We start from the raw sequence: 135,593 nt of genomic DNA, 5'->3' as shown, positions 1-135,593 counted from the left end.
CCAGGGTCCGTGATGGGGTTCAGAAAGCCCAGAGTAGATCCGAGTGGAGTGGCTGGGAGCTAAAGGATGGGGGTTGGGAGGGCTGGGCAATAAGCACAGGAACCTGGGCCCACCTTTGAAACGGTGGCTGAGGATCTGCTCTAAGATGGCTGCAAAATTCACAAACTCCTCGGATGAGTCATCGATGGGCTCTGCTGTGTACTTCTCCAGCAGTGTTTTCACAGAGAACCTGGGTGGAGGGTAGGGAGAAGGGGCAGGGGGGTGTCGGGTGAGAAGACAGGGTGATGGTGGTGGGGGAGGGGCATCAGGCAAAGAGAGGGACAAAGGGCAGAGAAGAGGTCATGAAGAGCATGGATGTAGCGGGGTGGCAGAGGGAAAGAGGGTGGGAGACAGGTGAGAATAGAGCGACCATAGAGGTGCTGTGACATGGGCGTGCTAGGGCAGCAGGTGGGAGACTGACAAAGTGGGTGACAGAAAGGGTGACAGCCAGAGAAAGGAAGCTTTGGGAACAAGGTATGAGAGGGGGTGAAACAATAGGTAGCAAGTCCAGGCACCCAGAGTGGAGGCTGTCCCAGAGCCCCTCCTTGCCCACCCTTTGGAGTTGCATTCCCAAGTACATGTTGGGGGTCAGCTAGGAGTTAGAAGCTGGTTTGTACCCCTGCACTGAGCTGCCTTCTGCTTTTGCTGGAATAACCTTCAGTACCTTCTGGAGTGGGGGGGTCACCTGTGCCAGGGCTGTGAGTTGGCACTGAAAACATGGGGTGTGGGTATGCATGGTGACCAGGTGGGCTCTCAGCACACCAAGCCCCCCCCCCCCCCCCCCCGTCCCCTTTCCTTCCCAGCTTAGCCGCCCACACACCAGCTGCCCAGAACCAGGAGCTGCAGAGCTGGGCTGGGGGAGGTGCAGGTTGTGGGCCTGACAGACAGGCTGGGTGGGAGGGAGCAGTGGAAGGGGCCTTGGGGGTCAGAGAAGGAGGGAGTCAGGGAAGCCAATGGAGCTGAGGGACTGGAGCCCAGCAGCGCCATCCGCCTCTGCAGTCCTGCTTAAAGCCTCAGCTCCCTCTGCAATCCCTACTCCTAACCCCTGCATCTCCACCTGCCATGCTGCAATGTGTGGGGCAGGGCTGAGGGCATGGGTCCCAACATCCCATATTGCCCTGTTGTGGGGGGCAGAGCAGATACAGGGGCTGCTGGAAACTGCCCTTCCCCCCTAAGCTTATCACGCCCTGTAATTAGCCAAGCACTGTACTTTGCAGTATCATCTCATCCATCCCTACAACAGTCCTGGGAAGTAGTTCCTCTTATCATCAACCTCATCCCCAGTTCACATAGAACAGTGATGGCGAACCTATAACGTGTGTCAGAGGTGACACGCGAACTCATTTTTTTGGTTGATTTTTCTTTGTTAAATGGCATTTGACTATATAAAATAAATATAAAAAATATAAATCTTTGTTGCACTATGGTTGCAAATATCAAAAAATTTCTATATGTGACACAGCACCAGAGTTAAGTTAGGGTTTTTCAAAATGCTGACACGCCGAGCTCAAAAGGTTCGCCATCACTGACACAGAAGGTAACTGAGGGTCCAAGTGGTCGATGGATCTGCTCAGAGTCACATCACACAGCTTCTGAGGACTCAAGTAAGTATGTCTGATTCCAAAGCCCTTGCTCTCTCTGCTATATCTCGGTCCCCTGGTGGCTGTCAAGTTCCCAAGGACCTGAGCAGCCCCTGCCTGCTCTGCCCTCTGTCCTCCACTCTGTGCCCCAGCCCTCGGGCACTGGCATCCTTGGCTCTCAGGCCAACGGCACAGCTGGGTCCACGGACCTTCCTTCCTTCCCTTTGGACTTAGAGCTGGTCTGGCTTGAGCTCAGAGCCAGGTCTGTGTTGGGGTTGCACTAGGGGAAGGCAGCCTGGTGGACTCCAGTCCTGTTTCCTGGTGATACCCACGTGGCTTTGGACAAGTCATTTCCTCTCACAGACGCCCATCGTCTCAGGTGCAAACAGGAACGGTATTACCTGCCTCATTAAATGTCGGTTCAGGTCCCAGACAGGACTAGAAGGTGAGTGTGTGTGATCCTGAGGTGTGGAGAGGCTGGGCCTTAATGGGAAGGTCGGGCCTGCCAGGAGGAGCCTGTGTTGGGGTGTTATCTGGGCTTCCTTATGCAGCCCCCACACCCTGCTGATTTCTGATCATCTGGGTCAGACCACAGTGGGGGCCTGGGGCTGGCTTCAGCACCGCAGCATCTGTCCTCACGGGTGCTGCAGAGATGGCCATCGCCCCCGGGAGCTCCATGGTGTGCTCCCTGTTCGGAGGTGCAGTGGCTGCTGCAGGTTGCCATGGAGACAGGGAGGCCAGGGCCCAGGGGAGACCTCAGCTTGCTAAAGGGACCTGTTCTGGGAGCTGGAGGCAAACCATGTGACAGTGATGAGGCAGCCGAGGCCCGAGGGGTTTCCTAGCCTTTGTCATGCCCCTGAATCTCCCCAAACTCTCTCTCTCACACCAGCAGCTCTTAGCCCACTTTCAACCCACCAGAACCTCTGCTCTGCAGCCTAGGCCAAGGGGAGTTCCCCCTCCCCCACACACTCAAGAGGCCCAGCTGTCCTGGCTGGCAAGAGAAAGAAGAGGAACCGAGGAGGTCAGGAGGGAGGAGAGGGACGGGAAAGGTGTCATCAGGACAGGGCTGCTGTGTGCCAGGCACTGGGCTAGACTCCTACAGGGATTGTGTCATTGCCATTCCTTGGCACGGCTGTTACATCTATAATGGGAGTGATGAGGCACCCAAGACCCGGAATGAGTAGAAGACTTCACCACAGTTGCACAGCTAATAACTGATGGAGCAAGAGTTTGAACCTAGGACCATCTGGCCACAAAGGCAGAAATCCTGGTTTGACACCACACTGGCAGAAGTTGAGGTGTGAGGGCGGAGGCAGAGGTCTACACTTTGTACTCATCCCTTCTCTAACATGTCAGGCATCTTTAAGGCCTGATGTGCACGGCACTGTGCCAGGCACTAGGGATCTAGTGGTGTGAGACAGGCGCAGTGTGGCTGGGTGTGTGCCCAGGAACCTGGAAGGAGCTACAGGACACAGTAGCCAGGGCATCAGGTGGGCACTGATTGCTGTGTACAGGCAGGTGGAGCTGGCAAGGAAAACAGCTGAGATGTGCACTGGAAGCTCCGTGCCCTCAGAGGTGGCACGGGGGTGGGGGGAGCAGGGAGACTGCAGGTGACGGCAGCTGGCATGGGGATCTGAAGAGAGATGAGTACAGTGAGAGCTGAGGTGAAGAGGCTGAGCTAATGGCCATGCCTGGCTTCAGAGCAGCCCAGGGAGGGTGAGTTCCTGCAGGCTGCAGTGGGAGGTTCACTTCCTGGGCCCCAAGAAAGCGGGGGGGATCTTCTCACCACTGCAACAGCCCACCCTCAGGGACCAATGGGCCTGCCCTCCCAACCTCCTCGCCTTGAACCAAGGAGACCCAGGTTTCTGCCGCCAGGCCCTCGGTCCTTCCCATAGCAAGGGCAGCACCCCCCGCCCTTCACTGGATGAGCTCAGGGTCTTCGCCCACAGGCCCTGTTGACTCTGCCACAGGTCGGAGCTGCCCAGAGAGGGAGGACCCCATTTCTGCTTCAGGCTTGAGCACTGGAAACCCTCCCAGAAAAGCCCGCTCCAGAGAGGCCAGGCTATTGGTGGGAATGCGGGGATGCCTGGAGGGCAGCGATTGCCTATCCTGCCGCCCTGTCCTCAGCAGGGGAGCCAACCACCACCCTCCCCCTCGCACCGTGTCACTTCCTGGTTCTCACAGGAAGCTGCAGCGCCAATTAAACACCCCCCACCCTCCGGGCCTCGGGCTGGGCAAGGCCTGGCTTGGCCTGGAAGGGTAGGAACCAGGCCTCCAAACCCCCTCCCGGTCTGGGCCTCGGAGGACGGTGGACGCGCTCCTCTGACCCCTGTGCCACCTTCCTTGTCTCCGCGGCCGCCGTGCATCCTCCCGCAGGCAGCTCACCCCGGTTTCCAGAGCCGGCCCGACCCGCTCCCCGCCCGCGCCCCCCGCCCGCCAGCAGAGCCCACCTGCACACGGTAATCAGGTTCCTGCGCTCCACGGCCACGTTGCGGGAAGACGCTTTCTTGGAGGACAGCCCCAGAGCCATGGTGGTCAGGACAAAGCTCGCTTCCATCCAGATGTGCAGCCCCTGCTGCCGCTGCCAGCTGGCCCTTACCCCGCCCGGCACCCCGGCCTCCCCGCCGGATCACGGCTGGGCCTTCTGCCCATCGGGGCCCCTCGACCCCTCTACGGCCATCCCCCTGCTACTGCGCGGGTGCCGGCCCCTAGGCTCCCTCCCCAGGCGGCGATTGGGAGCAAAACAAGGCCGGGGAGGGAGCTCTCCGAGGTGCTGAGCCGGGGCCCGTCACCCCCTCCTCTACCCGTCTGCCCCCCCCCCGGCCGGTGACGTCACGGCCCTTGGACTCCGCCCCCCGGCAGGCCAGGGACCAATCCGCAGAGGAAGCAGGATTTTGGGGGGGGAGGGGAGAGGACCAGGACCTGCGGGAGGGCGGAGGGGGTCCCTGGAAGAGGCAGCGTTTGGAAGGAGTAAGAGGGGGTATCTGGCCTGTCCCCCACCCCCATATCCAGAGCCCGGGACCCCTCGTCTTACGTCTCTGAGCTCCAGCTCCTCTACTCCCCAGTGTCTGACCTGTGGTCAGCGGTGTCGATCTCAGATTTCACCCTGGGTAATGGAGGTCCTCACCTGCTGTACCCTCATCCCAGCACCTCCCTTCCCTTCAGTATCTTAACAAGACCAGGGCCAGGTCTGTGTGCAGAGAGCGCAGGCCCTACACCGCTGACTCAGGAGGCCAAGGAGCAGTTAGAGAGACTACGCATCTGTCGGGAGTCCAGGCTCCGCTTGGCTGCACCAGCCCGCGGAGTCCTCTGCTCCCGGGTGGGGGATGGGAGTTCACCATCAGCCGCGGGAGCCCAGAGCGGGGAACCGCTGGGGACTGACAGCTGGGGGCCTGGGGTTTGTGGGGATTCCCAGCAATCCAGCTGGTGCCCACAGTAGTCTCAAGGCAGCTGGAGGGGTGCAGCCACGGCACTGCTTCCCCTCGCAGCCCTACCCCCTCGCACCACCCTAGGGGCATCTGGCTTTCGGTTAACCTCTTGGCTGCCAACATTGTTGCATGGTGCCATCAACCCTCTCTGCAACGCCAAGAAGGCCCCCGAAAAGCTGGCTGCATCTTTTTCAGGAAGGTGGGGGAGATGGAGGCACAGCCTGGCTTCCCGCTGCCCTTTACCTCCCAGTTGTTCTCTTACACCCCTCCTCCCACCTGCTTCATTCCCCACCTCAACCTGTTCTTTTTCACCCGCTGAATCTCCAGCTTCCGCAGAAAGCCTTTCTGTGTTGATTAAGGGGTTCACCCAACTTCCCCATCTGGCCTCAGGAATGTCCGTGTGCACCAACTCTACCTAATTACTGGATTTATTCTACTCAGCTAATCGACGACCAACATCTCCACATTGACTGAGACGTGCACCCATATCTGAATATGACCAGCAAGCAGGCGTCCTCTGTGAGCGCCAACAGGAGGAGATGATGAGAAGTTCCCAGTGCTGCTCTGGCTCCCTTGAGGCCAGGGAGGAGGTCCTGACTGCTGGCTCGATCTGATGTTCACTCAGCCTCAATTCTTGGCTGCTGGGACATTGGACTTGGTCTTTTCTGTCCCTCTTTAGCCTCATCCCTAGAAGCTCTTCCCAGCATCCTCCTGCCTTCAGACTTGTAGCCGTTGGCAATAATGATGTTCTTTTGTTTTTCAATTCAAGATATATATTATGCACAAAAGAGCATACAAAACACTAATGTGCAGTTTAAAGAATATTGACAGCCTGACCCGTTGTGGCTCAGCAGTTGAGCGTAGGTCTATGAACCAGAAGGTCACGGTTCGAATCCTGGCCAGGGCACATGCCCAGGTTGTGCGCTGGATCCCCAGTGTGGGGTGTGCAGGAGGCAGCCAATCAATGATCCTCTCTCGTCATTGATCTTGCTCTCTGAAATCAATAAAAAATATTAATAAAATAAAATAAAGTGGAGATGCAGTCTCTCCAGTAACAGTAGTCAGTCATCTCTGGGTGATGTTAATACCTCTCCTACTAGTAGTTCAGCCACATTTCCTCCAGAGGATCCTGTAAACATAAAGACTAAATTATAAAGTTTACTACCAACAAAAATCCTTACATAAAATAATAAGGGAAAGAAAGGATGGGGAAGTTCATATACAGAGTATATGGTACAAAACAAGCAAGAAAGAAAATACACATAGCTTCTGCAATAATTATTTCTGAAACTTGTCAGAAGTTGATCTTTATAACTTTCCTCTTCCATTACTCATTTTATTTTCACTTTGCCCTAAAAGGGCACTTCAGTTTGTTTTTTAACCAGGCCAGGTGACCAAACCTTCATTCTTTTTTCTTTTTTTTAGAGAGAGAGTACAAAGGAAGGAGGGAGTGAGGGAGGGAGAGAGAAACATCGATGTGAGAGAGACACATCAATTGGTTGCCTCCTGCATGCACCCTAACCAGGGTTGGGGATTGAACCTGCCACTCAGACATGTGCCCTTGATCAGGAACCGAACCCACGACCCTTTAATGCGTGGGCCAATGCTCCAACCATAGACCCACACCAGCCAGGGCCAAACCTTCATTTTTGAAGACTCTAAGTCCTCAGAATTGAATTGCTACCATTTTTCTTTAACTTTTACTATAGGACATGGAAGCAGGAAGAGGGACATTGGGGAATTCCACGGGTCCCAGACATAGTGCTCCCTAACTTCATTGTGTAGCACCCAGTTTGTCCTTGGTATTTGAGATCAGCCACCCCAGATGGTAACCTCCTCCTTTGTTGATAGTAGCAGAAGCTGCTGTGGAACTGGGCTTCCTTGAGTCAGTGGGTATGATAGGAGCTCAGAATGAGGCCAGGTTACAGTACTTAGTCTTCAGAGTCAGGGTGGACATAATTACTGTAATGGGCACAAGGACCAAATGGCAATCTGGGATGCAGTGTGATGGCCAATAGACGATGGTCTTTCTAGGTAGGTGGACAGCCAATGACGGCATTTCATGACTTACATAGCCAAATGTGAGCAAGAAGGAGTTAGCAGGAGGCTGATGTCACCCAGTGCAAAGGAAAATCATGATCCCTCCCCAATTTCCAGACTCAAAGCATTTTTGGCTGCAGAGCCCATTGATCGAAGGGGAGGCCAGTTTCCTTCAGGAAAAATCTTGCAATGCCACAGAAGCTTATATCATAACTAGAGGCCCGATGCACGAAATTCGTGCAAGGGGCTCGGCCCTCGCAGCCGCGGCTTTGTCCGGAAGGTCATCCAGACGGTTGTTCTGCTGTTCGGTCTAATTAGCATATTAGCTCCTAATTATATAGGATAATTATCTCACTCTTCCCCCAAAGGTACTCACAGCCATTTATCTGAGCAACTGTACCCTGAGGAAAAGGGAATACTCAGATCTTTCAAGACGTTGGATACAGGGTCTGAGCTGACTCTGATACTAGGGGACCAAAATGCCATTAAGCACACCTATGCGAGCCCTGGACAGGTGGCTCAGTGATCAGTGTCATCCCAGTGCTCCATGTTAGCAGGTTTGATCCTCAGGCAGGAGACCTACAAGAATCAACCAATGAGCCCTGATCGGTTTGGCTCAGTGGATAGAGCATCGGCCTACAGACTCAGGGTCCCGGGTTCGATTCTGGTCAAGGGCATGTAACTTGGTTGCGGGCGCGTCCCCGGTGGGGAGTGTGCAGGAGGCAGCTGATGGATGTTTCTCTCTCATCGATGTTTCTAACTATAGCTTTCCCTTCCTCTCTGTAAAAATCAATAAAATATATTTTTTTAAAAAAGAATCAACCAATGAATGCATAAATAAGTGGAACAACAAGTCGACATTTCTGTCTATCTCTCAAATTAATTTTTTAAAAATTTTCAAAAGAACACATATTAGAATAGGACATACACAGGCCCGGCGATAAAAGGAGACCTGGCCAAGTTCATCCCACAGTGGGTGTAATAGGTCCACTTATTCACCTGGTGATTATTTCCCTGGTCCCCGAATCCATAACGGGAATAGAGCATAGTACTTAACAGCTAGCAGAACTCTCACATTGGTTTCCTAAAATAAGAGCCCTTAGAGTAGGGAGTGAGACATGGAGCGGCCCCCTACCCTTGCCTAGATAGTGCATCAGAAGGAATGCCCCATGCGAGGCAGAATGATAGTGATTATAGACCTCGAAGGAGGCAGGAGTGGTGGTCCCTGTGATGTCTCCATTGAACTCATCAATCTGGCCCGTGACAACAACCAGATAATGGTGGACAAAACAAAGCAGCAGCCCCAGGTGGCCCCAGCTTAACTGCTGAGCCAGATGTGACCGTTTTCCTAAAACAGATCCACATACCCCTGACATTTAGGGTGCGGCTATGGCTATTCATTTGGTGAAGAAAAAAGAACCTTACAAAAGTACTCTTCCACTTCCTCTCTCTGACTTTGAATACTGTTGTTATGTATGCATTGCCTTTTAGTTGGCATTTCCATGTTTGTTAACGAAACTGAGTATTCTTTTCACATGCTTATTAGTCATTTGGGTTTTCTCTACTATGAAGTTCCTATTCAAAGCATTTTGCTCATTTTCTCTTGGACTGTTTTTTAGCTGCTTTTGTGCCTTTTGTCACTTATATGTACTACAAAGAGCTCCTCGCATTCTGTGACTTGCCATTTGGTTCTCTTTATTGTATCTTTTCATGAACAAAAATTCTTAATTTTAATATAATGAAATGTATCATTTTTAATAATAGATGTTTTTTGTCTCCTATTTAGTAAGAAATCTTTTCTAACTTGAGGTTATGGTGTATTTTTTTATGTTACCATACAAGAGTTTTATACTGTTATTTTACTTTATTTTTATTTTTTTTAAAATATATTTTATTGATTTTTTACAGAGAGGAAGGGAAAGAGATAGTTAGAAACATCGATGAGAGAGAAACACCGATCAGCTGCCTCCTGCACATGTCCTACTGGTGATATGCCCGCAACCCAGGTACATGCCCTTGACCGGAATCGAACCTGGGACCTTTCAGTCCTCAGGCCGACGCTCTATCATCCACTGAGCCAAACCGGTTTCGTCGTGTTATTTTACTTTAAAGCCTATAATTCACTTGAACTAAATTTTGTGTATGGCATAGGATGGGTGTCCAAGTTCATTTTGATCCAACACCATTTGTTTGTTTTTTTAAAGGCCTCTTCCCACTGCTTTGAAGTGCCATCTCTCTCACATCAAGTATCCATACAAGTGGGGGTCTGTTTCTCAGCTCTATATTTTGCTCCAATGTCTCTTGGTTTTAATGGCTAAATCATTAAAACTTTATAATGTCTTGGTGACCGGTAAGGCAAGTCCTCCCATCTTATCTTCTTCACGAGTGGCTTGTTTTCTTCTTGGCCCCCTGCATCTCTATAATAATGTTAAAATTACCTTTACAAATGCAACAAAACCCAATTAAACGTAGTAAGATTTGTATTGGAATTATGATTGCATTGAATTTAGAGCTCAGTTTGGATGAAATTGACATCTTTATAATCCAGAGTCTTCCAATCTGTCAGTACAGTACATATATCTCTCTTTTAATTTACCCTGTGTTTCAAATTTATCAAAATTATATCAGTTTCTCCAAAGAAGTCTTATTCATATTTTGTTAGATGCATCCTAGGTTATTGATATGTTTTGTGCTATTTTAAAAGGTACCTTGTTAAAAATTTATTTTGTAACTGTTGCTGATATAGATAAGCAATTGATTGCTTCTTGTGTTAAAATTTATCTAACATAAAATTTGCCATCTTAACCATTTTTAAAAATGGTTAAGTGGCATCCATTACAATCACAATGCTGCACAGCCATCACCACTGTCCATTTCCAAAACATTTTCATCCCCTTCATTATACTGTTATGAATATTTGTGTACAAGTATCTGTTTAAATCTATGTTTTCAATTCTTTTGAGTTGCTGTGTCACATGGTAATTCTTTGCTTAACATTTTAAGGAACGTAAACTGTTTCTACAGTGGCTGAATCATTTTGCGTTCTCATCAGTAATGTACGGGTGTTCCAGTTTCTCCACAGCCTCTTCGACACTTGCTATTTTGTGTGTGTGTTTTTTTATGCTAGCCATGCTAATACATGCAAAGGGGTTTCTCTTTGTGGTTTTTTTTAATTATTATTTTATTTTTATTTAAAAAAATTTTTTTATTGCTTAAAGTATTACAAAGAGTATTACATATGTCTCCTTCCCCCCCCCCCCCCCGCCCTTGACAATCCCCTGGCCTCCCCTACCCCCCAGTGTCTTGTGTCCATTGGTTATGCTTATATGCATGCATACAAGTCCTTCGGTTGATCTCTTACCCCCTCCCTGCCCCTTCTCTTTGTGGTTTTGATTTGCATTTTCCTAATGACTAATGATGAGCATTTTCATGTATTTATTGGCCATTTGTATATCTTCTTTGGAGAAATGTCTATTCAAGTCCTTTGACCATTTTTCAATTGGATTGTTTGTCTTTGTGCAATTAACCTTTAAGTTGATTTTGCGAATGTATTCAACACTTCTATAAATTGAAATAATTTATCTATAGCTTCTTTTGGATTTTCTTGCTACACAATTAGTTCATTTGTTTCTTCCTCACCGAATCAAGCATCCTTGTCCTGTTTCTGACCTCAGAAGGAAAAACTTCAATATTAAGTATGATGTTTGCTAGAGGTTTTTTATAGATATCCTTTATCAGGTTATAGAAGTTCTCGTCTATTCTTAGTTTGCTCAAAGTGTACATTATTAACAATGGTAAATTTTATCAAATGCTTTTTCTGTTTTTGAGATCAATATATGGTTTTTATTTTTTACTCATGTTCACGTGGATGATTACATGAATCGATTTTTCTAATGTTATCAAACTTCATTTCTGAATAACTCAATTGGGTCATGATGTATTACCTTTTTTTATATGTTACTGGTTTCAGTTTGCTAATCTTTTGTTTATTTAGGATTTTAAAAGTTATGTTCATGAGTGAGATGGACCTGTTATTTTCTGTTCTTGTACTATCCATATGCCAGGTTTTGGTATAAGATTATGTTGTTGGGAGAGGAAGGGGGACACATATAATACTTTTAACAATAAAGATTAACAAAATATTATGTTGTTAAACACGTTAAGGAGTATCCTCCCTTTTCCTATATCTTGGAATAATTTGTGAATGTTTGGAATATGTGATTAAATTTAATGATGAAGCTATATGGTCATGGAACTTACTTTGTAGGAATATCTTTGACTACTGATTCAATTTCTTTTATTGTAGATGATTCAGGTATTCTATTTATTTTTTATTTCTATGTCTTTATTTTGACTATCTCTTTGTTCCTTCATTTTGAAAAATCAACATAATAAAGTGCAATTCACACACAATAAATGCATCCATGTTCATTGTACAGGTCAAGGAGTTTTGACAAATGTATCCACACACAATCAAGATAGGGAATGTTTCCATCACCAACAGAGCCCTTTGTGCCTCTCCCCAGCCAATCCCCAGCCCCACCTCTGACCCCAGGCAACCATATGCCAGTATCTACTTTCTGTCACTGTAGACCAGTCTTTTTAAGAATTTCATCTAAATGGAATCATATAGGCTGTACTATGATGCCTGTCTTCTTTCACTGTAAAGGTTGCCAAAACACATGATTGGGTTGTGGGTTCAGTTCCCTGTAGGGGGCATGCAGGAGGCAGCCGATCCATGTTGCACTCTCACATAGATGCTTCTCTCTCTCTCTCTTTCTCTCAACTAATCCATTTTTAAAATTTCCCATAAACATTTTCATTCAATGTTTTTGTGGACATATACTTGATTTTCCGTTGGGTAAATATCTAAGAATGAATGAATGGATCATAGTATACGTATGTGCTTAACTTTTTAAGAAACTGCCTCTTCTCCAAAGTGCTTGTACCATTTGTTCAATGTACAAATGTGTCAGGTTTCCAGTGCTCCATCTCCTGCCCAACACTTGGTATGTTCAGTCTTTTTGCATTTTAGCCATGTAATGGGTATGTGATGATATCTCACTGTGAACTAATAATGTTGACCTTTTTCCTGAGCTTGTTAACCACTTGTATATTTTCTTCTGTGAAGTGTTCAAGGCTTTTGGCAAATTTTTTATTGAGTTGTTTGTCTTTTGCATCATTGAGTTGCAGGGGTTCTTTATATATTCTAGATACAAGTCTTTTATTAAATACTAGACGCCCGTTGCACAAAGAGATTCGTGCAATAGGCCTTCCCTTCCCCTGGCTGCCGGCACCGGTTTTCCTCCGGCACCCGGGACCCAGGCCTTCGCCGCTCCGGCCAGAGCCTTCAGTCTTCACTCCGCCGCTTCACGCATATGTATGCAAATTAACCACCATCTTTGTTGGGTTAATTTGCATAGTCTCCTGATTGGCTGGTGAGCATAGCAGAGGGATGGTCAATTTACATGTTTGTCTATTATTAGGTAAGATAACAAAATAAGACATTTTTGGATTGTGTGCATTGCAATCTTTTTCTCCCAAACTGTGACTTGCCATAAGGAACAAGGTACTGGATTTTGTTGTTTTCCAAAATGCTGGACTTTGTTCTAACAGGCAATTAGTCAACTTATTCATAATAAACAATTCATTTGAGGTTTATTTTTCTTAGGTGTCAGGAAAGGTCTAAATTCGCCTTTAGTCTAAGGCTAAAATAGCCCTACTACTAACACATTACTTTCTGAGGTCTCTACTGAGTGCCCTGGGTATTATTTTGGTGGTGTTAATCCTCACCTGAGGACAATTTTCCACTGATATTTAGAGAAAGTGGATGGGAGAAGGGAGGGGAGAGAGAAAGAGAGTGAGAGGAAAGAGAGAGAAAGGTCAATGTGACATATCGATTGGTTGCCTCCCACATGTGCGCCAACCAGGGTCAGGGGTCAAACCTACAACCCAGGCATGTGCCCCTGGCCAGGAATCAAAACCAAAACCCTTTGATGTGCAGGCAATGCTCTAACCACTGGGAAACTCAGGCCAGGGCAAGCCATAGGTATTTTCAACAAAGATTGTCCACTCTGGGTGGTCAAAGCTTGGCTGTATACTAGCCTTCTGTAAGCTCTTGGAACTGTTTAGTTTACAGAACACCCCTGACTCAGATGTGTGGAGCTTCACCTTCTCGTGCATGGCTTAGTATTAAACAAGTCTCAAGGACACTCTGATACATATTTCTGGAGCTCTTTTTCTACTTGGTATTCCACTTCGCTTTGGCCATTGGGAACTGCATGTGATGTATTGCCTCATCTTCTTACGTTTACCTTTTTGTTTGCACACATTCAGCAAACATTTATCGAGCACCTCCTATGTGCCATGTCCTGTGCAAATCATACAAGAACTGCATGCATATGCATATTTACAGACTACTACGTTAGTATATAAGTGGAGGGAATGAGGAGAAAAAACGAAACTCAAAATTAGAGTTTATGGGATTGGAACATTAGCATTTGAATATAAGCAAGGAGTGACAGGTTCTGATTTGGGGTTTTAAAAAGTTGTCGGTTACAGGGAAGTGAATGGATGGCTCCTTGGTGACTGGTCAGATAAGGTGGAAGGTTTTCAGTCACTCCCAGGTTTATGGCTTGAGCAATGGGTGGACCGGGGTGTCGTTGGCTGAGATAAGAGCACCTTGGAAGAGGGCCAAGTTACAAGAGTCTGCAGAGTGGAGAGAGAAGATAGCTCAGAAAAGACAAACTTAGGGGAGCACCAACATGGCCAGAAGCGATAGGAGAAAGATGAGCCAGCCAAGAAGATAGAAAGGAAACCATTAGAGAGTTAGGAGGGGAACTGAGAGCAGACATTTCCAAGAAGGGAGAGGCTGCTTGAAATCCAACAGAGAAGTCCAGCTGAGGAGCTGGGGAGTGCCCAATCGATTTGGCAACGAATACGCTATTAGTGGAAGGGGAGGTGGGGGAAAGCCAGGCTGCCTTGAGTAGAGGAGGGAATGGGAGGGAGAAAGAGGAGAGAGTACTATTCATTGCGGAGCTGAGCTGTGGGGAGAGCAGAGCGATTGCTAGAAGGTTTAGGGAAGGCTGGTTATTTTAATGGGGCAGGCTTGTGCTCATCAGGGCAGTAGGGAAAGAGCGAGAAGAGGGAGAGAGTTTTGGGAAGACCGAAGGAGGAAGAGCGGAAGGGGTGTATGGTGTTGGTGGGGGCAGGGTGCTCAAGACAGGTAGGCGTCACACTGAACAGCCTGGGCCCCCTGGAGGACGGGTGGTGTCACTACAGGCAAGTTTACAGGAGTTGGGGGAGGAGAGGTGATTTATTAACATTTTCAGTCCAAGCGCCTTTCCTGATAGAGAAAAATCCTCTCCTACCTGAAGTTGGTTTCATGTTCAGTTTATTAAGCTTCTGAATCTATTGAATTGAAGTATGGTACCTATTTGCTTTGTTTAACAATGGACAGGTTACTTTGATTTTCTAAATTGTATAAGTCATCCCATTCGATTGAATGCCTTATCGATTGAATGACTATTCCATTAATTGTTATCATACTGGTCTTAGAAAGCACATTCTGCTGTACCTGGAAACAGGACAGCACAATTACCCTAAATTGTTTTAGTGGCCACAGGTGGTGCGTTCCAGCTGCCTCAGTGGTCCCGAGACCAGGACAGCACAATTACTCTAAATTGTCCTGACAACTCAGTGGTCGGGAGACCCAAGGGCTCTAGATAATGTGTTTCTATCAACTCAGTGATCCGGAGACCCAAAACTTGTAATTTAGATAACATGCCTAAGTTTAACCCAGGTTACCCAAGGACTCTAGATAATGTATTTCTGTCAATTCAGTGACCCCGAGACCCGAAACTGTCATTAACATGCTTAATTCTGCTTCTGTAATCTGCCTTTTTTGCGAGCCAGGTGCCTCATTCCAAACCCTGGGATGTAATCAATACCTTTGTGATTTTTGCCTATATAAGTCTGGTTTTGCCACCATCTTATGGCTATGAGATTTGGGAATGACCCCTCATAGTCCCGGATTGCAATAAACGTGACTCTTTAATTCGACTTCTTGAGGCGTCCTTCTGTGATTCGCGGGGTACATTACAACAGAATAAGTGCTATTACTTTAAAGAATCAACCTCTCTCTGATACTCACCCAAGTGTGGACGAAAGGGGCCACATGCTGACCTGACAAGCTCAGGGAAGGCCTGCATGGCCGTCTTGCAAACTCAGAGACCTAAAGTCACCACAAAGGATGGTCTGAAATGAAACTTTAACGAAAAGCAGTTATGGTGGGTAGTTACATCCTAGGCCGGTATCGACACTGACAAGGTCAACCTTTACCTTAACTGAGCCTATCTGTCTTTTTGCATCTATGATAACATACCCTTGAAATGTCCGGGTAACTTGTAACTTCCCTTTTTCTGGAGCCCTTAGGGCACAACCAACAGTGCTGGGCGCCAGGACAGATACCACAGATTCCTTCATTATCATGTTAATTGTTCCCGCACCCACCTAAGTGTGTGTCCGTCCTTTTACTTTTTATCCAATCCCAGGGGTTCCCCTCCCCACTCCTTTGCTTTATACCACCTCCTTAATCTATCACCAATGAATTTCATGTAACCCACCTACGTCCCTCCTTTGATTGCAAGGTCTAAATACAAATGTTTTTATTGATTTTCAGAGAGAAAAAAGGAGAGAGAGAGACAGAAACATCAGTAATGATCCCACAACCCGGACCGGGAATCGAACCTCGACCTCCTGATTCATAGGTTGACACTCAACCACTGAGCCACACCAGCTGGGCAGAAGCTACTATTATTGTCACCTGGTTCCCATTTTACCTCCAAGGAGACTGAAGCCCAGAGAGGTGAAGGGCCTGGCCCAAGGCCACACTCAGTCACCTGGGCCACTAAGACTCTACCACAGATAATCACTGCAATGCAAATGGCTGATTCTGCCCTAACCGGTTTGGCTCCGTGGATAGAGCATTGGCCTGCAGACTCAAGGGTCCCAGGCTCGATTCCAGCCAAGGGCATGTACCTTCATTTCGGGCACATCTTCAGTAGGAGGTGTGCAGGAGGCAGCTGATCGATGTTTCTCTCTCATCGATGTTTCTAACTCTATCCTTCTCCCTCCTCTCTGTAAAAAAATCAATAAAATATATTTTTAAAAAAAGAAAATGGCTGATTCTTCTGAACACTTTAAACACCTCAAGCAATTGGCAAAACATACACAAGTAAAATTATTTCTGAATGTATTGGTCTGGTTATTAGGCAAATGGGGGCTTCTTTGCAATGAGGAGAGAGAACTTAAAGCCACCATGTAGAAGTATCTCTCCTGTCTCTACTATTTTTTTAGAAATATATATATTATATTGATTTCAGAGAGGGAGAGGGAGAGAGAGAGAGAGAGAGAGAGAGAGAGAGAGAGAGAGAGAGAGAGAGAAACATCAATGATGAGAGAGAATCATTGATTGGCTGCCTCCTGCACGCCCCACCCTGGGGACTGAGCCCGCAACCTGGGCATATGCCCTTGACTGGAATCGAACCTGGGACCCTTCAGTCCAGAGGCCGATGCTCTATCCACTGAGCCAAACTGGCAGGGCAAGGATGTCTCCGTCTCCTTCGGAGGCCTGCCCCTGGTCAGAAGCATCTGTGACTCTGGGCATCCTGCTGTGTCTCCTGCTGCTTTCCACGCCTGTCTAATCGCAGGTTTGCCCAACTGTCCTTCTCCTCCTGATGCTCAGACAGGAGCCCTGCCCCGACAGCTCGGAAAGGCTTTTTGCTACCCCAGCACACAGACGCCGCTACCATCCTGGGAGTCTTCATTCCTGTGAGCGGAGTTGTTTCTACTTGGAAATAAGTGCGCTCATTTCCCCAAAGGGCCACCTGTGATCCAGCTGAGAGTCCCGGGTGTGAGGACGCGCTCACGGTGAGGCCACGCAAGGTTTGGGGGTTGCTGCGCCGATGAGGCAGAAGGATGAGGGGCCTATATGTGACAGGTCCCGGCAATCCTTCTTGGCATCCGCCCTCCAGGCCTTTCCGTCCAAGATGGAGGAGGGATGACAGGGTCCACCAGCCGCCGGCTCCAGCCTTCACGCACCACCTGCTGCAGCACTTAGAGCGCTTCTGTTCACCTTTTTGCTGAGTCACGGGCGGGAATCCCCGCTCACCGTGGGGTTTATTGGCCAAAATGATTGTGACTTGGTGCACGAGGCCCCCGGGGTTCGTGGGCTGCCTTGCTCTGCACAGTCCCAGAGCCCCAGTGTTTCCTCTCCCGGACTGGGAGGCTGCAGGCCCCTCGGCCTGGGTTTCAGGCTTCTGTATCCCCAGCCACCGAGCACAGCGCCGGCTGACTCATTAGTGGGGTGCAAAATAAATGCTGTGGACGTGCTTGAATGGATACATGAGCTAACTCCCCCATCTCCTCAAAGTTGAGCCTTAGGAAACCCCATTTCCTCCCTTTACCCAAAAGATATCAGACCCAGTATTTTTTTTTTCTGCTAAGTGAGATGGGTTAATGTTGTCTCCTCCCACACCTCCCAGCTGACAGCACTGGAACCTGAGATAGGGGCCTGGGCCCTGCAGAAGCCACTCCCTACGCCCCACCCCACCCCACCCAGGGCCCCTTCTGCACCACTGGCCAGGCACCAATTGAAATGAACCAGTCCCGGACCGAGCTGAGGCTCGGGGGCCTGATTGGCTGCACCAGGTCTATTCAAAAGGAAACAAGGAGTGGTCGGAGAACCTGGACCTGGGGAGTCCCTTCCCTCCCCCAGGCTCTTGGAGAGACAGCTGAGTTACTGAGCTGAGTCAGCTGGAGGCTGGTTGGCCTCCCCCTCAGGGAGCAGAGGCACATGGGAGGGACAGAGGTCTCCAGACCTCAGACCTCAGCTTTCCTGCTGGGATTGGGTGTGAGCAGCTCAAGGTCCCCGATTGGAATAGTCCACAGAGGAGGGGAAGCTCAGGGGTTTGGGGCCCCAGAGGCCTGGCTCCTTCCCTTCCCCATCAGCCAGGCCTTTGGGCCGCTACCCCCACCTGTTGGGAGCATCAGAACCTCAGAGCCCAGCATATGGAGGACGCCCCTCAAGAGACCGCGTGCTGATTGGGGTTTTCTCCTCACTGTGGCAATGGCCACTATTTACCAAACTTTACTAGGTGCCTGGAGCTGGGCTAAGGGCTTCCTGCACAATATCTCATTCCACAGCAGCACCTCTCGGAGGACGGATGTTATGGATGAAGAATCTGCGACTTTAAAGACGTCAGGGAACTTACTCAAGGTCACACAGCCAGTACGAGGCCAGACCCAATTGGTTTGATTCCAAAGCCATTAGCTTAACCACAACTCTCCTTCACACACACACACACACACACACACACACACACACTCACTCACAGTGCACAGTGGGGAGCACACCCATAGGCCCAGGCCCCGGGACAGACCCTGCCATCAGCTGTCAGGCAGAGGCCCCAAACATCTGGCTCAGCAGATAGGAGGGACGGAGCTGTTCCCGTCCCTCAAGTCAGGCCTGGCCCTTTCCTGGGGAACCATCTGTACCCTCCGTCAGGAGGGATGGAGAGAGAAGGGGGGGCTGTAAGGGGAGGCCCAGGCAACAGGGAGACCCACCTTCCCTGAGAGGAGTCAGAGAGAAATCTCAGGGGATGCAGGAGAGAGGCGAGCCCGGGGCAAGACAGAGGGAGGAGGGAAGCAGATCATCCCATCCTCCCCTTCCCTGGGGCACACCAGCAGCTGTCTGGCCACAGGGACACATCAGGCTCCAATGCCCTTGCCCCCTCCCCTCCTCCTTCTCCCCCTTTAATCACTGCCCAGGCCCAGCCGGGGGAGCTGGTGCTCCAGTCCATTGTAGGTAACTCTCCAGCAACACAGGTTTGAGCTACATGGACCCACTCACACACGGATTTGTTCCAATAAATATATATCGGGCCGTCCAGCCGTCTGTATCCTTGGGTTTTGCATCTGCTGATTCAACTCACTGGGAAACCTGTATTTTGGATCCCCAACTGGCAATCTGTGGGTGCGGAGGGCCTACGGAATGCATTGCTCTGTGTTATTTTATTTTTATTTTAATATTTTATTGATTTTTACAGAGAGGAAGGGAGAGGGATAGAGAGTTAGAAACATTGATGAGAGAGAAACATCGGTCAGCTGCCTCCTGCACACTCCCTACTGGGGATGTGCCCGCAACCAAGGTACATGCCCTTGACAGGAATCGAACCCGAGACCCTTCAGTCCGCAGGCCGACGCTCTATCCACTGAGCCACACCGGTCAGGGCTCTGTGTTATTTGATATAAGGGACTTGAGCATCCACGGATTTTGGTATCTGAGAGGGGCCTGGAACGAATCCCTGTTGATACTGAGGGACAACCATAGTTACGTTTGAGGAGCCAAGGTCACACAAGGATTTCTGAGTGTGTGGGGCTCAGAGCCCCTAAGCCCCGCATTTCCCACGGGTCCACTGTCTCTCTCTGAAGGTGTGATGTGGAGTCACGCTGCAGTGCTACTTATTTCATCAGCACTTAGTGGCTTTAAATGACGTGCACAGGAGAGGGTGGCTGGGGGAGATGCCTCCTTAAGCTGGGGTTCCCCTCACACAGGGCCTGTTGCCAGGAGGTCCAGAGGGCACCCTTCTAGACACAACCTACACCCCCACCATGGCTCCTGGCATCATGGCCCTCCCAGCCCAGAGGAACTGCCTGGGGCTGACCCGCACTCAGCCCCCAGCCAGAGTGATCGCTCCAGGGTTCAAAGGGTCAGGCATGGAAGGGAGGGAAGGGACACAGCCAGCTTCCAGGGGGTGGCTGACAGCTTGGCGAATCCAAGGTCAGCCCCTGCTGTGCCTAGTTCTAGCTCCTACTGGGTGCAGGCTCACCCTGAAAGCAGAGGGTGCTGGGGTCAGAGATGGGGCCTCGGGAAGGGAGGAATATGTGGTGGAGGAGGACCTGGAGAGGAGAGGAGAGGAGAGGAGAGGAGAGGAGAGGAGAGGAGAGGAGAGGAGAGGAGAGGAGAGGAGAGGAGAGGAGAGGGGAGGGGAGGGGAGGGGAGGGGAGGAGAGCTGGGTGGCTGGACTAGAGAAGGGACTGGGCTCAATTTCAAACATTTAACCAGGTGAAGGGAGAGCAGGGACACTAGGACCAGTAGGTCAGGGCCTGGGATCAAGTTCACAGCCAGGAGGCCAGGACGAGGGGTTGGCAGAAACTAGGTCAGAAGGAGGAATTTGGACTTTACCTAGAGGCGGCCAGGAGCAGCTGGGGGTGGGGTGGGGAGTGCAGAATCAGTGGGCTCCTGGCCCAGGAGCATGGTCCCCTCCATGCCCTACCGGCTGTGGGACATGGGACTCTCACCGTGGGTCGCCCCCCACAGCGGCCCCGGTGTGGGTCCTGGTCCTGCAGTCCCACCCACCAGGGTTCACCTCTCCACCCCCGAAGGTTCTCTCCCTCCCCATGGGTCCTTTCAGGGGAAGAGCTCTCTCGTGCTTACCTGGGTCCAGCGCACCTGGGTCCAGGTGCGCAGGCCTGAGCAGCAGCGGGCAGTGAGTGGTGGGGAACACGGGGCCGTCCCAGCCTGTCCATCCCAGGGGCCTCTGGCGGGCAGCGGGCTGTGGCTCTCCGGTCCGCTGCAGCCCGCCAGAGCCCCAGCCCAGAGTCCCACGTGGGCCTGGCTCCCGCAGACCAATTTGACCTCCAACTGTCACTGACCCGGGAAGAGCCATTTCCTGGAAAGTTTTCCCTCCCTGCCCCCATCCTAAGCTTTGCACCCTGGCTGCTCGCAGGGGAATCCTGTCCCAGCTGCCCTGCTTACGCGTTGCGTGACCTCTGGGAGGTCACATCATGTATTGTGCCCCCTTTTCTTCCAGTTTTGTGAGGATTAACCAAGAGCAGCCTGTAAGCAAAGACAGTTTACCTTATTGCGGGTGGTCTCTGTGCCTGTTGATTAAGCCTTTTGGTATGGATGAGGAAGCAGAGGGTCAGAGGTGGCCAGTTAATGGGGAAGAGATGAGGCCTAGATTTCAGCCTCCTGCCCTGGGCTGGGGCTCCTTCCAAGACTAAACTCTTCCTCCCTTGGAAACCTTGCTCTCTCTGGAGACTTGTGAGCTGCCCTCTCCACCTGTGTGGTGTATTTTATCCCCGTAGCTAAACAGTGGGATTAGTGATAGATGAGATAGAACCAAAAAGGGTGGACAGACGGAGGCAGGGCTGGGTTGAAAACTGAAAGGGACCTCAGGGGTTAGCACTGCAGGCTACAGGGAGAATGCAGTCGAATGCTCTACACCAGAGGGTTCCACCTGTGTTTCAAAACACCTCCTCCTTGAAGCCTTCCCTGACTGCTTCATTCTCTCCTGGGGCCTGAGAAGCTGCAGCTTAGCCTTGGCTAGCTGGGTGTTCCCTGACCATCTCTTCATCATCTAGTCATCACCAGAGAGTTTTCCCCTGTATTAGCTCATTTAGTCCTCCTAACAGCTTTGAGTTTACGACCACGGATCTAAGGTTCAGGGGAGTTTGTCTGTCTTGCCCACGGAGCATTGGCTGAAACTCAAGGTCAGGCTACCTGGTTCCAAGTCACACTCAGTCTGTCCACTAGGGCGCTTCTCCAGAGGTTGGGTGGGGCTGCCTCTGGGCACTTAAATTCAAACTCCAAGGTTCCTGGCAGCGACGGTAAAAAGGAAAACCTGATGAGGTAGGTAGTCCTCCCTCGTCTGAAACAAAGAACCTACCGGCTCACCCGAAGCTCCAGACTTCATCCTAGTGCTTAGTTCCAGGAGGAATTCATTTCATGGATTCTATGTAACATCTTTACCTAATGGTTTGCAGAAAGGTTACAGAAACTTGTCCAAAACAGCCCTTTCTTACGCTGATCCCATTAGAAGCTAAAGGCTAACGTAAGCGAAAACCTGAGGTGAATTTCCCAGGGACATGGCAGTAATAAATCCGGGTGATCGTTTCCTGGCTTTAACTTGATCTATGGAGGAGCAGAGAGACCAGAAGAGCCAGCATGTGAGGTGACAAGAGTGGAAAGAGCATTGGTGCCACGCAGAGTAAGGATTGAATGTTGGCCCTACTGCCCACTGTGCGACCTTAGGGGAGTTACCTAACCTCTCTGAGCCTCATTTTCCCAACCTGCAAAATGGGAATGAGAATGCATCCCTCAAGTCATTCTTATGGGGGATCATTCAGCCATTCATTTAGTAAAAATTAAAAGCCTACCTTGTGCCAGGTACTGTGGAAGGCGCTGGAGACACAGTGATGGACAAGGCTAGCAAAAAGCTTGCCCTTGTGGAGTTTGCATTTAGTGGAGAAAGATCATAATAAATAAATAAATAAACAAACAAACAGGAAACTACCTTCTGGGAGGAAGAAGAAGAGGATTGGTGCTATGATTCTGGCTGAGGTGACGGGGCGTCCTCTCATTTCCATTCTCCTCTTCTCCTTGTGTACTAGAACTCTGGACGCATGGCTTCCCAGAATAAAGACTACATTTCCCAGGCTCCCTTGAAGCTAAGTGTAGCCATGTGACTAAGTTCTGACTAATAGGATAGAAATGGAGGCAACCTTTGAGAAATATTCTTTTTTTAAAAAATTCTTTATTGTTTAAAGTATTGCATATAGTTTTACATATGTCTCCTTTTTCTCCCATTGACCTCGCCCGGGCCACCTCCACCCCCAGCACAGGCCCCACCCCCCTAATGTCTGTGTCCATTGCTTATGCTTCTATGCATGCATACAAGTCCTCTGGTTGATTTCTTACCCCCACTCCCTCCCTTGCCTTTGAGAAATATTCTTCTTTTTTTTAAAATATATTTTATTGATTTTTGACAGAGAGGAAGGGAGAGAGATAGAGAGTTAGAAACATCGATGAGAGAGAAACATCGATCAGCTGCCTCCTGCACACCTCCTACTGGGGATGTGCCCGCAACCAAGGTACATGCCCTTGACCGGAATCGAACCTGGGACCTTTCAGTCCGCAGGCCGACGCTCTATCCACTGAGCCAAACCGGTTACAGCGAGAAATATTCTTAAAGAGAGAGGGCACATCTTTCTTTAACCCTTTCTCCTTCCTGCTGACTGGAATGCAGAGGTGAGGGCTGAAGCTCAAGCAGCCATATTGGACCATGAAGAGGAAGCCACCTGCTAAGCATGCCCCACGATGGAGGGTCCTGGGTAGGGCCCCTGACACTGCAGCGGACCATTGCCAGCCTGGGGCCTCCTCTCTCCAGGCTTCTCCACCAAAGAGAAATAAACTTCGGTCCTGCTTAAGCTGTGAAGGCGTGGGGTTTTCTCTCACACACATTCCTCCCTGATTTCCCAGTGATAGAGTGGCTGGGGTTATTTCTACATGGACGGTCAAAGGAGGCATTTTTTTTTTCTGGGATAACACTTTCCCTGAGGCTGGACAGGGAGAGTGAGCCAGCGGGGGAATTGGGAGGGGCGCCTAGGAAGGGTGGGGAGAGACGAGCAGGAAAGGCACTGGTGGAACAGAAGGCGGGAGGTGAGCAGAGGCAGGAGTGACTCAGAACAGGGGGTGGGTGTCACTCCACATGTGGGGGAGTCACGGAGGATTTGTACAGGACAGTGATGTCTTCTGACTTCTGTTTCTAAAAGATCACTCTGAGCCCGGCCAGCGTGGCTCGGTGGTTGAGCGTCGACCTATGAACCTGGAGGTCAGGCATATGCCCAGGTTGTGGGCTTGATCCCCAGTGTGGGGCACGCAGGAGGCAGCCGACCAATAATTCTCTCTCATCACTGATGTTTCTCTTGCTCCCTCTCCCTCTAGGGCAGTGGTTCTCAACCTTGGCTGCACATTAGAATCGCCTGGGAATCTTTTTAAAATCCTGATTTCTGGGCCTCATCCTCCGGAAATTCTGTTTCTTTGTTAGGCCTCACCCCATAACAAAGAAACAGAATTTCCGGAGGATGAGGCCCAGAAATCAGGATTTTAAAAAGATTCCCAGGTGATTCTAATGTGCAGCCAAGGTTGAGAACCACTGCTCTAGGGGGTCCAAGTGAAGCCAGCTGTCACAGGCCCACACTGCTCCACCTGACACCTCATGGCCAAGCCCATTGCAAGGGACAGCTCACCTAATCGCCATGAAATCCTCTCTCCCACCTGGAGTCTCAGGCTCTTCAGGCCAAGAGAGAGAAAGCAGCCGCCCCTTCTAAGGCCCACTGCCAAGTCTCCACTTGGCACTGAAGGCTTCCTGCACCCCAGGATGATCCAAGATGAGAGCCTCCTCCCCTCAGGAGAACTCACTCCCTATTGGCTCCTGCCCACCGTGCCTCCCTGTGGGTTCTAGCCCAGGGGTGGGCAAACTTTTTGACTCGAGGGCCACAATGGGTTCTTAAACTGGACCGGAGGGCCGGAACAAAAGCATGGATGGAGTGTTTGTGTGAACTAATATAAATTCAAAGTAAACATCATTACATAAAAGGGTACGGTTTTTTGTTTTTTTTTAGTTTTATTCATTTCAAACGGGCCGGATCCGGCCTGTGGGCCGTAGTTTGCCCACGGCTGGCCTAGAATATCATCATATGTGGCTGCAACCAAATCACTGTTCAGGGTGGGTTTCTGCCAGCCCAGCCTGGGGGCACACCCTGGGCTTACCTCATCCCATTTGGCCTTGGTTCCCCAACGTCTGTGAGCACAGACTTGGACCAACATACCCATGGACCTCGAGGAGGGTCCCGTAGGCTCCTCGCTTAGTGCTTCAGGCAATGGCAGCATAGGGTGGCAAGAGGGACTCTCAGGGGAGGGGATGACAGAAGAGCGTGAGGCCCTGGGGGGCCGATGAGGATACACTCTCAGGATCGGTCCCCGCTGAATTCCCTGACATGTCAGGCTTTCTGACCGTCTCCATCCTCCCCAGGGACATGGCTAAGGGGGGGGGGGGGGGGCAAGCCTCTCTCATCTCGTTTCTCCAGCGCCCAGCCCTGTGCCAGGCACCTGGGGCCTTCAGATGAACTGAACTGACCCAACTCCAAACTGGAATAAAATGAGTGAGAGGAGCCATGGCTTCTTCCTGGAGAAGCACAAACACGCAACATGTGCTGTTGGGCAGATTGGGGGAAACATCCTCAGCCAGTCAGGGCAACAAGAACGACCCAGAGCACACGGCGTGAGCGGAAAGGACCAGATGTCAGCCTGCTCTGCTCTGCTTGCGCGTCCGGTGGGCTGCGGGCGTGGTGCCTGCAGAACAGCTGGGCAGATTCTGCTCTAATCCAGATGTTCCCATTTGTCACCCCCCCCCCCCCCCAGGGCCGGCTGCCCCTCCTTTCTGGGACCTGGAAGAGGTGCTCATTGCTGCCTCCTGCACTCAGCTCTCCCTCGGCTCCTGGGCCAGGCAGAGGGGCAGTGCGCCCGGGCCTTCTGGGCTCTGGTGGGAAGGCAGGGCTGCCACTTGGCATTCGCTGCCAAAGGCCACAGGAAGCGGCCCAGCCCCGTCTGAGCCACCAGCCGGGAGAGTGAGCACCAACCGGAGTAGGAGGAGCATCCCTCGGCCCCTTTGGGCAGGGCCGCTCTGTTCCTGGCCGGTGTGACTGCGGGGAGCACAGTGCTTCGCAGGAGGCAGAACGAAGCCCCGAGTTGCGAGCTCCAGCTCAGGCTCCACCGGCCCAGGGGCCTACCCTCCGCGCTGTGCGTCCTCACCTGTGAGAGGGAAATAATAATAAACCGCGCCTTTCTCGGAGACGCTTGAGAGCTCCGAGCTAGTACCCGTCACTTTTTTCACTGGGAAGCCACCTTGCCTCTCTGTGGTGTTAGTGTCCTCTGTGAAATGGGGGTGCTGGAAGGATTACGTGTGACCCCCAGGTGAAGCCCCCAGCACAGTGCCTGGAACGGAAGCCCCGTAAACAGGAGGGTTCCAGCTCCATCAGCCCCTGCCCATTCCTGTCCGCCAGGGCTCGGCAGTGCAGGCTGGTGGTGGAGACCCAGGAAGTGATTATAGGACTGCTGGATATGCCCACCTCATCGTCCCTGTCTCTACATCTGGGATCTAAAACAGAGAATCCCGCCCTCTGGTTTGGCTCAGTGGATAGAGTGTCAGCCCACAGACGAAAGGGTCCCGGGTTCGATTCCAGTCAAGGGCACATGCCTCAGTTGCAGGCTCCATCCCAGGCCCTGGTCGGGGCACATGCGGGAGGCAACCAATCGAAGTGTCTCTCTCACATCCAGGTCTGCCTGTCTCTCTCTGTCTCTCCTCCTCCCTTCCACTCGCTCTAAAAATCCATGAGAAAACATCCTCTGGTGAAGATTAACCAAAATAAAAATAAAATGAAGAATCCCCCAAGCTGGCCGTCAGCGAACCGGCCCTTTCACTTTGTGGATGGGGAGACTAAAGAACAGAGAGGGGCAGGCACTGGCCCGGGTTCCACAGCCCGTCAGTGGCAGAGCTGGGCTGGGCTGGCTTCCTGTCTCCACTGCCTGGAGCAGTGTCCGTCCACAAAACCCCTGGCTGTCTGCTTTTAAACCTCTCTTCTTTCTTGTCGATCTAAACTCACCTTTCTGTCTCTGCCTCTTTAGCAACCAGAGCCCAGGATTAGGAGGCCAACCCCAGTACCCCCGGGAGCAGAGACTGCCCCACTGGGGGAGTGTGGGGAGGGGCACCGCGTGGGCCGAGAATGCGGGCTGCTCTGGGCCGGGCTGCCGACAGAGGAGCCAGTGTGCCCAGACATTGGGGCTTTGTGAGCTCTGAGCTCCCGTGTGGGGCAGGTTGTTTTGTTGACCTGACATTGTTTCAGGTTGGCTGTGTGGCAGCATCTTAGCACCCAGGGGCCAGCTCTTGGAGCCAAGCGGGGTCTTGGGGAGACGGCAGCCAGGGCCCCCTCACTTGGAGGGCGCTGCCTGGGCCCTGTGAGCACTGAGCAGGTCCCCACAGCAAGGCTGCCGAGGAAGAGGACCTCCCGAGGGAGGACGCTGAGGGAGGAGAGAGGAGAAGGCGCCTGTGCATCTTGGGCCAGAGCAGAGGGGCCTGGCCAGGCCGAGGATGGAGCGAGTCCGGACAGGGGCGTCCACAGGCTGGGCCAGCCCTGCCAGGAGGCTGGGAGCTCTGAGAACCCAGCCGTCGAACCGGAGTCCACAGAGGAAGACCAGGAGAACCCCGGGGGCCAGGAGGGAGGTGTTGGGGGCTGGCGGGCCGGGTGGGGTGGGGTGGGGTGGGCCAGGCTCACAGCTGTCCAGATGTGTGTGAGAGATAACTCTGTTTACAGGGCACCCAGTGGAAGTGGGGCGGAGGGGCGAGAAGGGGCTCCTGTGGCCCATGGGCGGGCAGATTAGGAGGCGGGGGCATGAGTCAGGGGTTTGCAAGCTGCCCCTGGGGCGAAGGAGCGAGAACCTGGCGCTTGTTAGAGCGGGTGTGAGCTCAGCTGGGCGCAGAGGGCACCGGTGGCTGCAGGAGTTCCTGGAGGGACCCCAAGACTCGTGAGCAGGTGAGCAGGGCCAGGAGGGGTTAGGGTTGGTCTTGGGGTACCTAGGGTGAGGGTTTCTGCAGGTGCCCATCCTAAATCTTTGCCTAAGTGGGCACAGGTGCCCTAACCTTCAAGTGGGGTGTTGGTGGGTGGGGTGAGAACATTGCAATGTGTGTTGTTACCCCTAAGGGCACAGGCCCATTGGCACCTGCAACTGGGGTGAGCAGGGCAGCCAATGTTAGGAAAACTGGCCGGTGTTGGGAAAAAGAGGCTGGCACGTGGCAACAGGTGTGTGTGGCTGGTGTGTAATGTGTGTGTGGGTCCCGGGCGGCTTCCTACTTACCAGCCCCTCAGATCCCACAGACTCAGGTCTCGCTCCAACCCCTTCCTTCCCCCGTGTATGGGGGACCCTAGGCCACCTCGTCACCCTCTTAGGAGAAAAGTTGTCAGCTCTTCCCATTTCAGGGAGCCTACGAGGGGGGCCTGGCACCGTCCCCGCTCTAGGGAGTGTTTGGAGGGAAAGGAGGAGTCCCCTGGCACCTGAGCACCTCAAAGCCCTTAGGCTAATTCCGCGGGAACTGGGGAGTTAGAGGGGGATGAGGGCCATGAATCCAATCTTGATACCCAGTAGCAATGACAATGATGGCAAACCTTCACCTAGAGCTCCTTATGCGCCAGGCACTTTTTAAAATGCTTTATACACATGAACCTAGGGCTATACCAAGTCTATGAGGTAGGTATTATTTTTTTTCAGTTTTTAAAAAATATACCTACCATTCAACCACTGAGCCACACTGGCCGGGCTGAGGTAGATACATTACCCCATTCTACAGATGAGAAAACTGAAGCACAGAGAGGTTGAGTCACATGCCCGAGGTCACACAAGTCACACAGTTAGCAAATGGCGGGGCTGGGATTTGAACCCGGGCAGTCTGACTGCAGAGTCCATGCTCTTAATCACGATCACTAAACCAGCTAATAGCTGTTTTCTCTCCTGGGGGCAACTCAGTCTAATGGTTCAAGATGTAGCTAGAGTCAGGTCGGCAGGGTTTAATCCTGTCTATGATGCCCACCTACCAGGGGACCGAAGCAGGCAAAGCTCTCTGACCTCAGCTTTCTCATCTGTAAAACTTTACCCACTTCACAGAGCGGTTTGGGATTGTAAGCAATAAGGCGGTGCAGCTTGGTGCAATGCTGGGGCGATTACGCAAAGGTGGTGCTACGCCAGCAGGGAGCCCTCCCTGACATCTGGTCACCGCCTGCCCCCCTAAGCCTCTTCCAGCTGTGTGTGCCCCACCTCCTGGCTCCAGATGCCCCACTCACCTTATCTGGCCTCACCCGGGCGGGCTGGCCGGCCAGGTGTTTGGTACGCTTCCAGATGCAGGGCAGTGATCAGCGGCCAGCTTCTTATCAGTGTCAGACAGAGCAAGGCCTGCAGCTGGAAGGTGGCTGGGCCTGGTGGTGGCAGCAATCTGGCTGATGGGTGCACCCTCGAAGGCCCTGCGGAGCACCTCTTCTCCCTCTTCTCGCTCACCCCGGGGGGAAGGCCCCCTATTATATAGCAGAATGACCAAGACCTAGAGCAGTGGTTCTCAACCTTCCTAATGCCGCGACCCTTTAATACAGTTCCTCATGTTGTGGTGACCCCCAACCATAAAATTATTTTCACTGCTACTTCATAACTGTAATTTTGCTACTGTTATGAATCGTCATGTAACTATCTGATATGCAGGATGTATTTCCATTGTTACAAATTGAACATAATTAAAGCATAGTGATTAATCACAAAAACAATATGTAATTATAGATGTGTTTTCCGATGGTCTTAGGCGACCCCTGTGAAAAGGTCATTCGACAGGTTGAGAACCGCTGCCCAAAGGGGTCGCGACCCACAGGTTGAGAACCCCTGCCCAAGGGGTCGCGACCCATAGGTTGAGAACCCCTGTCCAAGGCGGGTTGAGAACCCCTGCCTTGAGAACTGCTGGCCTAGAGAGAAGCTGGGAGCTGCCCAAGGCCGTGCGGCCGGCCAGTGGCAGAGGCAGCCTGAGTTTCTGGATTCTCTGGTCCTGGAGGGCCCCTCTGTCCACTCCACCTCTCAGATGGGAAACAGGCAGAGCTCCAGGGCCGTGGGTGGGATTTTTAACACCTTGAGAATTCTAGGGATCTGAGGCCGAGGCAGATGCAAGGCCAGAGAAGGAATAAGAAAGAGAATTGTCCTCACTGGCTTGGCTCAGTGGATAGAGCGTCGGCCTGCGGCCTGAAGAGTCGCAGGTTCGATTCCGGTCAAGGGCATGTACCTTGGTTGCGGGCACATCCCCAGTAGGTGTTGTGCAGGAGGCAGCTGATCGATGTTTCTAACTCTCTATCCCTGTCCCTTCCTCTCTGTAAAAATCAATAAAATATATTTAAAAAAGAAAAAGAAAGAGAATAACGATGAGACAAGAGGCAGGTAGAGAAACGTGGGGAGAAGGGGACAGGGAAGGACAGGGAGAGAGAGAAAAGATATGTGATCAGGATCTTCAAGGGGCATGTCCTGTGCAGTCGGGACGGTCCCATCCCAGGCTCTGGGACACCCCCATGGCCATCCTTGCCCCCTCACCACCCCAAGCCAGGGACCCCTCCTTCCTCCCTATCTCGAAGGCCTGCAGAGCCATCCACTCCTCAGAGAGAAAGTTCTTTGTGCAGTTCCTTCTGTGTACACTCCCTGCCTTGCATGGTCCTAGCTCAGCCCTTTGCCTACCATTTCTCACACCTGGGCCATCCCTCTCCACCTCTCAGTTTTTCAAATCCTCCCGGTGCTTCTAACCTGTGGGTCGCGACCCCTTTGGCGGTCAAACGACCCTTTCACAGGGGTCGCCTAAGACCATCCTGCATATCAGATATTTACATGACGATTCATAACAGTAGCAACATTACAGTTATGAAGTAGCAACGAAAATAATTTTATGGTTGGGGGTCACAACATGAGGAACTGTATTGAAAGGGCCAGAAGTTGAGAACCACTGTTCTAGGCCCAGCACCAGTGTCTCCTCCCCCAGAGACATTCCACCCCAACCCCACCAACTGATCCTGCCGTACAGACCCTTGGCACCCAGCACATTCCGCTCATAGCTTGTTTGTCTGAGGGACATGTTATCTCCTGAACCACTGCGCCGGTCACGTATCCTGGCTGGTCTCCCCCGTCAGGGCGGGAGCCTCCTGAGAGTAGGGAGGTGTGTTGTTCATCTCGGCATCCGCTGATGAGCACCCTGCAGGCGCAGAGTGGGCACATTTGCCAGCCTGGCCCGATCTCTCTCCACAATGCCCTGTGCTGCAGTGGGTGAGGGGGCAAAGGAAGTCTCTCCATACCCAGCCTGGGGCCACCCTAGGGAACCTCCGTCACCCCCCCACCCCCCACCCCCCACCCCCACTTGGACTTGTCCTCACGTTCCTGGGGTGGGCATGCCTTCCTCTGCCAGAGACACAGCCGGGAAATGGAGGCGCAGGACTCAGTGGCCTCCCGGCTGGGTCCTAGTCATACTAATTCCCCCGTCCCAGAGCCCATGCCTGCAAGCCGGACACATTCTTACATTCGTTCTACATGCATTTATGAATGATTACTGTGAGTAACCGTTCTGCTAGGAGGGGGGGATTCAGTGGGGACTGAGACATGCAGAGTCTTTGCCCTCCTGTGCCTTCCCTTCTAGAGGGATCCTCAGACAATATGTGCACAGATGAATCCAGAAACCAGAAAATGACACATGTAGTTCGTGCACGTTAGGGTGGTCAGGGAAGGAATCTGAAGCGGTGACATTTGAGCTGAGCTGTGAGAAGGGCTGGGGGGGGGGGGGGAGGCCTCCAGGATGTGGGCAGCTGCACATTTAAAGGCCCTGGGGCAGATAAGGGCTTGGTAAGGAGGCCCAGGGGATATGCGGGAAGAGATAAAAAGAGGCCGAGTCTGGATGAGGTGGGAGAGAGAAGCAGGGCCACCTCCTCCAGGACCTGCGGGCCACTCCCAAGGATGCTGCAGCCCCATGCCCAGCGCAAACATGGGTAAGAGCGTTGCTGTGGAGCCTCTCGGAGGAGCTAAGTCGGGGAGAGGTCATGCCGCCCTGGGGTTGGCTGCGTCTCAGGGGTGGGCAAGAAAATGAGCCAGCTGAGGACTGGTGAATGGAGACAGGAGTCAGATTCGCGGATGACCCATCCTCCCCAACACCCTTCCCAGCCAGGCTTCCCCTCCCTGCACGGCCCCCCCTCTCCTGGCCCCGCACACTGGCCCTCACATCTGTAAATCCAGCTCCTTCCTCCAAGCCTCCACCCCCTTTTCCCTCTGACCCCACTGTCTCCCCACACTGCCCACTCAAATGCAGCCGCTCTGGGGCAGGACAAGGAGACCACAGGGTCCCCATGTCTCACTCGGCCTTGCCTCTCCCTGCAGGGACCCGCAGTGCGGGTTATGCTGGGGGCTACGATCCCTGCGGATAATCGGACCATCGGGACAGCGCCATGGGGGATTTTCAGGTGAGTCTTTCTCGGCATCCGCAGGCTCCTACCTGGGGCCTCTGGGGTCCTGGCCCTGCGTTCCCCCCTTCATGGGGCCTCAGGAAGCCCCTCACACCCAGTCCTCATGGCACTTCCCACAGGAGGACTACGAAGAGGGGCTGGAAGAGATCCTAGAGCAGGAGGAGTATGAAGATCCAGGCGCCCCCGTACCCCAGGTGGAGGAGCCAGAAGGTAAGCCCAGCTCCCTCTCTCTGCTGGGGTGAGCTGCTGACCCCAGGCAGGGACATTTGAGGGACTTGTCCTCCCTTCTTCTCTGAACTCCCCCACTCCCCCCCCCCCGTCCCAGCCCCAGGGCCAGTTCTCCCACAATCCTACTGATTGAAGGATAAACAGAGTTTTGTTTGAAATGATCACAGGAGGGGACTGGGGGGGGGGGCAGGACCAGTCACCCGTCACCATCGCCGTGTCCCTTAGATGTGTGAGAGGGCAGCCAGGCCTGTCTGGCACCATGGCAGGAGCCCACTTGCCACCCATGCCCATCCAACACTGGCTTCTCGGCCAGGCGCTGGCCCTGCTCTGAAAACATTGTTCCTTTTGGGGGTCCAGGGGCCCTGAAAAATGGGGGGCCTTGGGGACCCCCAAGGCAGAGGGACAACAGGAACCCTTCCTTGGTCGCCCAAGGTCTTAGTGGGGGGCCCAGGCACGTGCTTATTTACTGTCAACAGGACTTAAGTGCAGGCAATTAGCATTGATGATAAGAGGCGCCCCTGGGAATGGCGGGCTGGGGTGGGGGGCCGAGGGGGCAATATAAAGGTGCCCAGAGCTCCGCTTGGAAGCGGGGAGAAGCTATGGACTGGCAGGATTCCTGAGGCAGGTGAGAAGGAAGGGAATTGGACCCAGAAGGTGGCATAAGGGCGAGGAGACCCTAAGAGAATCCTGAACATCGCCGTTCAGGTGTCTCCAATCGCCTTGGAGATGACCCTCCTGCCCCTCACTGAGGATGAGTCCCAGGGGCCTCCACGGTGCTCCCATGGGGGGTGGCAGAGCCAGGCGGGGCCAAGAGCCAGGCATGGGGAGCCCAGAGGTGGGTGGGGGCACCCGCGGGACAGCATCCTGCCCTGGTGCCTGGGGCTGATGGCGGGTGGCGCAGGATCGCCTGGTGGTAGCACTAACCAGCCTCCGGGTTTTCAGCTCTCTTCACCGAGCCAACAGCCACAGACTACCAGCAAACCACATCCCAACCGGGCACCCACGAGGTAAGGACCCAGCCTCCCCCAGCCCTTTTTCCTGTACTGCCCTGGGGCCCACCATCATATCAGGGGAAGGGAGGAGCGGAGGGACAGGCACAGCTCCAAACAGGCCACGGACAGGCTGGGGGGACGGGTCCTGGGAAATTGGTGGAAGGAAAGAGGACAGCCCCCGGCCCCCGTCGCCCCTGCGGCCCTGGCTGCGCCGTCAGGTGCTCCCTGGGGAAGCACAGAAGTAAGTAACGCTCTCCTCTGCCAGGCCCCCTGCCTCCCTGTTGGTCCCAGGCTGTCTAGCCGGCCAATAAGTTTGTTCTGTCCTCAGCTAGGCCCTCAAGAGTGGCCACCTGGCCCCAAAGACACCCAAGAACAAGCCAAGCAACACACCCACTCCACCATCTTTGAGGCAGGAGATGACCCAGGACTCCCCCTCCTTTCCCTTCTAAGTGGCCACTCTAGCACCCCTTTTGGTCCCGAGGTTCTCCAAATGCCTCTGAAATGGAGTCCGGGGCCGGTTAGGGAGCTGAGGAATAGAGCCAGCGTGTGGGCCGTACCTACAGGACCCTCAAGCATCTCCCCACACTTCCCGTCTCACTCACTCCAGCGGGAGTTCCCCACTGACTCCCCTCTGAGCTCAGGATCTGCCCCCAAACGCCTCAGGGCTCTGGGCCTCCTGGAGCATCTCTCGGAGCCTGCTGATGTCCGCCTGCCCTGGGCTGCCATCTCCCCACGCCCCGCCGGGAGCCTGGTGGGCTAATTCAGGTCTGTGGGGCCGCAGGTCTACGTGGAGCTGCACGAACTCGTGATGGACGAGAAGAACCAGGAGCTGCAATGGATGGAGGCAGCGCGCTGGGTGCGGCTGGAGGAGAACCTGGGGGAGGACGGGGCCTGGGGCCGCCCGCACCTGTCCTACCTCACCTTCTGGAGCCTCCTGGAGCTGCAGAGAGCCTTCACCAAGGGTGAGCCCAGACGGCCCTCCGTGACCCCTGCATGCGAGGTTTGGTGGGGAGGAGAGACGCGGTTCAGCTGTCCAGCTCACCCTCCATTCCCTGCAGGGACTGTCCTCCTGAATCTGCCGGAGACCTCCCTGGCTGGGGTGGCCAACCAGCTGCTGGACCAGTTTATCTACGAGGAGCAGATCCGGCCTCAGGACCGAGACGAGCTGCTCCGGGTCCTGCTACTCAAACACAGGTGCCCCTGCCTGCCCACACCTGGACTCCACTCCCCAGCGCTGCCTCCCCAGTCCATCTGCCCCGGGCTCTCCCTGGGAATCCAAAGCCCCACCCCACCCCCACTTTTCTTCCAGGATGGCTTCTGCCTCTGACAGCTCTTGACAGGGGGCCATGTCTCCATGCTCAGATTTGGGGACCACTGGTCCCCAGGAGGGCAGACTCTCAAGGCCCTTCCCTCCATCCATTCTTCTGGCTCCACCTAGTCGTTCCAGAAAGAGGCCACCCGACACCCTTCAGAAGGGGCCGGTTCTCCTGCCCCAGGGTCTCTCTGGTCTGGCCACTGGGAGTCCCAGTTGATCCCTCCCATCACCAGTGCTCTGCGGAGAGCCCAACCAAGCCCAACCAGAGCAGCTTACTCAGCCCATGTCCCCTTTGTGTCCTGCAGCCATGCTGGAGACCTAGAGGACCTGGGGGGTGTGAAGCCCACAGTCGTGACACGTTCCGGGGAGCCCTCACAGCCTCTGCTCCCCCAACACCCCTCGCTGGAGATTCAGCTATTCTGTGAACAGGTGAGGCTGTACCAGGGGTGCCTGGGAATAGCGAGAAATGGGAGTAGCGAGGGGAGGAGGGGGCCGGATGCTCTCCTTACCACCTTCCTTCCAACAGAGAGAGGGGGGCACAGCAGGCCACTCACCATCGGGAATTTTGGAAAAGATCCCCCCGGATTCGGAGGCCACCCTGGTGCTAGTGGGTAAGCAGTGGTGCTCCTCCCTACTCAACCCTCCACACCCCTGCTTCCACCTTCTGTGCTGGCCCAGCCTGCCTCTCCCTAAGCCTGGACCCCAGCTGTGCCCCCTCAGCTTGGCCAGGCCACCTCATGCCCCCCACCCCCTCCCACAGGGCGCGCCTCCTTCCTGGAGCGGCCGGTGCTGGGCTTTGTGCGGCTGCAGGAGGCCGTGGAGCTGGTGGACGCGGTGCAGCTGCGCGTGCCCGTGCGCTTCCTCCTTGTGTTGCTGGGACCCGAGGCCTCTCACATCGACTACACCCAGCTCGGCCGGGCTGCTGCCATCCTCATGTCCGAGAGAGTAAGGAGGGGCGGGCGAGGGCTGGGGGAGCTGGGCAGCTGGGTGGCGGTTGAGGCCCATTCTCCACTGGACTGGCCGGGGTCACATTAGCGTCACTAGTCTGGCCCCTTCAGTCTAATCCAGCTGTTGCTGGCGTGTCTGGCCAGAGTAACCTGGCCCGGCCCTGCCGGATTGGCCTGGCATGCCCTGATCTGGCCCACTCTGGCCTGGTTCTCCCTGGTCAAGTCTGGCCTGGAATGGCCTCGTCTGCTCTGGCTTCATCTGGTTTGCTTAGTTCTCTCTCCTTTCTTCATTTAGGAGCAGGTCTGCGTCCCCCCAACCCTTTCACAGTGTGTGTGTGTGTGTGTGTGTGTGTGTGTGTGTGTGTGTGTTGGGGGGTGTCAGTGGGGGCTGGTAAAGGAGGTGGGCAAGGAAAGCAGTTCCTAGCAAGAAGGAGCTGGGAGAGAGGGTTCTGTCCTCGGGGGCCCTGGCTGTGGACTCCTGGGCCCTTTCACCCAGCGGCCCTGACCCGCTCTCTGGCCCCCAGGTGTTCCGCATGGATGCGTACCTGGCCCAGAGCCGGCAAGAGCTGGTGCACTCCCTGGAGGGCTTCCTGGACTGCAGCCTGGTGCTGCCTCCCATGGACGCCCCCTCAGAGCAGGCCCTGCTCAGTCTGGTCCCTGTGCAGAAGGAGCTACTGAGAAGACGCTACCTGCCCAGCCCTGCCAAGCCAGACCCCAAATTCTACAAAGGCCTAGGTACCTCCCTGCCCAGCCCAAGGCTTTCTGGGCCCCACAGACCCTCAGAGACCCCAGCACAGCCCTGTGAGCCCCTGCCTCCCCTTTGCCCATCAAACACCCGGGTGTCCCTTCTCCCTATTCTCTTGCCACCCAGCCAACTTTGGCTACCCCATTCCCATCAGACAATACCCCTCCCCCCTCCCCTGTCCCCACACCTCCCCCTGCTGCCCCCTATGACCACGGTCCTATTCTTTATTACAGATTTAAATGGGGGTCCAGGGGTCCCTGGTGGCCCGGATGACCCTCTGCAACGAACAGGCATGCTCTTCGGGGGCCTGGTGCGTGACATAAAGCGCCGCTACCCTCGCTACTTGAGTGACATCACGGATGCACTCAGCCCCCAGGTCCTGGCTGCCGTCATCTTCATCTACTTTGCCGCCCTGTCACCCGCCGTCACCTTTGGCGGCCTCCTGGGTCAGTTCCTCTGCATGCCCTCCCCTCCCCTCCCCCCCAACCCTTTCTTCTGATCCCCTGGCCACTGTGGGCCCTGGCTCCTGCCCCGGTCTGACACTCGGGACCCTGCATCAGCCTGCCCACGAACTGCTCCACTGGCCCCTGGAAATGGTCTCCCGCCCTTGACCCCGCTGTACCTTCTGCCCACAGGAGAGAAGACCCAGAACCAGATGGGGGTGTCGGAGCTGCTCATCTCCACGGCGGCGCAGGGCGTCCTCTTCGCGCTGCTGGCGGCTCAGCCCTTGCTTGTGGTTGGCTTCTCAGGGCCCCTGCTCGTGTTCGAGGAAGCTTTCTTCTCGGTAGCCCTGTCCTGGTCCCCGTGACCCTGTGCCCGCCCCTGGCGCCCTGCCCGGTGCAGGGTGCTGGGCCTGCTCGTCTGACCCCAGTTCCCTCTGACCGCCCCGCAGTTCTGCAACAGTAACGGCCTGGAGTACCTCGTGGGTCGTGTGTGGATCGGCATGTGGCTCATCCTGCTGGTGGTGCTGGTGGTGGCCTTCGAGGGCAGCTTCCTGGTCCGCTTCATCTCCCGCTACACCCAGGAGATCTTCTCCTTCCTCATCTCCCTCATCTTCATCTACGAGACGTTCTTCAAACTGGTCAAGGTGGGAGTGTGAGCGAGCATGGGGGTGTGCGCGTGTGAGACTGAGCATAGACGAGGCGGCCGCAGGCCACTGCACGCATGTCTGTATGGCACTTGTGTGGCCGTGTGTTCATGGTGTGTGACTATGACCACATCCATGTTGACACCTGCTGCTGGTATTCTTGCCATGGCTGTGGCAAGGAGAGGGCACCTCTCTGTGCACATGTTTATAACCACACAGATGACTAATGGGTGAGCATGTGTGTGAGCCTGAAATGGGAAAGTGCATGCGTGGCGGGGACAGTGAGGGTGGAGGGGTGTTGAGGCTCTGATGTTCCCCCTCCCTCTCCTGCACTTGCCCTCAAGAACCGTAGGTCCTGTGGACGGAGCACCCTGACCCCTCAGCTCTGTCACCTCAAACTATGCCTGCCTCTGTGTCTGCGTTTTAAAAAAATCTATTTTTATTGATATCACAGAGGAAGGGAGAGGGAGAGAGAGAGAGAAACACCATGATGAAAGAGAATCATTGATCAGCTGCCTCCTGCATGCCCCCCACTGAGGATCGAGCCCACCTGGGCATGTGCCCTTGACCAGAATCGAACCCAGGACCCTTCAGTCCGCAGGCCTGAAGCCAGACCAGCGAGGGCTGTGTCTATCCACTGAGCCAAACCAGCTAGGGCTGTGTCTGCATTTTATAGGAAGGGTGGACACCATATGTGTGTCCCTGATTCTGTAGGTTGGTGGGTCTTTCCAAGTCTTTAAAGCCCTGCACTCTAGTCTCCTCATGTCTCCCAGGCCCATTGTGGTCACACACACACAACACACACACACACACACACACACACACACACACACACACACACACACACGTATGGCCTTCTTGGCCTACCTCACGCAAGCCTAGCCTGGTCCTCACTCCTGAAAACCAAGCTGTAGAATTTCATTGCCCCTCTGTTACCATATCAGCTGAGGAAGAAGATAGGTGGACGGATGGTGGATGGCTAGATGGGTGATGGACAGAGGATAGATGGATGGATGGATGGATGGATGGATGGATGGATGGATGGATGGGAGGGAACAGGATGCCTTGGTTTTCTGCTGCAGATCTTCCAGAGCCACCCACTGCAGAAGCATTACAAACACAATGTGACGATAGACTCTAAGCTTCAGGACCCCCTGCCCAACACGGCCCTCCTCTCCCTTGTGCTCATGGCCGGCACCTTCTTCTTAGCCATGACGCTGCGCAAGTTCAAGAACAGCTCCTACTTCCCTGGCAAGGTCAGCATCCGTCTCCACCTGCCTGTGCCTGCCCTGCCCTATCCCAGTCCAAAGCACCCTCCTAGCTTCCCTGGCGTCATTGGCCCCCCTTCTTACCTTAGGTTCTCATGCCCAATTCCAAGACTCCCTTGCCCCCCCCTCCTCAAGGTCCCACCCTTCAGGGAAGCCCACCCCCTCTCTCAGCATGCCCAGGCTGAGAACCCAGTGGGGAGGCAGGGACAGGGCGTGGAAGTGGGGAGAGAACTGGGAAGAGCAGGGCCCCCTGGGTGATGATGGGGCAGAAGGAGGCCACGTGGGAGGTAGGCACTAACCGCTTGTTCTCCCGCCTGCCCTCAGCTGCGACGGGTCATCGGGGACTTCGGGGTTCCCATCTCCATCCTGATCATGGTCATGGTGAATTCTCTCATCCAGGATACCTACACCCAGGTGATCCTCTCCTCTACCCTCCTGTCCTTTCCCCAGCTTGCTCTCTCCCAGAATGGCTGTCCCCAACCTGGAGTCAGCTAGAACTACACCTCCCCCAGCCCTGGCTCCCCTGGCAACCCCACGGTCCTCCCACAGCCTTACAGAGCCCCTCCGGCTGAAGCCAGCGCCTGGGTCAGGTTCCCTTTACTCTTTAACCCGGGGCAGCAGGAAAGAATCTGCTTTGGAGCCAGGCAGGCCTGCCACCAAATAGTTGTGTGATGTAAGGCAAGCTACACAACCGCTCTGACCGTTTCCTTATCTGTAAAGTTTGGGGTGAGATGTACGTACAAGTCTTCCATACATGTAGGGCCTGGGTACACAGCAGATGCGCAATAAAAGTGAGCTCCCACGTGTCCAGGACCCCATCTCCCCGTCTCCACCTCTCCCCATCCCCTGCCCCAGAGTTCTCAACGGCATCCCCTCCCGCAGAAACTCAAAGTGCCGAAGGGCCTCCAAGTCTCCAACTCCTCGGCCCGGGGCTGGATCATCCACCCGCTGGGCTTGTATTCCCGTTTCCCCATCTGGATGATGTTCGCCTCGGCTCTGCCCGCACTGCTGGTCTTCATCCTCATCTTCCTGGAGTCCCAGATCACCACGTAAGAGCCGGGTGGGGCTGGGCCTGGGAGGGTTCGAGGCAGAGAAAGGGGCAGGTTCCAGGCGGGCCAGATACCCCGGGCTGATGCTGGTGAGACTCAGTGGGAGGTGTGGCCCTCCCGGCTCACAGGGATAGGGCGGGGCGGGGCCAGGTTGTGTGGGACCCAGCAGTGCATAAGCTAGGGAGCCCTTTGTAAGGGAAGGAACACAAAACGAGAACCACAAAATAAGGTGCCGGGTCTCGGAAAGGACCCGCGCCAGTGATGCTCGCTGGAGGTTACGCTTCATTAGCTTCGGAGCAAACCTGCCCGCGGAGAGTCTGGATTCTCACGGTGGGGTGGGAGGGAGGGGGGCAAAGAACTCCAAGGGAGATGGGCACAGAAGGGTCAACTGAGGCGCAGAGAAACTCAAGTGTGGGGAAGGAAGGAGGGGCCGAGGGGGGTGCGGGAGGGAGAGCCCTGCTTATCCCTCACCTCCCACCCCCCAGGCTGATCATCAGCAAACCAGAGCGCAAGTTGGTCAAGGGCTCCGGCTTCCACCTGGACCTGCTGCTGGTCATGGGCATGGGCGGGTTGGCCACTCTCTTCGGGATGCCCTGGCTCAGCGCCACCACCGTGCGTTCCGTCACCCATGCCAACGCCCTCACCGTCATGGGCAAGGCCAGTGCTCCCGGGGCTGCAGCCCAGATCCAGGAGGTCAAGGAGCAGCGGATCAGCGGGCTCCTGGTCTCTGTGCTTGTGGGTGAGTGAGGGCTGGCCGCACTCTCTACCACCCTCTGGCCCTGCCCCTGAGGATCCAGCCCCCTCCAGCCCTCCCGACACACCTGCTGCCCACATCTCGCCAGGGTTAGTCACATGACGGAAATGACCAAGGCGCTGAGGTGGGCATCTGAGCAGGGGAGGAAGGAGGGCCTCCAGTACTAAAGCCTTCTCTAGACAGAAGCTCACTAACTGCGAGTCCCAGCCCTGCCCTGTGGGCCTCAGTTTCCCTTTTTGCACCATTAGAGGGTTTCTTAGGTGCCCCCTGAGGTCTCTCTAGCTGAGCTGCTCTATGACTGACACAAAGGGGAGTGCTCCAGGGCATAATCTCCAGGCTGGGGGTGGGGGGGGGAGGAGAAGACAGAGGGTCACGGGGGTTGATCTGAGCCTGGAGTCGCTGTGAGTCGGGCTGGACTTGGTGTGGGCCTCACTGTGATCGCTGATGGAGCGGCCAGGGAAGTTTCCTAAGGGAGGTGAGGTGGGTTCGCTAGAGGAGGGTTAGGATTTGGGTACGTGGAAGGTGATGGAGGCATTCTGGGCTGGGGTGAGGAAAAAGCTGGGCTTCTCTGACTCTGTGACCTCCCTGGTTAAAGGGGTAGGTTTTGAAGTCAGGCAGGCCAGAGCTTGACTCCCTCCCTGCTCTGCCGGTTACTAGCTGTGTGGCCTCGGGCAAGTTGCTTCACCTCTCTGAGTCTGTTTCCTCATCTCTAAAAGGCGGGTAAAACCTATTAAAAGGATCCGCAGAGCCCTGGCCTACGTGGCTCAGTGGCTAGAGCATCATCCCAATGCCCAAAGGGTCATGGGTTCAATCCCGGTCTGGGCATGTACAGGAGGCAACAGATGGATGTTCCTCTCTCACATTCATCTCTCTCCCTCCCTCCCTCTCTCGTCTCCCCGCCCCCTCCCTTCCTCTCTAGAACCAATGAAAAAAACATATCCGCCGGTGAGAATAAAAAAAAAAACCCACAGAAAGGACTCTACATGGCACCGGTGGTTTCATTCCCCGCCCTGGTGCCGGTCCTCCAGGGCCCGCGAGGCTGACAGTCTGTGGTTCTCCCTGCAGGCCTGTCCATCCTCATGGGGCCCATCCTGTCTCACATCCCCATGGCTGTGCTGTTCGGCATCTTCCTCTACATGGGGGTCACCTCCCTCAGCGGCATCCAGCTCTTTGACCGCATCTTGCTGCTCTTCAAGCCGCCCAAGTACCACCCGGATGTGCCCTACGTCAAGCGGGTACAGGGCCCTCGGCTGCCCAGCCCAGGGCGGGGTGGGAGTGCTTGGTGCCGGGCAGGGCAGGCGATCACCCCAGCCTCTGCCCGCAGGTAAAGACCTGGCGCATGCACCTGTTCACCGGCATCCAGATCCTCTGCCTGGCAGGGCTGTGGGCAGTGAAATCCTTCCCGACCACCTCGCTGGCCCTGCCCTTCGTCCTTATCCTCACGGTGCCCCTGCGGCGGCTCCTGCTGCCACTCATCTTCAGGAACCTGGAGCTCCAGTGTGTGAGTGGGCGCGGAGGGAGGCTGAGAGAGAGCAGGAGCTGGAGGGCAGGACCCCGGCGCAGGGAGGGCTCGTGAGAGAGCGGTGGGTCTCAGAATGAAGGAAGGCAGAGGGGGTGCGGAGAAGGTCTGGATCTGGGGCCTGCATTCAAATCCTGGCACTGCCACATCCCGGTGGCCTCACCTTTCTGTGCTGTGGGTTTGCTTGCCTGTAAAAGGAGGAGTAACGAAGGGAGGGGAGAGGGTTAAGAGGCACACAGGACGTGACCCACGTGAGCAGTCCTGACCATTGAGCCGCTGGTCCTGCGGTCTTCCAAATCCTTTTGGAAGAATCTGCTCCTCCAGTAGAATTTTTCTAAGATGTGACACAGGCCCCCGGGGGGCGGGGGGGGCTGCCCTGGGGAGGGAGCCCCCTGCCTGCCCTCTAGAGGTCGAGTTCCTGCAAAGGGCATTAGGTGCCCAGGGGCTCCCCACCCTTTGGGAATATCTCATGTGGACCAACCCTGGGGGCAGGACTCGACCAAGGTTCAAAGAGAGCAGGCCCTCTCCTAACTCCTGGGGTGCCTCTTAGCGCTGGGGGAGGGCTCATCTGGCCCTGGGCCACTCACCCCCTCTCCTTCCTACCCCGCCCTCCAGCTGGACGCTGACGATGCCAAGCCAAGCCTTGATGAGGAGGAAGGTCGGGATGAATATGACGAGGTGGCCATGCCTGTGTGAGAGGAGGGCCCAGCCCCAGACTTCTCCCCCACTCCACTGCTCCACTGTCTCCGGAAAAGCAGGAGTTCAAGGACACCTCATGGACTCCCAGGTCCCTCCTGGGGCAGCAGCTGAGGCCCCGAGGCTGTGGGTGGGGGAAGGAAGGGGTGTCTAGAAAACCTTCCACGATGTCTAGACTGACTTTTTTTTTTTTTTTTTTGGCTGGAAATGGCCAGTGGAGCCCTCATTAGGGCATCCCTGTGCAGCCCCTCCTGCTGCCCCGCTCCGCATGGGGATACCCTGCTGGGAGACTTAGGTCTGAGCGTGGACTTAGATCTGCACAGACTGGGCCAATAGTGAGGGAGGGAGTGGGGAGGGTGGGTTCAAGTTTCAGCTTGCCATGTGACCTTGGGCAAGTCCTTAACCTCTCCAGCCTCTGCTTTTTCTTCTGTAAAATGGGTACATTGATCATAATACCCACATTACAGGATGGTTACTGAGGACCAAAGATAAATGTGAACAAAGGGCTTTGTAAACTCTGAAAGGACTATTATGCTGTAGCCCAGCGGTCGCCAACCTTTCGGACCTCATGCACCCCCAGTGGTCCGCAGGCCACGGTTGGCGACCGCAGCTGTAGCCATTCTTCAAGCCTGCCCAAGGTCACACAGCTCCCGAACCCTGCGGCTGGGATTTAGACCAGGTCTCCGGATTCTGAGGCCAGAGCTCCGTGCTCTACTTCAGTCCTCCGCCTTCCCGTGCTTAGCGATGCCCTGTGATGCCTCCCTTCCCATTCTCTACTCCAACCCCGGACCTGGGGACCCTTTTCTCTGGAGCAGAGGGCGGTGTCCTGGTGAGGGCAAGGTGGGTACGGAGACCATCAGGGCTGGGACTCAGGACTCCTAACTGCTTGTTCCCTTCCCCCCATGCTCTCATTCACTCATTCATTCATTCATTCATTCATTCCACAAGCATTTACTGAGCCCCTGGGCCCTGTGGACACAGAACTGACAGAGCCAAGGACCCTGCCGTGGGGTGGGGAGTGATGGGTAACTCACAGTCTGTTCTAGATTTGGGGGGGGGGGGAGGGAGGGCATGGGGAGGGGGAGGGAAGTTTGTAATTTATTGGTTGTGTATTTTCTCAGAGCTATCACTGTACTTTGGCCTCACACATGCCCAGACCCCCATTAGAGACCCACTGCCCCCAACCCCACCCAAGCTGAATCTTGGGGAGAACCCAGGTGTGACCAGTTGAAGCAGGAGGCAGTGGGTTCTGCAGAATATGGGCGAATCTATTTTTTTAAAAAACAAAAATATAAAAAGAGTTGAAAGAGCTAGAAATGGTAAGAGATGGTTGAAACTGAGAATCATGGTGTGACAGAAAAGAAAGGGGGCTTTGGACTCCTGGTGGAAGGCCCTTGGTACATCCCTGAAGGCTGACAGCAGCCTCCCACCACTTCACTTTTTTTTCCTTTTTTTTTAAAAAAAATATGTCTTTATTGGTTTCAGAGAGGAAGGAAGACAGAGAGAGAGAAACATTAAAGATGAGAGTATCATTGATAAGTTGCCTCCTGTACGCCCCCTACTGGGGATCGAGCCCACAACCCAGGCCTGTGCCCTTGGCCAAAATCGAACCTGGGGCCCTTCAGTCCGCAGGCTGACGCTCTATCCACTGAGCCGAACCGGCCGGAGCCCAACACTTCACTTTCTGTAAAATGGGAAGGACAATGGTATCAGTCTCCAGGCTTGTTCTAAGGATTGAGGGAGGCAGTGCACGTACAGGCCTCCGAGGAAGAGCTCAATAAATGTTCGCTGCTGGTTTTGCTCTTCTGGTTGAGATGTCCCTGCCCCCCCTTCCCTCTGCTCCTCGAACACCGGAAAGAAAGCCACCGTTCCGCTCGTGCCCTTCCCCTCGATGCCTGGGAATAGGTTTTGCCAATAAATGTCCCTGTGGTGGAGTGACTGCCTTGCTGGAATGCCCCTCCCAGAGCCAGGGGTCCCAGGGGTCTTGGCTGGGCCAGGAGGGCATGGTGTGTGCGGTGTGGAGCTGGTGCAGGGCTGCAGCCCGGGTGCAAGGAGAGCCAGGCTGGGGCAGGGCGAGGCTGGTGGCCCCCCAAGCGCTAGGGGCTGAGAGGGCCAGCACACGGTGAGGGGCAGAGAGCAAGGGAAGCAAGTTTACACACAGGACATCCTTCCTCTCCAGGAGAAGCAAGAGCCATGGGGTGGGGAGGGGGCTGTAAAGGGGCCTGGCCTTGCCTCTAGGACCGTGGACCCCACATCCCTTTGAAACAGCCAGTCCCTTCGCCTGGCCTCTTCAAGCTGGGCCACGTGTCTGAGGGACCAGCAGAGAGGAAATGCAGTTGGCTGTCAGTCACAGAGGAATAGCATCTCTTGGCCAGCTTCCCACTAACCCCCACTCTGATCCCCTTGGAGACACTGTCTCCCCAGTCCCGCCCCCCCTGCCCCCGGCCGCCTTCAGCAATTCTAGGGAGCTGCTGGGTCAGGGTGTCACCCAAGATGGAGAGGAAGATGCCAGGACCTACTCCCCCTCCACCCTCCTCAGCCTTCCAGCCAGAGGTCAGTGCGGGTTGGTCCGCCTGGCTTCCTTCCCTGGATCTATATTTACTTGCTGCCTATCCCCAGCTGACCCCTCCCAGGCTGGCCAGCGCAGCAGCCAAAGGACTAGAGAGCTTCAGGAGCCCCAGGCAACCCCAGCCACCCACCTCCCACGCACAGCAGCTCATGTCCCACTGCATTGGCTCTGCCCTGAGCCTGCCAGAACCCCATTCCCCACCTTGAGGCAGGAAGGCAGTAGAAAAATGTGAAGACCACAGAAATCAATCAGGATCTGACTTCCTGCCTGGCCTGAGGCCTCACTCCTGCATTTCCTGCCCCTGCACAGATGCCCTGTGCGCCCCCACTCCCTGCATTTCCTTTCATGGAAATTCCCTCAAAGTGAATTAATGGCCACAGTGAGACCCACCCTTTTAGGTGAACAGAAAGTAACCCCACTCCTGGTAAGGAAAAGGTTCAACAGAAGCAAAGAGCTCTAAACCTGAAGATATTCTTTGCAGGACTATCTATGAAAGCAAAACACTAGAAAGAACCCCAATTCTCAGAAACAGGAGAGCAGTTAGTAAATTACATCAATATAAAGGCACCACAGGCAGGCCTTTCAAATAATGATGTTGGATCAGCTTGGTGCAATCACATAATCCTGGGTGTTTGAGGCCAAGGCGATTGGGGTTCCAGCTTGGTGACTTAGGAGTTGGACAAAGAACCTCCTCTCTGAGCTCAGTTTTCCACATCTGTAAACTGGAGATAATGAGATCACAGACCTCATTAGAGGTCCCAGCCCAGGACTGGCATTTGGTGAACCAAACTTCATTCCTGTTAAGCAAGGCACAAAGTGATTTAACTGTCCTGGTGACAGCTCTGCAGGGAAGTCTAGCACACACAAGAATGAAGAATGAAGGTTAGGCGGTTCGACAGAAAAAATTAAAGTGCCATGGGGGGAGAATTACAGGGGATATCATTTCCTCCTCTTCTTTTGGACTTTAGGTGCAGAGGGTTAAGTTAATCCTCCTCCTCAGTTCACGGCAAATTATCATTGAACATTAATGTTTCCTTCCTCCTCCCCTTCCTTCCTTCCTTCCTTCTCTTTTGACCTCATTTCCTACTCCTATTTTCTTTCCCCTCCATAGACAATGACTCAAACATGTTTAATGTGTATCTTTTTGTGTGAGCATAGTCTTGAAAATATGTATCCTTGATATTTGTAAATTTGTTATAAAAGTTTTAATACATATACCAAATATAAACAATAGTACAACAAAATCCCATATACTTGTCTCTCCTAAACTCAATAATTATCAAGATTTTGCCTTGAGGTTTTGCTTAAATCTTTGATTCATCTTTCTCATTGTTCCCTTCACTAAACTAAATAAAGTCCATCCCGGACATCATGCCATTTCACCCCTATATTTTTTAGCTATGCATCCCCTCCAACACTGAACACTTTCTTACCTAACTGCACACCCAACAAAATTAGCTATAATACCTGATATCCAATAGGTAATCAAATTTCTCAAAATGTCTCTTTGCACTTGGTTTGTGTGGGGTGTATGTGAATTTCTATATATTATCAGCGTTGTGTTGTAGGCCTTGGTCCTCTTTCCACCCAGAACGATGGTTTTAACCAGCCAGGTTGCTCTGTGAACATGGAGTTGCTTTAACTGCTGCATGGTGCTCCGTGGGGCATCCCCCACTTTTAGCCTCTCCACTCCTCCAGGGAGGGACACCCCACTGCACCCAACTCCCCTCCTGCAAATGATGCTCAGCCTTATCCTCTTATGGATCTTACGGAGAATTCCTTTGGGTTATATATGTAGGAGCCAGGAGCACGTTTACTAGGTCATAGGGTATAAATATATTTGTCTCAATTTGACTAGCTACAGCCATATTTTTCTCTAAAATGTCTGCATCAGCCCTGACTGGTTTGGCTCAGTGGATAGAGTGTCGGCCTGCGGACTGAAGGGTCCCGGGTTCGATTCCAGTCAAGGGCATGTACCTTGGTTGCCGGCACATCCCCAGTAGGAGGTGTGCAGGAGGCAGCTGATCGATGCTTCTCTCTCATCGATGTTTCTCTCTATCCCTCTCCCTTCCTCTGTAGAAAAAAATCAATAAAATATGTTTAAAAAAATAAAATGTCTGCATCAGTTCATGCTTCACAGGCAGTGCAGGAGGTTCCCATAGTCCCATGTGATTGACATTATGCAGCTGTTTGGTTTTTGCTAATCTGACTGGAGCATCAACTCATTATTGTTATACTTGCACTTCTCTGATCACCGAAGAGTTTGAGCATCTCTGCATTGCTGATTATTCTTTAAGATGTCCTCTTCTATAAATTGTCTTTTCATATCATTTGGTCATATTTCAATAGAATATTTTGGATGTGGATTTGCAAGAGCTTCTGGAAGATTCTGCCCTTTGTTGATTTTAGACCTTGTGAAAATATTCTCGCATCTTGTCATCTTGCTCTTGAAACTTTGTCCATCTCACTGAACAGAAAACTTTCCTATTGGTGTAATTAAATATAACCAAATTTCTCAAAATGTCTCCTTGCAGTTGGTTTGTGGGGTGTGTGTGTGTGTGTGCGTTTCTATATATTATCAGCACTGTGTTGTAGGCTTTGTTCTGTTGGTCCAAATTCTTTGATTTTGCTCAGTAATTTCACCCATTTACCAGCCCTTGAGACTTCCGACTGGATTCAGCAGGCACTCGGAAGTCATTGCAGGTTCTTGAACTGGGGAGCAATAGGAAGTGATTCTCTTGGGAGCTATCTACAGGAGGGATTGGCTGCAGGGAGGCAAACTGGGAATCTGCCTGTGGGTCAGTAGCAGGCAGGTGGAATAGCCACTATCCTCATAGGACCTCCAGTCAGCATGGGAGCCAGGTATTCAACAACAACAGTGATGAGTATTCTGCAGGGAGTAGTGAGAACAGAAGGGGGGCAGGGTTAGGCAAGACTTCCTGGAGACAGAGGCATTTGCTTTGACTCCTGAGGGCAAAGTAAGAGCTGGCCCAGTGATGAGAGAGGGGGAATGTCTTGAGGGAATAAGGGTTTAGAAAATGGAAAACAGCCAAGAAACATACTAAAGAAAAAGTGGGTGAAATTGCTCAGCAAAGTCAAATGACATGGTGGAATGCCTTATGGGTTGACAGGCCACATGGTGACCTCAGAAAGTTGTTTCTTTCCCAGGCACCTGGGCCCAAAGCCAGGTGACAGGCGGTGAGGAAGGAAGGGCTGGTAAGGAAGCAGAAGCAGGAGGAGTGGACCACGGTCTGGAGCTTGGCAAGAACAGGACAGACAGAGAGCGTCCAGCTGACCTTTTTCCAAGATGAACAAAAGAATGCTTTGTAGGCTGAGAGGACACATTCATAGGCATGCAACTATCTCTCTTCTTAAACACATCTTTACATGTTTAACTTTCAAAAAGGATGTATGTACATTATAAAACAGTTAGGATTAGGGAACTATTTAACACAGAGAATAAAAGCCTCCAATAACCGTCCCCAGTAAGCACTGTTAATAATTTAGAGTATATTCCTCCAGGTTTATTTATAGGTAAAACTAATTTACATATTTTTTAAAATATTTTTATTGATTTCAGAGAGGAAGGGAGAGGGAGAGAGAAATAGAAACATCAATGATGAAAGAGAATCATTGATTGGCTGCCTCCTGCAAGCCTCACACTGGGGATGGAGCCCACAACCCAGGCATGTGCTCTAACTGGGAATCGAACCGTGTCCTCCTGATTTACAGGTCAAACACTTAACTACTGAGCCACACCAGTCAGGCTACATATACATTTTAATAGGACATATATAATTTTTTAAAAATATATATCTTATTGATTTTTACAGAGAGGAGGGGAGAGGAATAGAGAGTTAGAAACATAGATGAGAGAGAAACATTGATCAGCTGCCTCCTGCACACTCCCTACTGGAAATGTGCCTGCAACCAAGGTACATGCCCTTGACCGGAATCGAACCTGGGACTCTTCAGTCCACAGGCCAACGCTCTATCCACTGGGCCAAACCAGTTAGGGCAGGACATATATAATTTTTAACAGAGTTTCAATTGCATAAAGCAAAAACTGATGGAACTGAAAGGAAAGATAGATAAATCCACAATCATAGTAGGAAACTACAACCACTCTCAATAATCCATAGAACAAGTAGACAGAAAATTGTTAAGGCTATAGAACACCTGAAGGGCGTTGTCAACCTATTTGGCCTAATTTATATTCATAGATATTTCAACCAACAATAGCAAAACCCATTCTCTTCAATTGCACTTGGATCACTCACCAAAATTGACCATACTGTGGGCCATAAAACAAACCTTAGCAATTGTAAAAAACAAGAAACAATAGAAGATATAACCTATGTCCACAGAGAATTAAATTAGAAATCAATAACAGAAAGACATTTGGAAAACCCCTATTGGAAACTAAGCAAAGGACATCTAAATAACCCATAGATCAAAGATGAAGTCATAAGGGAAATTAGAAAATATTTTGAACTGAATGAAGATGAAAACATCAAAATTTGTGAGATGTTCCCAGCTGATGTTGCTCATTAGTTGAGTGTGAAAGTATGAACCAGGAGGTCCTGGTTCAATCCTGGTCACAGCACATGACTGGGTTGCAGGCTCCATCCCTGGTGTGGGGTGTGTAGGAGACAGCCAATCAATGATTCTCTCTCATCATTAATGTTTCTCTCTCCCTCCCTCTCTGAAATCAATTTTAAAAATTGTTAACAAAAAGCTGAACAAACGGAAAAATCAACTCTTCTTAGATCTACCAGAAAAGTGAGGTCACAGGACAAACTGCTGCCCCTTAAATTGGAGAAACAGACAGCCGGATACAGAGTATCACAACCTACCTGAGCAGAAACCTCCACCAGAACCAATGCTGGGGTAGAAAAGCCTGAACTGTAATCGACAAATTGCTGGAGGTTTATGTCTAAGACTTAAAAACTCCACGCCCTGACCGGTGTGGCTCAGCGGATAGAGCGTCGGCCTGCGGACTCAAGTGTCCCAGGTTCGATTCCGGTCAAGGGCATGTGCCTTGGTTGCGGGCACATCCCCGGTGGGGAGTGTGCGGGGGGGCAGCTGATCAGTGTTCCTCTCTCGTCGATGTTTCTGACTCTCTGTCCCTCTCCCTTCCTCTCTGTAAAAAATCAATAAAATATATTTAAAAAAAAAAAAACTCCAGGGGACACAGTCATTTGTGAGTTTTCTCTCCAAGAGCTCTACCAGGTCCTCACTGTGCATATCAAAGAAAAATTCCCTTCATGCTTCTGGCAAGCAGAAGGGAAAAGGAACCATTTTTTAAATATGGTAGAGCATTCGGTTCTTAAGAAGGCTTGTCCTCAGGAGAAACTATTTTACCAGAGCCTAACCTGCTGGGGTTTTATCAGATCCTAACTGAAAGTTCACAGTCCAGGAGAAAGGCTCACCAAAAGATGAGACCTCATCATAGGACTAGAGAATGCTTCCTCACCAACACACCTCACCACCACATTACTAAGGACCTACTTACACAGTTCTTTCTACCCAGAACCTCATATCTGCCTTTCAGCAAATAGTTATATGGCATACTAAAAGGCAAAAACACAGTTTGAAAAGGCAGAATAAACAGCAGAACTAAGGCCGAAACCGGTTTGGCTCAGTGGATAGAGCGTCGGCCTGCGGACTGAAGGGTCCCGGGTTTGATTCCGGTCAAGGGCATGTGCCTGGGTTGCGGGCATATCCCCGGTGGGAGATGTGCAGGAGGCAGCTGATCGATGTTTCTCTCTCATCGATGTTTCTAACTCTCTATCTCTCTCCCTTCCTCTCTGTAAAAAATCAATAAAATATATTTAAAAAAAAAACAAAAAAAAAACAGCAGAACTAAGATATGATCGTGAATGTTGGCATTAATAAACTAGGAGTTTTTAAAGTTATAATTAATATGTCAATCAATTCAATAGAAAAAAGTAGATGACATGAAAGATCAGATAGATAATCTAAGCAGAAATATGGAAATTCTAGAAAAGAATAAAAAAGAAGTGCTAGAGATAAAAAAACAACACTGTAACAAATAAAGAATGCCTTTGATGGGCTCATTAACAGGCAACATGGCTGAGAAAAAAAATCTGTGAGCTTGAGGGTATGACAATAAAAATTTCCAAACCTGAAAAGCAAAGAGAATAATGACTAAAAGAGAGAGGAGAGTTGCTGACCCTCTCTCTGACTGAGTGGGGTTGTAAATAGACCCTATCCCAGAGTGTTATACTGAGTGTATAGAAACAGAATTTTGGGGGAGAACCAAGATGGCGGCATAGGTTAACGCCGGAGTTTGCTGCTTTGAACAACTACTTCAAAAGTGAAACCAAAAAACGGAAGGGACATCACCCAGAACCACAGGAACGCTGGCTGAGTGGAAGTCCTACAACTAGGAGGAAAGAGAAACGCATACGGACACTCAGAGGAGGCGCAGTGCTGAAGTCAAATTCTGAGGTGCGGAGGACGCGGTTGTTGTTTTCAATCGGGAGGGAGTCGCAGACTCTGAGCACCAGATCTGGGTGAGTCTTTAGGGACCCAGACTCAAACGGGAGAAGCGGGACTGTCTGGCTTCGGTCAGAGCGAGGGCAGCTTTCTCTCCCAGCTTTGCAGCGGGTGCTGGAACTCAGAGAGGCAGAGCCCCTGGGGACAGGACTAAGAGCCGCCATAACTGCTCTCTCCCGCCCACCCTGTTGATCCTGTGCGACCCGCCCCGCCCAAGCCCTGCACAGAGACATTTGCCGGATAGCCTCAGGCAAAGGCTAGATTAGCACCTCCCTAGAGGACAGAAGTTCTCTCACTGCTGACACAGCTGATTCTCATAGCCACTTGGCCTGGAGGTCAAACCCTCCCTGGAATTAGCTACAACAATCAAGATTTAACTATAAGACTGCGAACAAAGACCACTAGGGGGTGCACCAAGGAAGCATAACAAAATGCGGAGACAAAGAAACAGGACAAAATTGTCAATGGAAGATATAGAGTTCAGAACCACACTTTTAAGGTCTCTCAAGAACTGTTTAGAAGCTGCCGATAAACTTAATGAGATCTACACGAAAACTAATAAGACCCTCGATCTTATATTGGGGAACCAACTAGAAATTAAGCATACACGGACTGAAATAACGAATATTATACAGACGCCCGACAGCAGACCAGAGGAGCGCAAGAATCAAGTCAATGATTTGAAATGCGAGGAAGCAAAAAACATCCAACCGGAAAAGCAAAATGATAAAAGAATCCAAAAATGCGAGGATAGTGTAAGGAGCCTCTGGGACAGCTTCAAGCGTACCAACATCATAATTATAGGGGTGCCAGAAGATGAGAGAGAGCAAGATATTGAAAACCTATTTGAAGAAATAATGACAGAAAACTTCCCCCACCTGGTGAAAGAAATGGACTTACAGGTCCAAGAAGCGCGGAGAACCCCAAACAAAAGGAATCCAAAGAGGACCACACCAAGACACATCATCATTAAAATGCCAAGAGCAAAAGATAAAGAGAGAATCTTAAAAACAGCAAGAGAAAGAAACTCAGTTACCTACAAGGGAATACCCATACGACTGTCAGCTGATTTCTCAACAGAAACTTTGCAGGCCAGAAGGGAGTGGCAAGAAATATTCAAAGTGATGAATACCAAGAACCTACAACCAAGATTACTTTATCCAGCAAAGCTATCATTCAGAATTGAAGGTCAGATAAAGAGCTTCACAGATAAGGAAAAGCTAAAGGAGTTCATCATCACCAAACCAGGATTATATGAAATGCTGAAAGGTATCCTTTAAGAAGAGGAAGAGGAAGAAAAAGGTAAAGATACAAATTATGAACAACAAATATGCATCTATCAACAAGTGAATCTAAGAATCAAGTGAATAAATAATCTGATGAACAGAATGAACTGTTGATTATAATAGAATCAGGGACATAGAAAGGGAATGGACTGACTATTCTTGGGGGGGAAAGGGGTATGGGAGATGTGGGAAGAGACTGGACAAAAATCTTGCACCTATGGATGAGGACAGTGGGTGGGGAGTGAGGGCGGAGGGTGGGGCGGGAACTGGGAGGAGGGGAGTTATGGGGGGGGAAAAAAAGAGGAACAAATGTAATAATCTGAACAATAAAGATTTAATTAAAAAAAAAAAAAGAAAAAGAAAAAAAAGAAAAGAGAGAGGAAAAAAAACACAAAACAAAACAAAGCAGACAGAGCATCCGAAGACTGTGGAACAACTACAAAAGGTATAGCAGACACATAATGGAAATACCAGAAGGAGAAGAAAGAGAAAAACAGAAGCAGTATTTGAAGCAATAATGACTGAGAATTTCCCAAATTAATGTCAGATACCAAATCACAGATCCAGGAAACTCAGAGAACACGAAACAAACAGCAAAAACCCTACATAAGAGTATATCATATTTCAAACTCCAGAAAATCCAAGGTAAAGAAAAAAATTTTTGAAGGAAGCCAGAGGGAAAAAAACTTATCTACAAAGGGGCAAAGATAAGAGTTGCATCCAACAAGCCAAAGAGAGAAAGTAAAGTATATAAAGTATTGACAGAGAGATGACCACCAACCTAGAATTTTGCACCCTGTGAAATTATCCTTCAAAAGTGAAGGTAAGGCCCTAGCTGAGTAGCTCAGTTGGTAAGAGCATTATCCTGATGTGCCAGGGCTGCAGGTTTGATCCCTGGTCAGGGCACATAAAAGAATCAACCAATGACTGTATAAATGGGTGGAACAGCAAATCGATGTTTCTCTCTCAAATCAATAAATAAATGTTTAAAAAGGAAGGGAAAGTATTGGTAAAGGAGTAAGAAAAGGTAGAACAAAAACATTTATTTTTCTTATTTTTAATTGATCTAACAGAAAACAGTTTGTTCAAAATAATAATAGCAAAAATGTATTTGTGTGTAAATGAAGGGGATGACAGCAATGATACAAGGGACAAGAGAGAGAGGAATTAGAAATGTTTAGTTATTGCTCTGGCGATGTGGCTCAGTTGATTGGGCATCGTACCACACGTGGAAGGGTTATGCAGCTCCATCCTACCTGGGGGACACGCAGGAGGCAGCCAATTGATGTTTTGCTCTCACATAGATGTTTCTCTCTTTCTCTCTTGCTTCTGCTCTTTCTGAAAAGCAATAAAAATATTTTTAAAAATTAAAAAAATAATACAGGTTAGTCTTGCTGGTCACAGAAACATCATGCATTTGAAATGATCCATGGCAATAGTTGTGGCCATGAAAGCTATACAGCAAGCAGGCATGCAGCCCCGTGAGTTTGACATACTTGCTTTACAGAGTTATATACTTTTTTTTAAATCCTCACCGAGGATATTTTTCCATTGATTTTTAGAGAGAGTGGAAGAGAGAGGGAAAGACAGAGAGAGAAATATCAATGTGAGAGAAAGACATTGACTGGTTGCCTCCTGCACACATCCTGACCAGGGCCTGGGCCAGGGAGGATCCTGCAACCAAGGTACATGCCCTCGACCAGAATCCAACCCGGGACCCTTTGGTCTGCAGGCCAATGCTCTGTCCACTGAGCCAAACTGGCTAGGGCTGAGTTATATACTATTAAGGAACCGAGAATAAAGGGTAAAAATGTAAAAGGAACTATAAGCTTTGTCAGCCATTCATAAGTAAGCATCTGAATTTGGAACAATAATTAATAGTCGAAAATTTATTCATGAATATGTGGTGGGTAATTAAAAATATTTCTGTTATTTTCATATTACAGAATAGTCTACCAATCGAATTTAAAAGAATTGTATGGGAGACCCGTGCTCCCGCCGTCCGCCCGCCCGGGCGGCGATGACACGGCGCTGGAGGTGGCCGCGAGGCGCCGGGCAGGCCGTTTGCTGACCGTTTGCTGACCGGAGAGCGGCTGCCGCCAGCGTGTCCTTGGCGCCCCGCCAGCATGGGCTGTGCCCCGAGCAGCCACATTACCGAGACCCAGACCGTGTACCCGGGCATCCGGGAGGCCGAGGACGCGCAGGACCCCGCGGCGCTGCTGCCCGCGCCGGGCGCGCCGGGCGCCCTGCTCCGTGCGGAGCCCGAAGCCTTGGCCACCACCAGCGGCGCCCTCCCCGCGGACCCCGACTCCAAGAGACCAACATCTCACGTGCATTTTGGCCCCATGAGGTTTCACGCAGATCAACTCCAGGTACTTTTGGCGTTTATCAAAGACGATAGCCAGTGTGAAGGATTCCGTAAGGCGTGTGAGAAAGCAGGGTTTAAGTGCACGGTGACCCTGGAGGTCCAGGCTGCCCTGACCTGTGTCCTGGCTGCAAATCACGACATCATCATCATCGACCACAGAAACCCCCAGCAGCTGGACGCCCCGGCGCTGTGCAAGTCTATTCGAGCAACAAAAGGTTCAGAAAACACAGTTATCGTTGGTGTAGTACACAGGCGGGATGGAGAGGAGTCTGTGATGCCCCCAATTCGTGCCGGCGTTACGAGGAGGACGTGGAGAACCCCAGCCTCCAGGCCTGTTACGCGGAGCTGCGGCCCCTGGAGTTTGGAGAGGTGCGGTCACAGCTGAAACTCAGGTCTTGTAATTCAGTATTCACTGCACTAGGGAACAGCCAAGGCGCCATTAAAATCACGAGTGAGGCCGAAACCGGTTTGGCTCAGTGGATAGAGCGTCGGCCTGCGGACTGAAGGGTCCCAGGTTCGATTCCGGTCAAGGGCATGTGCTTGGGTTGCGGGCACATCCCCAGTAGGGGATGTGCAGGAGGCAGCTGGTCGATGTTTCTCTCTCATCGATGTTTCTAACTATCTCTCTCCCTTCCTCTCTGTGGAAAATCAATAAAATATATTTTAAAAAAAAAATCACGAGTGAGGACAACTACATACAGGATGTAAACCCAGCATTTGAAACAACAGTGGGCTGAGTCGGGTGCTGCCCAGGAGCACAGTTCCAGCCTGTGACGGAAGCCTTAGGCCGTCCTGTATTCACCACAGATCCGGGCGAAGGAGGAGGATCCTCACACCAAGGACCTCACTGGGGGCCTGATGTCTGACGGTTTTCGAAGACGATCTGGGAATGAGTACACTCTCTCCACAAAAAACCTGCAGCAAGTTCTGGGCAGCTTACTCGCCTCCGAGTCCCTTCACGCTATCCCAGCGCGGATAGCTGAGGCCATGGAAAACGCTGACGCTGGGACTTTCATGTGTTTGAACTGGAGACTGCCACTCCGAAAAGGCCTTTGACTTTTCTTGGTCTCAAAATCTTCGCTCGCTTTGGGGTCTGTGAATTCTTGAAGTGCTCGGAGAGAACGCTGTGACTCTGGCTGCAGACTATGGAAGCCAACTACCACTCCTCCAACCCCTGCCACAACTCCACCCACGCCGCCGACGTGCCGCACGCCACCGCCTACTGCCTCTGCCAGGAGAGGATCAAGCAAGCGGTAGACTCAGGGGACGCGGCCGCCGCCCTCATCGCAGCCGCCATCCACGACCTGGACCACCCGGGGAGGACCAACCTCTTCCTGTGCAACGCGGGCAGCGCGCCGGCCGTGCTGTACAACGACGGTGCCGTGTTGGAGAGCCACCACGCGGCCCTGGCCTTCCAGCTGACCGCCAGGGAAGACAAGAGCAACATCTTCAAGCATGTGGAGAGGAACGACTCCCGGACGCTGCGCCGGGCCATCGTCGACGTGGTCTTGGCCACGGAGATGACCAGGCACTTCGAGCACATCAATAAGTTTGTCAACAGTGTGGTCAAGCTCTTGGCAGAGCTGGAGGAAAGCGAGGGGAGTGAGCCAATCCCTCTGACGGAGACACCATGCTCCGGTCTCCAGAGAACCGGGCTCTGATCAAGTGGATGATGATCAAGTGCGCGGACGCGTCCAACCCCTGCCGGCCCTTGGAGCAGTGCATCGAGTGGGCTGCACGCATCTCGCCTCTCGGAGGAGTATTTTTCTCAGACCGAAGAAGAAGAGAAGCTGGACTTACCTGTGGCGATGCCAGCTTTTGACCGAAACACCTGCAGCTTCCCCCAGTCCCAGATCTCCTCCATCGACTGCTTCGTCACAGACAGGTACCGTGCTTGGGACGACTTTGTAGACCTACAGGAGTCACTGCAGCACCTGGACAACAATTTTAAATACTGGAAAGGACTCGACGAAATGAAGCGGCGGGGCGCCGACCACCTCTGGCACCAAAATAGAGAAGGCTCCTGTCTGAAACTGGACCTCTGAAACTGCTCTACTCGCCTGGTGTACTTTGCCAGTGATTCTACAAATTAAAAGAAACTAGGACTGAACGCTTTTTCATAAAATTTTATTAATGGCTTTTTCCAGAAGTTTGCCTTATTTTGTAGTGTTTATACCAAATATTGTCATAGAAACATAGCCAACAGAATATTTACTAAATTGACTTTTTAAAACCAATCCGTTTTTATCTTCATAGGTAATTTTTAATTCTAGATATTTATAAAGGTTCTGTATCTTCACACTTTCAATAAATGTAGTACCATAAAAAATGATGACATATCAAAGTACTTGTTATTTCATATTAAACTTACATTGCTTTTCCAAGATAAAAATGGAAAAAAAAAAAAGAATTGTATGTATAAATTGGCATTAGGCTACAAATGTAAATCCTTTTAATGAAAAGTTGCAACTTTTAATGTTTTAACATAGTTTTCTATTTGTCTTTATTTCAGGTATCAGAATTATAAAATATCTGAGTAAGATATTTTTGTTGCTGTTTCAGGACTTAGTTAATTCACCTGGAGAATATTCACATATAATAAAAATATCACTACACAAAAAACATTTAAAAATATTGTTATTATAAGGTACTTGCACTACCCATTAAGTGGTATAGTGTTATTTAAAAATGGACTTGAATATTATATTGCAAACTCTAGGGCAACCACTAAAAAAAGTGGGAAAAAGTATAATGTTATGCTAATAAAGGAGAGAAGATTAATTCATATGAAATACTCAATTAAAACCACAAAAGGCAGAAAAATGTGGAAGACAGGAATACCAAAAAAAAAAAAAAAAAAAAAAAAAGAACAAGGGCAACAAATAGAAAACAGTAACAAATATGGTAAATATTAATCCTACTATATTCATTAATAATCACCTTAAATATCAATGGTCTAAATATACCAACTCAATAACAGATTGTCAGATAGATAAAAATACAAAAAACTATATATTACCTACAAGAACCCATTTTAAATATAAGGACACAAAGCCCTGGCCCAATGGCTTAGTTGGTGGGAGCGTCCTCCTGTGCATCAAAAGGTTGCAGGTTTGATTCCTGGTCAGGACACATAATCTAAGTTGTAGGTTCAATCGATGTTTCTCTCTCTCTCTCCCTTCTTCTCTCTAAAAATCAATAAAAACATATCCTCAGGTGATGATTAAAACACACACACACACACACACACACACACGACACGTATTCACAGTAATGGGGTGGAAAATGACATACAGAAGCAATATTTGAAGCAATAATGATTGAGACTTCCCCAAATTAATTTCAGACACCAAATCACAGATCTAAGAAACTCAGAGAACTCCAAACAAATAAGAAAACGAACAACAACAACAAAATATTACGCGGGCTGGTGTGGCTCAGTGGTTGAGTATGGACCCATGAACCAGGAGGTCACAGTTCAATTTTAAAATAAAAAACTTCTGCTTTGCAAAAGATAATATCAAGAGAATGAGAAGACAAGCTGCAGACTGGGAGAAGATATTTGTAAAAGACATGCCTGGTAAAGGACTATCACCTAAAACATACAAAGAACTCTTAAAACTCAACAAGAAAACAAACAACTTGACTGACAAATGGGACAAAGATCTGAACAGACATCTCACCAGAAAGCATAAACAGATGGCAACTAAGCATGTGAAAAGATATTCAACATCATATGCCACTAAGGAATTGCAAATTAAAGCAATGAGATATCACTACACACATTCACATGTCCAAAAATCCAAAAACACTGGCAACACCATTGGGCAATTAATGTTCAATATATTTATATCCTAATCCAGAAATTCCACCCCTAGAAATATACCTGAGAGGAATGAATGCCATATGTCTACCGAAAGGAATGCACAAGAATGTTTGGAGCAGCTTTATTTATAACAGTAAAAAACGGAAACAACTGAAATGACCATTAGAAATAGAAAGAATAAATAGTGGTATATTTATGAAATGGGATACTATAGCAATGAAAAGGAATGAACTTTTTAATCCTCACCGAGGATATTTTTAGTATATAAAATATAGTTATATTTTATATTTAAAATAGTATATAACTCAGCCCTAGCCCTACATCCAACATGATACTCTCAGACATAATGGTGAATGAGAGGTCAGATGTAAACGAGTACACTGTATAATTCTATGTACACGAACTCCAAAAACTGGCTCAACTTCTATTTGGCAATAAGAGTTCAGAATACTGGTGACATTTGGAGATGAATGTGGACTTTGAGTGAGCTTGCTAGATGCTAGAAATATTCAATATCTTTATCTGGGTGGCGGTTACATCTCACACACACACACACACACACACACACACACGACATGTATACTAATTCATCAAGCTGTACACTTAAGATGTGTATACTTATTTATCTGTAAGTTCTACCTCAATTAAAAAAAATAAAAAGAAATAAGGGACAGTACTCCCCCCCCCCCAAAAAAGAAAAGAGACAGGAGAAGTCTTTATGTCACTATCCTATATAATAAAGAGCTAATATGCAAATGGTCATCACACCCTCATGCCGTCACACTGTAACGGCTCAGACACTCAACACTGGGGAGAGAGGAATGGGGACCAGCCAGGCTACGGCCTGGGAGAGGGACAAGCCGCCCTCCCACGGTCCCCTGTGGCTGCGGCCGGCCCTGGCAAAGCCAACCTGGGTCCTGGGTGCCTGTGGCAGGCCAGAGGGAGAGAAGCCCGGGTCCCGGGTACCTGAGACTGGCTGGAGGAGGGAATCCTGTGTCCCAAGTGCGGGGCGAGGCAGAGGCGGTTAGGGGCGATCAGGCAGGCAGGCAGGTGAGCAGCTAGGAGCCAGCGGCCCCAGATTGTGAGAGGCAGTCGGACATCCCCCAAAGGGTCCTGGATTGGAGAGGGTGCAGGCCAGACTGAGGAACTCTCCCTCCCTTCCCCCTGAATGAATTTTGTGCACTGGGCCTCTAGTCTTAAATAAAAATTTAAAAACAGGACATTTCGCCCTAGCTGGTTTGGCTCAGTGGATAGAGCGTCAGCCTACAGGCTGAAGGGTCCTGGGTTCGATTCCAGTCAAGGTCACATGCCTGGGTTGTGGGCTCGATTTCCAGTAGGGGGCTTGCAGGAGGCAGCTGATCAATGATTCTCTCTCATCTTGATGTTTCTCTCTCTCTCTCCCTCTCCCTTCCTCTCTGAAATCAATAAATATATACATATATACATATATATATATATATATATATATATATATATATATATATATATATATATATATATATTTTAAAACAGGACATTTCCAAAACACATAAAAATATATGACTTTAAAAATAATATGTTCATCTATTCACTGTCTAAAATTACTCCACGAACACTAGGAATTCAAGTACCACATTTTGGTTAAGGCATTCCAGGCACACTAGGGGTTTTATATGAGCTTCTGCTGAAGTACTGGCAACCGGGGAAAGGCCGGGGCCAAGCAGAGAGCTTGTAGTTAGGATTATGCCTTGTCACCAGCCTGGGCTGGGGTTGTGGAATGCGGAGGCTCTGCTCCAAGTCACAGGGCAGAACACTGGAAGGGAGGGATGGATAAACTGGGAGAGGGGGCAAGAAAAAGGAAGGACCGAGGGCAGATTCCCTCATGCTCTGGCCCAGAGCCCAAGACCTAGACCCTGACCTCACCAGAGACGCAATAGATGTAAAACAAGCCCATCCGTTTCCAAGTGGGAAGAGTGCCAGCCATGATGTTTTGCTGCCCAAGGAATGAAAAGTCAATAATAATCATTCTTATGATTCATGTTCAACCTGCTTTATTCCAAAGCCCTTTACCGAAAGGTCCTTTAGCCCGCCACTATGTTCAGGGCCCGGAGGCAGGACACCTGGACTCCAGATCTGTGCATGGAAGACTTGCACATTCCTTGGGGTTTAAGCTTCTCCCACTGTAATTGTGGTGAGTAGCATCTTACAGTTTTACATACATCATTTCGCTTGACCCTCTAACCCTGGTGAGGAAAGCAGAGGATGTAGGGTTGCTATTCTAATGTTATAGATAAGGAAAATGGGATCAGGTGACTGGATCAAACTCACCCCATCATCGTGGTGGGAAAGCCGAGACCTCTCTTCCCAAATCCTTTGCTGTTTCCCAGTCAAAACAAGAAAATCAGTTCCTGTGACACAAAATGTCCTGTGTATGTTCCAAGGGCAGAATTGGATTTCTGGGGCTGAAATTTGTCTTAAATTTTTTTTTTTCTGGGCGGGGGTGGGGGTGGGGGTAACTCATTAACAAAAACATCGATGCCCTAACTGGTTTGGCTCAGTGGATAGAGCATCGGCCTGCGGACTCAAGGGTCCCAGGTTCGATTCCGGTCAAGGGCATGTACCTTGGTTGCCCGCACATACCCAGTGGGGAGTGTGCAGGAGGCAGATGATCAATGTTTCTGTCTCATCGATGTTTCTAACTCTCTATCCCTCTGCCTTTCTCTCTGTAAAAAATCAGTAAAATACATTTTTAAAAAATATCAAATGATGAGTCAAAATTAAGCACAGGGTCTTAGACAACCCTACAAACAAGGGGCCCTGAAACTTCAGCTGCATTAGCATTAAGGTAAATGCGCCTCTCTTACAGTCCCTGCCCACTAAAAAATCTGGACACACCATTTCTTGACAGGGTTTTCCTCCCTGTTTGTGAGACGTGGCAGATGAGGGCTGTGGAAGTCCTGGGAAAGGAATCTCATTCCTCTCAGGAGACAAGAGGAATTACAACAGCAGCGAGGCGGTTTTGTGAGGATGGAGAAGGCTGCGTGCCAGGGGAGAGTCCAAAGGGGCTGGTGACCCAGCTGGCGGAGATGTGGGCTGGAGCCGTGTTGGTGTGGGAGGGAGACTGGCGGCCTGGGAGCAGGAGCAATGGCTGCCTCCGATGCTTTGGCCCAAACCGTAGGCACGCCTGTTGGAGTCAGGCGTTCTTCCATCTTCTGGCTCCCTGCGTCCTAATAAGCCTTCCTCGGAGGCGGGAAGGCTGAGGCCGACAACCACAGCCGCCTGCAGTGGGAGGGTAGAGCGTGGCCTCCGCCCAGGCCTCTGGATCTCCGATCTCCGGGCCGCAGGGTGCTGGAGTGCGGGAGGCCTCGGCGAAGGCTGCCCCGCGGCGGCTCGCGCGGCGAGGCCAGGGTGCCAGGCTCCCCTCGGGGCTCCCGGCTGACGGTGGGGTGGAGGGGAGGACGGGAGTGGGGGCAGCGCCCGTGGCCTGCTTTCCCAGGGCTGGCCCAGTCTTTTTGACAAGCTGATTGCGTGGCGAGGATTGGCTGATCCCGGCGTGACGCCGATTAACAACAAAGGTGGAGTTGGAAGAAATTAGATTAAAGGAGAGGAAAAAAAAAATTAAAGGGGGAGCTGGCAGGGGACTGGAGGCAGAGACCGAAGGGGAGATGTGCGAAGCCTTGTCTCCTGGCTCCGACTTCGCCCGAGAAGGGAAGCCCTTCCGAAAACCCACCGGGATTTTGCTCTCCACCCCCACCCCGGCCCAGCTAACGAAGCCTGGGTGCGAGGAATGGCGACCGCTTCTTGAGAAATCCCCCCAACTCCCACCCTGACACCCCTTGATTCGACTCCCGGGGGGAGAACTTTTTGCTCGGACTCCTCGGATCCTAAACCCGGCGGAGGTGGAGGGGCCTGGAGGACGACGAGAGGCTCGATCTAAAACCCGGAAGGCTCCCGCGGCGCACCGAGATCGGACGAGGCGGGGTGCTCCCCGGGTTTTTCCATGTGTTGCAAATCTAAGAGCTTCTTTCTTGCCTTTTTTTTTTTTTAACACCCCCCTCCCCGTTGCTCTCCTTCTCTCCCCCCCCCGCCCCCCCCTCCTGCTTTGGCTTTAGGGTTGCAAAAGCAAAGAGCAATAAAAAAAAAAAAAAAAGCCGCGCACACACTCAGACACACACCAGTGGCGACAGGGGAGAGTTGGAAAGACGCAGGAGAGAAGCAGGAGGCAGGAGGCAGCCGGGAGGGAGCAATGGGAGCGGGAAGCAGGAAGGTTCCCTCACAGATGCCCCTCCGGCCCCACGTCGCCTCGTCGGCTCCGATAGGGGAACGAGGAGCCGGGCGAGCAGATGGAGCGAAGCTCGCTCCAGGCAGCGGGCTTGGCCGGAGCATGGAGGAGCCGCCAAGCGACCGGCTGATTGGAAGAGAAACGCAGAGCGATGGAGGCGGGGGTAGGAGGACGATTTCTCTGCGGGGACTGGCGGCGGCGTACACGCCCGGGTCGGGCGCTGCAGAGCTTGGCTAGCTTTCAACCCGCGCTCGCCGGCTCCAGCCCCGCGAGCCCCCACCCCCAGCCCTCCCGGCAGCTCCGCAGGTGAGTGCGAGCTGGGGGCCCAAGACCCAAAAGTCTCAACACGCCCGCCCAGCCAAACAAAAAAAAAAGAAAGAAAAGCATTTTCCTTTTTCTTTTCGTGCAGCCCCCAGCGCAGTGGGAGGGAAAGGGTGAGGCTGAGCAGCCCGGAGGAGGCGGAGGGGCCAGGCGAGGCCTGGGTGGCCCGGGAGGCGGCGGCGCCGAGGCGGCTCTGACGGTCGAGCGCTCGGAGCGGCGCCGCGCTGCGCCGAGGCGGGCGGGCGGGCGGGCGGAGCGGGGCGGGCGGAGCGCGGCGCGTGGGGCTCGCCATTAGCCGTCGCTCCGCTTCGCCATCTCGGGCTTTGTCTGGCGACTCACTGCCCCGGCGTCGGCTGCGGCGGAGCTGCGGCTCGGCTCTTCGGCCCGCCGCACCCCTAGGTGCCCCTGGCCCGCGCTCCCATTCACACGCTCGGTAAGTGAGCCCCGGCGCCGTGGATTTCGGGGGGAAGAGCTTGCTGCGAGCGGCAGCGGCGCCGATCTCCATGCGCCCGGGCAGGCCTGGAGAGACATGCCGGGCTGGATTGAACCGGCTCCGAGAGGCTCCTCTGCCGGAGCCCGTCGCTCCCTCGCCCTTTCTGGGGTGTAGGAAGCCAAGGGTTTTTGTTTCTGAAATCTACAGAGAGGGAATTTTGTAGGTTTGCTGTCTTTTTCCCCCCCTCTTTTTTTTTAAGTTTCGTGTGAATTCTGTTCGGCAGCAAGGGAACCGCGAGGTAGGCGCCGAAGCCTGGCGCCGCGTCCGACTTGCGTGCGCCCCAAGCTGGTGGCCACGCTCCGGGGATGAGGGTGGGAGCGGTCCGCCTGCTTCGGGTGGCGGGAGCGGGGAGCGGGTGGGACCTGGCGTGGAAACCCGAATCTGAGCTTAGAGGACTTGGGGGAGAGCTCCGGAGCAGGGCTACGGGCACCCCTAAGCCTCCCAGGCCGCCGGGGGCCCTGCGGGCACCCTCTCAGACCGCGCCTCGCGCCCTCCCTCCCCGCGGCCGAGCATGCCAGTTCCCCCGCGGGTCTGGCGAGGTCGCTCTCGGCGCCCGCCCGCCCGGGCTCCGAGCTCCGCCGCCATCCGGGCGGCTGCGTGTCTCCCTGCCCCGGCCCCCCCCCTCCCCGGCGGCAGCAGCAGCAGCAGCCGCCGCCACCACCACCCCCCCTCCTCTCCTTCCTTCCCTCCGCCTCGGCCGCCCGGGTCCCCCCAGCTCCCGCCCCTCCTCCCAGCTGCCCCCCGCGGAGCCCGCCCGGGCAGGCTGTGGGAGGGAGCGGAGCCGGCGAGGCGGGCGGGCTGGCGCTCGCTCCCCGGGGGTCGGTGTGCGCTCCACGGGGAAGGACGCGCTCGCTGCCCCGCTTCTCCCGCCCCCCTCCCGCTCCTCCTCCTCCCTTCTCCCTCCTCCTCCCCGCTCCGGCGGCGGAGGCTGCTGCGGCGGCGGGGGGTGTGCGAGCTGAGGCCGGGGCCGGCGGGCGGGCGGGCGGCGGGCGGGCTGCCTGCAGGCGGAGGGCGCTGTGCTTTGTGCTTTTCGCCGCGAGGAGCAGCAGGCAGCAGCCACAGCCGCCGCCACAGCAGCAGCAGCAGCAGCCGCCGCCCCAGCGCTGCCGCCGCGCCCGGAGGAGGAGCTGCTGCCGCCGCGGGAGGGAGCTGCGGCTGTGCCCGGCCGAGCGGGGGAGGGCGCCGCCGTTCAGAACCGGGGAGGGAGCCGCCGGAGCGCGAAGCCCGGAGGCCGCGCTGAGCCGGGTAACCGAAGCGGCTTGGGACGCATCCGCGATCAGGACTGGGCGGCGGGGAGCGAACAGCGGGTGCGGTGAACGCTCGGAGGGGTCCCCGGGCCACCTCCGGGCAGAACACGGGGCGAGGGAGGACCAGGGCACTGGAGAGGACGCCGAGAACCGGGGGAGGGGAGGGCAGGAAGCGAGGCCCGAGCCGAGCTCCGGCCGCGAGCGGAGGAGGCCGCGCTTCTGCGAGCCGGCAGGCGCAGTTCTCGCCGGCCGCCGGAGGGGGCGGCGGGGCCGGTGAGCGCTGCGCCCCCGCCTCCGGGCCGCCGTCCTCCCGCCCTCTCCTTGGCTCGGCTCCCCGGAGGCCGGGGCGGGGGCGCCGGCGGGGCTGGGCCGCCAGCTCGGGGAGAAGGCGGCGGTTCCCGCCGTGGTCGCGCTTCTGCGCCGGGTTCCTCCGTGCGCTTCGGGGTAGCTGGGCGGTGGCGGCCCCGCTGGCCCGGGTGGGTGGCTCGGGGGTGGGGGGCAGGCCGCTTCTTTCCGGCTGCTCGCCCGCCCAGGCGGGCAGGGACGGCGTCGGGTGCCCGAGTGGGGGGGCGGCGGGAATCCGGATCCGGTCCCCGGGGGCGGTGCGGCCGCTGCTCTCCGGGGCCGGCGGCGGCTGCGTGGCGTCCGGGTCCCCGCCGGGTTGCGGAGGCGGGGGGAACCGGCTGGGGGGAGGCGGGAGGAGGAGACTGCGGCGCGTGCCCGCTTCCGTGGCCGCGCGCGCCCTTTACCCGCCCTTCCTCCTCCCCCGCCCTCCAGCCTGGGGCCTCCCCCGGGCGGGCGCTCGGGGAGGAGGAGTTCTTTCTTGGGCCTGGGTGGGGGAAGGAGGCGGGCGCTAGCTGCACGCGGGAGCTGGGAGCTGCGAGCAGTCTCTCGCGTGGGCAGGGGAGGGCGCACGCCGCTGAGCCTGGCTGCAAGGGCTGGGGGTGGGGGTATGGGGAAGAGGAGGGCAGTCCTCTCACACCCACCTACCCATCACATCTACTAGGGTCCTGAGGGTCTCGCTGAGAGTGGGGACGTTTGCCCCCCTCCCCTCTGGGGGAGGGAGGAATAGGAACTCCCTCCACCTCTCTGCCCGCCTGAGTAGAGGCTGGTCTCTCTTCTAAAGGGTGAGGTGGCTCTGAACCCGGATTGCCCGGCCAGCGTGACCGAGGAGGCGGCTGGAGGTGGCTGGGCTGGACGGCTGGAGAATGAACGGAGAAGCAGACTGCCCCACAGACCTGGAAATGGCCGCCCCCAAAGGCCAAGGTAGGAGCCCCCATCCTTAGTCCTCTTGAACTTAAATCCTCTTTTCCCACATGGCTGTCTCCAGGGCCCACTCCCCTTCTGCAGGGTTTCTCCACTCTGCATTCTCTGAGTTGAGATAAGGGATAAGGGAAGGGTGTCTGTAAGAGTCAAGCGCCCCTCACGCGCGGTTTGGCTCAGTCCGAATTATTAAGCCTTGTATTTTTCACACTCCATATTCCCCTCTCCCCCTCGCGTTAGAGGGAGAGAAGGAGGCCCCTGTAAGCCTGCCTTCTGGGGTTCCCAGTCAGCCCGGGATGTGTCCACCCCCAGGAATGGGAGGAAGGCTGAGGAATGTGGAGGCAGGGGGAATAGACGGGGGTTGGGAAGGATTTTCAGGGTTTTTTATTACTAAGAGGACGCGTTTTTTGGTGAGGTACTTGGAAAGGGTATGTGGATGGTTTGAGACCCTACACCCAGGGAGTTATTTTTATCACTAGCGCCTACCCCAACCAGTAGGGCTCCAGTGGGGGTGGGGGGTGGGGGGCGGGGGTAAGGTGGAGCTGAGCATCTGGCAAGGCTTGTGGGCCATGGAGAGGAGAGAGGACTATGGGTTTATGTGACCTGCCCTACAGAAACCCAGGCCCAGGGTACCAGATGTCAATGCAAATGAGGAGCCCTTTTGACTCCCAGCCTTGGATAGCTGTTCTCCCAGCTCGCCCTCTAGGGTAGGCCTCACTGCAGCTGCATTTCGGTGGCTGGCCCAGACCCCTTTGATGCCCACATGGGAGTTAGGCTGAGAAGACAACTCAGAATTCGGGGGGTGGGGGTGGGGGGTCCTCCGTGGAGCAGGGCCCTGAGCGTCTTTGCCCACCTTCCTGCCTGCCTTGCATTAAAGCTTTCTTTTATGGAAACAAAATTACCATTTCCATTCAGTTTTTCTTACTTGCCCCAAATTCTCCTTAGACCTTCCTTCAGAGGCCAAGAGGGAGGGAGGTGATGGAATACCCATCTCTCTAATGTTCATTTCCAGCTGTGCTGGTGAGAAACATTGCATTGGGTCTCCTCACTACCCACATCCCACCCTTAGGGTATCTGCCTAGAATTTGGACTTGAACTTGGCGACACATTTGGAAATGTTGCCTCTTGCTTCCCTCCCCTCTCTGATAAGCTATCTGTTTTCCCACAGGGCCCCAATCACAGTAGCTTCATTTCCTCCTTCCCTACAATAAATAGTACTTTGTGGCACTCAAGTCTGGCTTTCTAGGTATGACACTGTCTGGATGGGCATCCCTGCCCTAATTCATATGGCCACAGTTTCTCCTTAGGGCTAGGCCGTGTTTTGTCTGTCTTCAGACGGGAAGTAACCAGGGACTAGGAAGCTCTGGGGAGGAAGAGTGGAGCATGTAGGGACTGGGGAATTGATGGGAGGGATAGCATGAGCCAGTCACGATCACCTTTCTTACCCCTCTCCAGACCACTGGTCTCAGGAAGACATGCTGACTTTGCTAGAATGCATGAAGAACAACCTTCCATCCAATGACAGTTCCAAGTTCAAAACCACTGAGTCACATATGGACTGGGAAAAAGTAGCATTTAAAGACTTTTCTGGAGACATGTGCAAGCTCAAATGGGTGGAGATTTCTAACGAGGTAACTGATACCCCCCCCCCCCTTCCTGACACACATCTATAGGGACCCCTGCCTTAACTTTCCTGGTGTGGGAGATGAAACAGAAGTCTATAAACAGGAAGGCAAGAGAAGACCGGGCACATTTTGGGAGGTGGTACAGTTGACCGTACTGGCCTAGAATTCTCAGTTCTGCCAGTTTCTAGCTTTGTGGCCTTGAATACTTACCATCTTGGAGCTTCTGTTTCCTGAGCTCTTCTGGGGGCTGAAGGGGGTGCTGGCATAGACAACCACAGTGAGGTCAGGTGGTCACCTTGTTGCTGTCCTTTTGTGTGTCTCACTGCCAGGGCCTCTGCAGGAGGCATGAGCCAGTGCCCGGGTGTCTGCCTTGATGTCAGGAGCCACCTGAGTTGTGACAGTTGGCCTCTGCCCCTCCTCTTTGGATAAGTTTAGTCTAATGGAAAGTAGAGGAAACCGGTTGGAAAATGGGCATATGTTACCTGGTAGTGTCCCCTCTTCTGAACTTCCCCTTCCACTCACCTCCCTTCTTCTTCCAGGTGAGAAAGTTCCGTACATTGACAGAACTGATCCTCGACGCTCAGGAACACGTTAAAAATCCTTACAAAGGCAAAAAACTCAAGGTGAGTTTCCAGGAGGAGGAGCACAGGGGCAGGAGAGGCATGGTCCAAAGAATGGGTGGTGTCTGACCTTCACTGTGTCCTTATCCCTCGTTTCAGAAACACCCAGACTTCCCAAAGAAGCCCCTGACCCCTTATTTCCGCTTCTTCATGGAAAAGAGGGCCAAATATGCTAAACTTCACCCTGAGATGAGCAACCTGGACCTGACCAAGATTCTGTCCAAGAAATACAAGGAACTGCCCGAGAAGAAGAAGGTGGGGGGAGGGGGGCCAAAGTGGCTGGGAGGGAAAAGGCTGGGAGCAGCTGGTGTGTGGGTCAGCTGCTGGGGTTGGGGGGGGCGGGGGGGCGCGGGGGGACTCAGACAAAGGGACTTGGTATCAGGGATGTGGGTAGGTCAGCAGAGCAGAGTAGGGTCTTGGGCAGCCGCTCCTGATCACCCACTTCCCGGCCCACACACCATAAATTACAGGCACTGTCACGGGTGTCGCCCAGGCTGAGCTAGGTGCTGGGACCAGCCACAATCCACAGTGTTCTTTCACACAGCAGTTCTTCACCCTCTGACATGTCCTGACATGGTCTCATTTGATGCTTGCAGTATCCTCATAAAGGCAACCCCAGAAGAACAGGTTAGCCGATTTTGTGAGCAAGGAACTGGGGTGCTGGAGGGTGTCATGTCCCAGGTCACTGAAGTAATGATGCTGGAGCAGGCCTTGGGTTTAGTGCTCCAGACTCCCTGCCTAGTGCTCTTCTCATGGCCACATCCATGTGTTAGGTGGGTTGCCTTCCCATGCACACATGTTTGCCCAAGGATACACATGGTCTCTGGTGGCCTCATGCTATACCAGACCATTGGAGGCTGTCAACCTGGAGCAGAGGTTGCCCTAGCCTCCCAGGCAGAGATAGATGGTCAAGTACAGTGAGATCAATGGTCCCTCAAAGAGATAGGCAGCAAAGCACTGGAGGATCCTGCAGTTGGGACATGAGTGAGATGGGGTAGGGAGAGAGGGACCCAAAGAATAGACGCTAGACGGCCAAGAAGGAGCCAGAGGTGATGAGGGGCATCAGAGTTGCCTACAACCAGCTCTCAGGAGGTGGCACTGGCCCTTGCACTGTGAGTAGCCCTTTGCCTGGTTTGTGCACCCTGGCTGCAGGCCCTTGGTTCTGGACTCCAAAAAGGAGCGAATTTGGCTGGATAAAACCAGCTGTCTTCAACTGCTGCCTGAGACAAGCAGGAGCCTGAATTGCTGAAGCTGTTGACCCTTTGGTGGGGATATTGAAGAGCTAACTATACAAAGACACCCAGTCACTCATGGGATGGGAGGAAGAGATAGGGTCTGAGGACCAGGGAGGGGCAGGAGAAACTGTGATAGAGTGGATAGTGTGCTGGCCCAGGGGCCATGAGGCTTGGACCTGTTCTGGCTCCCACTGAATTGCTGTGTGTGCCCTCGGTAAGTCACTTTACTTCTCCAGACCTGGTCTTATCTGACAGGTGTGGAGGCTGAGCCTGAGCTCGGTGGTGCCATCCAGCTCGAAAAGCCGCTGTTGTGTGAGGAGGGCTGCGGTTGGGATCAAGCAGGCTGGGCTCTGCTCCCAGTTTTCTGTGGGAGCCCGAGGAAAGCGGGGCTCCCCACACCTGGTGTCTCTCTCTCCCGCGAGAGGCAGGGATTGGGCTCAAACACTGAGCCCCTGGCCCCTTCCAGTGCTAATGATTGTGAATCTAGGCAAGGAGGAGGGAGGGAGGTGAACACTGAGTGGGAGCCATGACTGAAGGCAGATCAGGAAGGAAAAAGACGTTGGGAAGGAAGCAGAGAGGAGTGTGGAGAAGTAGGGAAGATTCGGGGAAGAGTCAGGTGATGGTTGGGAAGGAGGACCAGGCTGATGGAAGGGGTGGAGGAGAAAATGGGGACGCCAGATGGCAGAGGAGAAGGCGATGGCTGAGGACGGGAGGAGGATGGTATCAGGATTGTGAAGGGCAGCCAGGGATCCAGAGGTGGTGGGAGGGGGGAAATATCCCAATTCAAGAGACATCTATTAGGATGTGACTTGCACTGCAAGAATCCACTCAGCTCCCTTCAGCACACTCCTCTCCTGCCTTGGAAGCAGGACTAACTCTGATGGGCTAGACCAGCGGTCGGTAAACTGCTCGCAGGCCACATGCGGCTCTTTGGCCCCTTGAGTGTGGCTCTTCCTAAGCCTTAGGAGTATCCGAATTAAGTTAATAACAATGTACCTACCTATATAGTTTAAGTTTAAAAAATGTGGCTCTCAAAAGAAATTTCAATCATACTGTTGCTATTTGGCTCTGTTGACTAATGAGTTTGCCGACCACTGGACTAGACAATATCAGTTGCCACAGACATGGGAGGAGGGAGTGATGGAGGCAAGTCCTACACCTCCTGCCAACTCATTGTGGGAGCTTTGAGGTGTTGGGGAAAGGTGGAGGGTAGGTTTGGGGGAGTCCCAGCCCTGTCACTGTTTACTGTGTGACTGGGTGTCATAAACAAAAGGAATAGGATGTGTTCTGGGAGACCCCTGTAAGCTCTCACTAGTGTGGGCTATTGTTGAGTCCTGCCCCCCCCCCCCCCCACGAAGGCAGGCCAGCATCCCCTGCCTGCCCATGCCGTCCTCCATTCATCCATGTCACCAACTGGGAGGCAAAATAGCTAGCCAGGAGGGCTCTGTGGCTTTTGTAGCTCAGGCCTTGGGTTGTGGATGACCCCGGTCCCCTCCTCCCCCCAGATGAAGTATATTCAGGACTTCCAGAGGGAGAAACAGGAGTTCGAGCGAAACCTGGCCCGATTCAGGTAAGGCAGTGGAGCCCAGAGAAGGGCCACAGGGCACTGGGTGTGACAGGATAGGGTGACACTGACCCGAGCCTCAAGCTTGCCATCCACGCGGCGTGGAAGGTGATGGGTCCTGTGTAAGCCCTAGTGGCTCATGCTCAAGGGCAGGGACGGGCGGGCAGCTAGCTGGGTCTGCCCTGGCGGGAGCTCCCTCCGAGTTGCTGATTGTTGCTCCCCGCGCCCTGGCTAGGGAGGATCACCCTGACCTAATCCAGAATGCCAAGAAGTCGGACATCCCCGAGAAGCCCAAAACCCCCCAGCAGCTGTGGTACACCCACGAGAAGAAAGTGTATCTCAAAGTTCGGCCAGATGTGAGTGTCCGGCCAGGGGGTGGGGGCAGAGGGCACGTGGCGGCGGCCAGGGGGGGAGCCGCGCCAGGTCGGCTGGGCACGGAGCAGGAGAGGAGGCCCCTCCCCAGGGGTGGGCTGCATGGACAGGGCCGGGGCCAGCTGGCGTGCAAGCGTGTGCGTGCGCGTGTGAGTGAGCCTGTCCCCTTGCACCCAGGCGGGACCCCGCCTCTGCCTTCTCCTCCTGGCCTGTGGGGGACACGCCTGTGACCTCCTGTGGCCCGAGGGGGCGGGGCCTTTGCGCCCCCCACCCCCCTCCCCTCCTGCCCCCGGCTGCCTGCGTGTGTCTGACGGCTTTTGGTTTGCAGGCCACTACGAAGGAGGTGAAGGACTCCCTGGGGAAGCAGTGGTCTCAGCTCTCGGACAAAAAGAGGCTGAAATGGATTCATAAGGCCCTGGAGCAGCGGAAGGAGTACGAGGTTAGGCTTCCGCTGCGCTCCTCCCCATCCGGCTCTTCATGAGCCTCTGCCCTCTGACTCTGTGGCCCCCCGCAGTGACTCCGCGGGAGGCGGTCACTCCCCATCCCCCCATTGAGGGAGGGGCCTCCTGGGCCCCTCGCCTCTGCCCCGACCTTCCCCACACCCCCTCCCCATGAGATCGCAGGCTAGGGCAGGGCAGGGCACCACTTGTGTGACACAGCACACACGGCCACCCCCAGCTTTGCTCCCTGCCTCCCCTTCCCAGCGGCTCTCCCCCCCCCTTCCTGGCCCCCGCTAACCCCGCACCCCGTTGCCCTCCATCCTCCCACCTCACTCTGCAGGAGATTATGCGGGACTATATCCAGAAGCACCCTGAGCTGAACATCAGTGAGGAGGGCATCACCAAGTCCACCCTCACCAAGGCCGAGCGCCAGCTCAAGGACAAATTTGATGGGCGACCTACCAAGCCCCCTCCGTGAGCACTGCCCTGGGGCTGGGGGGGGGGGTGAGTGGGAGCCTGGGCAGGCAGAGAGCTGCCTGCTGAAGGACCTGGGCCCAGGCTCTGCTGCCCTGGGCCGCCCTGTTCACAGGGATGCTCCCCCCTGGCTTTGGTTCTGATAGGAACAGCTACTCGCTGTACTGCGCGGAGCTGATGGCCAACATGAAGGATGTGCCCAGCACAGAGCGCATGGTGCTATGCAGCCAGCAGTGGAAGCTGCTCTCCCAGAAGGAGAAGGATGCCTACCACAAGAAGTGTGACCAGGTGAGCTGTGGCGGGAGCCCCCCTGGAGAGGGAGGATTCCTGGAGATCCCTGGGAGCCTTGAAGCATGAGGTCTGACCCCTCGGGCACCTGCTTCAAAGTTGGTGTGCTGGGTTTAGCCCCTGGACAGACCAACAGATAACGTTGGGCCTTATGCTTACCATCTATAGAGGGTTCCCAGCGAGCCTGCCCCCAGACTGACCCTGGCTCCCCTTCTTTTCCCAGAAAAAGAAAGATTATGAGGTGGAACTGCTCCGTTTTCTAGAGGTGAGTGGGCGAGGCAGCGTGCAAGACCCGCTGGACAGTTTGGGAGCGGACTGGGAACTGGGCACACAACCCCATGCCACCTTCTCTCCCCGGACAGAGCCTGCCAGAGGAGGAGCAGCAGCGGGTCCTGGGGGAAGAAAAGATGCTGAACATCAGCAAGAAGCAAACCACCAGCCCCGCCTCCAAGAAGCCCTCCCAGGAAGGGGGCAAGGTGGGCAGGGAGCACCCCTGAGCTGCTGGGAGGGGGGCAGGCAGGCTCCCCGCCCACACGCCGTTGACTCTGGCCTTCTTTGCACATCTACAGGGCAGCTCAGAGAAGCCCAAGAGGCCAGTGTCAGCCATGTTCATCTTCTCGGAGGAGAAGCGGCGGCAACTGCAGGAGGAGCGGCCAGAGCTCTCAGAAAGCGAGCTGACGCGCCTGCTGGCCCGAATGTGGAACGACTTATCGGAGAAGAAGAAGGTCAGGCTGGCCAGACCAGAGGGGCTGCCAGGCATCCGAATGTGGGCCGCCCCTCCTCTAGGGCCTGGCCGCACTGCCTCGCCCCTGCCCTGTGCCGGCCACACTGGTGCCTGGGCGCAGATGCTGGGGCTGGGAGCCCAGCGAGCCGGAAGGCGGGAAGCTGTCAGCTGAGGGCTGTTGGCTCCCGGGGGAGCAGCGCTGGTGGGCGGGGCTGAGCCCGAGGCTGGAGATGCCTGCGCCAGCCCAGCCTCTGCCGGTCCCGCCCTGGCTGCGGTGGGAACCTTCCACAGCTGGATGGGGAACGAGCGCCCTCTGGGGGTGGCCGCGAGGCTGACGCCTGGTGCCATCCCTCTGCAGGCCAAATACAAGGCCCGGGAGGCAGCGCTGAAGGCCCAGTCGGAGAGGAAGCCGGCTGGGGAGCGCGAGGAAAGGGGCAAACTGCCGGAGTCACCCAAGAGGGCCGAGGAGATCTGGCAGCAGAGCGTCATCGGGGACTACCTGGCCCGCTTCAAGGTAGGAAAGAGGGGCAGGAAGGTTGTTCTGCAGCCTGCCCACGCAGGCGGCCTCCAGTCCCAGGTGACCCCTCCCACAGCTGACACCCCTGTCTGTCCCCAGAATGATCGGGTGAAGGCCTTGAAAGCCATGGAGATGACCTGGAACAACATGGAAAAGAAGGAGAAACTGATGTGGATTAAGAAGGCGGCCGAAGACCAAAAGCGATATGAGGTGGGAAGGGGCTGCTGGTTAGAGTAGTGCAGTGGGGTGGGGTGGAGCTGGGGCTACCACCCTCCACTTAAAATTTGTGGGCCCCCTTTCTGGTGTGCAGCTTTCTTCGCTGCTTGGCGCTGGGAGCCTAAGATCCCAGCCTTGATTGTGTGACCCAGAACAAGTCACTTAACTTCCTTCTCTGAGCCTCAGTCACACATCAGTGAAAGGGATCTGGCAATGGAAGTCACACGAGTGCAATTATGGCAGCACTTTCAAGCCGCAGTGCCCACCACAGGTGTGAATTGTTAGGAAGTTGCTCCCTGGCTGTGCCTCAGTTTCTCCTCCTTCCTGGCACACAAAAGGAGTCAGCTGGGACACTCACGGCATGGGACAAGAGACAGAAACATGTTGGGGGGTGGGGATGGGATGACTGTAACCTTTCTGGGTATCCCCACAGAGAGAGCTGAGTGAGATGAGGGCACCGCCAGCTGCTGCAAACTCATCCAAGAAGATGAAGTTCCAGGGAGAACCCAAGAAGCCTCCCATGTGAGTCTGGAGCCCACCCTGGAGGTGAGGAGGGCCAGAGCTGGAGAGCTACTTGGATGGTGCTCTGACCCTCCCTGCGCCACCCCCACTTCTCAGGAACGGTTACCAGAAGTTCTCCCAGGAGCTGCTATCCAACGGGGAGCTGAACCACCTGCCACTGAAGGAGCGCATGGTGGAGATTGGCAGCCGCTGGCAGCGCATCTCCCAGAGCCAGAAGGAGCACTACAAAAAGCTGGCCGAGGAGCAGCAGAAGCAGTACAAAGTGCACCTGGACCTCTGGGTCAAGGTGAGAGGGCAGGGGACCCTGGGAAGAGGGCGGCATCATGCTGGCTGGTCTGCATTCATGATTTTATTTGGGGTCCTACAAGGTAATGATTGCTATCAAAGATAAGAAAACCAAGGTTCAGAGAGGTTAAGTAACTTACCCAGATCACACAGCTAGCTAGTCAGAAAAATCTAAATCAGACCGCCTTTTCCCTCCCATCTGGAACCAGGGGACCTCTCCTCGATTCTGGCGTGGCCCCCTCTCTGTGCCGTGGTTTAGCAGTCAGGTCTGTAAAGTGGAGTCACTTACGGCCAAGGACCCAGGGAAGTAGCAGGGTTTAGGTATTCAAGAAGTTTGGTGAGCCCCAGACTGCCTTGTCAGTGGCTCCAGGTTTGGTATTGGGGTGGGAGTGATGATGCCAGGCTCTGGGGCGGGGGGTTGTCATGGGGGACTTGTCTGAATCGAGGAAGGCCCTGACTCTGGAGCTTTCATTCGAGGGGACATGAAAAACAACAGTCTAAACAATAGTCTTAGGATAGGGTGCCTAGAAAAGGATTCGGAGCATCTTAAGCAGAAATACTGGAACTTGGTTCTCAGATCCCAGGGTTTTCTGCGGAGACCCAAGGTACAGGGAGATCGGGAAGAGTAATGGTTAGCGGCAAATGCTTGGCCCACCAGGTGGTGTTCCCGTGCTTACCTCCTCCTTTGTCTCTCCCAGAGTCTGTCTCCCCAAGACCGTGCAGCATATAAAGAGTACATCTCCAACGTAAGTCTGGGAGCAGGATGGCACTGGGGTAAGGAGTGATTGGGGGTGTCTGGGACTCATGGCTGCTCCCTTTGTCTGTGTCTGCATCCTCTCCTATAGAAACGTAAGAGCATGACCAAGCTGCGAGGCCCGAACCCCAAGTCCAGCCGGACTACCCTACAGTCCAAATCTGTAAGGAATCCCTCTGGCAGGGGGTGGGCGGGGAGGGGGGCGGCAGAGACCACTGATGCAACTCTGTCCCCCTTAGGAGTCTGAGGAGGATGAGGATGAAGACGAGGATGAAGAGGACGAGGATGAAGAGGAGGAAGATGATGAGAATGGGGACTCCTCTGAGGATGGCGGGGACTCCTCAGAGTCCAGCAGCGAGGATGAGAGCGAGGACGGGGATGAGGTGGGGTGGATGGACATGGTGGGAAGGGAGGGTGAGGCCCTGCCAGGGTGGCCACCTGGTGATGGCATGTTTCTTGCCCCCAGAATGAGGAGGATGACGAGGATGAAGATGATGATGAGGATGATGATGAGGACGAAGACAACGAGTCTGAGGGTAGCAGCTCCAGCTCTTCCTCCTCAGGGGACTCTTCGGACTCGGACTCCAACTGAGGCTCAGCCCCACCTGGGGCTCCCCTCGCCTTTGTTTTTCCCCCTTGTTCTGTCCCCTGCCCTCCCCCACTTTCTTTCTTTCTTCCTTTTTTTAAACAAAATATGGTGGGGGGGAGGGGCTGGAGGAGCCCAGGCCAGGACTCTGCAGCCTCAGAGACATCAGCCCTGGGGACTCTCCAGGGAGGGCAACCGTCAGACTGAGCCACCACTGGACTGGACCGTCCCACCACTCTTCTGCACTTGCGGTTCTGGCACGGACAATGGACCTGGGAGTGGGGCGGGGGTCCCAAAGAGTTCAGTGAGGCCCTCTAACCTGCAGCCCAACTTAAGGGGGGGGTGGAAGCTTGGGGAGGACCCCTCCCTTTCCAGAGGGGCTTGCTGCCTGGACCCCCTACGTTGGAACTGGAGGCAGGGAATGTGGAGAGAGGAGGGCATGTGCCTGTGAGAAAACAGGCCCTGCCCCCTTGCCCTCTCCCCTGCCCCCTGCGGGAAGGAGCTACCTGGACCCACTCTTGGGGGGAGGGGGCAGAGGTGTTTTTTATATATGTGTATATATTTTTTTTTAAGCTCTGAGCTGTCAACGAGACGTTTCCTACCGATCTCGGCTGCCGTCTCTGTTGTCATTTCTCCGGGAGGGAGGGTTTAGGGGGGTAAGTTTGGGACTTTTTAAAACTTGATACGTATGGAAAAGTGAGTGAGTGTGTGTGTGTGTGTGTGTGTGTGTGTGTGTGTGTCCTGTACATAGCATGGGTGTACCTGTGGATGTGTGCAAAGGCACATGTATATGTGTGTGTGTGTAAGAGGGGGGAACCCACATCAGTCCATGAATCTGGTAAAAGGGTTGACAAAGGCCAGGGAGACATCCTGGTGGGAACAGGCTGGGGCGGCCCCTTTCTCACCTCCTCTGCTTTGCCTAATCTCTGATTCAGTGAAAGGGGGGTATACTGAAGCGCTCTCTGATGCTTCCTAGCAGCTTCCCTCGGCCAGAGCCATGACTCTGGGCTGCTGCTGGCCTCCAGCAGGACGGCAGGGAGGGGGGCAGACCAGCTGAGAATTAAAGCTTGTATGTGGGGGGAAGGGCCTCAATCCCATCCAAGGGGTCCCTTGGCCACCCTGGGCCCAGGACCTGGGCCTCAAGAGGTGTGTTGCAACCTCTTACCCCTCCTGCCTTCATATGCTCCAGCTCCCCTGCCCCATTTCCTTTGATTTCTCAGGTCTGCTCCATTCCTGCCCCCCCCCCCCGCCCCCGCGCCCGCCTCCCAAGCCCACAGCTGGGGGAGAGGTCTGTAAAAGCTGCTTTTGCAGCTGTCCCTCTAACCCTTACCAGCTATCCCCAAAATTTTGGTACCCTGATTCCTAGATCCTTAATAAGCCAAGCCACCTTGTCTCTGTGGGTTTAATTTTTTTGAATTGTGGCTTTTCTTTTTTTGTTTTTTGCAATCATGTCAGCGAGCTATTTAATTGGGGCTCTGTGCTTGTCAACCTTCCCCCCTCTGAGTGAAAGCCAAGAAATGGGGGAACAGTGGGAACTCCACCTAGGAGGTGGGATAGGAAAAGTGGGTCCTGCTCCCAAAGGAAGGCAAACTTTGCCTTGGACGTGGTGCTGGGGTTGGGGGAGCTAGGGAGGGCCACTTCCCACTCCCACTCCCCCCTTCCTTTGTCCCTATCCTGGAATTAGGCACAGGGCTTCCCAGGTTCTATTTCTTACCAAGAGCCCTTACAGAGAACCCATTCCCTGTCTGAGTGCCCCTGTGCTGTTGTGTTTTAGTGGAATGTGTTTTCATTTAAAAACAACTTTGGGGCGCTTTTTATTTCCTGTTTTAAAAATTGAAAAATTCTTACAGTACACACAGGGCTGTGGGGGTGGGGGTGTTGGTGCTGTAAGAGGTCACTCTGAGTGCATTTTGGCACTGGGATGGGATGGCTGGGGTGGGAGGACCCCCACATCCTCGCCCCCCCCAATTTTTTTTCTAATATTTAAGGAGTGTTTTTGTAGGTTTTAACAACAACCACAACTTGAATTTGTATCATGGGAGGGGGAGGGAGTGGCTTAGAGGTGTCTGCCTAAGCTAAAGGCCAACTGTGGAAGTTTTGTTTTCCCTTTTTTTGTACAATAAAGTGAAAAAAAAAAAAAAGGTTTGACTGCTGTGTGGTCACTGGAATCAATGAAAGTGGAAGGCAGGGGCCAATATGGGAAGACCCTTGAAGCCAACTTGTTTGCCTCTTTTTCTAGAACCATCTTTCTTGTTCCTGAAAATCCCATAAGCAACCTATCTTCACATTGTGTTGTGCTGCTGTTCCTGTACTTTCTCCTTTCAGTTTGTTCACCTTGGGTGGTCAGACCACTAAGGACAGAAGAAAAGAAATGAGATTATTTTCTTCCAGAGTGCACTGCCTTGGGAAATGGCGGGGGGGGGGGGGGGGTCAGGGTTTCACTGTGGTCATGCAAGGGCTTATCACTGGGAGTTGGGGCAACCTTCCCACCTTGAGTCAGCCTCACCCAAGGTTAGGAGTGACTGCTAACCCCACCCAGGCCTCTGATGGGAAGTGGGCTGGGCCATGATGACTCGCTCTCTGCCCTTAAGGAAGACAGCCTTCCCTGCAGAGGCCTGGTCTGGGCTCCTGGAACCACGGAGGGCTGAAAGCCCAGGCCCTGTCCAAGAGCTCTTGTCTCAATCCCACGCCCCCCTCTTATTCTTGGCAAAGCTGAAAAGCTCATTGCCCCTCATGGTCTCCTATTTCCTCACCTCCCACTCACCACGCTCCTGAGGTGACTCTGAAGTCACTAATATGTTCATTACCTCCAGCAGGTACTTGTCTATCTCCTGACTTGGTCTACTCTGCTATCCCAGGAGTTCTTGTCACTCAATGAACCTCCAATTATCACCCATAGGTAAGCATTCCAAAATGTGGTATCTACAGAAAACATTCTCGCAAGCTGCAGACCTGTACAGACTTCTCTGTATCCTCTGGGCTATCTAGGGAAGTGGGGGTCCTCAAGATAGCTCCATCTCACACCTCGATGCAAAATGACCACCAGCCATCTAGTTATTCAGTCTAGAAACACGGTTTAGCCTTGACTCCTCTGTCCCTCTTTTATTTCCACATTTATTCCTTTTCCCAGACCTACTTCCTGTCTCTCTCTGAAATGTATTTACCCTTCTCCACTGCTGCCATCCTCTACTATCCAAGATCACACCATTGCTCAACTTCTGCCAAGACTTAAAGTTGGTCTTCCTGCTTGCACTCTTGCCGTACACAGTCCATTCTGCACACAGCAACCCAAGTTGTCTTTTAAAAACAAATCTGGCCTAGCCGGTGTGGCTCAGTGGTTGAGCATCAACCTATGAACCGGGAGGTCACAGTTGGATTCCTGGCCAGGGCACATGCCTAGGTTGTTGGCTCAGTCCCCAGTGGGAGGCATGCCGTAGGCAGCTGATCAATGATTATCTCTTATTGATGTTTCTATCTTCCTCTCTGAAACCAATAAAAATATTCTTTTTAAAATAAATTTTATCCTAGATGGTGGTTAGAGCATCTGTCCTCGGACTGAAGTCCATGGGTTCGACTGCAGTGAAGGGCATGTACCTCGGTTGCAGGCTCAATCCCAGGCCCTGGTTGGGGCGGGTGCAGGAGGCAACCAATCAATGTGTCTCTCTCACATCAATGTTTTTCTCTCTGTCTCTCCTCCCTTCCACTCTTAAAAATATATACATATATCCTCTGGTGAGGATTAACCAAAAAAAATTATAAATCTGATTATTTCTGTACTTAATAATTTACCATGCCTTACTTACCATAACCATACTAAATCTGGGCCTGCTTTCCTTCTTTCACCCTACTCCTAACCACTCGCAATTATCCAGCCAAGTAATCTCTCTTTTGTTCCTCAAATATGCCTACCACAGGGCCTTTGCACTTGTTCTCTCTGCCCAAAATGCTATGCCTCCAACTCAACAAAAAGCTAGTTTTCTCATTTTTCAGGCCTCAGCTCAAATGTCACCTCACAAACAGGTCTTCCCTGACCACCCTCTCTAGAGAGGCCTTGTCCTACAGCTCCTTGTTTATGTATTTGTTTATTTTCTATCTTCCCAAGTAGAAGATACTCTTTATCTGCGTGTTCATTATAGTAGTCCACACCATTGCTCAACTTCTGCCAAGTAAAATTGCCTGGCACACATTTGACACTCAAGAACGATTTGGTGAATAAGTGAGTAAGTATGGCTTCTGTGGCCCTGGGGGATCTGTTGCCCCTGCTGGCCTCTGCCCCAATTCAGCCACACCAGCCATCCATACTACACAGCACTCTCTTCCCAGGCCTATACACATAACAGTTCCCTCTGCTTAGAATGTTCCTATTTATCTCTCCACTGAGGTTAATTCAGGGCTCTGTTTATTTTTTAAACTAGAGGCCCAGTGCACAAAATTTGTGCACTCTGGGGGGAGAGGGGGGTCCCTCAGCTCAGCCTGTGCCCTCTCGCAGTCTGGAGCCCTCGGGGGGTGTCTGACTGCCAGTGTGGGAAGCGGGCCTAAGCCATCAGTTGGACATCCTTAGCGCTGCTGCAGAGGTGGGAGAGGCTCTTGCCACTGTCGCTGCACTCGCCAGCTGTGAGCCCGGCTTCTGGCTGAGCAGCACTCCCCCTGTGGGAGCACACTGACCACCAGGGGGCAGCTCCTGCATTGAGCATCTGCTCCCAGGCGGTCAGTGCACATCACAGCAACTGGTCGTTCAGCCTTTGGTGGATTTGCATATTAGCCTTTTATTATATAGGATTATTTTTTAATATTTTTAAAATTGATTTGAGAGAGCCGAAACCGGTTTGGCTCAGTGAATAGAGCGTCGGCCTGCGGACTGAAAGGTCCCTGGTTCGATTCCGGTCAAGGGCATGTACCTGGGTTGCGGGCACATCCCCAGTGGGGGGTGTGCAGGAGGCAGCTGATCGATGTTTCTCTCTCATCGATGTTTCTAACTATCTCTCTCTCTTCCTCTCTGTAAAAAATCAATAAAATATATTTTTAAAAAATATTAAAAAAAATTAAATAAAATTGATTTGAGAGAGAGAGGAAGGGAGGGAGAAAGATAGAAATATCAACATGCCTCCTGCAAGCCCCTCCTGGGGACTGAACCTGAAACCCAAGCATGTGCCCTGACCAGGAATTGAACTGGTGACCTCTTGGTGCATGGGCCGAGGCTCAACCACTGAGCCACACCAGCTGGGCAGGGCTCCATTTAAAAGATCACTCCCTCCAGGGAAGCCTCCAAAAAAAAAAAAAAATCTCCATGCCATTTGTTTCTTCAGCAACCTGGATGCCATCACACTCAATTTTATTTCTTCCTCATCAGGCTTTTGGTAGGCTGTAAATTCCATGAGGACAAGTATGTCTCTCTTTAACCCAGGGCCTTACCCAGAGCCTCAGCCAGTGCAGTCCTTAGTGTTTATTGACTGGTGCTAACTGTGGAGACTGGGCATGTGCCCAAAGAAGTCATCGCCACAGAGCAGCCCCGGCCAAGTGCGGAATGAACAGTACAATCCAGTTGTGAAGGAATTTGGTCTGAGGATGGCCACAGGTGGGTAAGTGATGAAGGATTTAGGCAAATGGAGGAGACAGGAAGGCTTCCTGGGTATGTGTAAATTCCTTGGGCAGGATATACTAGGCACAGTTAGAGAAAGAGCCACATCATTGGAGGGGATTCATGCCGTGGAGGTCCCTGAAGGCCGGCCTCACTCCTTTACTCTGCACCCAAGTTCAACCACCTCGGAGAGTCTCCACGAGCTGATTGCATAGTAAGTCCAACATATCCCAAAATGAACTTTGTCGTTCTTCTGTATCCTCACATCTCCTCGGAGTTAACCCATCTTGGTTAATGGTGTTTCCAGGTTCTCTCCCCCCTTTACCCCCATCATAATAAAAACCTACTGCTTCTAAGGTTGTATCCAGACTCCACATTCCTGAGTGACCTACTTGAAATGCAGGTCTGCTCAAAGGATTCCCCTTGAAGACTCCTCATGGCCTATCGCGTGAAAGCCCACAAACCCCTCAGCACGCCCTCAGTCCTGTGTGATCGGACGTACGCACCTCCTGCTCTTCCCCACCCATTCCTACCTTCCAGTTGGTCTCCAGGTTGAGCCACACTTCTGAAGCTTGGCTTACCTTGACCTGGTTCATTTCCTACTACAAGCAGCCTTTCCCGACCATCTCTCTTCCATCACTTGATCCCTCATCCTGTTTCCTACGCATATCTCTCTTGTTTTTATCACATGGTTTGGCAATTATTTTCCTACAAGTCTGTCTACACCGCAGATTGTGACTTGGGGGAGTATAATTGTTATATTTCATGTTTGCATCCCAGCACGGATAAGAATCCTTACAGAGCTCCAAAAGAATGACAGTTAAGATTGACCCGGCACTTACACTGAGTAACTTGTCACTGCACTGGCGTGACAATCCGCACAACTTAAACCCCGTGACAACAGAGGAAACTGAGGCAACAGAGCCCATTTGCCTAAGGTCATGTGTCAAGGCCACAGATTTAAATTCAGATCTGATTTCTCAAAAAAAAATAATAAATTCATATCTGATTTCTCGTCTTAACCACTTAGTACAGTCTTCTGTAATAAATGTCTGCTAAAAATGAAAGAGCCAATGATGGTCCCAAAGTATATGCTTTAAGTCTTTCCTCGTTTAATCTCATCTTCCGAGGGGAAAGGGCTGTCATACACCCGTCCCAGGACTCCAGGCACGGAGCGTGACCGAGATGGACGCGCCGGTCTAGAAACCTCCCGCGGCTGGGAAAGGCCCTTCGTCCAGAAGGTAAAGGGGCACCGTGAGCGCGGGCGGAGACGGGCACACCCCGGAGACCAGCGCTGGGTCGGGGGAGGGTCGGCCGGTGCCAGGCAGTCTGTCTAGGAGGTTGGGGGGGGGGGTGAGTCCAGCGTGGGCTCCGGAAGCAGGAAAGGCGAGCAGGTGTGGGATCTATATTAGGATGAGGGCGGGGAGGACGCGCTGCTCAGAACCGCACAGACCGGCCTCCACCCGCAGGGGAAGACCCTCCTTTCAGGTGTCTGCTGGTTCGCAGGCCTGGAGGCAGCTGAGATACATCCAGAAATGGGGGGACGGAGGTTCAGACGAGCACCTTCAGCTCCACGGCTCCGTTTGCCCTGAGGTGCTAATTGCGCCCCACTTTAACTCTGGCCTCTTCGCAGAAGTGGCTGCACGTTTAAGCGTAAATGCCGGGTGGGGGGGGGCCGTTTAAATGGGGGGCGAGGCGGGAGCCCCGAGGGAAGGGCGGGGGAGCCCGGGCCGGAAGGCGTCCCAGGCTCGGCTGGGAGCCGGCGCTCTCTTTAGACGCCACCCGCTGCCCCCGCCCCGGAGCCGGCCGGGACGGCACCAAGTTCCGCCCCCAACGCACCGCGCACCTCACCTTGAACGCCGCCCCACTCACCGCCAACCTATTGGGCCGGCCCGGCCGCGGCGAGACGACGATTGGTCGAGGGGACTCCAGGAGGCCCCGCCCTCGGCCCCGCCCCCGGCCCCATCCGCCGGTACTTTGGCCGGCGGCGTGGCGCCCCTCCTCCCCGCTCGGTCTCCGCCCCCTGGAGCAAATGCTGCCGAGCGGCGGCCGCGGGGCAGATGCACGCGCTCGGGCCCTTGTAGCAGGCGCGAGCCATCGCTGGGCGCGCGAAAGCGAAAGAAGGAAGAGGAAGGGAGGGCGGGGGCGGGGTGTGCCGGAGGGGCGGGAGGAGGAAGAGGAGGAGGTTGGAGCGCGCTCGCGCTTGGCCTCGGGCCCGCGCCGAGGGAGGGGGAGAGGGGCGCGCGCGCGCACGCTCGCGCTCTCGCCGGCTCCATCCATCCATCCTCCGGTCGCGGCACGCGCGCGCGCTCTGGGCTCGCGCCGCACCCCCCGCCCGGGAGAGGCGGGCTGGAGTGGGGGGCGGGGGGAGGGGCGCGCGGACGGCGCGCGGACTGCGCGCGGGCGGGGTGAGGTGAGGAGGAGGAGGAGGCGGCGACGGGACGAGAAGGGAGGGGAAGGGGCCATGGCCGCCCGGTGAGGCGGCGAGGCGGGGGGGCGGCCCGACCCTCCGGCCCCGGGCCCTGGGCCCCGGGGAGAGGCGAGGACGGACCGACGGACATGGGGCTCCGGAGCAGCCGCCGCCGCCGCCGTCGCCGGAGGACGCGGCCCTGAGAGGCCGCCGGGCCCCGGCGCGGCCCCCCGGGCGGGGTAAGTACGGGACGGAGACGGACGGGGGAGGGGCCTGCGGGAGGCGGGGGGCGGGGTCCGAGGCGGGGCTTGGGCCCCCTCCCCCCAGGTCTGGGTCAGCGCCCCTTCCCCTCCCCCCGGGCCGACGCGGAAACGCCCGGCTTCCCCCGGCTTCCCGGCCCGGCCGGGGGCCCCTGCTCTCCCCCTGTCTGGGTCCCCCTCGGGCGGGGCGGGGCAGGGCCGGCCGGGGAGGGGGCGCGGGGCCTTTGTTAGGAAGCCAGGCCCCAGCCCCCGGGACAATAGCGACACCCTCCCGGACTCCTCGCCCCGGCCGTCCGGGGCTGCCGGCGGGTGGGAGAGGAGAGGGGCCGGCGGCGTCCCGCTCTGCCCACTCGGAGGGTCGGCCTGTCCCGGACCGGCGCCGGCCTCCGGCGGCCCGGCTCTCCTCCCCGTCGGTATGATGCAGCAGCGGTGCCGCAGGGACGGGGGACGAGCCGAGGCCGGGCACCCTCCCCTCCCCAGCGCCCCTGGCTCGTCTGTCAGTCCCCACCCCACTCGCGGCCGGCGGCTCCCTCAACTCGCACCCACCGTTCCGAGGGGCCCCGGACTGTGGGCGCTGTTCCCGAACCCTTCGGTGGGGATTCCTGGACTTTGGGGCTCTTGGAGAGACTTCCGGGCAGATCCGGAGGGAGGGAGGGGGTTATCTCCGAGAAGAACAGGTAAGGGGAGTGCCCACTCCTGGCATGTCAGCCCACGGGCTCTGCCCCTCCTGCTCGTGGTGGCGAGAAATGCCCCTTTGGCTCCCGGTTCCCGTGGGCTCTGTTCCCCTCCCAGAGCGGCAGGCTTATTTCACGGGAAGTCATTGGGGTGAAGGTGGTAGGGTCTTAGGGCCGTTCCTACTTCTGGTAGCAGTACCCCCCCAAGTGGACATCCTGGCTGAAAGCAGAGGTGACTCCGAGGAGAGCCTGGGGAAGGGGGGGATGCATTTAGGAGTCTGTGCAGTTCTTTGCCACACCCTGTGGGGCCTTAGAGTTCCTTCTCCTCCCCCTGCTGCATTGCACCATGGGTATCAAAGAGGGTTTTGAGTTTTGGGGACCTGGGGTGAGCTGCTGCCTCCTATAGACCCAGACTCTGATGAGCAGTAGAGCCAGGGCCTGAGTTAAGGCCTGGGAAGGACTAGGCCGTCCTTGGGTTTCAGGCCCTGAAGGACCATCCAGTCTTCGTGAGCCTAGGCCTTAGGGGGGTATAGCCTGATGCCAGGATTAAGCTCTGGGCATGGTATGGAGGGGAGGTGGCAGTGTTCAGAGGTGCCTTGGACTCATACCAACACCCCCACCCCCATGTGTGCAGCCGTGTTGCCGCCCGCTGTGCTATGAGCAGTCAGAGCGCCGTCTCCACAAGAGTTTACAAATGAAAATGGAGGAAATGTCTTTGTCTGGCCTGGATAACAGCAAACTAGAGGTGAGGGCTCCCCGACGGGTGCCTCCAGTTCTTTCTCTTGACGTCTCCATGTTGTTGTAACTGACATCCAAGCCAAAGAGGAGTTTGGGTAGTCAGCCTTGTTCCTTAGAGGGAATAGGGCCAGCTGAAAAAGCCCAAGGATGCAGAAGAAAGAAGGCGAAGTCAAGATGGGGAAATGGCAAAGAAAGCATTATTTTTGGCCAGGGCCAATTGGCAGGAGGTTTGGTTGGTGAGGGTTGCTTTCAGTCCACGGGGCCGTGACTCTCATGATTGTGGACGTTCTCCCCTGCGCCCAGGCCATCGCTCAGGAGATATACGCTGACCTGGTCGAGGATTCTTGTTTGGGATTCTGCTTTGAGGTACACCGGGCTGTCAAGTGTGGCTACTTCTTCTTGGACGACACGGATCCTGATAGCATGAAGGATTTTGGTGAGCTTCAGGGTTGAAGGAGAGCAGTCCTGGTAGTGCGTGGAGGTTCCTCTGGAAATCACATCACATGTAGAGCCTGGAGCTCCTGTGAGCTGAGGCAGGGAGTTGGAAGAGGCCATGGGTGGGAACGCCCGCCCTGATCGCCACGCCTCTCCTGTCCCCAGAGATCGTGGACCAGCCGGGGTTGGACATCTTTGGACAGGTTTTCAACCAGTGGAAGAGCAAGGAGTGTGTTTGCCCCAATTGCAGCCGCAGCATTGCCGCTTCCCGCTTTGCTCCCCATCTGGAGAAGTGCCTAGGAATGGGTCGGAACAGCAGCCGAATCGCCAACCGCCGGTGAGGGCTTCTCCTCCTGGTAAAACCAGCGCTGCTCACCATGTGCAGCTGGTAACATGGTGTAGTCCCTTGGGGGCATTTGCAGGGTACATAGGGTGGGTGGGTCATGCCTGGCCCCAGATGCACCACTATCTAGAGGTAAGAGAGAGGTGGCAGCCTTTGCCTTTCTCTTTCCTACCTTTGTCAGGATTGCCAATAGCAACAGCATGAACAAGTCTGAGAGTGACCAAGAGGATAATGATGACATCAATGACAACGACTGGTCCTATGGCTCAGAGAAAAAAGGTGTTTGGGGATCTGGGGAAACCTGGAGGGCATTGGGGGTAAGATGGGCCAGAGGGAATTGGGTAACAAAACTACATTTTGTTATCTTGAATGAGGGCAGAGAATGTAGTTTTGTACTTTTCTTTCGGTGCCCTTAGATTGGGAACTTAAAGTGACCCTGCCCTTTATCCTTTTGTCCTACACAGCCAAGAAGAGAAAATCAGACAAGGTGAGAGCCGGGGCAAGCATGAGGGAAATTTGGGCGAAGGACAGATACCCTCCCCTTTGGGCAGGGAGTCCTCGGGTATCTTGACTCAAGTCTGAGGTCATTGGGTACCTCTGGGTTCTGGGATGAGGGTGTCTGTGGTGGGCAGGAGGGCAGCAGAGGCCTTGGGAGGATGGGGGTGGAAATGGGTAGAAAGAGTAGAAATTTGAGGATGTTTCTTTGTCAAATCTTTTTTCCTTCCCTGGGTTCTCGGCTCCCCCTTATCGTTACCCTTTCCCCAAAGCTATGGTATCTCCCATTCCAGAACCCCAATTCCCCTCGAAGATCCAAGTCTTTAAAACACAAAAATGGTAAGTGGGGCTGTAATAACTTTAGTGATTCTAGCTGTGTTTTCTGGGATTCATTGCTGGGAGGTGGGAGGTGGGAGGCTTGGGGGACGGGTATCGAGGGAGGGCCTGTGATCCTTCTGTCACCCCCACTTCCTCTCTGGTTATTTTCAGGGTTCTCTGTCTGTACCTCTGCATCAAACACCCTTCCCCTTCTTTTTTCTTCTTCAGGGGAACTTAGCAATTCGGATCCTTTTAAGGTGAGTGAGTAGGGGCCGCCCCTCTTAGGTTCCCTCTCATTTTCCTTGTGGGTTGGGTGGGATTTAGACAAGTGGGGATCAGAATGCTGACAGCCAGAATCGATCAATGGGGTATTTAGATCTTTATGTTCTTTCTGGGCCCAGCCCCTTACCATGTGCAGGCGGGCTGGAAGGAATCATTGAAAAACTGCTGGGAAGTCTTAAGCCTTCCTTACTTAGAAAGGCACCCCATCCCCACCCTTTTCTTTGACTGCTGCTTCTCTAACTTGTGCCTCTGGTTCTCCCCCAGTATAACAGCTCAACTGGGATCAGCTACGAGACCTTGGGGCCGGAGGAGCTTCGCAGCCTGCTCACCACGGTGAGGAACCAGGGAAGGGGAGGCCTTTGGGAGCGGGCTGGAGCCACAGGCAGTGGTCAAGGCCCTGGAGAAAGCTGGTGACATGGCAATCGGGCCATATACTTCTTTCTCTGGAATTGGGTTTCCTGGCCGATGGTGGTCTGGGACCGTCTGCTCTGGACACCTGGGGGCCATTTCTGCATGTGCAATCTAGCATTTATATAGAAGAAAACATCTAGTGTCTAGAGTAGGTTCTCCTCCATCCCTCCTTTCAGCTTATATTCCTCTTCCAGCAATGTGGGGTGATTTCTGAACACACCAAGAAGATGTGCACAAGGTGAGCTCAGAACCTAGGAAGGGGGCCAGGGGCCCTCCTGCACTCACCCTGGGCATGGGTTGGGAGTACCCCTGGACTTGAGCAATGGGACTCCCACCCTTCCCCTCCCTCCTCTAATGATCAGGCCTTAGGCCACAATCTGGGGGCTCTCTGTTCATCCCTTCCCTGTTGTCCGCCCTCCCACCTCTGATGCGGGAGGGGCTTCACCTTAGACCCTTCCTGCCTTGTCAGGGTCTGATCATTCTCTCCCCACCAGGTCCCTGCGCTGCCCCCAGCATACGGATGAGCAGCGGCGAGCCGTGCGGATTTACTTCCTTGGACCCTCCGCGTAAGTGACCTTCCAGGAGGGGTTGTGGGTTTTGAAAGGTTAGGATAATTGGTGTCTGTAAAACTCTTCTCTGGCCCATCCCCTTTCCAGCGTCCTTCCAGAGGTCGAGAGTTCCCTGGATAATGACAGCTTTGACATGACTGACAGCCAGGCCCTGATCAGCCGGCTTCAGTGGGATGGCTCCTCTGACCTCTCACCCTCTGATTCAGGCTCCTCCAAGACGAGTGAGAATCAGGGATGGGGTCTAGGTAGGTGATCCAGCTGGGCCCAAAGCAAAGGAGTGGGGGCATTTTGTGTTCTCCTGCTACAACCTTGCCCTCATTCCTTGTGCCTCTTTCTCTTCAGGTACCAACAGCTCTGAGTCACGGAAAACCAAGAAAAAGAAATCCCATCTGAGCCTGGTAGGGACTGCCTCCGGCCTGGGCTCTAATAAGAAGAAAAAGCCAAAGCCACCGGCACCCCCAACACCCAGCATCTACGATGACATCAACTGACTTGGGTGCAAGGGATAGCCTTTGGCTAAGCAGAGCCCTCTCTCCCGACCCCCACCCAGGTGGCATAGCCTGGCAAATGGACGGCTGTTGGGGGTCTGGGCTTGGGAAGCTTGGTGGGCCAGGCAGGCAGAGGATCCAATTATGTGCCCCTGGGGGGTGTCGGGATCCTCTGCGATGGAGTACGACCCTCGGCATGCAGGACTCAGACCTGGACATACTATGCCTTGGACATAAGTTTGGTGGGGAGGCGGTTTTCATATTTATTCTGTGAGTTACTGGATGTCCAGCTAGGCCAGGGGCCTGACCTGGGCACTCTGCCAGGGCACTGCCTGCCCCCAACCCAGGAACTGGACTAAGCCGTGCCGAGGAGCATTGTGGCTACCTGGGAGGCTGTGGGTTAGAAGCTGAGCCTGGAGGGGGCCGCCCCCAGCTGCCCTCAGCAATGTGAATGGGTCCGGTGCTTGGAGCTGAGGGGCAGGGCTGGGCATGTCCTGTCTGTGTGCAGAATCCTATCAAATGCCCCAAATCCCAGGGGTAGGCAGGCACAGTGAACTGTCTGCTGAGGTAGGCGTCCAGAACTGCCGCTGCCTTCCCTGCCCTCACAGGGCAGCCCTTTCCCCTCAGTCCCATGGGCCTCCTCAGCAGCAGGAGCTGTCCTTTTGTTGTTGGGTGCCAGGAAAGGGCCTCCAGCCTCTACAGCTTCAAAGACTGGGCAAGGGGAGGGAGGAAGAGGGAGCTGTGTATCAAAATGACTCCCCCTACCTTTTCTCCCTGATCCAGGGCTGGTGAGGAGTGGGGCCCCAAGGTGAGAGGGAACGGTGCTGCTTTATTTGAAATGTTTTCTTACCTCATTCCCTGCCCCAGGAAGGGGCTCAGCCTCACCCTCCTGGGGTGGCCCCATGTTCCTCCTGCCTACCCTGCCCCATTGGCCTTCCAGGGCAGCCCATGTTCCCAACTGCTGCTTGCTACCCCCCCTTTCACCTTGACCAGCTTCAGTTCCTCTCTCGATGCTCCTGCCTCCAAAGCCTGCCCCATTTCCCCTTCCTTAGCCGCTTTTAAGTTATTTATTCTGTACTTGTGGTTTGGGGCTCTGAGGAAAATCCTGATCTTTTACCTCTTCCCCTTTGCTAGGAGTGGGGTGGGAAGAGGGTAGTCTCTGTGCTCTGGGTCATCAGTAGAGGGGAAGGGGTATCATGTCTAGGCATTGCCCTTCTGTGGACTGTCATGCCAGTGTGCCCACCTACCTGGTCTACATCCTGAAGAGATGTACAATCCCACCTCCATGTGGGCACCGTCACTCCCAGGAGCTGAGTTGGAGGAATGCAGACTGGGCTGGGAGCAGAGCTGACTGACACGGGTGGAGTTGACCCTAAGCCAAGTTCTCTGGCATTTGCTGGATGTGTCCCCTGCCCTCCTCCCAGGAGGAGTTATCCCACATTGGGTAGCTAGTACCCAGGACTTGTTGGACTGATTTGGGTTAGGGATCCTAGAGGGTTAAGGGAGCAACATAGATGGGGTTATAGTACCCTGTCTGGAACCCCAACCTCCCCCTGGGGTGGTTCTACTTGTGGCTGATGCCTGGTTGCAAATTTGTTTTTAACCCGAGAATTGTGATTATTTTTTAAGAAGCCAAACAAATTTTCAGGAGTTAGAATAAATTCTGGGGCCTGGGCTCCTCTGTTCTTGACACCCTACCCCCATTCCCCGCCCCCAGTCTTCTCCTTCTAAGGGGAAGCCAGAGGTAAAGGAGGATCTCAGCCAGCCTCCAGCCTGCTTCCAAATGACGTCCTGGAAGTAGGTTGAAGGTGAAGGGAGGAAGGCCAGGGGCCATTCTCCCTTCTGAGAGGCAGCTGCAGTTCAGGCCCTAATATACCCTTTCCCCTCTGGCCTCTCCCATTCTCCCCTTCTGGTTGGAGGAGAGAGAAGTGGGAAGTAGTTTGGGAACGGGTTTGTCCACATCCACTTCCCTACTGTTCCTCAGGCCGCCTTAGGGCAGAGCCCCCTGCCCAGCCTGGGTGAGAGATGGGCTTGGTCCAACAGGGACCCTGAGAGAACAAGTCCCTATCCCTTTCCTTCCCAGGAGAGTATGCCCCCCTACCATGTAGTTGAACAGGGGCTAAGAGCTCCCCGTCCCCTCCCTCTAACAGCAGGCTGTGTGGGTTTCAATTCCCATCCTCCCCACCCTGGCTAGGTGTCGTCCACCCTGTATCCTATCATGTGTCTGAGTGTGTGTGGGGGGGTTCTGTACTAATTTCCATGGCCGGTGGCTTTTCCTTCCATGCATCACTCCCCCCCGCATGCCCAGGGGCCACCCGCCTGGCATTACCGCATGCTGGGGTCATTGGGGGAGGGGGGTGGGGGCTCACGCTGTCCTGTGGTCTTGAGATTTTTATTTTTGCATATGTAATCCATCTTGTACAGGTAGCTAACTTTGTAAACGCTGTGTATTTCCCCTGCCCCTCATGGCTGCTGGTGTAAATAAACTGCATCTCCCGTTGGTAGCTGGGCCTACCCACCCTCATTACCATGTTGCTGGAGGCAGAGCAAAGCCATTCTCTCGATGTCACAAAAGGAAGCTCCATAGCCACAAAATGGAACTTTATTCAGTCACAGACACTGGCCCTCCATCCAACAGCCCCAGAGACAAGGGCCTGGGGCACAGTGCTCCATACCCAGAGCTCCTTGGAGCTGGGCAGTGCAGGTCACTGGCTGAGAGCCAGAGCCGTTTCTTGCTTACAGCCTCAGGCCTAGGGTAGCAGCAGCTGTGGCTTGGCCTCTCCCAATGCTGGGGGCTTGGCTTTGTGCCCCAATCCCCTTCCTGACAGAGCTCTATAAAGAACTATTAAAAAAAAAAAATACAAGCAAAGTGCTTTGAAAAAAGGGAGAACACTGGAAACTGTCCAGAACACGGAGAACACTATTCCTGCTACAGGGGTAGAGGGAGAAGGGAGAGGGCAGCTAGGTGCCTATAGGACAAGCTGACACAACCTTCATTCCTGCCTGTGTGATTTCAGTCAAAAGATGGCTATTCCACTAAACTGAAAGATACTCCAGGCTCCCTACAGAATTATGCTGGGGCCATGCTACACTGCCCTGGCAGGCGGCCCTGAATGCTGAGGAACAAACATGCAGGACAATGGGAAGAGTTAGGGTCACGGGAGGAAATCCTCAGATCCCAGGCTCCCCACTGAGCTGGGCCACCAGGGTGGCTCTGAACTTCGGGACCCTAAAAAAGGAAGATGACACCCTCGTTTCTACCTGAGTTGTGCTTGCACAGAGGGGATCTCTCTACCCTCGTGGACATGAAGGGGAGGCCCCACACCGGCCTCCTTTGTCCTATGGAAGAGGACCCAACATATCCTTTCCACCCCTCCCTCCCAGGCCCTTGGGCCCAGCTCTGGCCAGGAAAGGGGGAGGCTATAGAGGAGGAAGACCATGCCTTTCATTTTTCTCCCTATGTCCTTATCGTCCATACATCCCAAATACTAGGAAGCTGAAGAAGACAGTGACCCCAACCAGGGAGACAGTGGCAGGTGCTGTGAAGAACTGGCGGTAATTGATACGGAAGTACCAGACCACACCCAACAGCACCACAAACACAGGCACCATGAGGCTGCCCACACTGACACCGAGGCTGGGGGGCTCAGTGACTGAGGGGGCCAGGGCGGCTGAGGGGCCTGGAACAGCTGACCCTGGAGGTGAGCGGTGGCAGTGAATCACACAGTTGTTGGTGATGTTCAGGGAACGGAGTGTGCGGGCTGGGTCCTGCAGCAGGCGGCCCTGGTAGATCAGTTTCATCTGGCTCTCTTGTCCAGGGAAGTATTTACTGTTAAGATGAAAGAAGGAAAGAAGCAAGAATGAGAAGACAAACAGGTCTGAACTAACAAAGCAGGGCAATGGGGAAAAAATTGGGGACATGGCTTATTAAAAGTCTCCCACTTTCAGCTCACTCACCTCTTTAGTGTACCCACAGTATCTTCTGGCCTGGCTACAGCCAGCTCCTCAGTGTCATTGAGGAATTTGAGCCGCACATTGATGAGGCCAGGGCTGGGAAGCAGGCAGGTGCTATCCTCAGATCTCAGAGGGGCTTCTGGACCGCTGCTCTCTGGGCCCACTTGTCTTTTGGGCAGGCCTTGGATGTCAAGCAGATGCTCAAGGTTGGGCTCAATACCACCTCCAGCTCCAGGATCCCCTGTAGAGTCTCTACCACCTTCTCCAGCCTCTTCAGCCTTCTCATCATTACCCTCTGATGGGTGGGGGAGTTCATTTGGCTCTGGGGTGCCTTGGCCCGCCACCAGATGGTCCACATGCCCCAGGTGGAGGACGGATGTGTCGCCAGCTGACACAATAGTGCCTAGGAGCTGGTTGCTACTGCTGTCTGCTACGTAGGTAGAAAGCCAAGCTAGGACCAAGGCTAGAATCAGCACCACCACACCTGCCACCACAGTCACCTCATTACCCACACCCTCAATAAGGGTGACATCAGAGAGTCCCATGGCCTGGCTGCTGACGGGGTCCACACTGCAGGAACAAAGGGGGATAACATCAGCAGGGCCTGTGGGGTTGCAGCCAGGTTTCTTTTTATTTTTTTTAATCGTCATCCGAGGATATTTTTCCACTGATTTTTAGAGTGTGTGGAAGAGAGGAAAAGACAGAAACATCGATGTGCGAGAAACACATGAATTGGTTACCTCCTGCACGTGCCCCAACCAGGGCCCAGGCCAGGGAGAAGCCTACAACCGAGGTATGTGCCCTTGACTGGAATCGAACTCGGGACCCTTCGGTCCACAGGCTGACGCTCTATCCACTGAGCCAAACTGGCTAGGGCATAATCAGTTTCTAGTTTGTTTAGCTTCTAACTAACCCAGCCCTGAAAGAAAATGGAGCTCATTGTCCTGCAGAAGGGGAAACAAACCTTCCTAACTCTGAACTCCCAACCTAAAGCGAAGGACTTACCCTTTATCTCTGTTGTGAAACTCAAGTTCCACACCCTTCCTCTCTCACAATCCAACCACCCAATGAACATGGATCATAAGGAAAACCTTACAGCTTTGTTGCTGTTGCAACTGCTTGTTGTTTTTTTGGTAGCTGGGGAAAACATTTGCTTCTCTGAGCCCTGAGTTTCTCGAGGACTTCTATCACTTAGTCAAGCAACTGTGCCTCTTTGAAGAGCCTCCACGATGGCCTCAGAGAGACCAAATAGCCTATATTTTATTTTGGAGCCCATTTGGAGGCATACCGCAACCACTCTCGCCAGAGTACCTCATTTAAAACCCCATCTCAAAAAAAGAAAGAAAAGAACCTATCATATGGTCACATATCTAGGTCCAGCTGTCAAGAGCCAAAGAAAATCAATTTATCATCAAAAGCAGAGTCAGCCCAACCGATATGGCTCAGTGGTTGAGTGTCAATCCATGAATCAGGTGGGCACGGTCAGGGCACGTGCCCAGGTTGCGGGCTCGATCGCCAGGAGCATGTAGGAAGGAGGCAGCCAATCGATGATTCTCTCATCACTGATGTTTCTCTCTCCCTTCCTCCCTCTGAAATCAATAAAAACATATTTTTTAAAAAAGCCATAGTCAGATCTCCCCAAAGGGACAAAAGAGTCAGAAAACCCCACAGGCCCTACAGGGGGAGGTTATCAGCAAACACTATACAGCAGGCACTATGTCTGCTTCCTATGAAACTTTCCTGGCAAGCTCTGGGGAGCAAAGCAGGACAGACCTCAGACATACCACCCGACTGGATCCCTACAGGCTCACAACTAAAACGCCACTGCCAGAGTGGAACAGATCTGGAAAACTCCCAAAATAGCTGTCTCAATCCACACCTCAACCTCTTTTCCTATTGTGTAGGTTCTCCCTCAGCAGTTTCTTAGAAAGACAAGGATCACGGTTTGCCCCTTGGAGTACCTACGCTTTCCCCTGGAGAATCTGCTGCTTTCACAGTTGTCCCTGGGCAAATCCAGTCTAATGACTATCATTACCAGACTATCCTCACAGCAACTCTAAGACTCATACGCATCTATCTGTCCATCTCTCTCTGCTAGACTCCTGGAAGGCAAGGATCGCATGGATTTCTCTATGTGCCGTAGTGCCCAGCATGTCATAGTAGCTGCTCAAAAAATACGTGTGGAATGTATCAGCGTCTGCCCAGTGTCCACATTCTTATTTATACATGAGCCCTGGAGTCAGAGAAAAACCCACTAATTTATAATCCTGGTCTTGCCCCTTCCTAGCTCTGTAATTTTAGACAACTTTCTCAGAACCTCCACTTTCTCGTAAGTAAAATGGGGTTAAAAACAGTACCTACCTGCCCTGGCTGGGTGGCTCAGTTGGTTGGAGCGCCATCCCTTACACCAGAAGGTTGTGGGTTCGATTCCCAGTCAGGGCACATAACTAGGTTGCAGGTCCGATCTCTGGTTGGGGCGCGTAGGGGAGGCAACCCATCGATGTGCCTCTCCATGTTTCTTTCTCTTTCCCTTCCTCTCTCTCTAAAAATCAATAAAAGCATATCCTCAGGTGAGGAGTATTTAAAAAAACAACAAACCTGATCCCATTATTGCCCTGCTAAAAACAGTACCTACCTCATCAAGTTGTTTTAAAGATGACGGGAAATTATCGAAGCAAAATACTTAGCAGAGTGCCTGGCACAGGCACATTGCAACTGGTCAGTAAATAAATAGTGGTAATTATTTATCACTCCCACAACTAACCCCTGATGGTGAGAAGGTTAACGTCATTAACCCCGATTTACAGAAAAGGAAACTGTGGCGAAGAGGCGAAAAAGACAGGCACTGACACAGGAAACTTTCGTGGGCAGGGGGCCGGGCAGACCCCAGGTCCTCCGCTCGGAGGCCTTCGCCCTCTGCTCAGCTGGGGAGCGACCCTGCCGGCCGGTGAGGGGGCGTCCCCTGCCTTTTCTCGAAGCGAAGGCTCCGCGTTTGCGCGGTCCTATGCCCGCGGACTGGAGAGGGTTCCGCGGGCCCACCCGAGCCGAAAGGTTGCCTGGTCCCAGCCGCCGAGCCCAAGCCCACGTCTCCTGGCCGGTGAGGGGTAAAATCGGGTGAGTGGGTCACAAACCATCCACACCCCTCAAACTTCGGGGCGGGGCCGGGGGGCTGGGGGCGGGGCCTGTGTACGCGGGGAGTCATGGGAAATTAAGAAGGGATTGGACCGGTACTGTGCCAGAATAGGGAAAGAGGACCTCACCTGAAACGGCCAGACCAAGTATTTTGACTTCTCTAGGACGGCCGATGGACTCACCTTTCCGTAGGGGCCGGGGAAGGGACTGGCTACCCCCGATTCTGTCCAGGGTCCAGTCTCTTCCGGCTTCTCCCGGAAGCTGTTAGAACCAGAGACAGGAAGTCCCGCCTCCTCGCCTTGCACTGATGACGCAAAAGCTACGTAAGGCGGGCTGGCGTAAACGTATTCTTTAAAAGGGACAGGTTTCTCAGCGGAAGGAGGGGCGGAGTCATTGTTAGCGGGATCTTGGGAGGGCCACGCCTAGTGGGCGGGGTCCGAGGAGCCCTGGGCTGAGGGGTGGGGTCAGGAGGGAGCTGGGGGCGGTGCTTGGTAGGGGGCGTGGTTTCGGGTCTGGCGGATTGAGCAGGCTGGCACCGCTGGGCGGAATCCGAGCAGCACTTCCCTCTTTCCAATCTAGTTCTTCCGGCCCTGCTCCTAGCCTCCCTGTCTGGTAGGATTTATTACTGTTCCGGGTTAGCGGGATCGGTAAGGTCTGGTCTCTCTGAGCTCCAAGAATTCAGGGCTAATCGGGAGACAAACAGGGAGACCAGTTACTATCCGGTGCTCCGAGAATGCGGCCTCAGGTAGCGTGGGACTTGGGTAAATTATGCAAGAAAGCATTTCAAAGAAGACACAGATTCAGGGGAGGTTTAGAACATAAGAAATGCAGGAGCTCAAGAAAAGGTTCAGCTTCCAAGAACTTATCCAGATTTTTGAAATTGAATTTTTTTCTAAAGATCTGGGTTTTTTTGTTTTCTGGTGAACAATTTATTAAAGTATAAATAATGCGAACAGGGGAAGAGCTCAGGTAATTTTCGCCAACAGAACACACCGGTGGAACTAGCATTTGGATCAAGAAATAGAAAATGGCCCGTCTGTGTGGCTCAATGGTTGATCTTCAATCTATGAACCAGGAGGTCACGGTTTGATTCCCAGAGTACATGTCCCAGTTGTGGTTGCGGGCTCCATCCCAGTAGGGGGCGTGCATGAGGCAGCTGATCTCTCCCTCTCCCTTACTCTCAGAAATAAAAAAATATTTTTTAAAAATACTCCCGCCATTAAAAAAAATGTTCCCCAACCTAGTGGAGTATCATATTACTGTTTTAATTTGCACTTCCCTGATCGCTGATATTATCATTCATTTACTTAACAGATATTTGAGTGTTCACTCTCTGCTAGGCACTATAGAGACACCAAATCAACACTGGTAATAAAACAGATGTTTTTCTTTGTCTCACAGATCAAGGGAAATCTTTTAGCTGTAGTACATTTTCCAATATTTTGCCTTTTAGCTGTATTTATGACTTGGTGTTTTCATTAAGCTTTGTCTGTATCCATATCTATTAATCTTTTCTTTTGTGCTTTTGCTCTACCCCTAAATAATATACATATTCACGTGTATCTTTTGTTTTATTTATTTTTTAAATATATTTTATTGATTTTTTACAGAGAGGAAGAGATAGGGATAGAGAGTCAGAAACATCGATGAGAGAGAAACATTGATCAGCTGCCTCCTGCATACCCCCTACTGGGGATGTGCCCACAACCAAGGCACGTGCCCTTGACTGGAATCGAACCTGGGACCCTTCAGTCCACAGGTCAATGCTCTATCCACTGAGCCAAACCGGTTAGGGCTCTTTTGTTTTATTTAAACAGATATCTTGTAGTTGTAGATGTAACAGGAAAAGCTGAGCTCAGTGGGGACAGCCTGCTGTGAGAGGGTGGACAACTCAGCATCCTACCCTTAGAAGGAGGCTCCTAGCGTGGGCCCAGGACTAAAGAGGATTTCACTCTCTCCTCTCGGGCCTTTGGCTCTGAAAATGTCAAGAAAGGAAAGATTGTTGCTCTACTGCTCTACATAAGGAGGTAAAAGCCTGTCTTTGTGTTGGTCAAAGGGCATCTCTGCGGTTACAGCTCCACATAGAAGAGGAGCCTGGGCAGCCGCTGCAGGAAGCCAGCTCTAGGACTCCTGACTTGTCTTTACCACATGACTCCAAATGGGAGTGGCACTGGAGATCCCAGGGTCCCTCCTCAGCTCCCTCCCACAGTGGGCACTTTAGGCTCAGGGGCTGGGATGGGGTCTTGTGTTGTTCTTATGCTCTTTTTGCTCTCACAAGAGTAACAGCTGCTCAGTGCAGAAAATTTGGGAACCATGGAAGAGGACAAAGTGGGGGGAACAAACATGGAGTGATAGGTAGCTCAGTCTCATTTCAACCTAACGACATTCACACATGGGTACTGTGCACAAATCATTTATTTGCGTTCATAAAAACTAGCTTGGCTTAAAGATGGTGGTGCATTTGACTCTGGAACCAGAGGAGGAAGTGAGAGAGGGGGGGGGACAGCTGGTGGCTGGTCCTCTGGTCACAGACCCTCAGAGATCACAAGTGTGGTGACCACTGTTTAAGACACCATGCATCACTGGGGTGTGTGGGGAGGGGAGCACAATGCAACCATAAATGGGTCCCAGGCATCATGTATCTATTCCTCCAACAACCATTTACTGAAATACCTGTTCAAGCCTGTTCAGACACAGGCTCTTAAATAGGTATGATACCACCGGCCAGTTTGGCTCAGTAGTTGAGCATCAATCTATGAACCAGGAGGTCATGGTTTGATTCCCGGTCAGGACATATGCCTGGGTCACGGGTGTGCAGGAGGCAGCTGATCAATGATTCTCTCTTATCATTGATATTTTTTCTCTCTTTCCCTCTTTCTTCCTTTCTGAAATCAATAATATATTTAAAATAGATATGATACCAAGGAAGGCTACCTGCTAGGTTGATCAAACAGTGCTACTGAGTTGTCTTGAGGATATCAGCTTCAATCAGGGGAAGAAAAAAAAATGTGGGAAGGGTATGTCAAGGAGGGGGAACACCTGGGAACAAAGGATTTCAAGAGCATGGGTTTCAAGACCAGTCAGTGAGGTTTTCCCTTCAAATGACAATGACAATTTGGGCAGAGGCAGTACAACTAGAGGCAGAGTCTGTCACTCTTTATAGGAAACTGATTTCAGATACATCGGTGGCAGAAGATGAGGGGTTACAACAACAATCACCACCTCCGGGCTTGAGGCATCATCCACTTAGGCAAAGAGGATGAGATGGCTGAGGTCTGAGTCTTCAGACCTTTCCCTCAAAGAGCGGAGCTGAAGCTCAGGTAAGGCTGGTCAGCGGTTGTCTCAAGGAGTCAGTGGAGGGAGGTGGAGTATGAACAGAGGCCCAGGGTCTGGTCGTCCAGGGTTGGGGCGGCGGGAGTAAGATGGACGGAGAAAGCAGGACAAGCTGTGGGGGCAGCCTGGCCTGGTGCTCACTGGATGCGCCCCTCCACACGCAGCAGCAGGTAGTCCCTGAGGAGCTGGGGCAGCGGGAGGCGGTCGGCAGCCTGGCGGCAGTGGTTGCCCAACTGAGCACGCACAGCCAGCCGGGCCAGGTGCTGCAGCCGCCTCGGCTGGTTCACCATGGCCAGGGCCGAGCTGTAGAAGGCTTCATGCTCCTAGGCCAGGAGTGGAACAGGGTCAGATGGCCCAATACCCTTAATTCTGCCCTCCCAACTGGGGGCTACGTAGTGGTAGGGCTCTAGGATTTTGCAACATGTAAAATTTGGTGCATCCTGAAGGACTCAGATTCAGAGCCAGAGAGGCCCTGCAGGGATCATGGGAGTTGGGACCACACTGCAGAGTCCTGTCTCCGCCCTGTCTGCACCCATCCCCACTCCAAAGATGCTGGCACGGTGCACACTGAGTCAGAGATGCCTAAGAAATGTCTGTGCTGATGCAGGTAAGAGAGAGGCTGGAGAGGGGTGTGGAATGAGAGGTTGCTCTGAGCTGCTAGGGGATAGAGGGAACCTAGAATTCAGGGGTTTCACTCTGCCTGTCCTCCTCCAGCCCAGGGGCCCTCCTGACCCTCCCTCCGGGAAGCCCATTCTGGAGGGATAGGCCTAGGGCCCAACCTTTCTTTCCATCGCCCGCTCCCCCTCCCCCCGAGTCCAGGATGGATCTGTGCCCCGGAGGTGGACATACCTGCCACAGCTCTGGGAGTACTGCCTCCACCCAGGTATCATAGGATGGAACACAAGGGTAGGCATTAAGTAGGACTTCTAGTGCCCGAGGGAGATTGGCACAGTGTTTCAGCATCTAGGAATCAAAAGAGGGTCTCAGGGGCACCATGCCTCTCCCAACCAGGGGCAGATCCAAATCCAGAGACTATGGTGGGAGTCTCTCCTCATACTTTCCCATGCGCAGTTCGCCTTGCCTTCAAGGTTGCTCCACAACCTCCTGGCTAGCTTCCTTGGGACCTCTTTTCTCCTTTGCACAACTCCCCCCATAGCCCCCACTGGTCTTTTCCAAGATGGGGACAGGCCTCTGGCCACAAAAGGTGGGCTCGCAGTCTCTTGGCCCCCTCTCTTCCGCTGCGTGGGGCAATTCCACAGGCACAATCCCCCCACCCAACTGGACCCTCCCTTCACAGGCTCTCCCTACGCACCTCAGGGTGCACTGGCTGGGCCCCGTAGTCCAGCAGTGCCCCGAAGAGGACCTCGGGCTCCCAGTTGGGGGTGTCCTGGACCGCCTGCAGCACGCAGTCCATGGGCGTGCGGCCCGCTGCGTTGGAGACTCCAGCGCAGGCCCCGTGGCGCAGCAGGAGCTCGGCCAGGGCCCCGCAGCCGTTGGCACAGGCGTTGTGCAGGGGTGTGTGGCGCTTGCGCCCGGCCGCCCGGGCATCAGCCCCAGCTTCCAGGAGCTGGCGCGCCACAGCCTGGTGGCTCCGGCCATTGCCGGGGCCCTCGGCCCCCGCGCAAGCAGCGTTCAGCGCTGTCTCCCCCTGGCTGGTGCGCAGCCCCACGTTGGCTCCATGCGCCAAGTAGAGAGCCACGTGCTCCTCCAGGCCTCGGGCCGCCGCCACGTGCAGGGGTGTCATCTCGCTGTCCCTCGCAGCCACGTTGACAGTAGCTCCTGCCTCCAGCAGCAGCTTGGCGCACCTGGGGGCAGGGCACAAGGCACCAAGGCAAATCCTGAGGGGCCAAGGCCTGGCCTGAGAACCCCTCTGTCATCCCCTACCCCCTTTCTTCCCACCCCCTTCACCTGAAGGCGAACCTGGTGTCCACCGTCAGACTCACAGGAGGCCCCTGACCGACGGAAGAGCTGGAAGGCCCACGGACGTCACCAGGCGCATCTTCAGTTTTCACGTCAAAAACCAGCCCAGAAAGAACTCAGTGCAGCCAAGGACACAGCACGCTAGTGGCTACCAGGGATCTGGTACTCACTGCCTCAGACAGTCCCTCCAAGTCTAACCTGACTCCCCAGTCCCACTGGGAGCTCAAGGCCTGGTTCTGAGTCATTTGTGAGTGTATAGCACACATACACAAAATGGGAAACCCACGACTGTGTACACTACAAAACACAGAAAATTAATGAGTGTGAGTCCAAAAGAAAAAGTAGAAATCATAATATTTTCTTCCTGCCTCCCAACCTGAAGACCACCCTTCCAGACCAGCCACACCCACTCCAACAAAAGAAGGCACTTGGGGACCCACCTACCCCACTTTCCTCTAAAGAAAACAAATAGCCCGGCCTGTGTGGCTCAATGGTTAAGTGTCAACCTATAAACCAGGTGGTCATGGTTCGATTCCCAGTCAGGGCACATGCCCAGGTTGTGGGTTCGATCCCCAGTGTAGGGTGTGCAAAGGCAGGTGATCAATGATTCTCTCTTATCATAGATGTTTCTATCTCTCTATCCCTCTCCCTTCCTCTCTGAAATAAATGAAAATATATTTAAAAGCAAGCAAACAAACAAACAGAACCAGACAACAAAAAGCAGATTTTAGGAAGCACACATTTTTCAGTCTTCTAGTTCCTGGAAAAAACTATGGGCCAGAACACCGTACAGGCAAATATTCATTATTAACCACCGTGGGGTAAACCAAATACACAACAAACAAAATTAATGATGAAACTACACTAAGAGTAATTTGGAATTTAAAAGCCTGAATGGAAGCCACTGGAACTCAGGAGCAGGTCCATCAACTCCAATGAAACCCTGATGACCAAGTGTCCTTCCCCCAGATTTCAGCTCTCCGTCAGTGCGCGTGCTCAGTAGGCACTTTGCTCAGTGGCCAAGAGTTGAGTAGCAGCCAGTCATCCATAACTACTGAATTTATTTCCTCGGTAAATTTAATCATGGGCTAAATTTTGTTTCCAAATACTAAATTTAAATAACACTGAAAAGCTCACTCAGTAGGATTTCAGTAAGTGAAACTATTTTCACTTCTTTTAAAAGGATAAAGTCTGCTGGAAAGCGTACCACGTGCCCATAAGAACTCAAGAAAGAGCTGGAAAATTTGGATCGCTCTGGATCCATCACTGATCTAGAGCTAAGCAGAGAGAGGTTCCCAGCATGTGGGCCATGGAGTGTCTCCTAGGAGCCCTTGAGTCTTTTTTTTTTTTTTTTTAAATTAATTTCAGACAGGAAGGGAGAGGGAGAGAGAGAGATAGAAACATCAATGATGAGAGAGAATCATTGATCAGCTGCCTCCTGCACACCCTCAACTGGAGATTGAGCCCACAACCCGGGCATGTGCCCTTGACCGGAATTGAACCTGGGACCCTTCAGTCTGCAGGCCGACGCTCTATCCACTGAGCAAAACTGGCCAGGGCTAGATCTTTCTTGATGCCTATCTCAAAACAGCTCGGAATTTGGCTACAGTGGGTTCACAAGGAATAAGAGACTGCAGTTGGAACAGGGTTGTCCCAAAAAGCAACAGGGCTTTTGCCTTCAGGGCTTAGCTGATGTGATCTTGGACAAGTCGCTAAACCTTTTGGAGGCTCCGTTTTCTCATCTGTAGAATGAGACCTGTCTCCCAGGTGGTTGTGAGGGCATACGTATATGAGGTGCTTCCCCTTTTTCCAGGCCGTGAGCTTCACACACACACACACACACACACACACCCTCCCCAAACCATCCCAAACCCTGAGCACCTACTGTAAGGACTCAGGTGCTGTACAGAGGTGCAAGGGCGTTGTGCCTTCCTCAGACAACACATTGGCTTTGGCACCGAAGGTCAGCAGCAGCCGCACACAGTCCGAGTGGGCTTGGGCACATGCCTCGTGCAAGGCAGCCCGGCCCCCAACCCGGGCATCCAGCTCAGCTCCCTGCCGGATGAGGTGGCGGGCACAGTCGGTATAGCCTCGGGCTGCAGCAATAGTGAGGGGCACTGTCTGCTTGGTCTTGGGGGTCAGTACCCAGAACCCTGTGGAGAGCAGACAGTATTGGGGGGCGGTGAGACCCGGAAGCAGGGCAGGCGGTGGTGAACAGCTGATGCTAGTTTTCCTGCTCTACCCCTGGCTGAGCACAAGCTCTGTGCCAGGTTGTACCTGTGGAGAGGGGCTCACTCAAGCCCTTATGGCCATGAGTCCATGACCCGGCACTGCCTTTACCCTGCTGTTCACCCATTCTGGCCCCAGAACAGCCTTTCAGAACAATTTGTCAGTCTGTAACAAAGCAGAGTATGTGTGTCATAGAAAAAAATTAATTGCTCTTTAAAACCATAAGGGCCACTAAGGAGGGTGAGTTCTGTGAAGGAAACATCTGGGTCTTTGAGCTGCTGATGGAGTTCTTGCCTCTTTTGGTTCACTTGGGGCTCTGGCGTTGGGGATGGGGGGAGTTATGAACAGGAGGTCTTGGAGCTGAGCCTGGGGGTGGCCAGTGAGCAGAGCTGAAGGAGCCACGAGTTTGGAGTTCTGGGACACTTCTGGGGTGGGGGCGGTGGGGATGAAAGTGAGGGTAGAAGCAAAGGGGGAGGGGGAGGAGAGAGTGAAAGGTGGGGATGGGGAAAGGAAGAGTGGGGAGAGAGTTTGTTCATGGGACTGGTGTTGGATACAAATTGTAGAAATGGCCAAGGACTTGTCTAAAGGACATAGATGCCTAATACCCATCAGTAAGTTATGGATTATGGTGAAGTAAGTCCTGGGTTTCCCAATGCTTGGATAAAGCATGCCTTATTTATTATTAGAATTTAAATAGGACCAAGTGCCATTTGAGGGATGATGGACATGCTGCAGGATGAGACAGGGATGCCCTGGGCAGGGTCACATTTCTATTAGTTGAAGCCAAACAGGAATTTGGAGCCTGTGGTGACTGTGAGAACATATGCTCGCCAAGGATTTTGAACCCCAAATCCATGGGTGGGGTTGGAGGCAATCTCTTTTTTTTTTATTTCAACTTTCTTTTTCCCTCCCTTCCTTTCTTTCTTTCTTTCGAGAGAAACATCAATTTGTTGTTCCATTTATTTATGCATTCATTGGTTTATTCTTGTATGTGCCCTGATGGGGGATTGAACCCAAAATATTGGCATATGGGGCTGAGGCTCTAACCAACTGAACTACCCGGCCAGGATGGAGGCAATCTCTTGTCACTCAAACAGGACAATTTCAATTGAGGTATTTGGTTTACAGGGGACAAACCCCTGGTCAGAATAGATCCTGATCTAGTTTGAAAATCAGCTGGCAAGTACACAAAGATGTTCATCATATTGCCATTTAGAATCGTCTTTACAAAAAGGAGCCCAGCTGGCTGGTGTGTCCCAGTGGTTAAGCATTGACCTATGAACCGGAGGTCACTGTTCGATCCTGGTTGTGGGCTCAGTCCCCAGTAGGGGACATGCAGGAGGCAGCCAATCAGTGATTCTCTCTCATCATTGATGTTTCTTTCTCTCTCTCCCTCTCCCTTCCTCTCTGAAGTCAATAAAACATATTTTTAAAAATCATTAAAAACATATTTTTAAAAAAGGAACCCAATCTCTCCAATCTATTCGGGGGCTAGTTATATAAATCATGGCATCTCCATACAGGAGAATTTATGCCCCTATGTAACATATTATGTTGACTTATGGTTATTGACATGTTATATGAAAACATCAGGTTAAAAATAGCATGTGGATTATAATTTCATTCTGTGGAAGAAAAATATTCGTGTGTGAATATATATTCATAAAAATTGCATAAGAATATAATTGTATTCTTATGTAATTGATATGTTAATATAACTAATTTTGATAAACATACAAACCACTAACCATGCCTCATCGCTGTTTAGCAGGGAACTGGAACGGGCAGTGGGAAAGGATAGCATAGTTCATGGTCTGGAGAGAGGGGTTGGGGCTGAGACGCTCCCCCCTCTCCCCACCCCCACCTCTTCCCTCTTCCTCCTCTTCTGCCCACACCTGCTGCTCCCTACCCTGTTCAGGCGACCAGGCCAGCTGGTTGCTCTCAGTCTCCACAATCATGTTGGCGGCATCTTCGTCTCGGAACAGGGCTTGGACCTGCTGCAGGTTGCCGGAGAACAGGGCATTCTGGACTGCTGGGTCTCGGCAGGAGCGGCGAGGCCTAGTGAGTCGGGCCAGAGAACTTGGGGGGCACCTTTGGCTCCGGCAGAGCTGGGCTGCTGCCCTGCGCCTGTCCTCCCACTCCAGCCACTCCCGCTGCAGGCGGAGGGAGCGCAGCGTGGCGGAGGTAAAGGGGAAGGTCCCTTCTGCCATGGGAAGGGGCCTGGGGCCTGGTTAGCGGCAGTGGGCAGAGCCCAGTGACTACCACCCTTGCTGTGAGGAGCCACCCTGCCCCTCCCCCGTGGCCCAGAGAGAGCAGCAGCTGAGACTATAAATAGGCCCTCGGATCTCTGGTAAACACGTTTGCCCAGAGTCCTGGTCCTGGTGCAGAGGTGTTGGGCCAACCCCTCACCCGCCCAGGGGTAGGGCCAGCCCCTGCCCCTGCCCCTGCCCCTGCTGATACCCTCCCATTGGGCAGCAGGCCCCCAAACGAGGCCATCCCTGCACCCCGGGGTCCACATCCTCCCATCTCCTAGGAGTGAGCACCTTGGGTTGGCAAGGTCTGAGGTGACGGCGAAGACAGTTGTGAGCCTCTCCCCACCCTCGTAGCAAGGACAACATGGTCTATAGAAACTACCTTCAGTGAGTCCCCCCACCCCACCCCACCGCAGCTCCTGAAGGGGCTCACATGCCTGCCTAAGGGCCAAGGGCTTGACCTTCCAACTCTGGGGGCTCCAGGCCAATGAGACCATAAGCCAGGAGCCTATTCACTCTCAGGAGAAGGGGCTCTGCTTCCCGGAGCCTCTAGGGGGCGGACTGAGGCCGTGAAATAACATTCGCTGACGCGGTGGCAAAGCCAGGCAAGCGGAGGCAGGAGGGACGCCAGTCCCTGCATCGGGAGGGCTCCTCAGAAGCCAGCTGCAGGCGGCTGGCCTAGCCCCAACCTGCCCTGGCTGCCTCCTCAGCGCTGTAGGCTCCTCCCGGCTCCTCTGCCCCTGCACTGCCTCCCCTCCCTTGCTCAGTCACCTCTGACTTCGTCCTCTCCCTGGTCCCCTCACACAGGGAGTTCCAGCTCCCGTCCCCACATTGTCAGTCGCCATCTCGATGTCTTTAACCCGGGCCAGCCCAGCCTCCTACCAGGGGTGTCTTCCTCTGGCCACCACCCCTCTGCTTCACTGCCTGGATGGAAGGAACTAGCTAAAACGGTTAATTCCTAGCTTGAAAACGTCTGCTGACTTCCAACACCTCCCCTCTCCAGCTAAGCCCCTGTTCCTTCGTTTGGCCTCACTCCACACGGCGTCCTGCTCCTCACCCTTCCCTGACGTTCCCTGGAATTCTCTTCTGGCTCTTTCCTTACAGTCCACCTCAAAGGTCACCTGCTCTGGGGGACATCTCTGCAGCCGCGCCAGGCCCCCCACTCCTCCGGTTCCAGCCACTCCCAACCCATGCACTTTGTAAGCACCTGTCCCAGTGCACTGCAGACGCCGTCTGCCGTGCTGGATGCGGGCTCCAGAGGAGGCTCGGAATTTATTCGGTTAGGTTTCTGGTCCCAGCAGGGCCTGGCACACAGTAGGTCTTGACATGGTGTTTAGGGGCACTTGGCACATAGCAGGCTGGCCTCTTATGTGTAGTGCATTGACTGAGGGCCCCTGTTCTCTGCCAGAGCAAACACTCATCAGCCTGCCCAAGTGGGTGGCAGCAGCCGGGGCTGTTTCCGGCACTGCCTTTACCCTGCTGTTCACCCACTCTGGCCCCAGCTTCTTGGTGGTATTCCAGAGTGAGGGATCCCAGAGGAGGAATGAGATCATGCACAGCGAGGGCTTAGCGAGCCTCAGAGAAAGGCGCCTCTATAAACACAGCAGTGATTAACCCTGTTGGAACCCATTCAGTGTTTTAATTGCCCCACCAACGGCCTGGACTGAGCACCCACAGCTGGGTTCCCAGGGTTGGGAGTTGGCAAGGCCAGGTGGGGCCAAGAGGGGCCAAGGTGGGGCGGGTGTCCCCTCCCTTGCGAGGTGCACAACAGTCATGGCCTGTGGGCCCACGATTGTGCGGACCTTCCCAGCCTCTCTGTAACTTCTCGTCACACAGGCCTGGAGGTGCTCTGGCTACAGCTCAGTCCCCAGAGACACAATGTGTTCTGTCTCCTGTCTTTCGCCTTAACTTCCTACAGGCCGAAAAACTGTCCTTAAGGTTAACTTCCCGAGACCTATACTTCAACCCACACATGAGCTCACAGGGAGCCCAGTTCTACTGGCAGGAGCAATGCCAGGTGATGGGACACCCAGCCTGCCTTCTTGGAGCTCAGAGCCTGTGGGGAGATGAAGCGCATCAAGAGAAACCAGGACATCAGCCAGGACTGTGAGCGGTAGAGAGCTGAATGGGGAAGGGCACTGCAGCCAGGGGTAGGGGGTAGTTTAGGTGCATGAAGGCCACAGATCTAAGCTACAAAGGCAGCGCTGGGGAGATAGCAGTGGGTAGAAGAGAAAGATGTGCAGGTAGGAGGACCAAATGGGAGTGCAAAGGGGCAAGGGTGCTGGCGGATTAGTCCTTTCTTGCTCCTGGGCTTAGAACACAAAAGCCTTCCAGAACAGGGCCCCATTGCAACCAGCAGCTAGCTGAGCATGGAGTTCTGAAAGCACTTGTTCACTTCAGGCTTGAGGGGGGATCCATGGGATCAGCCCCTTAGGGAAAAGGGAGATTAACACCTCCCCCCAGAACAGCACCGAGCATATAAGAGGTCCCTGACTCAGCTGCTTAGTGGAGACAGGTGGAAACAGGGGAGGCTGGTGGTCAAACTGAGGTATTTTTTAAAAATATATATTTTTATTGATTTCAGAGAGGGCGATAGAAACATCAATGATAAGAGAGAATCGTTGATTAGCTACCTCCTGCACACCCCCTACTGGGGATCAAGCCCACAACCTGGGCATGATGGTCAACTACTGAGCCACACTGGCTGGGCCAAAGTGGGGTCTTTAACCCACACCCCCTCTTCCATGAGTTGAGAGAATCATCTTTTCTTTCCTTTTTTCCAGGAAAAGAAAACAAAGTTGGCAACTTGGTACCATTAGACCTTTTACACTGCACCCATGTCCCTTGTGCAACTCTGGTCTAAAAGGTGGTATAGAGAAGCTACAGTGACCAAGAGGTGCTTGACAAAACAAAGTAGTAATGGGTTATAACCCAAAGCATAGAATAAATACCCAGGAGTCCATACTGATATAAATGAATGAATAAAAAATGAGGGATAGGTCATTTCAAAAAGAGCTAATGGGACCCAAACGAGGAACTCTTAACGCTGTGACCTAAGATTTAAGTTCTCCACAGGATGTAACAGGCACTCAATAGTGCTATGTTTTCCTGAGGAGATATAAAATTTAGCTGCTCATATCAATGATTACTGATGTGGGAAAATAAATGTTTTCCAAGTTTAAAAGAAAAAGAGGGAGAATAGGCCAATCGCTCATGCAGAAGAATTCCAAATACTGTATATGAATACCCTTCCCTTAAGGAGGAAAAGTATGACTCCTCATGCCTTGTGTGTGGACTGCACACTGTGACTTCCTTCCAAAGAGGACAGTACGGAGAGGGAGAAGGACGCAGGGTAACTTTCCACCCTATAACATGCCTGAGCCGCTCTCCTCAAAGCTGTCAAGGCCATAAAACAAGGAAAGTCTAAGACAGCCACAGCCAAGAAGAGCCTAGAGCAGGGTGGGGAACCTTTCTTCTCCTAAGGGCCATTTGGATATTTATAACATCAACTTAAAAATTAGCCTGCTATGTTTGGTCAAACATTTAATTAACTCACCCCTGATGCCTTGGTGGGGCCAGACCAAATGATTTCCAGGGCCTCAGGGCCAGACGTTCCTCACCCCGGGCCTAAAGAAACATGATGACTAAACGTAATGTGGGAACCCGGAACAGAGACAGGACATCAGGAGAAAACGGAGTAAATGTGAATAACGCATGGACTTCAGTTAATAATAATGTATCAGTACTGGTTCTTGGGGACAAAGCTACCATACTAATATCTGATGATAATAAGACGAGAAACTGGGTGTGGGGTATTATGGGAACTCCCTGTAATATCTTTGCAATGATTCTATAAATCTAAAACTGTCCAAAAGAAAAAGTTTATTAAAAAAAGAGAGAGAGAGAAAACGAGTAGCCTGGCTCTGCTTGGTCAAAGCACCACTGGCAGAGTGAACAGGGCAAGGAGCAGTGAGGAAGGAAAGGAGAGAGGCAGGTGAAACAGGCAGCTGCTTTATTTCAGAACAAGACACCACAGCCACGCCCCTTGCCCCGCACCTGTGAACCTCGGACACAGGTGAGCTGGGCAGCTACAGGCCTCCAGAGACAAAGCAGAGGGAAGTCTGAGTGTGCCCCTGCCCTGTCCACAGGGGCAGAGCGCCACGGCTGTGGTGTGGCTCCTCCCAGCTCCTCAGCTGTACAGGGCTAAGGAGTAAAGGGACCAACCAGATCCAACGTCCTGCAAAGTCAAGATGAGGTGGGAGGGCGACACACCTTCCCTGTTGGCAGGAGCACAACGATGCGCCCAGGGCTTGGCAGACAGCAGGGCAGGAGAGCCAGTCGTGGGCCGAGTTCTGGTATGCCCACGAAGATCCAAAGTGACGACAGTGCAGAGTCCAAGGGACAAGGGTGTTCTCGGGGAAGGCATCCAGGGGGAGCAACCACAGAAGTCCCGAGCTTTGTCCATCTCCGATCACGCTGGTCTTCCTCCCCTTGGGCATGATCAGACACCAGAGCCTTGCCTGAGGCTCAGAGGCTGCCTGCTCATGGAGGGTGCCCTGCCTTCGGGCAGTCTCACGTGCCGGTTCCACAGAAGAAGTCCTCAGGGAGCTCACTCAGGAGTCCGTCCAGGTCATCTGCAGGGGGGATGGGAAGATTGACAAGTCCAAGGTTCTTGCCATTTAGGAGGGCCCGGACCTGGCAGCACAGTTAGGAGGTGGCTCTCCCTGGGCAGTGGTGTCTGGGCCAATAGGCCTAGGGCTGACCTGACCTCCATCGTCCCACTGTTCCCCACGTACTCACAAATGACAAGAGGCAGGAGCCCATCCTGCTGAGAAAAAGGCTCCTCTTGGGCCTCAGTGGTTCCTTTTTAAATTTTATTTTAAATTTATTGATTGATTTTAGAGAGGGAGAGGTAGGGAGAGAGAAAGAGAGAGAAACATCGATTTGTTGATTCACTTATTTACGCATTCATTGGTTGATTCTTGTATATGCTGACTGGGGACTGAACCCATAACTTTGGCATATCAGGATGATTCTCTAACCAACTGAGTTACCCAGCCAGGGCTGGTTCCTCTATTTCCATCCAGAGGCACAATGTCTGAACAGAAAGGCTTCCAAGGTCTCCTGGTGCAACCCTCTTCCCGGACAGAGGGAGGAACAAGGCTGGGAAAGCCATCAGATGTGTTCAGAATCACACAGTCCATTCATCTGGCTTCTCCTCTGAAGAGTGGGAGATATTATCCTGTCCCCCAAAGGGCCTCTGTGGAGGTAGGGAATAAAAGTAACTGTTCCTGCCCTGGCTGGTGTGGCTCAGTGGATGGAGCATCGGCTTGAGGACTGAAGGGTCCCAGGTTCGATTCCGGTTAAGGGCACATGCCTGGGTTGTGGGCTCAATCCCCAGTAGGGAGCATGCAGGAGGCAGCCGATCAATGATTCTCTGTCATCATTGATGTTTCTATCTCTCTCCCTCTCCCTTCCTCTCTGAAATCAATAAAAATATATATTTTTAAAAAAGTAACTGTTCTTGACTAGTCCTCAGGTGGGGTGATTGTGAATGAGAATTTGGAAACTGAGCTGACCTCAATAATCGCTGTTGCTCCTATGATGGTTAGTCATAGCAGCTAACACTTAGTGCTTGCTCTGTACCAGTCACATATGTTACACTCATCACTTCATTCACACCTCACAGTACCCCTTCCTAGGGCATCGCATGGTAGTTCCTGTTATAATCCCCTTTACCCGAAAGGACAGGGTTTAAAGAGGTCAAACTGCTTGCTCGGGTGAGCATACTCAGGCTCCATCTGATGCCACAGTCACAGTTTCAACAGAAACTCCTGCTTCATGGACGGGGTCAGGCAGCCGTGGGAGGAAGTCAGACTGGAAGCTACACCTGCAGAGCCCAGCTCCCAGGCTGGCACAGAGCACACAATGAACACTGCTGCTAGAAGGACAGAGTCAGTTTGGGGCACTTACGCTTTAATTAAGGTGACCAGCATTGTTCTCAGAGAAGCAGGACTGGAATTTGATTATAACAAAAAGGTTGCCCCTCACTAGCTACATTATGACTATTTGAAGAAACACTATGTTAAATGAAATGAATAGTCAGGAAACGGGGAAGCAGAGTAAGAATTAGTATTTGTGTCTCTGAGCTTGTCCAGCCACCACTAGCAGCTGCCTGCTTGGCAGGTCTGCCCTTACAGGGGAGATGTGATACCAGCTGCAATATTCTAGAGGCAACGTCTTCACTCTTATTCCATGACCCCAGAAACCTTCTGATGATGGTTTGATCTGCCGTCAAGCTTACTTACAAGGATAGAGTGCAAGTTTCCAGAGAAGTTTCCAGTATAAGGAATACTTCTTCACAGGCTATAACTAAGTGGGCTTTGCGGCTTATCCATTGGTCGACTGTGAATTTGGTCAGGATGGGAAACTTGCCTCTGTGGTCTGGCCATCAGCCCACAGAAGACTCAAGGGCGGCACAAGGATGGTGTCAGTCCACCTCCTCCTTTTTTTTTTTTTTTTAACATATTTTATTGATTTTTTACAGAGAGGAAGGGAGAGGGATAGAGAGTTAGAAACATCGATGAGAGAGAAACAACGATCAGCTGCCTCCTGCACACCCCCCACTGGGGATGTGCCCGCAACCAAGGTACATGCCCTTGACTGGAATCAAACCTGGGACCCTTCAGTCCGCAGGCTGACGCTCTATCCACTGAGCCAAACCGGTCAGGGCTCCACCTCCTCCTGTGGCTAACAGCACATGGCCTGGAAACGGGGGGTGACCAGTGGGCAACACTCCACTTGCTCTATGTGGCCCCTATCACACTGTTAATTATTTTGTGGCCTCCAGGTTTGCCAGAGAGGGCACCCCATCTGATTTCTATAAGATTCCATAAGATCCAAAGATTAATGGGAGGAGCAAGATGCAGCCAGAAGAATTTGGCGGAGCAATTCAAGAGGAATAGAATTTCCTCTGTTCCCGGGCGGGCTGATTGTCTTACCTGCTTCCGAGGGTACTTCTTGCAGGAATGCCCCTGCCTCTGGGTTCTGTGCTGCTCTGAGGTCTTTCCCAGGCTTTGCAGTCTCATGCTGGAGGTTGCCATGGAAGCTACCTGGCTCCTGGGATACAGGATCTGGTTACCAATGCCCGTGCCCCTGAAACCCCCCTGGTTAGTACTAGCTCCACCAGACCACCTCAAAGGAATAGGTGGGGGCTTAGGAAAGATGGGACGAAGGACTGTGGCAAGGGCCAGTCACCCATGCCCATTCCGAAACACCAGACATCCAAAACAGCTGATAATTAAAAACACAAAACAGAAACAAAAAAACCTTTCTGGCTGATTTTCTTTCCTAATTCTATTTTTTTAAATAGTCAATAAAATTTAATATGGCCTCATGCGCCCTGAACCTAATTCTATTTTTATCTGATATTTTAGGGAATCTATATAACTGGAGCAGAAAGTAAAGGGGTTATTCAGAAATATGTTGAGGAGTTAGCCTGGGATTAAGAATTAGCTGTTAATCCCCAAACTAGCTAATATATGGACAGGTAATTAAAACTTGTAACTAAATCATTAACCATGGTTAGCTCTGGGGAATGGGAGTGGAGAGGTTAAATTTCATGTTTTGCTTTATTCTGTACCATTTCAATTTTTTTCAGTGAGTATTGATGACTTTAAATTTCAAAGAAAAATAAAGATTTTTTTGGAGTGAGGTGGAAGGTTAAATAGAAAGAGGGAAATGGAAGTTGCAAGTTAGAACTAAGGGTGTAACTTGACTAGAAGCCACTGATTCTTACCCACTCGTTTTATAGATGAAGCAACAGCAGGGGAGAAGCTAGGACTTGCCAAGGTCACATTACAAATTGCCAGCAGAGTGGGGACATGACCCAGGTCTCCTGACCCTGGGCCAGGCCGTGACACCAGCCCAGGATCCCAGGGAGGGTGGGAGTGGCCACAGAGGAGACGCTGTGCCAAGTCAAGGCCGGGCTCTGCTCACAGCCTGGAGTAGAGTCGTCTGGAAGCCCAGTCTCCCTCAGTTCCCAAAGGGGTGTCCCCACCTGAGTTCTGTGTGGGTATCCCCACACTTAGCAAAGGGAAGATGCAGAGCAAGTGCGGCTCACCGGACGGGCCACTTGTAGCTCGCTGTTCTCTGCACTGCCACCTGCAGTAGATCTGACCCTCAGTCACTCACTGACCTTCCCCTCCCTGCATGGACCCTCAACTTGTCAGTTCTCAAGTGACTCCGGCCTCTCCAATGTTCAAGTCTCTCAGGGATCACTAAGAAGCCAGCTATTCTAGGTCCTGTTACTGTGCCATCTGGCAGGCAGCTGGATCAGGGACAGGAAGAGATGGCCCTGTCCCCAAAGGCATCTCTTCAGCTCAGGGTGGAGGGGAAGAAATCAGAAGACCCAGGCAGAAAGTGGCTCTACCAGTCCCCATTCCAACCCGCTCTTCTTACCTTGGGGAAGGGCTGAGATGACCTGAGGAGGTTCCCATCCCCAGAATCTGGGCTGTAAATATGGACCAGGTTGTTGGGCGTCACATTGAGGTAGTGGTTTCGGAGCGAAGGAGAAAACACTCCAATCTGGAGTCAAGGAAGAGGAAGGTCAGTGCCCTGCTGAAGCACTAGATGCTGCCGGATGGCCACCTGGTCCCCACTTGTTTCTCCTTCTTAGTCTTTGCACGAGGATCACACAAATCATCCTGCCCCAGCCCTAATGTCAGTGGAACCATTCACCACACCCTCCCCCAACAGCACAAACCCCATCCCATCCACCCCCAAAGAATGGGTTGTGTCTTTACTCAGCTCCAGTAAACCAGGGTCAGCACCAGTCCAACTCCTTGCCTAGGTACTGGGAGGGAAGAGAGCCACACAGACAGCTCAGGGGCCTCCTCCAGGGCAGGAGGGTGGCGAACAGCTCCCATACCTGCTTTAGCAGCAGCACTGAGCCAGGCTTCAGCTCATTCTGGCGGGTCTCAAGCAGCAGCCTATGCACCGTGCCCTGCATCTCTCCTGCAAAGGCATGGCCCATCAGTGTCGGGGTCAAGGGCAGCACAGAGACTGGTTGGGCCCTGGCTGGGAAGTGGGCTGCTCACTACTTCAATTTTCTCATCTACAAATGGAGACACTCCCGGGGCCCAACTCCTCACCCGTGGGGTCCTTGAAAACCGCACTGGCGTCCATCGTGCTCCGAGTCAGGGACTTGATCATCACTGCCATGTTGGGGACCTTGTTCCTGGGAAGCTGCTTCAGGGCTGCCTGGTTGCAAGGAGAGGTATTTGCTGAGCCAGCCACGTCCCAGTTGTAAGATTCCCAAGTGTGCCAGGGCAAACTGGAGGGTGGCGGGGGGAGGGGACAGAATACAGGTGTGGTGATGATCTTCCCTTGTGGCGGGCAAAGCAGCAGTTTAAAGGGCTCATTTCATCATTTCATCTCCCTCTGGCAGACCTTCATTTCTCTCCCCCGCCTCCTTTTTTCATGTCCATGTATTTATGTAGAGCTCTATCATGTTAGGCCACAGGTAAGGATATGTTAGCACATGCACTAACATGTGTCTGCATGTGACCCTTGACCTCTGGGGAGCAGTGTGCTTACTCCCCGATCCAGGGCCTGACTGTGCAGAGACATGCCCCTAATGCACTCTCTCCTTCTGCCCGTGCCCAATACTGTGATGACAGTGGAAAAGGAGGTGAATGAGAGATAACTGAAGGGACTTCATGCTGCCATTCAGAAAAAGGCCTGGTAGGAGGGCGCAAACAGAAGCCCCTCCGTAAGGTGGAGCAGGGCAGGTTGGTGAAGAAGACAAAAAGGTCTTCCTTTTGGTCTCAGCACCCAGGACCTTACCTTCCGCAGCACCATGACGATGCTGTAGGTACAGAGGAAGCAGGTGGGGTCTCTCTCATCCAGGCCCAGAGCAGATTTCATGGTCAGCCAGGGCCCTCGCCCGAAATCCTCTTCCACGGATGTCTGGGAACTAGTAACAATCTGGCACCACAAAGCAGAGGGGGAGCCTGCATGAATGGGTCCACCTTGCTACAGACCTCAGCTGAGACAGGGCGGAGGGGGGACGAGAAAGGGCGAGTTCCCTGCAGCGTGGTGGCCACAGTGTCTTCTTTTGTCTCTCTCTAAGGTCAGATGACGGTAGGTGAAATCTTGTTGTATCACAATAACATCACACTTAGAAACAATAGCAAAGGCACTCTTTCTTTTTATATTAAATCAGGTCCTGACTTTAATTATATTGAAGCAAAAGGCTATCCGTGCTTGTCTCTTGTATCAGACTGGAAAAGCCTCAGGGCTAGAGAACCCCCACATACATTATAGGCTTGCAGAGTGCCTCAGCATTCTGAAACCCGTCATATTTTATTTGGGATGCCTCTGGCTTTAACAATTAGCCCTCTTAATCAAAAAATGCTTTGATTCAGATGAGTATTTACTGCTTTGGATCTGAAATGGGCTGGTTGATCTGTGGAGCTGCAGTAAAGAGAAAAACTGCCATAGAGAATTAGAAGCAAAGTAAGTCTGAGGGCAGAGCAGGTCAACCAAAATGCCAGGGAGGAGGGAGGCTGAGTCTCACCTACCGAAAGGCAAGATGAAGGCAGATCTCTCTCAGCTTAATTCTCAGAAACCTGAGAAGTGTTCCTGAGATACAGTTTCCTAATACTTATTCATGCTTCTCCCGAGAAAAGATGGCGTTCGCTGGGCCTTTCCTCGTAGCTGGGGAAGAAAGCTGGCTCATGGCATCGGTTATCACCGGCTGGCATCAGGAAAGGCTTCACCTTATGCCAGTAAAATTGCCACCTCCCCAAACTGCCTTTCCCAGCTCCCCGTTCGTGTGTGACCCCAGGGGAAGGCCTCGCAGCATCAACTCTGATTCTCAACTCCTGAAAGATGCAGGGACGCCCCTCACTCTTAAATGATGCCCAAGAAGTTGACATTTGCACAGAATTCGTTACCTCTGCCCGGAATTTAGCCAGAGCGCCATGAGCCGGAGTCTGGGGCGTGGAAACCATGATCTCCTCCAGATTTTTCCCACTGAACTACACGGGGAGAGAGAAGGAGGTGAGAGCAAACTCAGCAGCTGTTATTTACAAGGGGAGCTTCTTGTCTGGGTTGCATAATGAGTTCAGGAAACTATCAGGGACAATTAACACATATTACAGCTCTCCTAGCAAAGTCTCAGGAGCCTCACTGGCAGCTCAAAAAAGACGCTTTGGGGATAGTTTGGGGAATGTGAGGAAGATGGAGCTGGCCCAGGAGCAAAACCCAGAGCTTCCTGAAGGGGGCGATGACCTGAATGGAGAGGCCAGTGATAGGCAAAAGGACAGCTTTCCCCAGCTCCCTTCTCCGGGACCTAATCCTTCCCTGCAGATTTCCCGCCAGGAGGAATGTATATGGCCTCCTTGGATTTCTCTTAAAGTGCTAGGAAAGAGAAACTAACAGGTAGGAACTGTCTCCAACACCTTTAAAATGATAGGAAAGGGGTGCGCCTACCATGACCAGACCAGATCCTCAGAGTCCAATGGTCTACGATCTGATTCAAGACTAGTTTGAGGGGTCCTGTCCCCCCACCAGGAGCCAGGCTGAAATCCAAACTCTCAGCACAGCCCCAGCTTCCCCACGTGGATCCCACACGCCAGTCACAGCGAACTGTGCCATGGCTCCCCGAGAGCATCCTGCTCTCATGCCTCTGTACCTCTGCACAGGCTCCTCCTGCCTTCCCACTGAAATGTCCCTGAGCCCAGCCTTCTGACACACACCGTTAGCCTGCTTGTCCATCCAAAGCCCGCTCAGAAGGCCCAAGGAACCCAGTCTCTCTTAGCACCCAGAGATGACCTCTACTCACACTGTGCATTTTGTGTATAATTGTTTGTTTGCATTTCTTTCTTCCCCTAGAAGAAGCTCCTCAGGACAGGAACCATTTCTATTTTAATCTGCATTCTGAGTTCCAAGCAAATTGCCCAACTTAGCAAATGTAAGTGAGGGAATATTCCTTTCTCAGTGCTAGCAAACAGCCGTTACTCAACAAACGTGAAAACTGTGACGTTCTCACCCAGCTGGCGTGGCTCAGTGGCCGACCTATGAACCAGGAGGTCACAGTTCTTCCAGGTCAGGGCATATGCGGGGTGGGCTCGATCCCTAGTGTAGTGTGGAGCATGCAGGAGGCAATCAATGATTCTCTCTCACCGTTGATACTTCTATCTCTCCCTCTCCCTTCCTCTCGGAAATCAATAAAAATATTTTAAAAGAGAAAATTGTGAAGTTCTCAGAGCCTTAAGCACCCCTATCATGTGTGGTTTTCCAAGCATTCAATTCTTCCTTCCCACTTCTTTTGATTCTGCCACAGATTTGAAGCCCCCCCCCCCCACCCGCACTTCCTTCCTTCCTTCCCTCCCCCCAGGAGTGAAGATATTCTGGGACTGGACAGTGCTGCAACTCTGCTTCTCTCCTTTGCTCTCCTTCCCCCCAACATCCTGGAGGGCTCTGGCTTCTGCCAGAGAAGCTGTCACTCACTTGGTGAGGCAGGATGCCTGCGGGGCCAGGGAAGCGGCGTGTTTTGGCTCGGGTGGTAGTGCGCGTGGGCTGCTGGGGTGTCCGGTTGGCTGCAGTGACCAGCTGTACCAGGTGGTTGGTGACTATGGGTGTCTGCAGCGCTGCCTGGGGGCCCTTGGGGGTGCTGACAGGAGACTCAGTTGAAGACAGTGGAGCTCGGGGTTGTAAGGGCCCCCGAGGGAAAAATCCAGAGCCAGTCCTTGAGAGAGTAGAACAGCTTGAGTTGGGAGTTCGTAGAAAATTAGGTTTGCCACTCAAGTGGGCATTTGGAGACTGGAATGGCTGACTGGGGACACGATTTTGAGGGCTGCTCTGAACAGGCCTCCCAGTAGCTTGGAGAGGCTGGGGTCCTCGAACTGGGGAAGCTTTGGGGCAGACCTCCCAGTGGGTTTGCTGAGCGGGAAGTGTCGAGGCAGTTGGGATAGGCAGGTTACCCATGGCACCCGTCCTCAAGTGGGGCTGCGGAGTCCTACAGTAGACAGCAGGATCTGGAGGCTGACCCTGGGCTGATGTGATACCAGTCATGTGGGTGGCAGGCATGGGGCCCTTTTGGCAAGATCTGCTCAGAGCAGCCACCCGAGCCTTTTTAGTCAATATTGAGTCTTCCTGCTGCCCGGTGGGCAGGATTCCTGTTGCCTCACTGTTAACTCCAAGTTCCAGCTCCATGCCAGGCCCTCCCAGTTCCATGCTTGCCAGGACCTTATCAAATTCATCTTGCTCAGGTCCCTCGAAGCCACCAATCACCTGCTGCTTGCTCTCAAAGGTAAGCAGGGGGTGGGAGGCTGAGGACTGTGGTCTTGCTGGTTCTTTGAGCACTTCTGTCAGTGTCACTCTTCCCTGACTGCCAGTCCAGTTGCTGGGAGTGGAGACAGGCCTGAGGAGGGCTGTTCCTGTGGAAGCGGCACCCCGGCCGGAGGTAGGAAGGCGGAGTCCCAGGGCTGGTAGGTCCAGAGCCTCTGAGGAAGCAGTAGGGCATGATGGCAGCTGCCCCGAAGACCGTGCCTGCACCGTGTCCTGTGGCCTGGAAGAGGCAGGTCGGAGGCACCCAGCATTCACAGGCCCTGCGCCAGCAAATTGGTTCTCTGCATCTTCCACAGCAGACAAGAAATCCTACAAAGAAGCAGAGACAGTGAGAAATCAAGCAACGCTCTGCTTTTACTGCTGAGGCATGTGGTGTGTATATATGTGCAGCTGCACAAAAGCAAGAACCCAAAGCATGAAAGGCAATGGTGGAGTCTCTCACCACGCTTGATCTTGCCCTTGAGCCCACTACCTCCAGGCTTCTACCAGAAACATTCACAGGCTAAGTCTTCAAGCAGCTTTAGTCAATCTTGAGTGGGCGCTGGGAAGTGGGGGGTGGGCAGTGGTGGCAGTTGGGGGAGCAGCAGAAGTAAATATACTAGGGCACCAACGAGTCAAATAAATCCCCCAAGGTCACAAGGAATCTAGCTTTCTGCTATCCAGCCTGTGAAATAGGGATTTGTCCAGCTGGTCATGCTGCTTGTCCTTACCCCACCACACACACACACACACACACACACACACACGGCCTTCAGTAAGCCAGAGAGGCCTAATAGGCAGCAGGTAAATATAGCTTTACAGGCAAGTTAAATTAAGTATGGGTTCCAGTTGGGAAGCAAGGTGAGACTGACATCTTCAAGAGCAAAAGACCTGTTCCGAGGGTGTTTTTGAGTCAGAACTGCTGATTTAACTGACAGGAAGGTCCCCGCCACCACCACCCCCTGCTGCCACACTGGACTGTCTGGGCTAGAGAAAGGTTTTTTCCTGCTTTGTGTATTAGCATACTCCAACACCACTACCTTAGGATTTAACAATAATATTAATAACATTAGAATTATTGTAGCAGTAAAAGACTGATGACCTTGGGGGTTGATGGATCTCTTTTCCCAGGAAGACCTCACTTTCAGATGTGATGTTGTCTGCCTTGGGAAGGGGAAAAGGATCTGGTCATGGATCAGAAACCTGAGTTGTCAGAGTTCTTCACTCTTAATTTCACTACCGGCCTAGCAGCCCTACCATCACCCGGTAAGACTCAAAAGGGTCAATTTAACAGTCACCTTTTCTGTAATCACACATCTCTAAAGCTAAAAGACAAAGAAAAGGACACATCTTGACAAAGCTGGAAGTTTTTTGTTTTTTTTTAAAATATATATATATATATTTTTTAAATATATTTTATTGATTTTTTACAGAGAGGAAGGGAGAGAGATAGAGAGTTAGAAACATCGATGAGAGAGAAACATCGATCAGCTGCCTCCTGCACATCTCCTACTGGGGATATGCCCGCAACCCAGGTACATGCCCTTGACCGGAATCGAACCTGGGACCTTTCAGTCCGCAGGCCGACGCTCTATCCACTGAGCCAAACCGGTTTCGGCTTTAAAATATATTTTTATTGATTTTTTACAGAGAGGAAAGGAGAGGGATAGAGAGTTAGAAACATCGATCAGCTGCCTCCTGCACACCCCCCACTGGGGACGTGCCCGCAACCAAGGTACATGCCCTTGACCGGAATCGAACCCGGGACCCGTCAGTCCTCAGGTCGATGCTCTATCCACTGAGCCAAACTGGTCAGGGCAAGCTGGAAGTTTTTAATTATTTGTAAAAATAACAGTCAAGTTCCCAAGTGATAATAAAAATATCTAGCATTTGAAACCTCACTAGGTGTCAGGTACCATGTAAATATTTTACCAGAATTTTTTCAATGAATTCTCACATTGGCCCTATGAACAGGTACTGTTATTATTCCTGGTTTTTGGAAGCAGAAACTGACTCAGAGAGGTTAAGTAACTTCACAGAACCACAACTAGAACCTATATGTGCCCTTGTCACTGTGTCATAGGGCCTCAATGAATGATCTTTTTTAAAATTGTGTGTTTTTGTAAGAGAGATAGAAACATCGATTGGTTGCCTCCTATACACCCCCAACTGGGGATCTAGCCCAAAACCCAGACATGTCCCCTGAGCAGGAATTGAACCGGTGACCTCTTGGTGCATGAGAAGGCTCAATCCACTAAGCCACACTAGCCAGGCTGGACTGATTTTGAAGAGGTCTGACAAAGATTATTTTTCCCCTTCGAACCTCATGGTCCAAAAGAATGCAAGTATGGGGTTGGGCTGCCAGAAAGGTCCCTGATGCAGCATTCACTATCGTACTCAGCACAAACTTGACATCTGGACAAATTCTAAATATGATTTTTAAAGCAAAGCGCTGGGACACAAAAAGTAGGTTTGAATGGCTTGTCATTGATAAAATAGAATAATTTTATTCTATAACATAGTTTAGTCATTTCCATGTATGTTAAGACTCGAGTCAGGGGCCAAGACCTCATCCTGGCTGTTGGTGCTTTATTCTTAAGCAGGTTAATTTACCTTTCTGGGCTTTACTCACTTAAGTCCTACTTCTCTGTGAAAAGGATTTGAGGTAGAAATTTTGGGCCTCCCAAATGAAACTATATCCTTTGGCTCTGAGTGGGGAGAGAGCTATGGAGGTCACTAGTTCAGTAGTCTCTGGCTGCACCCGGAGGTTAGAAATACCCCTGCCTGGGTCCGTCCCAGAAAATTCTGATTTAAATGGTGTAACAGGGCCCCCATAGGGGTGATTCTAATGTGCCAGCTTCAGATCTAGTCTAATCCCTATCTCCTGAGGAGAGAGGGATGGAAAGAACATGTGAGGCAGAATGCCTCGCATGCTGCAGAAGAGAAAATGGAAGGCCAGAGAATGAAGGCCGGTTGGTGACGCCAGGCCTCCTGCCGTCCAATAGCTGTGCTGTGTCTGGCTCTCCATCAACTTTCTTCCCACTTCAAGCATGTCATCAAGACGATGAACCAGCCCTGGCCGTATGACTCAGTTGGTTGGAGCGTTGTTTTGTGCACCGAAGGTTTGCAGGTTTGATTCCCAGTCAGGGCACATACCCAGGTTTCGGGTTTAATTGTCAGTCCGGGAGTAAATGGGAGGCAACTGATTGATGTTCCTCCCTCACATCAATGTTTCTCTCTCTCTCTCCCTCTCCCTTCCTCTTTCTCTAAAATCAAGAGAAAAGCATGTCCTTTGGTGAGGATTGAAAAAAACAGCCGAAACCGGTTTGGCTCAGTGGATGGAGCGTCGGCCTGCGGCCTGAAGGATCCCGGGTTCAATTCCGGTCAGGGGCATGTACCTGGGTTGTGAGCACTTCCCCGGTGGGGGATGTGCAGGAGGCAGCTGATCGATGTTTCTCTCTCATCGATGTTTCTAACTCTCTATCTCTCTCCCTTCCTCTCTGTAAAAAAATCAATAAAATATATTTTAAAAAAAGAAAAAGAAAAAAACAAAGAAGGGGAGTCAAATCATCTACAGACACAGCTTCCAGGCAGGGGCCCTTATAATTTACAGGTATGACAATCAGAGAGCTCACCTCTCTGGCTTTTTATTTCTAAGACAGTTAAATAAGTTATTTACATTTCTCATTATTCCCCAGTCTTTCACAGACAAAAATAAATGTATGTATCAAGTAAAAGGAGATGGGGGCAGGTTGTTTCAAAATGTTCTGAGCCTGGTGTTTACATCTTTTTATTAATTTATCTTTATTGTTGAAAGTATTACATATGTCCCTGGGTATTGACATCTTAGGACCTCCTCTGTTCACCAAGATTTCCTTACCTCGTCTTCAAACTCCTCATCCACAGCAAACAGCTTCTGCAAACCGCATGCCTGAAAGGAAAACACAGCAATTGAGGTTGGAGGAGAAATGCCATTTGCAAGTACATTCTGTCCTCACTCTGCTTCTTCCCAATTCTAACAAGACCATCAGGTGTACTGTTTTTGGTTTGTTTGTTTTGCTAGTGTTGGGGGAGGAATAAGGGATGAGAAGAGATGGGATTTACTTAGAGACTTAGATGATTTCAAATCCTTTCTCCATAAAACAACCCACTCAGGTCCGTCCGCATTAATCTTGGAAGGGGAAGAGGCAAAGGAAAGGCTGCCAAAGGAAGCATGGGTCGTGCTTTAGACTCAGCACCGCACACATGGGCATGAGGATTTTGCAACATCCCAAAGGTCTGGCCTGAGCAACCTTTGTCACACATAAGACACAACCGTAAGTCCAAACATGCCTAGCAGAGGGACCTTTTTGTCTGAAAGCCAAGCCAGGGGTTTCCTTCTATCTGATCCCATGTCCAAAGGCCAGGGTCCCAGGAAGGTGGGATGCCCCAGGCCACAGTTCCTGCTTTCTAGGCAGCACGGCTGCAGCGGCCAGCTCTGCGATGTGTGTCAGACTCAGAGCCCAGGGCTGTGCCTACTCCCAGATGCTCGAGCAGCAAGAGCTACGGCCAGGGACTCAGAGCCAAGGCCTGTGCCTGCCCCCAAGGGTCCAAGGATCAGAGGGGACGGGTTGGGGGAAGAGGGTCAGGCTCAGGAGGCGCGACATTTGAGCGCATCGGGAAGGATGAGCAGGAGTGCGCCAGGAAGAGCTAGAAGGCCACGGGAGGGAAACTGAGGCCCGGAGGGCGGTGGGTGCAGAGAGAGCCTTCCCAGGGTCTCCGGGCGCGTCCATGCCAAACCCAGGCCTCCCCACCTCACCTAGTTCTCACCCAAACCCTAAACCGGCCCTGCAGCCCGCCCAGTGGAGGGGCTGGAGCCTGAAGGGCAGCTGTCGGCCCCGGGACCCAAAGGCCAGGAGCACCAAGGCACGACATTACCATGGCGACGGCGGGGGCGCTTCCGCCAAAGGGTCAGCCGGACAGGCCCCAATTCAGTGGTCGCCGGGGCCTCGGGCGTGGCCCGGGGCGGGAGGGTCGGAGTCCGGGTGACAGTATCTCTGGGGCGAGATCGGAGAGGTCCCTGAGACCCGGGCCAGTGCCAAGACTGGGTCGCCGGGAAGGTGAGGGCCCGAGCCCTAGGTCGCATTCGAAGCCGCCGCCACTCCTGCGTCTCCGCCCTCTTAAAGGGGCGGGCCTATTTTATCCCGCCGACACAAAGGCCCTACATCCGCCAGTCTTCCGCCCCGGCCTTAAAGGGAAACGGATGGGCTCTCGGTCGCCCTCCAGCGGCCACTCGGGCTGGGTCGGCTGGTACAATAAGCGTTCTGAGGACAGCAAGGTTGGCAATTCGAGCGCATTACGCCCAATCCTGCCCATCCTCCTCGATTGTGTTAAGCACACTAGGGAGTGGGTACTTGAGCATGACTCATTCGCACCAGAAGCCACCCCGTTGGTTTGTCTGTTCATCTTTCCATCCATCTATCTATCTTGGCAACACATTTTTTAAGTAAAGATGTTCTCGGTCTGGCTCTTTTCATCCTTGGGTATTTCAGCTGAGATCTCAGATCTTCCCTGGCATCTATTCTCTCCTGTAGCATCCCTCCCCCTCCATCACTATTTTCTTCTCAGCACTTTTCATAATTTATAATTGTCATGGTTTACATCTCTATTATGTGTATTTCTCACTAGAATATGAGGTCCCTGAAGGCAGGGACCTTGTCGGGCTTGTTCAAGTTTGTGTCCCCAGCACTGAGCACAATACACAATAGAGTTATTGAATGACACAATGGCTACTATGTATTGAGCACCATGCTTGGTCCTGGGGATAGAGAAAAGAATGACTGCTTGTGCCCTCAAGTTCACACACAAGTCAGGGAGACACAGATCCAAAGAGAGTCCAGGAGATTTGGGCGGAGAGATGGACAGGGGCCTAGGGAGCTGGGAAGGCCAGCTTCTGTCACTAAAGCCTGCTGTGGTTAACGACCCTTACTCCGACCTCAGTTTCTCTTATGCTTGTCATCACAGGGCTAGTCAGAATGACAGCTAGGGCTGCACAGTTTTGAGGATTCAAAAGGCAGGAGGAAGGTCTCTGACTTGAGTTCTTTTTTTTTTTTTTTAATTTTTTAAAATATATTTTATTGATTTTTTTACAGAGAGGAAGGGAGAGAGATAGAGAGCTAGAAACATCGATGAGAGAGAAACATCGACCAGCTGCCTCCTGCATATCCCCCACTGGGTATGTGCTCGCAACCCACGTACATGCCCTTGACCGGAATCGAACCTGGGACCCTTGAGTCCGCAGGCCGACGCTCTATCCACTGAGCCAAACCGGTTTCGGCTTGAGTTCTTAACCATCTGATCTGAGCCAGTCCTGAATCTTTCCTAGGGTTGTCTGGCCTGACCACCCCTCCGACAGCCTATGGCTTCTATCATAGCTTCATGTGGACCCGTTTTCTTGTCATGTGTCAAAATGGAGGCCAGGATGGCATTGGGAAAGGGCACCTGGACTCCTAACTTTCATCCAAGTTAGCAATCTTCTCAAGGCCTCTGTGCTTCTGAACTGGGGGACAAAATCCCAACCCTCCCAGGTACAGGCCTCCTCTCCGCACAGGAATCCCAGGTACAACTCACCCTGCACCACTGTGGACAGTCCCGAGACCCAGTTCTGGGGCTCCCTGTGACCCTGACCCTGGTCAGCTCAGGTCGGCAGGAGATCACAGAGCCCCAGGGCCAAGAGGAAGAATGGAAACTCCTATCCACAGCATACTCTGCAGCTCCCAGTTTTAACCAGTGGCTCAGTTTGTGGTCACAGACATCCTGTACAGAGTGAGGGGCAGGTCTTACTTTAAAGATGAGGACACTGAGGCCCAGGGCGGGGAGGGATTCTCTCAGGATCACACAGCCGCTCAGTGGTGTCTCTTCTGGTTGGAAATCCTATGCTTTTTCCTCCATCACCTTTCTCAGTAAATACATTTAGCATCTGTTGCCCCCACCTCCTGTTAGAACCTAGAGGAGGATGGGGGCAGTGGCTGGAGCAAATGGAAAATAATGTGGACCTAGGACATTTTGGGGAGGGCCTGACAGGACACAATATGGAGGTTGCCTGGGATTTGAAAATTGGTCGGATAGCTCAGTTGGGTAGAGCATTGTCCTAATACCAAGGTTTCAGGTTCAGTCCCCAGTCAGGGCACATACAAGAGACAACCAATGAATGCATAAATAAGAGGAACAACAAATGATGTCTCTCTCCCTCTCTCTCTCTCTCTCTCTTCCTCTCCCTTCCTTTCTCAGAAATCAGTTAACAAAAACATATAAAAATATTTTTTAAAAATTCTTCAGCTCTAGCCGGTTTGGCTCAGTGGATAGAGTGTTGGCCCACAGACTGAAGGGTCTCAGATTCGATTCCGGTCAAGGGCACGTACCTCAGTTGCAGGCTCGATTCCTGCCCCAGTGGGGGCATGTGTGGGAGGCAACCACTCGCTGTGTCTCTCACATGGCTGCTTCTGTGTGCCTCTCCCCCTCCCTTCCACTCTCTCTAAAAATCAATGGAAAAATATCCTCAAGTGAAGATTAGCAAAAAATAAAAATTCTTCAATCCCTCCCTGTCCCCAGAGGTGACATATAAGATCCCCAGGGTCTACAATGCCCTGGCATCTGCTTCACATCTTGCCTTTAACCAACCTCCCAGTCACTATCAACCCCTCTTCACCCCACTTAGTTTTCATGCCCTAGGTCCCGGGCTGCCTCCTTAACTGCCCCGGGCAGACCCAGGTTTCCTTCTCCTTGGTTCCCTGCACTTGGGGCCTGGCTCCAGGTTGGCTTGGTTTCCTGTATGCTCTGTGTTTTCTTCAGATTCTTCACACCTCCTTGCTGGACTTCGAATCCCTACAGGGCAACCACGATGGCTTTTCACTTTGTGAACCACACTTGGCACAGGACCTGGCACGTGCAAGACACTCAACCAGCATCTGCTGAACGACTTAAGGCCCTTTGTCAGGAGAGGGTGCGAATGAGCCTGAGCAACTCCATACTCACTCGCACAAAGGCCTGCAGTTGCTGGATGAGGAGCTTCATCTTCTTAGGCACCAAGGACAGCAGGCCTGGTGTGTGTGTGTGTGTGTGTGTGTGTGTGTGTGTGTGTGTGCAGCCTTTTTCATTGGCTTTGGAGCTAGACAAATCTTGGTTCATATTTGACCCTGTGGCTAACTGGCTGTGTAACTTTGAGTAAGTTACTTTATGCCTCTGAACCTTAGTTGTCTCATCTATGAAAATGGAATAACACCTCTTCCTCACAGGATTGTGCGATTAAATACATTAAGGCACTGAAATGGCCAACTCCATGGCACGTTGGCAAGGGCTCAACAATGTGGGTTCCTTCCCCCTACTTGAGTTTGCAAACTTGTGCTGAGATTTGTTATGGGAGCCACATGCCTTGAGCTTGTATCTATTGCAGCATACTTGCCAATGCATTTTGTCCTAATTTGTATTTTTATCATATGTACAGTGGTATGCCGGTCAGTGTGCTGATGGATGTCTTTATGTGTTTCTATTGACATTCACCTTGGTATGGGAAGTGGCATACACTGGCATGAGTACAAGAGTCTTGCATGGTTGTGTTGGTGGGTGACGCATGTTGAGTGAGTGTGTAAAATGTGTGTGGAATAAGATGTGTGTTGTGTGCTGCCTACAAGGGTGGGGATCTGAGTGTATGGAGGTGGGGAAGGGCTGGTGGCTTTGTGTGTATGAAGGCTGGGTAGACCAGTGCGGTGGGGTACAATTCTCTGTGTTTATGGAAATATTTTCTGTTTGCACTGTTCGAGCAGCCACGAGCCACATGGAACTATTGATCACTGGAAACGTGGCTAGAGCAACTGAAGAACAAAGTTTTAATTGTGTTTAATTTTAATTAATTTGAATGGAAATCGTCACAGGTAGACAGAAACCTCAAACTTGTTCTCCACAGGCCAGTGGTATGCATTCTCGTTCCTCTTAACAGGGAAACCCATCTAACGTATCCTGACCCCAGCAGGTCAATGGACCCGCTGGAGCGCCGCCCGCGAACGCACGTGTGCGCGCGTGAGATGTACGGAGGGGGCCATCCGCCTCCCTCCTTCCCAAGTCCCCAGGCGAGCGGTGAATCAGCCTGACAATGAAGTGAGTCATTCATGAACTGCCCCGGCGAACCAGCAGGCGGGAAGCAAACGTCAGCGAGCCGCCCAGCCCTCCCCTCCAACCCCCCAGTGGGATCGCTCAACCCCACGCACTGCAGATGTTGAAGAAAATGACGCGAGCGAATCAAGGCACCAAAGCTCATCCCCTCGACCCCTCCCTCTGGTTTGCAATCCATTCACCGCCCAGCCCCTTTCTCCCCTCCGGTGGCATGTGAGTCATCTCAAGATCTACACCCCCGATCCAACCCCCACCGCCCTAAGCATCCCTGAGCCGGTCTTCCTCCAAAGCTGGGGGGGCTGGAGGGGTGGGGGCGGGAGCTGAGCCCCTGGTGGGGTGCCATGCTCTGCCTTTGGAAGCCAGGCTGACCTACTCAGGGCTGTGGTGTGGGCGGGGCGCAGGGCTGGGTGCAGGCTGCTGGCTGGATCCGGAGCTGGCGTCCAGCTTGCTTGGGGGAGCATCAGGACAAACAGGAGGTCAGCGGGGAAGGAGCTGCTGACGCTGCTGCCTGGAGCACCTGTGGCTGGTGGAGAGGAGGGGGTTTGGAGAGGGCAAGAATAATCCTATGTGTTTTCAGGGAAGGCCCGCACAGGGTCTCCCCAGGACCTGATGGTCTTCCGAACCTGGTAGCTTCTCTCCGCTGCACTCCTCCACCTGCTCCCCACAGCCTGTACCTCACGGCTCCCCATCAACCAGCCTTCTCTTGGACGGAGCCTCAGTTGAGGACCCTGACTTGGACATCTGGGTCCCTTACTAGGCCAGAAAAATATCACCAGCCCTGGCTGGGTAGCTCAGTTGTCGGGGTGGCCTCCCCATGGTCCAGGATTTCAGGTTTGATCCCTGGTCAGGGCGCATACAAGAATCAACCAATGAATGCATACATAAGTGGAACAGCAAATCGATGTTTCTCTCTCTCTCTCAAATCAATAAAAATAGCCCTGGTGGGTGTGGCTAAGTTGGTTGGGCATAGTCTTGTGCATCAAAAGGTGCTAGTTCAGCCAATTGATTCTTCGCTCTCACATCGATTTCTCTCTCTCTCCCTCCCTCTCCTCCCTTCCTCTCTTTAAAAATCAATAAAAAATCTTTTTAAAAAAACTAATGAAAAAAATAATAAAATCAAGTAAAAATATCTTCAAAAGCCTTAAAAATGTGTGAACTCTTAGATCAAACAGCTCCACTTCTAAGGATTTGTCCTAAGAAAATAATAATTGATATATGCAGCAATTTAGCTACTAGAACGTGCACCACAGCATTATTTAAAATGGTATAAAATTGGAAGCAATCCAAATGTCCCCCGAAAGGGACTGAATAGAGAGACTGTAGGAGAACAGCACAATGGGAGACGAGGCAACCAGAGAAATTGATGTGGAACAAGACTCACTACCCTGGGAGTATTTTCATGAAAAATTGGATTGTAAGATGTTTTGTCCAGTATGATACAGTGTTTCTTGAAAAAATATGAGCATGGAAAAAAGATTAGAAAAGTAGTCACCCAATTATTAATAATTGTTCTCATTGGATTATGGATTTAGAAGTAATTTTATTCTCTTCTTTGTACTTCTCAGATTCCCCCCAGAATTTCTACATTAAAAGTTTGTAATTTTTGATAGCAGAAAAAGTAATTAATTTATTAAATGTTTTGAAAAGCCATTTGTGGAGTTGGTAATGAGAATTAACTGTAAATGGGTATTATACCGGGGTGATGAAATGTTTTAAAACTGGATTATGTGATGGTTGTACAACTTGGTAAATTTAATAAAAAAATGTTGACTTGTTCATTCAAAATTGGTAAATTTTATGTTATCTAAATTATATGCAAAATTATCTAAAAACTCTTAACAAAAGTCATTTGCTGGGCTGCCTACCATTAAGGTCAGTCTCCCAACCTAATCTCAAAGTTTGGGAGTAGTCAGGATGGCAGGTACCCACTTAAATTTGAAATTCAGATAAGGAATAATTTTTTTCTTTTAAATATATTTTTATTGATTTCAGAGAGGAAGAGGGAGGGAGGGAGAGAGAGAGAAACTTCATCGATGAGAGAGAATCATGGATCGTCGGCCTCCTGCACGCCCCCTAGTGGGGATCGAGCCCGAGATCCAGGCATGTGCCCTTGACCGGAATCGAACCTGGGACCCTTCAGTCTGCAGGCTGATGCTCTATCCACTGAGCCAAACCGTCCAGGGCAGGAATAACTTTTAATATAAGTATAAAATAAGTAATAAAGTTTAAAAAGTCATGAATTCTTGCTTTCCCTGCCGATAGCGCTCTCAAACATGGTGAACGTTCCTAAAACCCGCCGAACTTTCTGTAAGAAGTGTGGCAAGCATCAACCCCACAAAGCAACACAGTACAAGAAGGGCAGGGCTTCCCTGGATGCGCAGGGAAAGCGGCGTTGTGACAGGAGGCAGAGTGGCTATGGTGGGCAGACTAAGCCGATTTTCTGAAAAAAGGCTAAAACTACAAAGGAGATTGTGCCGAGGCTTGAATGCGTTGAGCCTGACTGCAGATCTAAGAGAACGCTGGCTATTAAGGGGTGCAAGCATTGTGAACTGGGAGGAGATACGAAGAGAAAGGGTCGTGATCCAGTTCGCAGCTTCATATTTTGTTTTATTATATGACAATAAAATCTAGATATGTTCACTTCAAAAAAAAGGTCATGAATTCTTAATATGAGAACTCTACGCAATTAGTATTTATCTGAAACTCAAATTTAACTGGGCATCCTGTGTTTTTATTTGCTAATTCTGGCAACCCCAATCTGGAGTCCTTGCTCTTGCTGCATCCCTGGGGCAGGGAAACAGACTTGGGGATGGCCATCTGGGCTTACCTACTCCCGGAGCCTGGGAGAAGGAGCTGGGCGCTCAGGACTGGAAACTGCAGGTGAGAGGGGGTGGGCGTTGCGACCATTTCTAGCGTGGACGGTGAGTATCTTGCTTGGAATGAAAGTGGTCAATACAGTTTCATCTGGTTCAGAACCAAGGAGTGGTAAAACCAAGGCTGGGGGTGAGGGTGGGGCTTACCCTTTGCCGTGCTGTGCTAGCCCTTCACGCAGGTACTCCATGTCATGTCCCAGCAACCCACCGAGGAGGATGTCATTGTCCATTTTTGTAGATGAGGAAATAGATCAGTGGTTCTCAACCCTCCTAATGCCACGACCCTTTAATACAGTTCCTCATGTTGTGGTGACCCCCAATTTCATTGTTACAAATTGAACATAATTAAAGCATAGTGATTCATCACAAAAACAATATGTAATTATATATGTGTTTTCCGATGGTCTTAGGCGACCCCTGTGAAAGGGTCGTTTGACCCCCAAAGGGGTCTCGACCCACAGGTTGAGAACCGCTGAAATAGATTCTAAGAGATTAAGTACATTTCCAAGTTCACAGCTAAGTATCTGAGCGTCAATCCAGGTCAAGGTCTTCACTCTTTTATTGGGTTGAAATCCAGTGGTTAAACTAAACAGGCTCTGGGCTCCCATAACCCGGGTCAGATCTCTGCTTCTTCACTTACTGGATTTGTGGCTTTTGGCCAGTTCCTTATTTCTCCTGCACCTCAGGTCCTTCATCTTACAACTGGGGATAAGAATAAGAATAAGAATGCGTACCTTGTGGGGGTGGGAGGATGAAATGAAAGTCTGTTGTCTGCTGCTCTGTCTGTTCACTGGGCATGCAGAGACCCTACTGCTTGAGGACGATGGAATGTGCTTTCTAGACACGTGGATCAAGGACTTCCTGTCGGGATGTCCTGGGTCCTCAAAGAGTTCCCAGGGGAAAAAGGACACAACTCTCTCTGTCTATTTGGGGAGACCGCTCAAACCTAGAGAGACCTCATCTGGGTGCGGCTCCCAGAGAAGAAAGGCAATTGGGCCAGTTTTCTGTGGCTGTAGTCCACGCCCCCCCATATGTCATCTCAGTACACTGCGTCTTGTCCTCTATTATCTCATGGCCTTAGGGGCAAGAGGACCTTCCAGACTCACACAGTCCAACCCTCCGATCACAGAGGGAACACTGAGTCTCAGAGAAGGCAACGATTTGTCTGGGCTTCTATAGGCAGAGCTGGCCTCTGTCTCCCAGGCTCCTTCCTTCCCCACTGCTCAACCCTGCTTCTCGGGAGGCTGTTGTTTCCAAAGGATCATAAGCTCCCGGGGGGCAGGCACATTTATACCCTCTGTCCCTCCCTGACATGCATGTCCTGCTCAGAGACGACACCCTGGAGGAGCCTGTAGACATGTGGGATGTGGCCGGCCATAGCTGTCCTTGTACTGTTGTGTTCGTGTGGCCTTGGCTTCTCAGCAGGCAGCCAGGAGCCACATCCAGTCCAGGGAATCCTGGGCCTCGGCTCCAGGTCCCAGTAGGAAGGTGGGGAAGAGAACAGGTTCCCTTTTCAGTCATCCCCCTGGACCTCCTGCTCTTTTTGCTGTTAGAGGGGTAAGAAGGCTCCATGTGGGCCACTCCATGTCCAAGGATGAGAAGCCTTATCCTAGGGTCCCACCTCTGTCCCAGGCCTCTGGTCACCTGCTGTCCTTTAGCAGGTAGCTGTGGCTGCTGTGAGAGCTCATGGCTGTGGACTATAGACCAGGGGACTGTAGCACTTCTCTGCTCTCCGCTGCTCTCTTTCTCCTTTTTTTTATTTATTTTTATTTTATTTTATTTTTTTTATTGCTTAGAGTATTACAAAGGGTATTACATATGTATCCATTTTATCCCCCCGCCCTAGACAGTCCCCTAGCCTCCCCTATCCCCCAGTGTCTTATATCCATTGGTTATGCTTATATGCATGCATACAAGTCCTTTAGTTGATCTCTTACCCCCCTACCTCCTGCCCCCCAACCCTCCCCGGCCTTCCCGCTGCAGTTTGACAATCTGTTTGAGGCAGCTCTGCCTCTGTATCTATTATTGTTCAAAAGTTTATAATGGTCTCTATTGTCCATGAATGAGTGAGATCATGTGGTATTTTTCCTTTATTGACTGGCTTATTTCACTTAGCATAATGCTCTCCAGTTCCATCCATGCCGTTGCAAATGGTAAGAGTTCCTTCCTTTTTAGAGCAGCATAGTATTCCATCGTGTAGATGTACCACAGTTTTCTAATCCATTCATCTACTGATGGGCACTTAGGCTGTTTCCAGATCTTAGCTATGGTGAATTGTGCTGCTATGAACATAGGGGTGCATATATCCTTTCTGATTGGTGTTTCTGGTTTCTTGGGATATAGTCCTAGAAGTGGGATCACAGGGTCAAATGGGAGTTCCATTTTCAGTTTTTAAGGCACCATGAACAACGATGGTAGCTGCATCCAGAATAGTCTTCTTTCACAGCTGGTTCTAGAAGCTGGTTTCCCCAGGCCTGGTCATTGCTGAGTGTAGAGACAGTGGCCTCCTCCCAATCTCCCCCAGGAAGGCGGGAGCTAGGAGGCCTGGGAAGGGACAGAAAGTGTCAAGGGACAAGTGAGGCTCTCAAGTGAGGAGTGACTGAGGCTCTGTCTCCGACCAGGCCCTCCTTTTTTCTTTCTTTTTCTTTTTAGCCACAACTCTAGGACTGTTAGCTATCTGAGCTAGAAAAATCCTCAGAAGTCATCCATCCAATCATACCATTTTACAGATGAGGAAAACGAAGCCCAGAGGAGTGAAGGCTTGCCTATAGGAACCTGTCAGTTGCTCTTCCTCCAAAATCTCAGTCAAGTGTGATTCGATGCTGGATGCTGGCTTGGAACCAGCTTCCTTCTGCCCTATGCCCAGAAGGGAAGGGGGGAGTGAAGGAGGGGAGGAGGGACAGTTCTCCCATCCTTCCTTTTCAACGTCACCCGTGGTCCCATCAGAACTGCCTCTAGCTGGAAGGAAGGAAATCTAGTCCGACCCCCTCATGCTACAGGTAACGAAACAAAAGGTCCAGAGAGAAGAAGGGACTTGTACAATGTCATACAGGGAGACCTGGGCCAAACTCAGGCATCCTGAGTCCAACTCGCATCATAACTCAGTCCTGAAAGACACGCCTTTGCTTTGTGCCTGGGGCACATGAATTGTTTTTCCCTGAAATAAATTCTCTTCTGGATCTTGAGCCTATTGTAAAAAGCCTGTTGACAGGACTGGACCTTAACGCATCCAGAAAGAATGAAGGCCCAGCTTAAACATGGGAGCCTACTACCATGCTGGATGTGGTCACATCTGCCATCACATCCAAGCGGGAATTCACGAGTGTCCGCACTGAAAGGGACCTTAGAGAGTAGACGTCCGAGTTCTGTGTCCCAGATAAGGACACTAAGGTCCGAAGGGGAAACGACTTATCCAACAGCACACAGGGATGGAG

The 135,593-nt window shown here is 52.6% G+C and overlaps 7 protein-coding genes, 1 non-coding gene and 2 pseudogenes across 34 annotated transcripts in view; 6 read left to right on the top strand and 4 right to left on the bottom strand.

Annotated features, from left to right (window-relative positions):
• The window catches only part of RUNDC3A (RUN domain containing 3A), a 9,431-nt gene extending 5,006 nt beyond the window's left edge, over window positions 1-4,425 (bottom strand). For 3 of the 7 annotated variants that reach the window (XM_059670376.1, XM_059670377.1, XM_059670378.1), the window contains exons 1-2: window positions 4,070-4,425; window positions 114-229 (exon numbers count right to left, since the gene is read on the bottom strand). In XM_059670376.1, the coding sequence (XP_059526359.1) occupies window positions 114-229; window positions 4,070-4,176 (223 nt within the window). In that variant the 5' untranslated portion in view covers window positions 4,177-4,425. The remainder of the gene's footprint in view (window positions 1-113; window positions 230-4,069) is intronic. The other 4 variants (XM_059670379.1, XM_059670380.1, XM_059670381.1 and 1 more) reach the window with 2 other exon arrangements.
• A 22,943-nt stretch (window positions 4,426-27,368) lies between these two features.
• Window positions 27,369-44,539, top strand: SLC4A1 (solute carrier family 4 member 1 (Diego blood group)). Of its 2 annotated transcripts, XM_059670374.1 has the most exons (20): window positions 27,369-27,523; window positions 31,920-32,002; window positions 32,125-32,215; window positions 33,176-33,240; window positions 34,007-34,187; window positions 34,284-34,419; window positions 34,846-34,969; window positions 35,067-35,151; window positions 35,301-35,485; window positions 36,012-36,222; window positions 36,466-36,678; window positions 36,868-37,016; window positions 37,125-37,319; window positions 38,402-38,575; window positions 38,912-39,001; window positions 39,470-39,636; window positions 40,122-40,375; window positions 41,456-41,625; window positions 41,715-41,891; window positions 42,525-44,539. In XM_059670374.1, exons 2-20 carry the CDS (start codon window positions 31,988-31,990, stop codon window positions 42,603-42,605), a joined length of 2,763 nt encoding a protein of 920 aa, XP_059526357.1. In that variant the 5' UTR covers window positions 27,369-27,523; window positions 31,920-31,987; the 3' UTR covers window positions 42,606-44,539. The 2 variants fall into 2 exon arrangements, with proteins under 2 accessions (XP_059526357.1, XP_059526358.1); XM_059670375.1 differs by lacking the exons at window positions 27,369-27,523; window positions 31,920-32,002; window positions 32,125-32,215 and adding an exon at window positions 32,824-32,858.
• A 10,541-nt stretch (window positions 44,540-55,080) lies between these two features.
• On the top strand, window positions 55,081-57,395 carry LOC132219315 (high affinity cAMP-specific and IBMX-insensitive 3',5'-cyclic phosphodiesterase 8A-like; annotated as a pseudogene).
• Window positions 57,396-63,604: 6,209 nt separating this feature from the next.
• UBTF (upstream binding transcription factor) lies at window positions 63,605-77,588 on the top strand. Of its 6 annotated transcripts, none has more exons than XM_059670372.1 (21): window positions 63,605-63,743; window positions 66,625-66,764; window positions 68,217-68,392; window positions 68,926-69,009; window positions 69,106-69,261; window positions 71,747-71,811; window positions 72,041-72,161; window positions 72,506-72,616; window positions 72,958-73,091; window positions 73,238-73,379; window positions 73,603-73,644; window positions 73,742-73,855; window positions 73,949-74,104; window positions 74,462-74,617; window positions 74,720-74,830; window positions 75,270-75,358; window positions 75,455-75,644; window positions 76,342-76,389; window positions 76,489-76,560; window positions 76,637-76,780; window positions 76,864-77,588. In XM_059670372.1, the coding sequence occupies exons 2-21, from the start codon at window positions 66,707-66,709 to the stop codon at window positions 76,987-76,989; spliced, it is 2,295 nt and encodes a 764-aa protein (XP_059526355.1). In that variant the 5' UTR covers window positions 63,605-63,743; window positions 66,625-66,706; the 3' UTR covers window positions 76,990-77,588. The 6 variants fall into 6 exon arrangements, with proteins under 6 accessions (XP_059526355.1, XP_059526351.1, XP_059526356.1 ...); XM_059670368.1 differs by lacking the exon at window positions 63,605-63,743 and adding an exon at window positions 64,053-64,191; XM_059670369.1 differs by lacking the exon at window positions 63,605-63,743 and adding an exon at window positions 65,357-65,496.
• A 7,480-nt stretch (window positions 77,589-85,068) lies between these two features.
• ATXN7L3 (ataxin 7 like 3) lies at window positions 85,069-92,488 on the top strand. 10 transcript variants are annotated; one of them, XM_059670360.1, is made up of 13 exons: window positions 85,069-85,210; window positions 86,540-86,650; window positions 86,947-87,079; window positions 87,244-87,415; window positions 87,603-87,700; window positions 87,886-87,908; window positions 88,210-88,255; window positions 88,463-88,491; window positions 88,781-88,849; window positions 89,122-89,165; window positions 89,422-89,493; window positions 89,584-89,741; window positions 89,839-92,488. In XM_059670360.1, exons 2-13 carry the CDS (start codon window positions 86,600-86,602, stop codon window positions 89,985-89,987), a joined length of 1,044 nt encoding a protein of 347 aa, XP_059526343.1. In that variant the 5' UTR covers window positions 85,069-85,210; window positions 86,540-86,599; the 3' UTR covers window positions 89,988-92,488. The 10 variants fall into 10 exon arrangements, with proteins under 10 accessions (XP_059526343.1, XP_059526340.1, XP_059526342.1 ...); XM_059670357.1 differs by having other exon boundaries at window positions 88,406-88,491; XM_059670359.1 differs by having other exon boundaries at window positions 88,189-88,255.
• Window positions 92,489-92,570: 82 nt separating this feature from the next.
• On the bottom strand, window positions 92,571-97,373 carry TMUB2 (transmembrane and ubiquitin like domain containing 2). Of its 5 annotated transcripts, none has more exons than XM_059670364.1 (4): window positions 97,253-97,269; window positions 96,574-96,653; window positions 93,942-94,508; window positions 92,571-93,813 (listed from the first exon to the last, which is right to left on the bottom strand). In XM_059670364.1, exons 2-4 carry the CDS (start codon window positions 96,576-96,578, stop codon window positions 93,450-93,452), a joined length of 936 nt encoding a protein of 311 aa, XP_059526347.1. In that variant the 5' UTR covers window positions 96,579-96,653; window positions 97,253-97,269; the 3' UTR covers window positions 92,571-93,449. The 5 variants fall into 5 exon arrangements, with proteins under 5 accessions (XP_059526347.1, XP_059526345.1, XP_059526349.1 ...); XM_059670362.1 differs by lacking the exon at window positions 97,253-97,269 and adding an exon at window positions 96,300-96,480 and having other exon boundaries at window positions 96,574-97,101; XM_059670366.1 differs by lacking the exon at window positions 96,574-96,653 and having other exon boundaries at window positions 97,253-97,373.
• Window positions 97,374-99,972: 2,599 nt separating this feature from the next.
• On the bottom strand, window positions 99,973-106,856 carry ASB16 (ankyrin repeat and SOCS box containing 16). Its single transcript, XM_059670350.1, has 5 exons — window positions 106,462-106,856; window positions 104,209-104,476; window positions 101,716-102,208; window positions 101,253-101,366; window positions 99,973-100,726 (listed from the first exon to the last, which is right to left on the bottom strand). Exons 1-5 carry the CDS (start codon window positions 106,760-106,762, stop codon window positions 100,541-100,543), a joined length of 1,362 nt encoding a protein of 453 aa, XP_059526333.1. The 5' UTR covers window positions 106,763-106,856; the 3' UTR covers window positions 99,973-100,540.
• Window positions 106,857-109,801: 2,945 nt separating this feature from the next.
• Window positions 109,802-109,928, top strand: LOC132219449 (small nucleolar RNA SNORA25). The gene has a single exon (XR_009449459.1). It is a non-coding gene; the product is annotated as a small nucleolar RNA SNORA25 (small nucleolar RNA).
• Window positions 109,929-110,802: 874 nt separating this feature from the next.
• On the bottom strand, window positions 110,803-125,290 carry HROB (homologous recombination factor with OB-fold). Of its 2 annotated transcripts, XM_059670349.1 has the most exons (10): window positions 125,057-125,290; window positions 124,020-124,070; window positions 119,321-120,469; window positions 117,763-117,846; window positions 116,651-116,791; window positions 115,957-116,065; window positions 115,734-115,819; window positions 115,265-115,390; window positions 113,806-113,923; window positions 110,803-111,438 (listed from the first exon to the last, which is right to left on the bottom strand). In XM_059670349.1, the coding sequence occupies exons 1-10, from the start codon at window positions 125,057-125,059 to the stop codon at window positions 111,377-111,379; spliced, it is 1,929 nt and encodes a 642-aa protein (XP_059526332.1). In that variant the 5' UTR covers window positions 125,060-125,290; the 3' UTR covers window positions 110,803-111,376. The 2 variants fall into 2 exon arrangements, 1 of the variants encoding a protein (XP_059526332.1); XR_009449253.1 differs by lacking the exons at window positions 110,803-111,438; window positions 113,806-113,923 and having other exon boundaries at window positions 115,270-115,390; window positions 115,957-116,138.
• A 6,081-nt stretch (window positions 125,291-131,371) lies between these two features.
• Window positions 131,372-131,904, top strand: LOC132219314 (large ribosomal subunit protein eL42-like; annotated as a pseudogene).
• Window positions 131,905-135,593: the final 3,689 nt, after the last annotated feature.

The sequence above is a fragment of the Myotis daubentonii genome, chromosome 16, assembly GCF_963259705.1.
Source record: "Myotis daubentonii chromosome 16, mMyoDau2.1, whole genome shotgun sequence".
NCBI classification, from domain to species: Eukaryota; Metazoa; Chordata; class Mammalia; order Chiroptera; family Vespertilionidae; genus Myotis; species Myotis daubentonii.
This window is presented reverse-complemented; position numbering and strand designations above follow the sequence as displayed.

Bases quoted from the DNA above. Each gene is read 5' to 3' on its own strand.
- SLC4A1 (XM_059670374.1), top strand. The intron at 34,188-34,283 runs GTGAGCCCAGAC...CATTCCCTGCAG, and splicing joins GCAGAGAGCCTTCACCAAGG to GGACTGTCCTCCTGAATCTG. The intron at 36,679-36,867 runs GTCAGTTCCTCT...TTCTGCCCACAG, and splicing joins CACCTTTGGCGGCCTCCTGG to GAGAGAAGACCCAGAACCAG.
- UBTF (XM_059670372.1), top strand. From the start codon at position 66,707: ATGAACGGAGAAGCAGACTGCCCCACAGACCTGGAAATGGCCGCCCCC. The intron at 74,831-75,269 runs GTGGGAAGGGGC...GTATCCCCACAG, and splicing joins AAGACCAAAAGCGATATGAG to AGAGAGCTGAGTGAGATGAG. The intron at 75,645-76,341 runs GTGAGAGGGCAG...TGTCTCTCCCAG, and splicing joins ACCTGGACCTCTGGGTCAAG to AGTCTGTCTCCCCAAGACCG.
- ATXN7L3 (XM_059670351.1), top strand. From the start codon at position 86,600: ATGAAAATGGAGGAAATGTCTTTGTCTGGCCTGGATAACAGCAAACTA. The intron at 87,701-87,837 runs GTGTTTGGGGAT...CGGTGCCCTTAG, and splicing joins CTATGGCTCAGAGAAAAAAG to ATTGGGAACTTAAAGTGACC. The intron at 89,166-89,421 runs GTGAGCTCAGAA...TCTCCCCACCAG, and splicing joins ACCAAGAAGATGTGCACAAG to GTCCCTGCGCTGCCCCCAGC.
- TMUB2 (XM_059670362.1), bottom strand. From the start codon at position 96,337: ATGGCGCTCCAACCAACTGAGCCACCCAGCCAGGGCAG. The intron at 94,509-96,299 runs GTAGGTACTGTT...TTGTTCCTGCAG, and splicing joins GAGCCACCCAGCCAGGGCAG to TGTGGACCCCGTCAGCAGCC. The intron at 93,814-93,941 runs GTGAGTGAGCTG...TCATCTTAACAG, and splicing joins ACTGTGGGTACACTAAAGAG to TAAATACTTCCCTGGACAAG.
- ASB16 (XM_059670350.1), bottom strand. From the start codon at position 106,762: ATGGCAGAAGGGACCTTCCCCTTTACCTCCGCCACGCTGCGCTCCCTC. The intron at 104,477-106,461 runs GTAGGGAGCAGC...TGCTCTCCACAG, and splicing joins GGCCTGGTCGCCTGAACAGG to GGTTCTGGGTACTGACCCCC. The intron at 100,727-101,252 runs GTATGTCCACCT...CTCCTGGCCTAG, and splicing joins TACTCCCAGAGCTGTGGCAG to GAGCATGAAGCCTTCTACAG.
- HROB (XM_059670349.1), bottom strand. The intron at 116,066-116,650 runs GTAAGGTCCTGG...CCTTGCAACCAG, and splicing joins TCGTCATGGTGCTGCGGAAG to GCAGCCCTGAAGCAGCTTCC. The intron at 113,924-115,264 runs GTAAGAAGAGCG...CCTGTATCCCAG, and splicing joins CATCTCAGCCCTTCCCCAAG to GAGCCAGGTAGCTTCCATGG.